Here is a 144,179-nt window from a genome sequence, read left to right as displayed (position 1 = left end):
TCCTGGTTGCACATGTTTTCCTTTCCTCCCCCTTGTTTTCTCCTACTTCTCTCTCCATTCACTGCCCCCTCCACTTCCCCTGAGCTCTGGGGGACTTGTCCCTTCCCGGTTCTGTGAGGGTAGAGTCCCAACTCTTAGTCCACGTATATATTCAGTCAGTTAACAAGCTCTGGCAATTTGAATCTTCAAATATTGCCTTGTCCTACCCAAACGGTTAGTGCCCTAGGCTTGTAGAATTTCTGGGCAAGCACAGCCTTTTCTTTCCTTTTTTTTGGGGGGGGGATACTGTCATTGTTTTATTTTTATTTTACATATTGATCCCAGTTTCCTCTCTTTCCCTCTCTCCCACCCTCCCATGCCCCCCCACCACACTCCACTCCCATCCCCCCACTCCACATGTAGGGCCATGCCTTCCAGGAGGAGTCATCTAAATCTGTCAAGTCATTTGGAGTAGGGACTAGGCCTTCCCTCCTGCCTCTAGGTTAAGGGAGTATCCCTCCATGGGGAATGTGCTCCCAAAGTCCTTTTGTGCACCACATATACATCCTGGTTTCACTGTCCAAGGTCCCTTAGACTGCCCAGGCCTCTAACTGAGACCCATGTTCAGGGGGTCTGAGTTGGTCCCATGCTGGATTCCCAGATAGTCTGGGGGCCCATTAGCTCCCCCTTGTTCAAGTCAGCTGACTCTGTGGGTTTCTGTAGCCTGGTCTTGTCCTTCCTGTCTGCATCTGGATTCCAGTTTGGCTCAGTGTTTAGCTGTGGGTGTCTGCTTCTGTTCCCATCAGCTACTAGATGAGGGCTCTATGATGGTGGATAAGTAAGTCGTCAATCTCATTATCAGGGAAGGGCATTTATGGTAGCCTTTCCACTGTTGCTCAAATTCTTAGTTGCGGTCAGTCTTGTAGGTCTCTGGACATTTCTCTAGAGTCAGTTTTCTCTTCAAACCTATAATGGCTCCCTCTTTTAATGTTCTCTCTCTCCCCCCTCCTCTTTTCTCTTGTATATTCCTCCCCTGACTCAATTTTCCTAGTCCCACGTGATTTCCTCTCCTCCCCTTCTCTTTCTCCTAGCTCCCTCTCCACTCACTGCTCCCCCCCCAAAAAATGTGCTCAGGAGAACTTGTCCCTTTTCCCTTCTGTGAGGGACCTTATGTGAATCTCTTAGAATTCTCCTTGTATCCTAGTTTCTCTGGAGGTATAAATTATAGGCTGGTGATCCTCTGCTCTATGTCTAAAATCCATATGTGAGTGAGTACATACCATGTTCCTCTTTCTTGTGACTGGGTTACCTCACTCAGTATGGTTTCTTCAAGTTCCATCCATTTGCCTGCGTATTTCAAGATTCCATTGATTTTTCGGCAGGGTAGTGTTTCATTGTGTAAATAGCACAGCCTTTTTCTAACTACTATTTCTAACTTTAATCTCACTCTTCTCAACACCTTTCAGAATGGTTGGTTGGTTTTCCCATTCAACATAGATCGTTGGCTGTTTAAAGGATGAAGCCCCTAGTGCTCAGAGTAGCATACAAATCCTAAAGAGTTTGGTTCTTGTTTTCTCCTCAAATCCAGCACCCCCCTCCCCCAGGAAAACAGTAGCAACACAGAGCTGCTGCTGTCAATTCTCCCCACACTACACTGATACTTTTCTTGCCTTTGTTCTCCCTGTAAACATCTTTTCTTGCCTCTAATGCTCTGGCACAGCATCTTAGCCTGGTACTCTCTATTGTTCATTGATAATGGATTCAGGATCCCAATTCCTAAGAAGGAAAGCACTTTCTAATGTATGTTCCTTCCTATATCCTTCCCTGACTTCCAGCTAAGAAATATTCTACCCATGTCACTGTGATCTCACACAGGATGCAATAATTTTCTCTCTCTCTCTCTTTTTCTTTTTTCTTTCTTTCTTCCTTCCTTCCTCCTTCCTTTCTTTCCTTCTTTCATCTATCAGTCTATCTATCTATCATCTACCTATTGTGATGTTAAATTGTTAGGATCTATCATTACACATAGGAAGTAAACCTCTGGGCTTGTTTGTGGAAGTACCTGGATTGGGATAATTGAAGTGGGAAAAGTCATCATTCCATGGGTTGGGGTCCCAGAAGGAATAAAAAGGAAAAGCAAAGCCAAGCACCAACTTCATCACTCTCTGATTTTTTTTCCCCACAATGTAATGGACCTTGAAGCTGTAAGCCAAAATAAGCCCTTTTCTTTCTTGAGTTTTGGCATAGATATGAGAAAAAGTAATTCATATTTCTCCATTTCTGAATCTGACTTGACAGTGGTTGAGAGCTCCATGAGAACAGGACACATACACTTTTACATATTTGCACACTAGTGATGTGTGGAAGAGATGGAATATTTTATAATATGTCTTCTGTTCATAATACCTTATAAAATCATACATTGTTGTAGGTTTACTTGGAATAAAATTATCAAAAACTGGCACTAATGCCATGATTTATGTCTTGTGTTTGTCACTGAGACTGATCTTTTAAATTTTTATAAACGTTTTATCATTTGAGAATTTCATAATACATATAATGTGTTTTGATAAAATTCACCACGAATTACCTCCTGTGAAGTTCCTCTCTTATTCTCCCAACCCCTTTCGCTTCCAACTTCATGTGCTTTTCTGAAACCCCATGGAGTCCACTTAGCATTGCTTCTAAGGGTATGGGAGTAGGACCATCTACTGGAGCATCAGTAGCTTTCCTGGATTCTTTTCCCCCCAGCAGCCATCAATTGCCAATAGCTCCTCAGCTACCTAGGATTGGAATTTTGTGAGCCCTCCCCCATCCATGCTGGGATTTTGGCTGGCCTAATCTGTTGTAAGTCTTGTGCATGCAGTCACAGCTGTTGTGAGTTCATGTGTGAAATGGCCCTGTCATGTTCAGTAAATACTGTTTCACAGAAGATGTCTGCCACCTCTGTCTCTTATACTCTTTCTGCCCACCTTCTACATGATGAGCCTCGAGGGAAGAGTATATGATACTGATAATCCATCTGGAACCGGGTACATAACAGTCTCTTATTCTCTGCACCTTGACCAGTTGTGGATCATTTTCCTTAATCACCATTTACAGCAAAAAGAAGCTTCTCTGATGCAGGAATAAGAGATGCATTAATCTATGCTATAAAGATAAGAACTACGTCCATTTAGCAGAATACTAGTAGTATGTTCTTCTCTGAGGCCAATGGTCTAGCAAGCTACAGGATTTGGCCCTAGCAGAGATGAGTTCCATCTGGAACAGACCTTAAATCCAAACTGAAAGCACTTCACTGCTTTCTGAACATTTGTTCAATGACTGCACCAGTAGGCAAGTCTTGCCAGGCCCATCATTTTCATTTATCCCGGGACTTACAAATGGGTCATATGTTGGTTACTCCCCTTGCCAGTAATGTGCATAGACTCATTCAGCTTCATCACAGCAAGCCTACAGAGGCATGGCTTTTGCAGATCTGTACCAGCTTGATTTCCCCATGTTTCATGACAAGTGTGTGATATCACCAGTAATAGGATCTTACTGACAATATATGGTGGTTAACCAAGAGCACTGGCAGTCACTTGTGATGTCTGGGGATCTGTGGGAGCCCACTGACCATCAACTCTGAAGGAGGTAACCCATTCCTAGTACTGGTCTTTTTTTTTTTTTTTCTTTGATAGACACTGGGGTCTTGGAGAAGAACTGTCTCCACTCTCTTGCTATAAGATACTTTCATATAAATTCTTTTTATGTAAGTATAGATTTTAGGAAGTTTCTACAGTAGGATTCAATATGGTAGTCCTAGAGTCTTTTTTGTTAGTAATCCCTCCTTATGCTTCTTCCTCTACCCTGCACTCCTAGCCTCCACCATATTTAACCCCTTCCTGCTTCATTGGTCTCCTTTCTTCCCCCATACCACCTGTGTTCAATCCCCCTTCTATTTAAAGCCCCACCCTGCCCCCTGAGTTTCCTTACTCCTATGGGTACTCCAATTTAAGCACATCTAAAGATTTAAATCTAACATTCACATACGAGAGAGAATATAACATGTTTGTCTTTCCAGGTCTTGGTTACCTCACTCAGTATAATTCCCTAGCTTTATCTAGATTTTAGTCTTTGCATTTTAAAATGATGTGATAGCATTTATCTTTACAGTTGAATAATATTCTAGTTGTGTAAATGTAACATATTTGCATTTATTCATCAGTTGGTGGACATCTAAGCTAATTATATTTCTTGACTTTAGTGAATGGAGCAGCAATAAACATGGATGAGCGGCTATCTCTATGGTAGTATATGGAAGTTCTTTGGAAGTTTGTCCAGAAGTGGTATAAGATCTTGTGGCAGAACTATTTCTAGTCTTATTTTTTTCTTGAGGGATTAATGGCTGTATCAATTTGCAGTCCCACCAGCAGTGAATAAGTGTTCCCTTTATCAACATCCACACAAGCATTTGTTGTCATTTTCTTTTTTAAAAATAAAGTTTAATTATTCTGTGTTGGCTAAGACAAAGAATCCAGGGACCTGATATTTTGTAGCCTTTCCTGGCTAAATATTACCATGCCACAGAGTAGCAGTAAACTTACTAGGCAATGATCAAGATAACAGGTTAAATGGGGCAATGGGCTTCCGTACAAAGTAAGGTTCGCTTGGTCAAAGGGGAGCTCATGGACCCCAGACTGATAGCTGGGAAACCAGCATTAGACTGACTCAGACCCCCTGAACGTGGGTCTCAGGAGACCTGGGCAGTCTAAGGGACCTCTGACTGTGGAACCAGGATGTATCCCTGGTACACAAAAGGACTTTGGGAGCACATTCCCCATGGAGGGATACTCCCTTAACCTAGAGACAGGAGGGAGGGCCCTACTCCAAATAACTTGACAGATTTTGATGACCCCCTCCTGGAAGGCTTCACCCTCCCTGGGGAGTGGTGGGGAATGGGATGGGATGGGGGTCAGATGGCATGAGAGGGAGGGAGTGGGAACCGGGATCAATAAGTAAAATAAGAAAAAATATTAAAAACAAAACAAAGGAAGGTTCGCTTGGATATTATTTCCGCAATCAGGCCAAAAGTCTCCCAATAGTACAGGGAGCTACAAGAGTAAACCCACAATGATTGGCTTTTAAAAAGATGGCAATATTACAATCAGGGTTAAGGAGAATATGAAACTGGAGGTGGAAAGGAACAGACGGTAAGTCAGGATAGCCTGTGCCTTCACATCAAAACTGCTGTGGTTCCTGGGCCAATTAAGTCCTGCCAACGGTTACTTAAGAATCCTATCAGGTAGATGGGATTTGTCAATTATATATTGACTCCTGACTTTTATTTGTGTGTGTGTGTGTGTGTGTGTGTGTGTGTGTGAGAGAGAGAGAGAGAGAGAGAGACTTGTGTAAGTCTATGATTTGTGTGTATGCATGCTTCTTTATGAGTGAAAGTATTCATATGTCAGAGTGCATGTGTTGTCACAGGACAAATTCCAGTGTCAGTCTTTACCTTCCATGTTGTTGGAGTCAGGGTCGCTTGTTGTTTGCTGCGGCATACACCAAGGGTAACTGGTGTGCAAACTTCTGGGGATTCTCCTGTCTTTGCCTCCTGTGTCACTGAAGCAATACTAGAATTGGAGAAGTGCTCCATGGTGTCCAAATTTACATGGGTTCTGGAGATCTGAACTCATGCTTGCACACTAAGCATTTTACTCACTGAACCCATCTCCCCAGCTGGATCCTGGTCTTTTACAGAGACATAAGATACAAAATCTATTTGAATTCTATGGGGCAGTGAAGCAGTCATTGGTTATACATGGATTTGAGTAACCCAGGAACCAGCTTGTTTGTTTCTGCCCCCTAGCGGTTCATTTGGAGTGGTTGATGTGTAACTTGAGCTGCTTTGAATGCTTTCTTTTCTATTGTTCAAGAAAGTGAAGATATTTTCCCCTAGAAATGAAGAAAAGGATGTATTTGTGTCTAGATTTTTTTTTTAATTTTCAAACATGAATTTATGGAGCATATTTCATTTATTTGGTCTCTGCCTGTATCGAAGTACTCCTTAACCTACGAAGAACTGCTTTAGCTCTCACTTTACACAGCCTGGCCATGCTTTCAAAAAGTATCATGGTTTCTTGATTCTGATGAAATTATTGGCACACTGGATTTATCACCTTCATCCTGTTTAGAATTATTAATGGTGTGCTATTCTTCTTGATCTTCCTTCTCTGTTAATCTTGGCGAGATTTGTGATTTGTAATCGTTATGTAACCAACGTTCTCAAATGATGTACTTTTTGTTTTACATTAATCTGAAATGGAATGTTATTGGGTAAAATACACCTTAGGGGTATAATGAAAGGGACCCATTAATTTTCAGAGCAAGAAGGCTAATTACTCCCCTCCCCCTTAAGTTTGTACTAATTGCTGATAACTTTTTATAGAATTGAGTACACGGAGCTAATTTTGATTTCTTCTATTTAATGCACAGGATATCTGAAATGTTTGTTCAGAGTAAAAAAGTTTTCGAAGGTTGAGTGCTTAATAACAGGCTTTATGGTATTTCAGTTTGTGAATTAAGTGAATTTGGGGCTTTAAGAGAAAATACTCATATTTTTAAATTAACGGGAGCAATAATGGGGGGTAACCTGAACATTTATGAGTGCATGCGTGAGCAATGCTAATAGAGACCCATTTTAGAAAATAAAGATGAGGCAGTAGTGCATTCTGGGTAAGTTTCCATTGCTGTTCCTACTGATTTAATGGGACCAGTTTTACTGGTATAACCTTGTGGAAAGTGGTCCATTACTTGGTCTGTTAATCTGTAAAATGGGAAGAAAAACACTCCCTAATTAATATCCTTGTCATTAATATTAAATGAGATTTGCAAATCCTTGAAAACTGTAGCAGATATGAAGACCAACAATTTTAGCTATTGCTAGTAGTAGAATTCTTATATTCATAGCGGTGTCATTCACAATAGTCAACAGGTAGAATGTTCCTGGATGAAAAAATGTATCAAACCAAGAGAAACACACAATGTGGAATATCTTTCATATTAAGCACAAAAGGAAACCTAGTGTCTGTGACGACACGAATGCACCTCCTGGAGGGAATTACACTAAGTGAAATTAGCCCACAAGGCACTGTGCTACATGATTGGACTCACACAAAACCTCTAACCAAATTTCTATACACAGGAGAGTGATGCTTCACAGGGACTCTGGAGAGGGATGGAAAGGGAGCTGATTAATGGATATGGAGTTTCAGGTCCCCAAGCAGTCTGTTTCACAACTATGTGAATATACTTAACACTGTTAACCATACACCAATAAGGGTAAGGCGGTAAAAATTATATAAGTAGTTTTACCAACAATAGGAAAAAAGGCATTTTGTTGGAGTTTCTGGGAACCTGTAATTATTCTGTTCTTGACCTCAGTCAAAGTTTTTAGGTGTTGTGGATTGCGAAATTTTGTTAAAACATTTTAATGTTTTTTAAAAAAAGTAAACCCTGCCTTCATTGACTGGAGCTTGCAACCATGCAGCCAGGAAAAGCACACGACTGTTGTAGAAACACTTTTCAATGTATTTCCATACAGAACTGATCATCTGGATCCAGTAGGTGTGCTCAGAGTGTGAAGAGTTCCACACGCATCACGTGCTCTTGCAATAAACGGAAGACAATGTGGCAGTGCAACTGGAATGGGATCCTTACTCATTATGCACAAGAGCTTTTTTTACTTCTCTTCTTTTTGTTATTTGAGACAGGGTTTCTAGGTGTAGCCCTGGCTGCCCTGGAACTTGCTCTTAGTAGACCAGGTTGGTCTTGAACTCACAGAGTTCCACCTGCCTCTGCCTCCCAAGTGCTGGGATTAAAGGTGAGTGCCACCTTCACTTAGTTTATTTACTTTCTAAAAAACAATCACTTGTAGGTGAAGAATCAAAAGAATTCAGTGACAAAACTATTTCCTGTCAGAATGGCTAAAATAAAAACAAACAAACAAACAAAAACCAACCAAGCAAACAAACAAACAGATGACAGTTTATGCTTGAGAAGATTCGAAGAAAGGGTACACTACTCCACTGCTGATGGGAATGCAAGAAAATGGGAATCAGTCTACCTCAAGATCCAGCAATTCCACTCTTAGGAATATACCCAAAAGAAGCACATTCATACAGGGACATCTGTTCAACTATGTTCATAGCAGTGTTATTTGTAATAGCCAGAACCTGGAATCAACCTAATTGTCCCTCAACTGAAGAATGGATGAAGAAGATGTGGTAAATTTACACAATGGAATACTACTCAGTGGAAAATCAATAACGGAATCTTGAAATTCACAGGCAAATGGACAGGACTAGAAGAAATCATCCTGAGTGAGGTAACCCAGTCACAAAAAGCCAAATAGCCTTCATGTAGTAACTGATGAAAGCAGAAGCAGTCACCCACAGCTAAACACTGAGCTGAACTCTTGGATTCCAGTTTGCAAACAGGGAGGAGTGATGGGCAAACGGGTCAAGACCAGTCTGCGGAAACCCATAGAAACTGCTGGCTTGAACAAGGAGGAGCTCATGGCCCCCAGTCTGATAGCTGGGAAACAAGCATGGAACCAACCCAAACCCCCTGAATGTGGGTGTTAGATAGGAGGACTAGGCAGTCTATGGGGCCTCTGGGAATGAATCAGTATTTATCCCTAGTATACAAATGGACTTTGGGAGCCCATTCTACATAGAGGGATACTTTCTCAGCCTAGACACATGGGGGAGGGCCGAGGCCTTGCTCCAAATGATATCATAGACTTTGAAGATTCCCCATGGAAATTGAAGTCTGCTTCCTGGGGAGCATAAAGGGGGTGAGATGGGGGTTGGTGAGGGTAACAGGGGAGGATGGGAGGGTGTGGAGATTGGGATTGACATGTGAAACAAGATTGTTTCAAATTTAAATAAAAAATTATCAAAAAATCATTAATTAACAATAGTTGACACACTGTTTTATAACAGCTTTCCTTTATAGCACTATATTATGAACCATGAAAAGGCTATAATTCATTATTTTCATAAGTTCTCAGAGTTGGAGAGCTATTCAAACAACTAACCCTAGACCACTTTATCATCTCATGAAGAAACTCCACACTCTGCAGCAGGCAGTCTCCATTTCTCTCCAGTATTCACCACCACCCACTTCAGGCAAGTACTACTGTTTTTCAAGTTCATAAATATTATTCATAGCACAAGTAGAATCCCACAGTTCGTCCATGTTATAGCATGTACAAGTGTTTCACTTCTTTGAATGGCAGGGAAAATAGTCTATGGGCATGTCATTTTTGACTTACTTTTCAGTGAATGGGCGTTCAAGTAATTTCAACTTTTTGGCTATTGTGAAAAATGCTGTTGTGACCCTTTAAGATTGGAGAAGAGATGGTTTCATTTCTCTTGAGTAGAATATACACATACATATTTGACATACAATAAAATGAACCTACAAAAATGTACAAATTAGTAGGTGATGGTGGGTATATGCATATGAAACCATCATAATCATGATCATGAACACATCTATGTCTACTCCCAAATCTCCTCATCCCCTTTCATCACTTTATTACCAGCACTGCACTCGGACAACCTTTAATACAATTTTCACCATTATGATGGGATTTGTACTTTCCATAGTTTTATATAAATGGAATCATAAAATATATACTCTTCTTTTGGCTGGCTTCTTACACTTGATATTACAATAGTAACCTGTGTTCCTTTCTGTATTAGTTGTTCATCACATTTTATCATCCAATGTATTGTTCAATTCTATAATTTGTTCACACATTTATCTGCTGATGGACAGTTCTGTCTATAAAGGCATACCAAATAGTGTGGCTGCTATGGTAATTAGCATTATGTGGTAAATCATTTCAATTTTGGTTATTGTCATAAATATAAGCTAATTATGATTTACAGTGTTAACTATCAGGGTATGGAATATTCCTTTACAAGGTGTGAAGATATGTTACTATGATTGTTTTAATAAAAAGCTAAATGGCCAGTAGCTGGGCAGGATTTTCAGAGCAGAGAGAATGCTTGGAGGAAGGGCAGAGAAGCCAGCCAGCCAGACAGATGTAGACTGAGTCAGACACACAAAATGGGATAGAGGTAAAAGCCATGTGGTAGAATGTAGATTAATAAAAATATGGATTAATTTAAGTAATAAGAGCTAATTAGGAACAAGTCTAAGCTGTTGGCCAAGCTTTCATAATTATTTTTTTATTTTATAGTCCATTTAAATGAAAACAAACATTTATAGACAATATTTGGGAATTTGGGCGTTGTTCTTTCCAAACTACTTCCTGCTGGTTAGCGGCGCTGTCACGGGGGGATTCGAAGAAGATTCAGAAATCCTGGCTGTAGTCTGTCAGGCTGCTTTGTCCAGCTGTTTTGAATGTAGGATCACCTGGTACTCTGTTTCAGGTGGTCTGGCTTGATCAAACCACATTAGTCTGGAAGGAATCCACATCTTTTCATTTTCTGTGGAAACAAAAATAGAAATCCTTTTCCCCAGTAACTTGTCCTTGAACTTGAATTTTGGAATCAAAGCATTTTTTTAAAATTTAATTTATTATTATATATGTAGATCCCAGTTCCCTCTCCCTCCCTCCGTTCCTTCCTCCCTCCTTCCCTCCCTCCCTCCTTCCCTCCCTTTTACCCTCTCTGTCCTCTCACATGCACTCTAACCACCCTCCCCTCCCATCCCCCCACCCCAATTCCATATGTAGGGGAATGCCATCCAGTTGGGGTCATGTAGATTGGACAGGTCAAGTGAAGTAGGGACTAGGGCTTCTCTCCTGTATCTAGATTAAGGCAGTTATCCCTCCATGGGGGATGTGTTCGCAAAGTCTTTTTGTGCTCCAGGGATACATCCTGGCTCCACTGTCTGAGGTCCCTTAGACTGCTCAGTCCTTCTGGCTGAGACCCATATTCAGGGGGGCCTGAGTCAGTCCCATGCTGGCTTCCCAGCTATCAGTCTAGTGGCCATTAGCTCCTCCTTGTTCAGGTAAGCTGTCTGTATGTGTTTCTGCCGCCTGGTCTTGTCCTCTCCCTCTGCATCTGAGTTCTATTTCGACTCAGTGTTTATGTATGGGTGTTTGCTCCTGTTTCCAACAGGCATTAGTTGAGGGCTCCATGGAGAAGTTAGTTGTTGATCTCACTCTCTGGGAAGGGCATTTATGATAGCCTTTCCACGGAAGCTCAAATTGTTAGTTGGCAGCAGTCTTGTAGTTCTCTAGACCTTTCTTTGTGTTCAATTTTATCTTCAAACCAATATTGGCTCCCTCTTTTATGTTCTCTCTCTCTCTCTCTGTCTCTCTCTATCTCTTTCCTGTCTTCTATTCCTAACCAGGCTAAATCTTCCTGGTTGCACATGTTTTCCTTTCCTCCCCCTTGTTTTCTCCTACTTCTCTCAAGCTTTCATAATTATTAAGAAGTCTCTTTGTTGTGATTTGGGAGTTGGCTGGTGGGACAGAGAAATATTATTAGGTATTGATTTATACAATTGTTATTTAAATTTCCATTTTATAATGACTAATGTTATCAAGCCTATTTGCATGCACTTATGTCGTATCTGTGTGTCTTCCTTGGGGAAATATGTGTTCCACTATTTTGCTCATGTTACTAGGATTGATTTCTTGTTCGATTTTGAGACATTTTAAAAATGTATCCAAGGCCCAAGTCATTTATTTTATATGATTTTCAAAGACTTTATTCTAATCTATAGTTTGTCTTTTCATTTCTTTATTGGTGTCTTATCTGAGAAATATTTCTGTGGCATATTGTCCTATATTTTTCTAGAATTTTGCCACATTCATCATGGCTTGGTTCTGGAAATTTGACAAGGAAGATGAAGCAATGGATAGACACACATGCAGAAGGGAGCAGGAGGGCTGTGCTCACTCTGGTGGATCAGCAGCAACTGCACAACTCAGAGCCTCAGGGCATTTATCATGTACAGCAAAAGAAGGGGTTAGCTAGTCTTGTAGGAGATCTCTGTAGGAAAGCCATCTTAGGTTGTAGTCACCCAGAAAGAGGAAGCTGTGCTTTTGCACACACTGGTCCATCATGTCTAACAATTGTATTCGAAAGCTTTGCTGTGTTCCTGAGCCTTATGTGTAAGAAAGCTTGTCCAAGTCCCATGGTTCTGAAGTGTATATGTCCTTTGTCAATAATACACATTCACTCAGGACTTCATCCCCTCCTTACACATTCACTCAAGACTTCCTGGGCTCCCCACAGAGCTATTATAGTTTTAGGTTTTACATTAAATGTATAATTAATTTATGACAGTGTGAGTGCAAGTTCTTTGTGCATGTAACCATTCAAACCTTTTCACACACTTTGATGAAAAGGCTGTTATTTGTCCCTTTGCATTTGAACCTTTGTGAAAACTCAGCCATCTGACATCTGAGTTGCTCTATTATTCAGACTTCCAAGTCTCTTCAATTTTGTTAAAATTATTTTGGCTATTCTGAATCTTCCATGTTCCTATATGAGTTTTAATATCAAACATATATTTTTACAAAATGTAACAAGCCTTCCAGATTTTTTTATTGAGACTGCATTGAATTTGTTAATTTATAGTAACTGACATCACTTTTGAGTCTTTAGAAGAATTAACATGTATATACATCAATATATATTGATCTTCTATAAGTTGTCAGTAATGACTTTTAGTTTTTAGCTTAAAGGTTTTGTAATCTTTGGTCAATTTTATCATTAAAACTTTAATTTTATTAGTATTTTTAATATTTTTCTACTTTTATCAATTCTTTGAAGATTTTGCATTATGCTCTCTGATACCACTTATTTCCCCATCCCTCATATCCACCCTTTGCTCTTGCAACCTCCACCCCCCAATATTTAAAAGAAAAACCCACACCAGCCAAACCAAACCAAACAAAGCAAATCAAATATAAATAAAACAGAACAACAACAAAAACCCTGAAAAAAAAGGGTCTCTCACTGTTCCTTGTGTATGTTGTGTTGTTGTCCTGTGGGGAACAGGGCTGGTTCACCTGCACCACTGCCAACAGGGTCAGCTCTAGTGTATCACCCTGGTGGGGTGAAGGAAGAATTTAATTTTAGGTGATGTTTTTAAGATTTCAATTTGAGAGTACTCATTGGTGGTTCATTTATTTGTTCATAGCTCTTGAGATTTTCTATATATAAAATATCTGTGGTTGTTTCTTTGAGGAGATTTTGGAGTACACATGAAAGAGGTGTGTACTCATGATTGCGATGGCTTCAAGTGAGCATATACACATCATCATCTATCAATTTATACACTTTAGATAAGTTCATTTATTGTACATCAGATATGTATACATGTATTCTATTCAGGTATATACACAAGAGAAGTATAGGCACCACAGGTCACGCAAAGTTTTCTTAGGTAAGTCATTGGTAAGGAGATGAAAATACTAGCTAATCCTCCTGAAAAACGTTAGCTATTTTGGTCTCCTGGAATCATCAACTGCCTGTTCAATTCAGGGCCTTGACCTCAGAGAGTTCCTTCTTCCTACATGATGCCATCAAAACTCTCCAGAAAGTAAACTGAGGATATCACAGAGTTCATCTCCTTTGATTCCTATTTCTGGAATTTCCGTCCTCATTAAAAAGTGACTTAAAAAGTAGTAAGTTATCTTGAACACTGTTCTATGCAGTTAGCATAGTCTGTCATTGTTTCAGGCATGAGGGTAAATCATTTTGTTGAAATTGATAATTCCTTTTCTTTTTTTAATACCATTTGTTCATTTTTTAGTTAATCTTACCCCATCCCTAACAATAAAGTGAGTGCTAAATTGAGACTATATGATTAAGATTTAGTTGGTATGTGCTTTTGAAATATCAAGAAAGTATAAGCACAGTCTAGGTGTAGAGTCAGTAAGACTAACAACTTCTTTTTTGTCTTACTAAAGGCTTTTTTAAAATTCCTTTTCTATAGTTCTTTTAAAGCAGAAACAATCTTTTCCTTCTAATCCTTCCCTGCAAGGTGACATTCTTTCAATTTTACATTGTCCTATTTAATTTATGCTGCTGTTATTCTGAGTTTTGTGTTTTATACATACTGTAGTATTTTAATTAATGATTTTACACTGTGTTCTTTCCTATCAGACAGGGATTCATGCTAAAAGATAGTAATAACCAAAAGCTATCTTTCTCACTGGAAATCCTGCCTCTACTTGTGTGTCTGTGGATGTGCATTGCAATAAAAACTGTAGAAATGTTGATTTTTAAAACTTGTACAAATGGAAGCTCAACCTGTGCTGCTGTGCTCACTTTCTGGTCAGGGAGTTCTCACTTGGTTCCCGATTGCCTTAAGAACACTGAGAGAACTTGAGGAGTCAATAGTTCAGGGTATTTAAAACCATCTGTTTCCACTTCTACTTTGTAGATGAAGAAATAGAAGTGTAAAACACTTAAAAGAGCCTTTCTTAGGCCTTAGATGAAACTCCTGTCTCTTTCAGTAGTTCATTTCCTGGCCATATTCTGGTTAGATGGTACCACAGCTTTCCTCACTAAACATGAATATGCTAGTGTCTCCGTAATGACATTTCGGACACATTGCTACTTATTGACTGGCATTGAAGTCAACCTCCCTTTTCATGTTACCGTACTTCTTGCTTGTCAGTAATTTAAACACTAGATTTTGGCATATGTATGTTTTGGCCTAAGAGCAGAAGAATGAGGCATTCCCCAATACTGAAGCACAGTGGTCTAAAGACTAGATATTAGTGAAAACTGAATCAGGGATATTTCTGAGGAGTTAATTGAGGAAGTATAGCTTCTCAAGATAGAATTTTAAAAATCTTTCCTCCCCATGTCTCAGTTAATGATACATAATTGTCAATAAAAGTTATATATTTGAGGTATACAGTATGCTCTTTTGATATATGCATACATTGTGAAATGATTACCACAATCAAGGTAATTATCATTTCCATCCCTTCAGCTACTTTTGTGTATGTGATGAGAACATTAAGATCTACTCTCAGCATATTTGAAGTATACATTATCAATTATAATCACTATGCTGCACATTTAACATCCAGAACTTACCGAAATTGAGCTTGTTCTTTTAACCATGAAACCCCTAACCCATGCCTCCTATCACTTTGCTCTATTTCCACAGAATTCACAAAGTCTTGGCTTTTTAAAACTCTAGCTGTAAAGTGAAATCATGTAATCAGGAGTTGTCATGTGATGTCTGGCTTATTTCACTTAGCATGCCTTCCAGGTTCATCTGTGTTATCAAACGCTAGAATTTCTTTCTTTACAAAGACTTAATATTCCAACACACACACATTTTCTTATCCATCCATCTGTTGATGGACACATATGTGGTTTCCATATCTTGGTTTATGGGTAGTGCTGCAATGAGCATGAGTATAGATGTCTGACTAAGATACATATTTCATTTCCTCTGGATATATAGCCAGAATTGGAATTGCTGGATCATATGGCAGTTCTAATTTCTTTTTCTGGCTCTTTGTAACACTCTTGTGACTTCTGAGTATTGCTTAGATTTATCTGTTCTTTAATTTATATTATTAGAATAACATCCCCTTTACATATTGTTTTCCTTTATATTTTGCCTAAGATATTCATCCATATCATTGTGTGAAGGTTTGTTTTCTGTTACTATTGTGTAGAATTTGATTCATATAATATAGTTTCATTATCCATTCATCTATTAATGGATACTTGAGTTGATTCTAGTATGGATCTATTGTAAATAAAGCTGCTATGAATATCCTTGCTACAAAATTTTAGTTAAAGTACACATTGAATATTTTACAACCTCCAAGGGCATATTTGGGCCTGTGTAGTGTCTCACAACTATGAAAATTCCTTATAGCTCCCCATTAGTCTTGGAGGATTTAAAATGAATCCCTTTTTATTTGTTTTGACATGAATGGGATAGATGACAACAGATCTTCAAAAATATGCCAGTGAACAAAATTTGTTGTCATCAGGGAAAAAGGAAATGCTTGATTTTCTTCAGTTGAGCCAGATATAGAGAAACAGCAAGCCAAATGCAAATGATCATCAACATGATTATCTATCTCTGTAGGGAGGTCATTTTATCATGGTAAGTCGTGGGACCTGGGGAACTTTGGCCTCCTGGTTATGACTGGTTTTCTATTTGGAGACACAAAACACTCAAGGCTGGGTCTGCAGTTGATGATTCCATTTCAGTGTGTGTCCCACATCAAACACTGGTCAAAAGACAATACTGAATTTAGATCAACATCCTTGCTATGGTCAGGATGCTCATCTGTTTACAATTATGGCACTCTCATGCTTATCTTGATTAATTTTCATATGTAGTTATTTTGAACTTCAAATGTTCTTTTCCCTAGAGTTTAGGTCTCTGTGTGAAACAGCCTTGTATCTTAAGTGTTCCCATTGCCACCCTTCTCTTTTTCCCATTGTACTTTTGGGGTTGTCTCTACTACTAGCAGTGTGTTGGCTTAAATGTAAGAGGTGGGTTGTGAATGGGCTTAGGGGCTACACTTGGGCTTTCCTGATGAAAGAATCCTTTTCCTTAAGACTTTAGTACAATAGGCAGTGGAAACAACTTGATAAGTCTTGAGCTGACACTGTATTTCAACTGTTGGCTGGCAATCAGGTTGCGGTTTGGCCTAGAGAAACATCCTAGTATCTGGAGTAGTGTACAAAATGGTTCACTTGCACAATTACATCATCAAGGAATGTAGGAGGACTGTAATTCACCTAAAACTCATGAGAAAACTGTAATGGTGACCTGGAACATAATACACTATGTTGGGAATTTTCAAACTCCTACTTTCTCATTGATTGTTATGATTCCAAAAACAGCTGACTCTATTTCTGGTGGACTTCCCATTGGCAATGCTAACTTTGGCTTTGTTTTTCTACCCATACTGACCACAAACCTAGCCTAGGGCATTTGGTATATTAAATTTTTCAAAAACATCTTGTAATTTATTTTTAATGTTAAAACATGAACAGGGCTATAGACAGCCTAACTCTGTATCTATTCAACTCAGTGGTAAATCACCTATCTCTGATTCATTTCTCCTCACCCCCTGCTTACCATCCAAAGCTTTCTAATTGTTTTTGCATATATGTGTTCACAAGAGTGTGGGTGTACATTTGTGTGGGTACACATGTGTGTACATATGATGACCAGAGATTCATGTCAGGTGTTTTCCTCAATCACTTTTTACTGAGGCAGTCTCTTTCATAGAACCTGAAGCTCACTGATCTGGCTAGTCTATTTATCCATCTTTTTATATGGATGCTAGGGATCTAAACTCTGTCCTCATGCTTGCAAGGCAAGTGCTTTACACAACAGAGCCATCTCACCTTTGCTTCATTTTCCTCATACTTTCATTCAGTATCATGGAGGGAGTAGATGAAACATCAAAAAGCAATGCTTACACAATTTTTTATGATTACCATGCATAATTCTGCTTTCAGTGATACAAAAGCACAGGTGTTGACATCTCCCTTTCTCCCCATCACCATTTTTTTTTTATCCTTTGGAAGCATGGGTTCCTTGAAACAGTAAAGATATAAAGGCACTAGAATCAGGAAAACAAAAAGTGAAAAATCTTCCATTCAGAATTCTATGTCTAGGAGGGATTAAATAAAACAAAGTTACTGGGGAAACTCAAATTATTTTTTTTATAAATTCTTGTTTTATTTTTCAAAGATTTTTCTATTTTTAATTGTGGTGTGTGTGTGTGTGTGTGTGTGTGTGTGTGTGTGTGTGTGTGTGTGTGTGTGTGTGTTTTCTTCCATGAAAGTTAGACAAGGGAACTGGGAATTGGATCCCCTGGAACTGGAGTATCAGATTTTGGTGAGTGACCCACGCTGAGTGTTGGGAAACAAATTTGGGTCTTCAGAAAGAATAGTACACACTCTTAATCACTGAGTCATCTCTCTAGCCCCATTTAAAAAGATCTTCATTGAAAACAATCTCATAGGATGCACCTTGAGAGAGAAGAGTTAGGGTTGAGACTTTCATTCTCCTCTGGCCTATGAAAAGTCCCAACACTTACCTCTAAACAAGAACCAGAGACATTGTGAGAATGAATGATAAGAATGTGGAGAAAATGGGTGGGGACAAAAGTACTTGTAACAACCTATTTCCAGTGGACCAGCTATGCTACATTTATTTATGGACCCCACATGCAGTAGTAGAATTGTAGTGGGTACTTCCACTTGCATTAAAAAATCTCTGAGTTATGAATCCCAGAGTTGCTATGTAAGCACATTTTGACATTTTTAGCTTCCATGGGCATTCAGTTTGGAAGACCACAGCACTCAGAGGTGCTAATACTATCATATCTATAACATAAAGAACATTTATCCTCAATACCAGTTTTCACTTGTTATTACAAGCGTGCATGCTTGAATCACAATGAAAAGCTCACTATAGCCTGTCTTCTGAGCATCAAGATAAAATTTCACATACGCCTCCTCACAGTGTCTCTGTTAATGTAGCTTTAGGACTATGGGGAATTTAATATATTAGAATTCTTAAAGTAGTGTGTGGTTTGCGTGTTTCCATGATTTGATATTCATTTAAAAACCTGGAAGTACTCATATAGATTTAATTGTTCATATCACATTTCTGGGGAACAGACAGAGATGGAAGAAGGGTGCCAAGACCCAAAGGTATCCTTTTATGAATGTTTAGTAACTACTTTCCCTTGTCCACCAATCCTCTTGCAGTTTGCTTTATGACTTAATGAATGCATAAGACCTTTCTATTTACTGTCTTCAGCAGCTTGAGCTATCCATGTGGCTTCTTTCCCTGGAGGAATTTCACAGATAAATTATTGCATACAATTACATAAAATAAATTTAAACTGAATAGGGTGAGTAGCAGGCAGGCTAGTTTTTCTGAGTGTTTCTGTGGAGTTAATCCCTAGTGAAGAGGGGAAAAATCACTCAATATAAATGAGATATTGCTGCTGTCTAATGCTGCTGATAAATGATTCCATCTGCTGGAAAGGATTTCTCAATGCCCTTGACACTTGTCCCACCCAGTTACCAGAATAGCCATTCTCCATTACTTACCAGCTTCATGTGAAAGGCTGAAGTTTGGTGTTATTTTCCTTCATTGGTAGCAGCTTGTGGCTGATAGACTCACACTATAAATCTGTTTCTTTGGGTAGCCACAGAGCCACACAGCCCACATTTTTAGACACCAATCATATTAAGGCTCAATCTGTCTAAATACTGTCCTAAAACTTGGATGCACATCAGAATTCTCTGGAGAGCTAAATAAACAAACAAAAACAAAAACAAATCCATGCCCAGCCAATTACTCAACTCTCAGGTCATTCTGAAATACAGCTAAGTTTGGAAAATAGTGGTTTAAATCCTAAATAAGTACTTCTCAACTTTGTGTGACTATGGATTTCCTAAAGTCTTTCCATGACATTTAGATGCTGATTGCGTGTGGCTTGAGATTCTGATGTTTTGACCAGGCTTTCGGGTGATGCACAACACTGCTGATCAAGATCATATTTGTGTAGCTCCTAATCTTCTCATTGGCATCATAAACTAGCACAATGATTTGAAGAAACATCTCTTATTAATGCTATTGGCATCCTTTCTTTAAATTCTCCCTCACAACAAAGCTTTGCCTGTAAAGAGAACACATCTGGGGTAGTTCTAAGGGTAACAGTGTAGGGCTGGTGCACTAAGTTAATCAAGCAAGATCTTAATATACTTCCATTGTTAATATTTTCACATGAGCAGTCACTCATTCTATACTGTCTGAAGTCAATTCTTCTATGCAACAAGATATCTAAGTGTTGATTGACTGTCTTACTGGAAGATCATTCAGGCTCCAAATTTAGGGGAGCTATTAGCCTAGTTTATATTATTGTAAATAGCTAATTTTAATACTTGTATTGCCTTGCGATTGCCAGATTGTCTCAGCCCAAACCATCTGATTAGAGCCCAGTTCTAAATGAACTCAGATGAGATAACAGAGCTTGACTGTCCAAGTTCATGAATGAAACTGAAAGTTAACATCTAATGTAGGATCACTGATGTCACTCATTTACATTCATTTATTATCTATACAGTGTTCTTCCTGCATATACACCTGCATGTGAGAAGAGAACATCATACCCTATTATAGATGGTTGTGAGCCACCATGTGGTTGCTGGGAACTGAACTCAGGACCTCTGGAAGAGCAGCCAGTGCTCTTAATCTCTAAGCCATCTTTCCAGCCCATTTACACTATTTTTAAAGTCTATCACTAGACTTATTAAGCCACAGATTATTTGCCATCTTCTCTTTTAAATAATTAGTTTATAAAACTTTTATATTTTGCCTTCATGTATGTCTGTGTGAGGGTGTCGGATCCCCTGGAACTGGAGTTATGGAAAGTTGTGAGTTGCCATGTGAGTACTGGAAATTGAACCCCGGTCCTCTGATGGAGAAGCCAGTTCTCATAAGCCCCTTGATATCTTCCCTTAAAACATAAATTGCATATGGATAATGGCCTGGCCTGTCTTGTCACCACTGTAGTCCCACACTGAAAGTGGTAGTTAGCACACGGCATTTGCCTGCAGAATAATTACATAAAGAGGAGCTACCCAAATTCTCATACCTTTTAGCTCAAATCACACTGATCTGGACCTCTCCTGGACTTGAGCCGGTTAGTCACATAATTATCTGCACTCTTGATTTCTAGACTCTTTTCTGCATTGTGGTTGTTGGCAGCTAAACTATACACATTCGTAGTTGCCAAGAGAGTGTGAGTTGGATAACTGAAAATGGAAGACACTGCCAGCTGTATGGTAATTGAAACAACCTGGATGATAAAATTGCCCAGGATGAGAGGACTGAGGTGATGACCAAAGTTTGATTCCTCATGAACTCAGTGTTTAAAGAAGAAAATGGTTTTCTTCATTAACGGGTCCCATTGCCATATACACAAAACTGTCCAATGAAACTACTAATCCCTTAACAGCAAAGATGACCCTCACTATTCTGAAATGTACTTTTGACATCACTCTCCACCTTGTCAATGAACTCTTTTCAAAGGATCTTACAGAGAAAATGACTCCAACATTTGTTTCAATGTATCAACGATCATGTAAGAACGCTAGTCTTAATGAAATAAAACTCATAGAAGAAAGGGTAAAATCAAATACCAACTTATTTACTTTTAATTAGTTCTTTGGGGGCTATTTTTATCATGACATATGTGGGAGAATGTAACTAAGATCATTACTGTATTTTTTAAAAAGAAAACACAGATACCCAGAAATTCGAAAATATTCCAAGATAATAGAAAAAATAGTTTTGAGATATTTTTTGGAAACGTATAGCATTTTATTTGCTTACTAGGACTTATAACTTCTGAAGAGATTATTAAAGAAAAAGCCTTGGCTCATCATAAAAGGAATAGAAAACATTAAGATCCATGAAAATGGAGTATAAAGTTGGTGCAAAACATGCTTCTTGCTTAGTTTAGGATCTATGTGAATTTTTCAGTAAGTCCCAAGGGGAAGCAAAATTAAGTATAATTGTGGTAGGTTGACTCTTGGGATGGTGCCCAGTGATCCTAACCTCTTCCCCTTTTGTGAACTACATTTACTCAAAGACTTCTAACAAATGGGTACTACAGAAATGATGTTAGGATAGAAAATTGTGCCTTCTGTTTCAGATGCTCTTGCTTTGATTGTTCATCCTGGGGCAAAGCATCTGTTCAATCTAAAGATTACCCCGTGGAGAATCACACACGGCAAGGGTCTAAGGGCTGTCAACAAGTGACTGAGCATAGAAGCTTATGTGTCCACCTCAAGTTGAGCTTTCACAGTAGGTTACAGTTCCAAACAATGGCATCACTATTACTGCATCAAAGAACTCTAGTTAAGCCAGACCAGGATGGTGATTCCCTCAAACCCATAATAAGTAGTTGCTAGTTTAAATAGCAGTACTGGGATGTGCTGTTATAAAGCAATAGATACCTAATGCAGTTGCATTCATAGATGGTGTTAAATAAGATTTTTCACAGTCAACTGCATAGTTCTGAATTATTCTAGCAGAAAGTCTACTAGCTTTCACAAGCTACACTATATACAGCAATTAATCAACATTACTTGAAGGTGCATGCATTATTCTTGTTCACATGTCCCACAGTCTAAATTCGGGACATTGTCAAACAGTCATTTTGAAATGAAATTGTATGACTCCTTGGAAAGTAGCTAGATGAAAATTCCTGTGCATGCACTGTATAGTTCTATTTTCTTCAGACAGCCACTAGTACTACTTCATTTGTCAATCCTATGATCCTTTTCTTCTTGTTTGTTAGCCAACTTACACATGCCAGGTTCTGTTATCAGGCAGAACCAACCACATGTCTTTACTCAAGAAACAAAATCTAAAGAGTAAAGTATAGGAGATACTGTAAATCTACACAAAAGTTCAGATTGGATCATACCAGTATTACTTAAGCTCCTTTTTTGAAGGCAATGTTGAAAAACCATGCCATGCCCAGGAGGACACAATACAAAATGGAATACCATAGAATTCAAAATTCTAGAGTTAAAGCCACAAGTAAGAATCAATGAAGAAATGAAACAAAGAAAATATATCCACATAAGACAAGTTAAACTCCTGGCACACAGCTAAAGATTGGACGTGCATTCATTCATTATGTATAATGGAATCTGAGGACCCCAAAAGTGCTCAGTTCTGCATGTCATTGTAGGGATATAAAAGCACTGTTAGACTGTCTTTGTCCTCAAGAACACTATTCAATTATCTCCATCAAATGTCAACGAAATTGCATGAGAAACAACTAGGGAAACCAGAAAGCACACTGTGATACATTGGAAAGAATGTAAACAATAGGTCCTGGTAACATGACAACCTGAAGAAAGATGGAACTACCTATACAAGCAGAACTTTACAAGCGGGATAAAAATATGCTGGACCATTCAATATGTATTGATAAATAAAACCTAAAGCATGCCATTGTTTTAGACTGAGCCTTTCTTTGTACTAAGTTCTAAAAGGTGAAACCAAAAAAGAATGAAGCCACTCTTGTTAAACTAAATTTCCAAGTGAGGACAATTTTCCAATCAGACTGTGGCCCTCCTTAAGAGCAGTTATGTGCACTTAACCACTAAGACAATGCTCCAACTCCTTTATTTAAAACAATTTTTATCTATCTATCTATCTATCTATCTATCTATCTATCTATCTTTATAAAATGTGTGTAAGGTGGCTACAGAGGGCGGGAGAGAGTGTTGGATTCCTGGACCTTGAATTAAGGTTGCTTCTTAGCTACCTGATCTGGGTGCTGGGAACCAAACTCTGGTCCTTTGAAAGAGTAGCAATCACTCTTTAATTTATCACACACACACACACACACACACACACACACACACACACACACCTCTGAAATGCAAAGGACAGAGATGAAAGAAGCCATGAGAGTGATACTCATTTAGGGATATTTAAATTATAAAGCCACTAATAGGATTAATTATACACAATTGTAGAAACAAAATGTCAGGCAACAAGGCCATTTCTGTGACAGTTGATTGGGATCAAAATACTCCAGACTTGGTGTCATTTTGGAGGAAGATAGGGATTCTGATTAACTTTACATTTCAAATATGTATGTTAAGAAATCAATGTTAATTATTGAAATGTAAATTATACTATAAATATATAATGCATATTTGTTTCACAAAGAAATAGGATGACACAATTCAAGAGAACACAAAAAAGAAAAACTATGTTGGAAAAAAGCAACATGGTAGAAATAAAGTTAAGTGTGTCAGCAGCAATAATACGTAACTAGACTTAGCTGTCAATTAAGGCTGCCTCACACTGATCTAAAGATGCAGTCGTATACCACTTGAGAATCATATCTGAACTACACAGAAACAAACTAAACATAGACAGATAGGGGATAATTCTTGTGATTAAATATAAGTCCGGAGAAAGTGACTAGAACAACTGTAATTTCAAACAAAGTGAACATTAAAGAGAAATCATTATTAGTGGTAAAAGGAAACAAGTTTACCAAAGAGACATTAAATTTGCACATCCCTAACAGTATAGCTTAAAAATAAAGCAAAATGTGGCAAAATCCACAATCTTTTTGTTTTGTTGTTGTTTTGAGATAGGTTTTCTCTGGGTAGTCCTGGCTGTTTTGGAACTCGCTCTGTAGACAAGGTTGGGTTCGCACCAGATATCTAACTGACTCTGATTCCCAAGTGCTGACAATAAAGGTGTATACCACCACAGTCTGACTAATATCAACATTCTTAGTGGGGGGTTTTAAATACACTCACAGAAATGTGTCAAACAGATGAAGCCTTCATAAGAACATGGACTCAATATTTTAAGATTTATAAAATTTATTATTTGAGTGTAGTTTCAACTTGTCCTCACACTCAACGACCAGAGAGTATATGAACTGTTAGGACAAATGAAACAAGCATAGTACCCACTAAGGTGCAAAGCAGACCTCAACAAATAGGAGTTACTTCGTCCTGTGTACAAAGGAAAAAAATCAATTCCATCATAATAAGCACAAAACAAATAAATGGCAAAGCTTCATGCAACACCAATCTGTACTGGGGCATAACATATTGCTCTTGCTAAGAAGGAAGGCATTTTGCTATTTTGGACTATCTGTGTCACTGTTTATCCTTTCTTGAGAATTATAATCAAGAACTGACTGTTCTCAGATAGGAAGTCCCCAGTGAGAAGAGCATTGTGAGACACTATTTTTGTACACTATTTCTCTGCCATAGCAACTTCTGATTGGTTTAATAAACAGCTGAACTGCCAATAACTAGGCAGGGGAGGATAGGTGGAATTTCTGGACAGAGATAGGAACTCTGGGAAGAAGAAAGTCAGGACTCACCAGTCAGACACAGAGGAAGTGGGACATACAGTACTGAGAAGAGGTAACGGGCTGAGTGGCAGAACATTGATTAATATAAATGGGTTAATTTAAGTTTTAAGAGCTATTTGAGAATAAGCCTAAGCTAAGGCCAAGACTGATACTTAATAAGTCTCTGTCTGTGTTGTTATTTGGGAGCTGGCAGCCCAAAGACCTACTATAGAAGAGATTTGCCACACATGCATCCAAGAGAGGACCTGCATCTAGAATATATGGAGAAACATTACGACCTGTATCTAGAATATATGGAGAAGCATTACAAATAAATAAAGACAGTTGAACTGCAGACAATCAAAAAATACTTTCACATCTGCCAAGGTGATATCAAAATCACTAATGGGAAGAAAATAAATATTCAATATCATTAGTCACAAGGGAGAGAGAAATTGAAATAAGATTCCATTATATATCCACTGGATAGCTAAACTGAAGTAATGAGAATAGTAAATGCTAGGGAAGATATAGAACTAGAGAGCTTTTTGTACTGCTGGTTGGATTATTACATCTATTTTAGAAAAAAATTATTACATCTATTTTAGGAAAAGTGTTATGCAGTACCTCCTAACTTGGGAACATATATTATTTTCAAGTAATTATACACATGTGTTTATGGCCATAAAGAAGGATGTATGTGCCATAGTGTTCATTCTAGTTCTAGTCATACTATCTAAAACCTGAAAATAATGTCAATGCATAGCAACAATAAAACAGACAATTGTGTTACATTTATGGAGTATAATCCCATATGGCAATGAAGATGAGAGAATGCACATAGAACAAATATATAATTATATTTGTATGAAGTTTCAGAACACACAAAACCAACCTTTGGTAATAGAGTACAGAGAGGTGGCTATTTTTAGGTATGATTTCTAACAGAGAAGAAGGCACTTCAGGAGTGCTGACAATATTTTGTATGTTGGCTTCCACTATGTATAAGTTCAAACTGTATATTTAGCAACTTGTCTGCCACTGTGCTTCTAATGATTCAAGGAAGACATTTTAATTTTGTCCTTTAAATTTTAAAGGGAGAATGTGCATTTTATACAGGTTATTCACAGTTGAAATGTAAACACTTTAAATTTTGAAGTAAAACCAATCTCAGCCCAAATGTATATAGTGCAGAGATTTGAATTTAATTTACAAAGGTTTCTTATCAAAACACACACACACACACACACACACACACACACACACACACACACACACACACAGTACCCTATAGCTTTCAAGAGGGTGAACCATAGGCTCATATATAGTTAAGATGTTACAGAAAAGCCTCATTTTAATATAAAGTGCAAATTTAAAAATAAAATAGTGAAAAAGTTCTGAGAGGCATGTTTCTGAGACACTGACCTTCCAAAGGGGACATCTGAATGTTTGTTTGGGCAATGTCCTTTGTACATCTTGTAGAGTTTATGATGTACAGAGTTTGGACTCACAAATGTATTTAGCTAGAAAGCCACTGTTGCCCTAATTCCAGGCTGTTTTTGAGGGAATAAGGAGGTTTTTCAGATCCCCTACCTTGCTAACTAATCAATTTAGTTTTTTAATGGCACTTCTCTTTTTGACAGCTCATCAAAAAATAGTGATTGGTGCTGGTTGTGGTGGCACATGCCAGTAGGATCTGCTGAAAAAAATAATAGTTGCAATTAATGTGTTATACTGTACCTATGTTAAAATGGCATTTATATCACATGTGAGCACTTCATACTTTAACACAGATTAGGGCACTGGCACATTGAATTGTTCCTTAGATCAGTATATTCAATCTGATCTACAGGAGAACGTAACAATGGAAGAACTTGTGTTTATAGAAATGATGAAAGAAACAACAGATACTCATTTCATTTTAAAATAGAATTGAGACTTTAAAAACTCAGTTGAAATCTTTGTGTTTCCAGTACCCAGGTACTGTTGCCTGGAGACATTAGGAAGGGACCAAAAAAAAAAAAAAAAAGAAATTTTTGTGTTTCTTTCAAGAATTTCAGAGGCATGAAGTACTATGAAGGCTCTAACTCTGTGGCTAACAGTCTATCTTGTTCATGATAACCATATCAAGTTCCTGAGATCTCCAAGATAAAAAAAACTCACCACCCCCAAGAATTTTGTTTGGTGGGAATACACGTAGATAGCCATGCCCATGTATAAACTGGGGCCTTTCCCCAATCCTGCAAAGAGCACGACAGAATGGGAATATGTTCAAAGATTTTCATCACAATTGAAGAAGAGAACCGTAACACAGCCATTTGTAATTGCTCTATTTATTAATACATATATCACAAATGTTCACAATATCAATGCATTCTTGTTGGCATGCTAGACAGAGGCATTATTTTTAAGATCTTCAAAAAATATTTTGACTTTCATTTCCCCTCTACACTCACTTTAAATTGATCTGATGAGGTCCTCCAAGTCTATAATGTCAGTGCAAGAAAACAAAATACAGGAAAAAAAAAAGTAAAATAATAGAAATTAGTTGGGGCAAATCAAAAGCAGTATCTGTGCCTTCAGGGGGAGTAACAACATAACCTTGTAACAGGATTATACAGGTTTCATCTGAGAGGAAATCCTACACTAAGCAGTCTCTACACACCCACTTGTGGAACAATTATGAGCAAGGAGGCCACCTAATGCTTAATAACAGTTTCCACCATGCATGCCACATGCTGTTTTCTCCTCGTGAATAACTCCCACTGTGTCTCTCCACATGTTCTAGGCAGCCTAAAGAAGGTAGGAAAGAATCCCAGTAACGGGAAAACCAAACCAAATCAGATTAAGCCAAAAGAAAAGATAACTACCACCTGCTTATTTACGGAGAGGTGCGTGGCATTCATGGACCACGTTGAGGGGCTGACTGCAGCCTCCCCTACTACATGCAGGGCCACAAGGGGCCGGTGATGATGTAATAACCAGTCATCTACAGTTGGACCAAGTACATGTGAGAGACCTGGCACTCACAGGGCATTAAGGTGGGGTTCACTATAACTAGCTGCAGGGGGCATAGCTAAACTGTGTGGCATAACAGGGCTTCACAAGATGGACACTACACATGATGTGGGCTGAAAGGCAGAGCATAGACTGAATAGGAGTATCAGTTGCACACAGGGGTGGGTTTGGGGGAGTGGGTGGTGGGAGCAGGGTGGGGATGTTATGTACTGTGCTCTAACGTTCTTTGGAAGTCTTTCAGAGATAGCGGCAGTTCCTTTTAAAAACAGGCCTCTTATTCCATAGTTTCTTGAAAGACTGCAAGAAAGAGGAAGAGAAAATATGGGAGTTATTTGTGCACAAGACGAAGAGTAAGCATTCCCAAGGTCTGGAAATTGTCTCTACACCACCTCCTCGCCAGCATATGCATATGAGATTTCCGCACACAGATAACACCAGGTAGTTCATCAGCTGAGCACCCTTCCTCCCACTTGAAGAGCAGTATGGGTACCAAATGGAAAAATACTCCCCATTGTCACTTACCTTCTCTTTACACCATCTCATACTGATTGGCAGTGATGAACCGGGACAGACAGCAAGCCAGCAGCATGCCAATCAACTGTTGGCAAGGAAAACAAATGAAGAAGAATCTCAATTCACAAACATATATACCCTTCTTGAACCCTGGATGGATTTAGTTTTGATACATAACAACTGCTTATATCTAACTGTCAACACAAAGAGTTATCATGATACATATAGGTCCATAGATAAAACTTTTAGTAAATAGGTGTTTTCTTATGTGGAAAGGGCAAAGGTCAAAAGTGAAGAACACATCAGATTTGAATTGTGGTACCTAAGCTTGAGGTAGTCTAAGTACTGGTGTGGGTCCAGTGGGAAGTTCTTTCACTGGCTACAAAGTCACTCTGGCCTTTTCAGAACAACCTGTGATAGCAACTAGTATTAAAATATGAGCATGCTGACAGATTTATGCAAAACATAATTAAATGACATGGAATTGGTGTTATATTAACAGAAAGGCTAAATTTTAATCCAAAGGCATAAGCCTTGAATTATTTGGAAGGCTAAATATATTTGCCAGATTTCTCAACACAGTATGATACTCTAGTTATACTTGGCTTACAGAATAGTGTCCCCCCTCCTTTGGACAAGAATAGAGACAATATTCTTGATTGGGTCCATTTGCCAGTGAGACAATAGAGTCATCACTTGTAAGAGATGGGTGGAAAGAGAGGAAATGGGAAAGTAGAGCTTTAATTTCTGTTTGTCTCTCAATCAAGTAGCTATTACTGGCCTAAACAGGACCACATACATTCAGGGTCCACTTTCTAGTTATCAGGGGCCACACAAAACCACTCAAAGATGCATTACCACTTCCATAGGGAACCCTGGTCTCCACCATTCTTTGTGCCTTGGATTAGCCTGTAGCACAGGTGAATTTGATGATAAACTATTCTGGCAGTATCAAGACACCCTCAGTCACATCTTTAGTAACCAATAGTTATAAGCCATGAGGATCAGAATTCCTTGGAGAGGTACTCAATGGTATTCTTGAGCCCAGAGGCCCTTTTCCTTTGGCTAATAGTGCCTTGTCTTTAAGAAACCAGCTATGCCTTGTTGTCTCATAGGTAGCAGTGACCTCTAAAGATACAGCTATATCATTCCATGCATGCCACAATATATATTATCACACACTTGCTGTGGAGTTGACAAAGGGCTGTAACTTTTGGGTTGTGCTGCTGAATGAGAACCTAAATGTTTCAGGAGTGCAAGAACTTTGAAACTTACAGCGTGTCTCTTTCTAAAAGACTAATATTTTCCAAGATCAGGAAATTCCAGAATATATTTCACAGTGCAAAAAATTATATTCCCATAAAATCTAAATAAGTATTGAAAGTGTATAACACATTCAGATATGACAAAATAATCATCTTTACTAAAACTCTTTGTAGTATTTTAATTTCAGCTTTCCAGATTTCTTAAGAAAATGGGTTGAATAGGTCAACTATCATCCCTAAACTATACAGGTAGTCTTCATAAAGATTAATGTTGCAACTGCTCTGTATCTGAGCCTAGCCCCACCTCTTTAGGCTCTGTATACAGAAAAGGTAATAGGACTTTTTAAGGGACTCCTAAAGAATTACTGCCATAGAATAAATCACCTCATCAGATTGTAGGCCCCAATGAAGGCTCTGGAAGTAGGGGAAAGAAAGGTCAGGAATAAATTCTTAGGAATGGGTTCTATTTTTTTGGTAAATACCTTTGAATTAAGGGACTTCTCTTTTTTGTGGGGGGACTTCTCTTTCTTAATAAAATAAGGGAAAGACAGAAGAAAAGAGGGAGGGGAGATGGAAAGATAGAGAAGAAAGGGTATACATACTTCACCTTTCTCTCTCTCTCTCACCTACTTCCCCCTTATCTTCTTCTGTCTTCCTGCCCAAGCTCCCTTTCTAAAGAGAGTAGCTATCAAAACTATTGGGAAAGACAAGTATGGTGGCTCATGCTTATAACCTCAGCATCAGGGAGACTAGGCCCATGTAGGAGGAATGCTTTAAATTGAGTTTAAACTGGGTTGCACAATGAGTTCCAAGAGAGTCTGGAATAAACTGTGTGATTGCTTCCTCCCAAAGAGGAGGAAAGAAACACTCCCTCAAAGCATACTCAACTTCTTACTGAAAATTTATAGGGAAGGCAGGATGTGTCCATGAAGCCCAGCCAAATGTGCTTTTCTTGAGAGGACAAAGGAAATAGGAGCTCTGGGAAGTGCTAGCTCAAACTCTGCCATTTAAATAAGAGCTCTAAGCCATATTAGCTAATAAGTAATAAGGGACATGGTGCTTACAAATCAATCGAATCTGGACTCAGCACAGTTTTTCTGGCACCATTATACCACCTTTACTAGCTGACACAATAGGTATGCAATAGGCCAGGTTCTCATAACAGGATGTAGAAAAGGGCAAGGAGAAGATGTAAAGTAGATGAAGAAAAGTGAAAGGGTGGGAGGAACAAAGAGAGGCAGGAAGAGAGAAAAGCAGGGAGTAGGTGCTGCTGATCTTTACCCACACACTTTGGCCTCTATTTAGTACAGGAGAGCCAAGGCATGACACATTAATTCATATCAATGAGCATTTATAAGGTTTGGCTCTACAGTATCTGAATGAAGTTTGTAAAGCTGGGCCTCTGGGATATTGATTAGGCTCCATGGGGTTATTCTTCCTGAGCAGACATCTTGTAAGTAGTTAACTACTATTGCTCCAGGGAAGTCCTGGACCTACTGGTATCTAGAAATCATCCTTATCTAACAGAAATTTGGAGTTGAAGACATATGTAAATAACTGCAGTTCTTAGTACCTCTAGCCAGGAAGACCAGCCACGAACATTCACCCCCCCTCCCTCCCACCTGGGAAGAGCCAGCCATGACCAATGTTGTAGAACATTATTTTATGGTGTGTTACATTTGTTTATGCTCTGGAACATGTGTTTAAAAGTTGTTTATGCTGAATTTGTTTAACTATGTGAAGCTAAGATTCTTTGCCAGTCTAAAACACCGGATGGTATAATAAAGAGCTGAATGGTCAATAAAGAGACAGGGGAAAGGATAGATGGGGCTGTCAGGCAGAGAAAGAGGAGACATCTGGTAGAAAAAGAGAAGGAAAGATAAAACAAGGAGAGGAGGACATTAGGGCCTAGCCACATAGCCATCCAGGCAGCCAGAGGAAAAGTCCAAGTAAGATATACAGAAGTAAGAAAATGGAAAAGCCCAGAGGCAAAAGATAATCAAGACAATTTAAGTTAAGAAAAGCTGGCTAGAAACCAGCCAAGCTAAGGCCAAACATGTATAATTAAGAATAAGCCTCCTATGTGATTTTTTTTGAGCTGAGTGGCAAGCCCCCCTAAAGAGCTGGAAGAGTAAAATGAGTAAAAATACCAACCAACTACAGCCATCTTCCTCCCAGGCACAAGCTGAGCACAGTAGGTATCAAATCTCTGCTCTGCATGGCCATGCGAGTGAATGGTAGGGAATGTACAATGTTAATGGGCTTTGTGATTTCTCTTCTTATCTTAACATCTGCGTGGCTCTCTCTGATAAACTAAACCTGCTATAGTGTTTCTGTTTTCCTGTTCCTCTGAGTCAAAGCTCCCCTGTCAGTGTTCTTCTGTGCCACAAAGCATCTTCAACCATTCCCAAGCCATATATCCCTTTAAGACAGCACAGTTAAACTAATGATCAACAGGCTGGCTAGCTATTTGTCTAAGCATAAATTCCTTTACAGGGATGCTTGAGAGAAGCATAGACAACACTTGACACATCTCAGCAATGAAAATAGGATCTTCTTAAACTTCCACTTACATACCGCATAGGTATATTCTTACATAAGAAGCTTCAACAACAAGATCCCAGGCTTACTGGGGGTATTCTTCTTATGTAGAGTATTGGTATTGTGTCACTTTATTTCCCCAGGGAATTCATGAAGGAAGACTTCAGGTTTGTGAGCGTGCATGCGTGTGTGCATGAGTGTGTGGGTGTGTTTGTGTGCATGTGTGTATCACACTTCTTTATTTCTGGTGTTAACAACCTGTGTTGAAGAAACTATATGTTCAAGGCTGTTAAGTGTATCCTCACATTTGCATGAGTCACAAGGTTTGGGATCCTTGAAATTGTCCCTAGGCCATTATACAATGTTACTAACTATTATTACTGAAATATTACAGCAATTGGGAGAAAGTTCAGGGCAGTAACTGCTTTTGAAATGTCTCTGGAGACTGAGCTAATTGCACTGTTTGTGATCTGACTCTGCTTGGTCTGTGTTTTGGCATGTTGGGGCTTCAATTCACTCCACGATTGTAAAAACAATGAAGTATGTTTCATGAGGATTTTGAAATTGCAACTCAAGAGACACTTGTAATGATTTACTTCACATGCTCTTGGGAGATGACATGTCACACAGGTTTTGATAACTACTTAGGAAGAAAAGCATCTCACTTTCTTTAATGTTAACCTCTGCTTGGCAGAAACATACTAACAAGTTAAGGACCTATACCCTGGTCTAAGCAAGAGCCACATAAGTAATAATTTACTACACTGTAATGTTACAATTTAGCTCCTTTTATTGAACTTCATATTACAATAAAAACATTTCAGGGACAACCTTGAATAAAGAGAAACTGTATTTACACTGCAAAGCAGAACAACAGACGCAGAGGAAGAAAATTAGACTTTGAGATAGCCTTTATAGACATGTAACTTTGCAGCCATTACTGAGATATCAACTGGACTTTCCATGAAAAATGATCTGTTAGTGTGAAGAAAAATAAGTTAAACTTAAAGTTCTTATTAAGCTGCTGAGTATACATGCTAGTCCTTGTACCCACAGCAATATTAAAACAAGGACATACCATTTGTTCAAGAACTCAGAAGCCATTAAAACAGTACCTTACTGTCTAGAGTAAGGCTAAATTTCAGATATGGCTTAAATGTTTTCTGTCCTTTAGTAGGTTTAGCTTACTTAACTGGAATAATTATATCTCCTAGTGGTATGTAAAATGTTAATGGAGAATAAGAGATGGACAGTTTAATGCACAAATAATTAAGTTTACTCTTAAGAAAGAGAAGATTTTAATCTAAAGATTAAAATAATGTTCATAATATAAAGATTGCTAAATATGAATTTCCTTTAAAGGGAGCAATGACATGAGTAATGAACAGAAACTAAGAAAGAATGAAAAAGGGCAGGTTAACCAGGGAAAGAGCCTCTCTCAAATCTAGACCAGTCAGTTGATGTTTGAAGATGGTTACAGTCCAATAAAGTCAGTACCTTGTTCTGTTACCCTCCATTTGACCTGTGAAGAAGCAAGTTGTTTTACTGGGTTGTAGTCATTAGTTAAATTGTAACCAATATTCCCTTGACAGCAAAACTTCATTTAAGTTGAAAAAGAAAAATCAATAAACAGATGACCAGAGGCCTAATGAGCAAGGACCTCTGACCCCATCTATCAATCTTCTCCAGAGAATAGGAAGACAGTCTGAGAATCTGGAGGCCAGGGAGTTAAACAAGCCTGGGAAGCTGGGATAGGCATCATCATTTAAGTACCTGGGAGAATGCAATTCCAAATGCCACTCCAGCGATGATCCCCATATTAGTCTCCATGAAACTGGTCACCAGGTCATAACAGCCCTACAAAGAGAACAGGGGGAGTCAAATAAACCATCCATCCATCCATCCATCCATCCATCCATCCAAACAACCAATCAGCCAGCCAACCAAACAACCAACCAACCAACTAGCTAGTCAGTCAACCAACCAACCAACCAACAAAACAATCAGCCAGCCAGCCAACCAAGAAAATAGCCAACCAACCAGCCAACCAACTAATGAATTGAAACATACAACAAGTATAGAGTATAGTAAAATAAACCTGCACAGGAGAGTTCCCCTAATGGATATACAGATATATATCTTGTTCCACTGAGACCTCCCTGAGACCTCCCCAACACACATTACTTGGGAAATTCCAGACATAATTTCACCTATGAACATGTCATTAGTAGGATTAAATTTATCAAGAAATACAAAAGTTCTATGAAGTAAATTCTGTAGAGGCATAAAAGGAAACATGCAAAATTCAAGTTTTCCAAAACTTTGAACTGAAAATTTCATGAACATAGTCATTAGGCTGCTCATTGTGGTGGACATCTTTAATCCCAGCATTTGGGAGGTAAAGGCAGGGGGTTGGTTTATGTAGCAAGTTCTACAATAGCCAGGGCTAGACAGTGAGATCTTGTCTCAAAACAAAAACAAACACTGCCATTTTCATTTTGTGAATAAATGATGAACTCTTGGAAAAAGAGAAATCATTTGGTCAGAGGAAATTATTCAAATAACTGCAAATTTCACAGAGTTTGAGTTTTTCCTAGGGAATCCCTTAAGAATTTTTTCTTAATAACAAAAATCTACATTCTAGACTCAGCTTTGTCAACATTTACTATGTAACCTTGATCAAGTCACTTTACCTTTCAGAATGTCACTAACCATATTCATAAGACCAAGTAAATTTTCTCTTCATCTACAATCTTCAAATTCCATAATTAAATAGAGAAATTGACAGAATTTAACGTTAAAATTAAAATGTTGTTGAGGTAGATTATATTTATCAACCTTGTCCAGGTAGGAAATACCCACTTGTTTTGCATATTCCATAATATAAAGAAGGCAAAAGTTGACTATTATTACTAGACTCCTCACTTTTAGATCAAAAAGTAGGACCAGAAGTGTGTGTATATACATGTGCATGCATGTGTGTATTTAAATGTGTATATATATGTGGAACTAAACAAATCAACCTATTTCTGAGTTGACTTATTCAGCAAAGAATGCAGGGTTTTTTCCAATAAAGGACTGTGACTTGAATACACAAATTGTGTGAAAAATGGAGACATTTAATGAAGAGAATCAAAGTGGTTCTTGTTTTTCTGGAAGTTCATTCTAAGTCATAAAAACATTTGAACAACCACCACCACCCTCCCCATTGTCCTTCATTTTTAAATTCCAATTTTGTTTAACAAAGCTCATAGCATGTGAAAATTATAGCTTTCTTCTCTAAATGATCTATCATATTCACAGCATCTTTACACAAAGAGGGTACAATAACTTAGAGCAGTGTTATAACATTGTTTCAAAGCAATTTACAAAAGATACTCCTTACTATCTGATAGAAATATGAAGGGAAGTGCATGCTGGCTCATGGGGAGTTATACAATTTGAGTCTTTCCTGTAGAAGCTTTCTGATTTCACTTTTACTAGCAATATGATCAATCACATTACTTTCCAAAAGGTAGCAGGAGGGAGAAACACATGGGTTAGGAAGACTGCAATAGGCAGGAAGATAAGCAGCTATTCTAACACTTTCCCAAATGGTGTTTCTCCAAGCTGGCTATCATCACAGCCTTTCTCTACATAGATGTTCAAGTTGGAGAGTGAGCTCCATAACATCAGCATTAGATTGACTCTAAATACAAAACCACAAGCCTGATCATCTCACACAAACAGAAGTAGCAGGGACCATTTTTTTTTTTTTTTTTTGTCTGTAAACTAGTTGGCAGAGATTTTTCTGCTCCCTCCATCGTGGCTTTAATTTTGCACTTAAATCAAACCTGTATTTCTAAAAGTCTGAGTATAGTTTCTACTTTTTTTTGAGGGGGGGAGGGTTGTTGATTTTTGTCTCTCCAGTGAGAGGGCTGTAACACTGGGTTTCACACACGCTAAGTACTCCATCACAGTCACATCCCAGCTCTATTTTTGAACATTTCAAGGGTAATTTTATTTTTGATATGCTCATTCATTGTCAGCTAGTAGGAGAAATCACAAACACAAGTAACTGCAAGACATGAGTTCAACTGTGACAAAAATACTTCTCCCTGTTACGCCATGTGTAGTTCTTGAATAAGCAGCATGGAACTTGTGAGAAATGCCAAACTGGAGGTCCTACCCCAGACCTGTGGAACCAGCATCTGCCACATACTTAGGTTATTCCTTTTTGATATTTTTAGTGAATTACAATTTATCTTAACAAGCTCTCCAGATGTTTCATATGCTCATTAAACCTTGAAAAGGAACTACTCTTCTGTCAACAAAAACAAAACTAAAAACCCACAAAAAGTTACCTAGCTTTACTAAAAGTAAGAAACCAGATTAATACATACTATCAATAATAGAGTAAACAAAAATGAAAAGATGAGAATGATTTATTTTCTCTTATTTGTCATTCAGCCCTAAAGCCTACTTTCCAAGTAGCACGGCTCTGTAGATGCAAGAATTGCTTTGCTACTACAACCATGGGTCATGTTTGCATTCAACCTCAAGTCCTGTACTAAAGTGTGAGCTTATCTACCCACAACTATCTCTCTCAATTTCCTAATATGAAAGCCTGGCTGTCAAGCAGAAGATAAATCTAGAGATCTGCTAAGTCTCCTAGGAAACACTGAGAAACAGAATGGTTAATTTCCTCACTCTCGTGGTGTATCTAAATCAACAGTTGCCAATGGAAAAGCATCTGCCATGGCAGACTTTAACTACGTGGGGAAGGCAAGTTCCAGAAATGTTCTGGAGGTATCTCTGTAGTTACCAAGCAGAGTCAGTCCTTCTTCCTCTTGTTCTTACAAATTGGAAAGACTTTCCTATGGTAGGGGCTCAGCCAGTGCAATTAGCTAACTGAACCTGCAGACATTTCATATCTCACTAGCAAAAGAAAACCCTGTGTCCTAAGTCAAACAAGCAATACCCTGTGTAATGGTCCACACATCCTCCTACCTGCTCCCAACCCAGAATCTGTATAATAGAGGTTTCCCAGGTTAGTAAGTAAAAGTCAAAGTTCATACTTCAGAGTTATCAGAGGGTAGGATTCAAAACAGCAAATGATCTAGAGGGATGACCTGCTTATTCTCAACTTCAGGATCCCATAGATTGAGAATGGGAAAATAATTAAGTCCTCCGAAGGGGGAGGATGCTGATATTTATCAGCACCTACTACTACAGTCTCCATTCCATTCTCATCTTCCACTTGATATGGGTATCTACGAGACGCCAAAGGGAGAAATAATTTGTACCAGAGTTTTATGTAGTCAATAAGTGAGAAATTCTAATGAAATTCAGCAGACACATTTCAGCTGTATTCATCTTTTCTACCCAGGGTCCAGGTTAGATAGTACAAAGACAGTGACAGAGTACAGTTGCATGACTTTCCCAAGTCTTTGGGGTTACTTGGGGAACAACAAACTAGGACTGTAGTAGGGATAGGGAGTGAGGTCAAAGTATAGGCTGTCACCAAAATGGCAAAATGAATAAATAAATAAATAAATAAATAAATAAATGGTATCCGTCTTTTCTTCTAGAAATAATTTTACAAATTACAGATACACTATAGGCCCCTTGTTTTTTAATGTGTGTGTGTGTGTGTGTGTGTGTGTGTGTTTGTGTGGAAATTCACTTGTGCACATGCCTGTGGAAGCCAGAAGAGGTGTCAGGTTCTCTGGAGCTGGAGTTATAGGCAGGTGTGGGTTAGCCAACCTCAGTGCTGGGGACTGAATTCCTGTCCCGTTCAAGAGCAACAAGCTCTCTTAACATCAGAACCATATCTCCAGCTCCTAGCCTACTTTTCGGAGGCTAACAGATGATATTCCCTATAAGGTTCATTGTGGAAAAACTAAAGTAATTTCAGCATTGCTGACATCATATTTGCATCATAGTTAATACCTAGAATGTCCTCAGTCTGTGCCTGGCACTATGCTTTAGATAATTTGTTTTTCATGAATTTCTCATCTTAACTCCAAGAGCAAGAATTATTATAATCTACAGTTTATAGATGAGAAAAACAAACCCGAGAAAAGCTAAGTAACTTCACCAAGATCCCACAATCAAAAATGTTTTGATTCAGAATTTAAAATGAGTCTAACTTCTGAATTCAGATTTCTAGATCCTTAATTTTCACAAAGGAAAATGTTTATGTGGAAAAAAAATGTTTACCAAAATTTGATGGGTGTTATTTTCACAAGCCACATGAACCAAAGCACTCACTCACATAGATCACTTCTTGTCATCTATAAATCAAAGTCTATTTGCTAAGTATGGATGCACACTTCATAAAATGGCTGCAAAATGATACATATAGTTGGCTACTCAGTGGAGATTACCCATGCAAAAGCCAGACATAGTCTTATGAGAGTAATAGTCAGTACCCAATCTACCTGAATCATGCCAACAGCAAAGTAAGTTTCAGAATGATAAAATGAGCTCCCAGAACAGCAAAAACCTTGCAGCATTCCTGTTACAGATCCCAATATAAAATGGGTAAAATACAGAAATGACCTCATAATGTTCTAATCTTGAGAGGATAGAATGGCCATCATCTCTTTATGAATTATTCAGTAGGTGGCCCAGACAACACAGAACTATGAAGATATTAGAGAACAGAATGCTTTCTTGGTAAGAGAACAAAATTTGCCCCATGGCTGATTCACTATAGGCAAACCCAACAGTACATTCTGCTCCTTTATTTATATAGGGCACTTCTTTAAATGTTTAAGAATGCTGATAGTATTCCCACACAGCTGTACCATGTCTTCATTGTATTCTTTGAAAAGTGTAATCCAGGATCGATTTCCCTTCTCCCTGACTATTGGAAGTTCATGTCTCCCCTTTGTGTTATGAATGGACTTGCACATCTCTTTCCCCCATCCTTTTTTTATTCTCACCATTTCTTTGGGAATCAAGATGTTGACAGTGAGTTGAATTGGAGCTGTTCATTTCTTTTCCTACAACAGTGAAGTCCCTAAAATAAAGGCCGCCCTCCCAGCAGAAGCAGACGCTGTCTGTCAACTCTACTTCCTTCTTCCTGCTAAAGACTGGCACCCAGCTGTGAATAATTTCATGTTTCGATGGTATATTAAGTAGAAGAAAGGCACCCAGAAAGAAGAAAGCAAACCCTCTCTGTCTGACACGGGCATCAAGGTTAACAGAAACCATTTGCTAACCCTTCATAGCTGTGCCTGCTAGCTGCTTGCTGTGGGAGAGCCACGTGAGACCAATTGGAGGCACAGCTTCCTCTTTCAGAAGTGAGCAGCCTCAAGTGCTTCTCCTAGACAAGCAAGCCCCACAAAAAAGAAGTTCAGCTCCCTCCGAGACTACCCTTTCTTGCCTATTTGCCTTAATTTCAGCCTGCAGCACCTGCCTGTCCCACTAGGGCTAGGAGGAAGAGATACCTTCTGGTTCACTTTGGTGGCGGCCACAGTCAGATTGTGCAGATCCAGGGGGTTACAATCAGTTTCATTCATGCAGCAACTGGCGGGGATGCCGTGGTCCAGGAAGTAGGGGCTGCTGCTCCAGTTGGTGTAGTTCTGCACGCCACAGCAGCTCAGCTGTTAACAGGGAAACAAAATGAATTCGAGAGTGCTTGAGCAAACACAGTGGCCTCCTTGCTTCTTGCCCTGAAACTTTTCTAAGAAAAAGAGCAGCCAGACTTCCAATATAGCACACCTACCTTAAGGCATGGAAAAATGGACTCAAGCTCTACCATCAATCCATCCTTTTCTTGGTGCCCATCTGAGCTCACAGAAGGAAGCTGGTTCTGCATTATTTTTTGCTTTTTTACCATCTACACAGTGAAGTACCAGGTATCTGCCCTTGCTAAATGTCACAATCATGTAAGAGTGCAACTAAATACATACATTAATTCCACCCTGAATTCTGATAGGCAGGTAATGTGTACAAATCAGTCAATAAATACCTTAGAGAGGATGATTTATATACAAGATAGAAAAGTGCTGTTGGTAAACTATAGCCTACTACCTGCATGTTTCTGTAAAGGGGTTTGAGAACTGGCCATGCCTGCTTGTTTATGTATTGCCTACTGCCCATGGCTCGCTCCTCTTGTGCCATGGTGGCAGAGTTGGTTGTGACACAGAGTATAAGGACCTCCCCCATAGCCTAAAGTATTTTCTAGTTCTACCTTCTTAGAAAAGGTTTTTGATCTCTCATGTAGAGATTTTGAAAGCAAATGAGATAATAATGTTATTGATTGGTAAATCTGAGTGGATAGTTCTTTACACTTTTGACCTTCCTGGAGTCTGAAATGTCATCAAAATAAAATTTAAAATCTCACTATTTAAAAATTTTAAAAACATTTTCCCCTTTGCAGACTATACCCAGACAGATCCTTAGTTCTTGTTTGGTCCACTCTCCAGCCTTACTATTGGGACGCAATAAGTGGATGCTGCTCTCCTGATTCCAGAGAGCCAGCATTCAGGGATAAACTTTTAGCTAGACTGATACAGACCCACCACCTAGCTCCTTTCTAATGGTTCAGACTTTAAGGACAAATGGGGTATTCTTGGCATGTTTAGCACTTTTACCAATACAAAACAGTGTGCCTTCTTGATGCTAACCTCCTAGAAAACCAAAGCCTGGACAAATGTTCAGAAACAACTCTTCAGAACAGAACTGGACCAAAAGTTAGAGAATGAGAATGAATAGTATATGCAACTGGTCTAACCTACCAACCTAGCAGGCCTAGAGTTCTAAGCCCGGACCATTATATGCAAGCTCCATTCTCAACTCTGAAACTTACGCTGCGCTGAACATGGTCCACTGCCCGGCTTCTCTCATCATTGCCATTGTAGTTCTGCATGGCATCCGTGTAAGTCCTCAGGAAGGTATCCTTGATCTATGGAAGACAAAGGGGAACACAGTTTCAGTCCACTGTGCCAAAACTGACTCAGATTGCTACCAGTTTCTGTCCCAGCACCATTTCCCTGAAATTTTCTTAGGAAGTGCTGACTAGGGAGGGAAAACCCTGTTTTCTGAGACAAAGGAACTCAGAAAAATCACTAAAGATCTAACTAAAGCTGAGGAATTTAAAGTAAAAAGAGTTGGTTTCAACCACCAATTTAGAGGAAACCATGCCTGACAGATGGCACACTGAAATCGCTAGGTGACTTCTGCAAGAGCCATAAGGGTGACTGGCCAAACCTCAGGCATGGTTTTTCTAGTTATTTTTCTTTGAATTGATTCGTACCAAACTTCCTTCCCATAGGCTTCTTTGACTTTATGCAGATAGAATTGTAACAGACAGGCCACCAGCAGGATGGTAAGACTGAGGTTTTCAGCTCCAAAGTGACCTCTGTCTACCTTACTGGAGTGAGACAAAAGCCATCACTCACTTTAACTGTAATGACCAAAGCCAAAAGAAAAGAGACTAAAGGACAAGTGTTGTTCTTGTTAGTATAAAGATAATGAAATCCTTTCTCCTGGTCAGTGAGCACATTTTCCTTTGGGATCACTTTTAAGTTCTATCCCTTTGAAAATCTTAAGAAGGTGAGGTATTATGTATACTACTATGTCACATGGCTTATGGTAAAACTAACCCAATTGATGAGATGCCTCTGAATTAGGAAAAGAGCAAGTGGTAATAATTATCTGGTGGCAAGTTTAAAGCGAAATATGGTAACTATCCAAATTAGGCATATTCCTTGCTAAATTCTGGAAGCAATGTCCATGGGATAGCTGTAAGAGATAGACACTAGCTATTAGGCAGTTATCTACAAGCCAAAGTGGCTACCAGACCCAAATCTGTCACCTCATTTTACTCCTGTGTTGTCTCTCAGGGTAGAGGGTTGTATACAGAATAGGCCTTGTGTCGCCCTGACGACGTATGCCCAAGAAACACAACTGTAACTGCCCAGTAGGAAATCCAGTCTTCTTCTTTTGCAACATCAGTCCAAGTAAATGGTACCAATGTGAGCTACTGTCACCCTGTGAGTTTTGACACTTAGCCACAGTCAACCTTTATTTGTGATCACGATGAGACTGTGAAACTATGTTGAAAAGTGAGAAGAGTGCTTCTGTCAGGGCTTTTGAGGTCATGCCTTTATCCATTTCTCTTCATCTGATCGGAAGAACGAGCAGTCTACCTCTAGATGTAGCATCACAGATTCTGGAGCTTAGCTTTGGCATTTGGGATACTACCCACAGTCAAGGGAAAAATCAGGAAAATAGGGAAAGGAATAGAACATATACAAGGCAGGCTCCCAGGGAATATCACTCAGCATACAAAAACAGGGCCTCAGTCACAATACTGCTCAGCCCATGTGGCGTTATGCCGTCTATTACCACACACCTATCTATTACCGTGTTCCTGGTCTTTATGTGGTATAATCATGTATTTATAAATAAGACAATTATCTCAGCTTGACTCCAGTGTCAGAAATCTTACAGAGTTACACGTGTGCTCTGTGGAAATAGCTACGTTCAAAGGAATATTAAATCCATATTGGAAGTTGTTTCTTTATGAAACAACTGCAGAGAAGGCTCAAGTAAGGATCTACGATGAGGGATGTAAGAGCTTGAGGGAAGTTTCCAGCTAGCCCGTATGCACGCTTTACACATGCCATTCATTTTCAAAACACTTCTTCATAAAGCCTATTAAACTGAGTTGCCCACCACCAAGTATACTTACCTCATGACGAAAGACAAATCCAGAAATGCCAGCTACAAGCTCAGCCAGGAACACCAGGGACAGGAACATGGCATACTGAAAATGGAGCAAGCAAGCACAAAGTTACAAGGCAGGGTTAAGAAGAGGGCTCAGAAGGGCTGGGAAAATCGGTTCATCAGTTAAGAGCACATACTACTCTTTAGAGAACCCAAGTTCAGCTCATAGCACCAATGTCAGGTCACACACACATGCTTCTAGTTCCAGCTCTGAGGGCATCCAATGTCTCTTACCTCTGTGGGCTTTGCACTGCCATGAATATGTGAAAACACAAACACAGACAAAGAACCTGCCTATCACACAGAAACAGAGACATAAATAGACAGACAGACAGACACACACACACACACACACACACACACACACACACACGAGGGGATACAACCTTAAAATGAGGACTTTTTCAGGTTGAGCATCTTTTTGTTAAAGGCAATTAGATAACTCCTTATTATCACTAGAGAAAGTTCAGAAATGTAAATAACTTCCTTGGAATTTCACACATGAGCATCAACATAGAAAACTATCTTTTTCATATGCCCAAACATTTTGGGGTGTGGATGCTGAGGAGAGTTCAGTTGACACTGACGCTGTGCCTATCTGCTCTGACTAATCAGGAGAACCCTGAAAGGGACATCCAATCCAAAGTGCTACCTACTTTCAATATGAAAATATTTACGCTAGAACAAAACACCTGCTCTGCTGGTCACAGGACATAGCTCTGCCCTGTTTGGGAGACTTTTCAACCAATTTCTTCCTAACGGCAAGCTAGCACATGCAAAGTCAATTTATGCAAGTAACTATTGTTTCCTTTTTATACTCTTTGCTGTTCTGGGCATGGACCTTAGGCCTGAGCTGCCACACCAGCTCTGCCAGTTCTATTTTGTAAGTGCTCCAATTACTGGAATAACTTCTTTGCCCCTGGGCATAGGTCTACCTACTTCCAATTTCCATTTGCTAGTATTGGTTCTGCTTTCAGAAAGTAGTATATGTACATTATCTGTTGGTATGTATGAACATGGCCAGGATGCAGAGCTGTGCTGCTGCCAATTTGCATTTGCGCAAATGTCTCCATTTTCTTGGTCACATCTCATAGTAAGGGATTACAAACCCACTTTATGTGGAAGTGCACACTTTTATGTGTTGGCAAAGACCAGAATGTATATAATAGTAGGTACTTCTTCATTATTTTAGTTACCCTTGGACATTGTACCCTCAGCAGGTTCTTGTGGGGATGCTTGCATCTGTGCTGAATGGTATAACCCCTAAGAAAGCAAGTACAAGATACTACTAATAATAATCCCAAGTGTTTCTCATCTATTCTCCCTGCACTTCCCAATTTGAAACATGAACACTCTCTCTATGTCTGTTTCTCTCTCTTTGTATTCACCCAGGCAAACATCTGAGTTCAAGGATGTTGCACAGCACTCTGCATTATGAAGGCTTTTCCCATTTTTCTGACTTTGAAAAACAGACAAAAGGAAGAGGAATGCATTCCTTACAAACAAGTCATATGTCTTAATGGCTTGCTTCTTCACTTATCAAAATGAAATAGAGAAGTTCAGAATGTTTGTAATGATCCTAAATAATGATCTGGATGGACTACACAATGAAACATAACTTACCTATAATATGTACATATGACTTATAAGTATAAAAATATGCATAGGATCATAATAACTCTTCTTAGTGACAGATAATTTAAAAGGAAGCATTTATAAGGAAGCATTGGGTCAAAAATATTTATTTTTGTAAATATTAGCAAAATTCTCAATAAACAGCACAACCACTAAAATATTAAGCATGAGGTTATGATGCCCTAGGTACATAATGTCTCCCTAAACTTCATAGAAACTTCCATCAGAAGTATCATTACTCTGGAGAGTCATATACAAAGCCAACAATCTACCCAAAAGTTCCAAGGGAAGATAACTATCAGAAGGTGGGTGGGAGAAAGGACATCTATCTCTGTATTCAGACATCCTCTTTGGACCTCCATATAGGATCAATTGTTATTGTTCGTAATTTTTTTTTTTAGTTATTAAGGCTAAGAAGGACCATAAGATTCTAATTCTGCTAACAACACAGTAAGAGCCTTTCAACAATCTGTCTTTACCTGAGAATACATCATTGCTCTGTCTACACTACTGTACAGGCCTTGGCAGTGGTCTTAGAAGCCAATTCTTGTTATTGCATTAGCACTCAAGTGAGTTTGTAGCTTAGACCAACTCCCATAGCAACAGGCCAGAGAGTGCATGTGGAGAGAAAAGCATACACAGGCATCCTTGCTTGACAAGAACTTAAGGACATAGAGAGGCCTGTTGCAATGAGATCTTGGTCATGGAAGGCTGCTTATCCCTTGCTCACCAAAGCTGCACATTGCTTGAGGAGATTTCCAAGCCAGAGTTCAAGACTGGCACAGGGCATCATGCCAAGAAGACATTAATTGTCACTGGAATTGATGGCCAGTACTTTGTCAATCTACCTCAGGAAGCTGGGACTATGTTTACTGTGCCAGGCTGTGTCTGGGGTTGAAGGGTGGATTAGTTAAGAGTCTGGTGTAAAGTTAAAATCAATGAATATTGAAATCCTCTTTTGTGTGTGTGTCTTCAAGAAGGGCTACTTAACCATCATTTGGATTTATGGCTTTACAAAAATAACTGAGAAAGCACATTATTCTGAGACATGCTTACCAGTTTCAGCATCCATGGGCTACCACGGCATGTAGCAAAGCATCCAAAGAGGCCAAAAACCACGATAGTGGTGCCGGTTCCGATGAGCACATAGGGAGCATTTGTGGAGTTCTCAGCAATAAGAGAGATATAGGTGCCCAAAGTCAGCTTTCCCCAGACTCCAACAGCCAACAGGATCACCCCAGTGATCTGCAAAAGGAGGAGAAGACAGCATGAAGCTATTGGCAAAAGAGGTAAGAATGAGCATTTGCTTTGTTGCTCTTCTCTTGCTGTGAAAGAGAGACCATGACCAAGGCAACTTATAGAAGAGTCTACTGGGGACTTATAGATCCAGAGGGAGGACATGACCATCATAATGGGGAGCATGAAAGTGGGCATGGAAGGACAGTGCTTCAACAGTAGCTGTCAACTTACATCCTGATCCATAGCACAAGTAAAGAGAGACAATTAAAAATGGCATTGGATTTTGAAACCTCAAAGCCTGGTCCTAATGACACACTTCCTCCAACAAGACCATACCTCCTAATCCCTCCCAACTAGTTCTATCAACAGAGGGAGTACAAATATACAATATTATAACACCCAAATTAATGGGCCATTCACATTCAAACCATCATAGACATAGAGCAATGTGACCATAGTTCAAGAATAAGGCTTCCACGAAGCAAGATGTGCTTGCTGACCGATTCCCTGAACAGCAAAAAAATGTCAGAGACCATTAACCAAAACTGTCACAGAGTAAAGGCACATTGATTGATATGCAATTAGTCCTGCCCCCTACATATCCTGAATGCAGTTTTTATATTAATTGGAAATCAAGTCAATAAAGGGCTATTTAAAAAAGCTGCTTAATGAAGACACTTCTGAAAGACATTCTTCCAGTGTGTGCCCATCTGACACTGAGCTAGGCATGCTACCAGAAAGAATGTTGGCTCCTTTCTTCAGTGGCATATGAGGGCAGAGCATGTCTTAAGGCCATCCTGAACAACCTTTTAAGAACAAGGATATTCTCCTTGTCCATTAGCATCAAATCTCTATGGTCAAAATACTCTACATAGTTTTGAATCCCAACTGATGTGCTGCCTCATATTTTACTCATTATAAAGCAACAGAAGACTCTGAATATTTATCTCTTGGTATTGTTTATAATGCTATTTGTCAAATGTCATCAACCATTCTGACTAAAAGCTTTACAACATGTCTAAACTCTAGGGCTGTGCATTTATCAGGCCCTTACTTAAGGTAGTAGTCTCAGGGCTGTGTGTTAGGCCCTACTTTCCACCCCTTGCATGTTCCAGGCTTCAGCAATTGTGACTAGTGAAGCCATGAGTTGCTTTGTGTCCCCACCAATCCCACAGTTGTCATATCCTTCGACTCACAAATAGCTTCGTGACCTATTCAAAAGTGACAGTTTTCAAATACTACTACTTTCGCTACTGAGGCTAAGTATTTTCCCAGTTTTATCCCACCACATAGCTCAATTTTCCACATTTCAGATCTCAGATTTCTCAGTCTCCCCGAAAGAAGAAGCAAGATGAGAAACTTGAGAAAACCGGCAAAACACACATACACACACACACACACGCACACACGCACGCATGCACGATAAATGACTTTTTGAAAGAAGAAAAGGCATAAAGTAGTGTTAACACTGTGTGTTGTATATTTAGGCTTCTCTTGAACTTTGATAAAATGCGTATGAGATTTGTTATGGTACTAGCTCTCTTGTCTTGCCTTGTCAGTGTGCATAACAGAATTACATGTTATGTGAGAAAGGAGTAAAAATATGGTGCAGCATTGCGGAAGAAGTATTTGACACTAATTTTAAGGAGTTGGTGGGGGGAGAGGCAGTGGAGACTGACTGCCAATGGGAAAGGCTTCTGTGAATTCAAACCAAGAATGCAGATGTTGCAAAGAGTTTCACATCCTCTGCTGACACCTGGTGGTCATTTTAAAAAAGCACTTAACACCAAACAGTTTCCTTAGCCACACTGCCAAACTGAACTTAAACATGGTCTTTATCCACCAGAAACTCCTATGTTACTGGGGGAGTAACAAACAGACTGCGCAGGGAAAATAAGATGACTATCACCAATCTTCCACTCTCAAATTGTCTATAAATAATCCCACAGTCATTAAATTCTAAGATGTTCAACAGCAAGGGAAAGACCTGGGCATGGTACATATGACAGCTAGCAGTGTGTTAGATGGCTACAATGGTAGCCACAGGCAACACACACACAAACACACACAGAGAAAGAGAGACAGAGACACAGAGACACAGAGAGACACAAAGAGAAAGAGAAATGGAGATGTCTGGAAACAGCTCAAATTTATGAGGCACAGAATACCATGAGCATCTATTAATAAAGACTCTGAAACAAGGCTGAATAAAACAATATTAGTAGCATTAGAAAAGGTATATCAGTTATACATTCCAGCATGAATGAACATCTAAGTTCAATATCTACTACAGGAGAAAAAAGGACCCAAACAGTAGATAAGAATTAAAAAATAGCATATGTTACTTTAAAATTATAATGAAACAGAGTCATGGAGAGGTTTGGCCATATGCCACAGTGTTCCTAAAGGCTCCTGGAAGAGACTTGCTAGGCTTCATTTTCATTATAAACTGGATATATGGGAAGCAGGCACCAGACATAAGCCATTCTCCTTGTTCCTATCAGGTCATTCCAGATAATACTGGGCAGGTTCCTTGCCAATTCTGAACCATCTTGATCTTTCTCAGGAGTCCAGAGCCATGTGACACCTTCCCTCTCTGTCAGTGCATAGAGTGCAGATTTGCCCAACCAACATGCTATATGTACACATGCTATGCAAGGTTTGGGTGTGAAAGGTTAAAGTCCTCAAGCCTTCACTCATAAGTCCCTAATACCTAGCTTGGGAGCTCTACCTTCTGAATGAACATGCCTATTAACTCTAATGATGACACGAGTTTCTATTTATCACATCAGCAGTTAAGGAACATTTAAAAAGGGCGACAGGGAATTGTGTTATAGGGGTAGGAGCTACATCTAAGAGCCCTGTCCTAAGATGCTGTATGGGATAGAAGGCACGGTATCCAAGCACTAATAAAAAGAAACACCAAAGGGACAGCAGTCAGAAATCTCAGCTGGATCACATTTTATGTGAAAGCTATGGCTCGAACATCCCGCAGCTTAATTTGTTCTCATATTACTACATACGGAGGTATTGTACACTAGCCTTCTTCCACTCCCATGGCTCTGTAACTCAGAAATATGTATGATGCAGAAAGCCTATGGCAGTTATCAATAGTTAAAATACAGTTCCCTCACATGTCAGATTTTAAGAGAAAAAGTAGGCAAGAGAGTATTCTTGTACTTAATTCTTAGGTGAATGTGTTTGTATGTTTGCTGCAGCATTGGGGACCTTGGGGACTCTAGAGTATACTGAAACGAACCAGACTAGCAGAGAAACAAGAAGCCTCCATTATCTTAGGATATTTTTCTTTAAATTTTGAGAAGTATGCCTGTTATGTTTACAACTTTGCTTTTTTGTTAACTAGTTATGTATTTGTATACCAAGTACACTAAAGTGACTAAGAATTAGCATGTATAAGGATTTCTAGTGGGCTTGGAAACTTACTTGAGAACAGGCAACAAAAAAGGATTCAATGTATTGAAAAGGAGGTATATGCTAGTGTATTACTAGAGGGTTAGGAGTTCTGTAGGAAGTTTTATAAGTTTGAGCAGATCACCAAGGCTTTCTGGGTCTCAGTTCCCTCTCCAGGAAGATCACGATGTAGATAGATCTAGTTTTTCAGTGAAGTACTAACATTCCAATTTGAGAAACCTGAGTCTCAAACGTAGGGTGCTTACTAACTCTACAATAAATTTATATGTGTGAATTTTGGAAAATAAACAAAAGAAAGTTTATACGGTTCTCTTTGTGCTCAACAAACCATTAGCCACAGGATAAGCCAGTCAGTTCATTTCTAGATGGAAAGCTCTGTGTTGATACCTTTCTGTGAGCCATCAAGTTCTTAGATAAGAGAGGGAAGGAAAATGAATATCCATTGAATTACATATATGCTGATATCCCAACATACATATGCTTCTTGGCATAAACATAGCTTTTTTTTTTTTTTTTTACATGAAGATAGTTGTTATCTCAATAGCAATAAGATACTACTACACACTACATTTTTCTAAGTAAGTTTATTTGGCCAATTCAGTTCTTCAGCTTTACTTTGTGCAAGCATAGGCATGCTTGTGTCCATGTAAGTATGTGCATGTGTGTATGTACACCCATGCATTCATGTGCTTGCATGCAATAACACAAATGTGGAAGGAAGCACATGTTGCATGGCTGACACATTATCATTAGAAAGGAACAGGGAAGCTGAGACCTGAGAGAAAAGAGAACACCTTAATTGCTGCTTTGTTCAAACTGAGTTAGAGGACCAGAGCACATGTGGCCCAGGCTCTGATTTCTGTGGGGCTTGCTAGGACCAAAGGCCATATATGTACCGTGTTCAGGAGACAATTTCAAAGATGGGGCTTGAGCTCATGAGTCAGTAATGGTTGAAGGGCTTTGGGAATCATGTTGTCTGGAAACAGAAGAGCAGAGTAGTAAGAAGGCCATGGGGTAGAACATTAGAAAACAATGCTGGAAGATGGAAAATGGTGAGAGGAAACAGAACCAAATAGCCATGCCTGTAAATATGGCTCTCAATATGCAAAGAAGCTATGGAAGTGAGGGATCCCTCCCATCTTAAAGGTGTGTGGGAAACAAAACACCAGCATAGTTCTCTAATTTCCAGGGATGTCCAATAGCAGCTGTGGTACTTTTTCCTTATACATTCTGAAAAGCCTGTGTCTTTTTTATAATTTTCTTTTATTGCTGTTAAGAGTCACTGTGACCAAGGCAATTTATTGAAGAAAGTTTATCGGGAGCTTGCAGTTCTAAAGGGTTAGAGTCCATGACCATCATGGCAGGGAACATGGCAGCAGACAGGCAGGCAGGCATGGCACTGGAGCGGTACGAGGCAAAGAGGGAGAAACACACACACTCGCATGCACGCACGCGCACACACACACACACACACACACAGAGAGAGAGACAGACAGAGACAGAGACAGAGAACTAACTGGGAAAGGAAAGAAATGATCCCCAGTGCCCCAGTGACACGTATCTGCCAATGAGGCTATACCTTCCTAATCCTTCCCAAACGGTTCTACCAAAATGGGGACCAATTATTTAAACATATGACCATATGACCCTATGGGGGGCATTGTCATTCAAACCACTACAGCCCACTAAGACTATATTTTGCATTAAAATATACGATATCACTATATCTATACCAGTTCAATAGACTTCAAATTTCTAGAACAATAGAATAATCAGTCACAATTTCTAACTACTATTTTGATTTTACCAGTGACCATATAGCCAACGTCTATAGAGCAGATTTCTTAATAGGTTACAAATCCTTTTGAAAATATGAAAGAGCTTTAAAAGACACTACAGAGTTGGAAATTCAGTTCTGGATGTGCGTCCAGCATAGACTTCTCATGTGCTTACTGAAGCAGGTGATCATTTCACAGGAAATGGCTCCAGGCATGTTGTAAGACTAGCAAACTATGTTTCTTTTTCTAATTATCTTTTTTTTAAGTTGCAGCCATCAGCTTGCATTAGTCAAGATGCACATATGTGCCTTAGTTTGTCATCTATAAAGTCACAAAACTAGACCCAGTGACATCTGCATGGTCCCTTATAGTGTTTGTTTTGCTTTTGTGTTTGTTTTTACTCTTCTTTGAAGTGTTCAAAGGTCCTCAATGGGGCAAAACTTGCTCTCCAGCCAAGGAAGCAAGTAGGCTGATTGCAGACTTTTACCTCTCTTCCAGTTCCTCCAAATCCAATCCAAAAGTTTCATCTCTGCCATCTCTATAGCAGAACACCTGCTACAGGTTCTACTTCTCCCCATCCCATTTCCCATGATCACACAGACCTTCCCCCTTGAAAACCCCTCCCCTGCTATCTAATACTTTATTTCAGTCTCCAACTCCAGCAGGCATTCCCTGGGGACCATTGGCCAATCTAGTTATAGAAGCAGGTAGATCAGTTACAGATCTTCACCTCTTCCTTATCTTTTCCAAATTCTATCGCCTGCCTTATCCTCAGCTCTGTACCAGACCACTTGCTGAGGCCTCCCTGACCACCTCCAGTGGAACACAAAGATTTCCTCTCTAAACTTTCTTCCCTCAATTCACTGTTTTATCTTAGTGCTGAACTCCAGCAGGCTTTCCCTGGGAGCCCTCAGGCCACCTTAGCCAGGGAAGTGGGCAGGCTAACTGCAGATCTACACATCTCACCCTTCTCCTCCAAATCTAATCTCCCAGTCTCATCCCCAGCTCTGCAGCAGAGCATCTGCTATGGTCTCCTTTCTCTTTGATCCCCATCTCCAGTGGATCATGCGTACCTTCTCCTCCAAACCTCAAAGCACGTGTGAACTCACAGTTTGAGGTAGCATGCACAGGACCACTGAGGTTCCAGACAGGAAAGCAATAGACACATGCACCATCCCTATCCCTGAAGCTATCTCTTATTGACATCTACTTGCAAATACAAATTTAGTCTCCTCCAAGGGAGTCTCACTGGAAGAAGAAACTGTTTTTTTAAGGGCAGGCAGCATGCCCAATAGTAGATGGCCAACAGAAAAATGGACTCAGTGGCATCTTTGGAGACTTCTTGTCTCATCATGTTCTGTGGGGATGTTTTTCCTTTTAATTTTACATTATTATTTTTATTCTATTTTATTTGTATTTTCTTCTGTCTTTACCATAAGGTACTTTGTGTATCTATTATGGATTCCAATTTAGTGGGTTTTTTTTGTTTGTTTTGTTATTTTTGTGGAATTCCTGACTGTACAAATGAGTGGGTCTCTGTTTCTGGTGCCTTCTCTTGGGCCTTTTTCCTTCTGCTTGTTTGTTTTGTCCTATACCAATGTGTGAATTTTATTTTATTTTATCTTATTTTTATTATTGTTCCTTAGAAGCCACATTGTTTGTTGATGAAAGATGGAAAGGGGATGGATCTGAATGGGAGAGATAATAGGGAGGGATTGGGAGGAGTAAAGGGAGGGAAAATTGTAATGAGGGTATATTATGTGAGAAAAAAAATCTATTTCCAGTAAAAGGTGGAAGAAAAGGAGAAAGGAAGGAAGGCAGGCAGGAAGGTAGACAGACAGACAGATAGACCAGCCAAGATCAAGCTAACTGTTTTGTGGATTGCTAACTGCATATGCCAAGGACCTGGACTGAGCCAGCTCTGTATTTAACCTGAAGGGGTGAACTGGAAACATTAGGGAGGAATGTCAAGGGTAGCTCATTGTGAGCTATGTGCCATGATTCTTTTTTATTAATAAGCACTGATGAGTACTTGCAAAAGTTGAAAAGAGGTCTTAGTCATTTGACCTGTTCTAATAGAGAGTGTATTGCTCATCTTCAACTGTCCAGAAACACCCAGGAGTGTAAAAATGAGCCTAAGACTGTCCAGAATGAGCTCACACCTCTGGCTTCATGATGACCCAGATATGTAAATAGAAATCATACAGATGAACTAGGAATTGGAGCTAACAAAGCCACTTACAAGGAGATTTATGTACTTAGAATCTAGGACCAGCTGTAGTGGTTAAAGTGGCAGAAGCTTAATGTTGGGGGAATTCTTTCTATGGTACACCTCCCCCACAAAACTCCTAAGTTGGTCACTTGTTTTTAAAATCTGTTGGTGCAGCTTAACACACAAAGAGGCCACATGAGTGCTAGCAGTACTAAAAGGCTTAGTGACATTGGCAGGGAGCCAACCACCACTGAAGGAAGACTTGTGGGACAAACCACTTCCTGGGCTTCCACTCCTCATGGGACTGGCCTTGTGAGAAGATGATGGCTTAAATCCTACATTAGTAAGAAAGAGACTTCTTAAAAAGTTCATGTCAAATAAGTCTATAATCAAGAGCTACAATGGTATTAATGTGTGTTGAAAATGCCTGTAACCACATGCTTATCCCATTCTTTATTACTGTGTACACATCAAGGTTTTAAGGGTCATGTGAAGGAGAATAGAGATTTTGCCTCTCTGTAGCACTCACTGTCTCAGCCACATCCTGTATCTGATTTTCCAAGACAACATGCCATGCATTCTGTCCTAATATCTGCTCAGCAAAACCACTGCTTGTTCATTATGAGTCCAAATTTTCAATTTGAAAATCAGACACTGTGCCTATAATGCAATGTCCCTCCGAGGCTCGTAATGAGAATTTGACAAATACAGGATGAATCTTAGCAATGCTCTCTTCATGGGCTGCATCCTCAGGAGGTATAAGATGGGAATAAACCTGAATGAACTCACCCTAACAGTTAACCTTATATATGAACCTAATCAATAACCTGTGACAGAGTACCATGCATGCCATGATTATGTCATTAAACACATTACTGTTTTGGCGTTTCATTATTTCCAAAAGGGAGACTGTGTTTTGCATAGTCTTTTTAACATGATTATCATCTCTAAGTTACAAAAATAAAACTTTTTTTCTGAAGATATATACTTATGTACATGTGGAAAAAGAAAAAGAACTCAAACAGTACTCATTCAGTTCCCATACTCTGTGACTGTATATTGGGAGTGTGATGTGGGGGTGGGGTATGTGAAATGGGGACTTCATGTCTTTTTTGAGTGAAACTAGGGCTGGGGAGACATACTTTCAGAAGATCAACTATTAAAAGAGGCAATAACAGACAAAGAAAGTACATGTGCAGAATTCCAAGCAAGATTCTGATAAAACAAAACAAAACAAAAACGGTGAGGCAGAGCTTTCCCTTAATTCACCCCTGGGATAATTGAAAGGGGACAAAACTAAACCAAACCAACCAAACAAAAACCAAAACCCTGGTGATTTAATTAAATTTCCCACAAGTCCATATTTCATCCATATATGATAATACCACCAAGTAAGATATATTGTCCTGCACTGGATGGTAACATTTCCATATCAGAGAATCACTAACATCATGGTGATCCCACAAGATTCTATTGCTGTGACATGTGGATTTCTTAAGTTTGCATACATATACTCCAATAGCACACAGTAAAAAACTGCCCAGCAATATATTTCTCAGGACACATCCCAGTTAAATGCTGAGTGACTATGCAGGGAAAGTTGACACATTGAATACCAACAAACTATTAAAAAACAAAGGATTCTAAGGTAATATGTTATTGGTAAAGAAACAAACAAAAATAAAACAACAAATAGATTGTTTCAGAAAAAAGTAATGGGGCACTCTACCATCTCCACCACTAGTCTCTAGTAGCAGACGTCATCACCTTCTCATTCTACTGTTGTCCCCATATTCCATTCTCAGCAAAGCAGCAAGAGTGATTCCAATGAACCCTACATTCAACAATACCACACCTTTGTTAAAGACTCTCCGGTGGTGTCTCATCTCCTAGAAAAAGAGCTGATGTTCTTATCTGACTGGGAAGGTTTTGCTTGACCTGCAGCTTTCCCTGTTTTTTTCCATGTGGCTTCTTGTGGCTCTTTCCTGGCCTTCCCTGATCCAGCCCCACTGATCTAATCTTAGCTGCCCTTCAAGTTCCCTATTTTACTCTCTCCACATTTACTGTTCCTTCTAGAAGACTTTGGAAACCTCTGGTGTTTTTTTTTTTTTTTTTTTTTTTTTTTTTTTTTTTTTTTTTTGCTCTATAAGTTCTTCCCTAGGAGTGATGTTTCAAACTAAAGCCTTCCCTTCAGTGGAGCTCCTGTTTTGTTTATATCACTGGACTTACCCTGAACACTATTTGGTTTATCTCCAAAAAAGAATCTAAGCTTCAAAAGGACAGGATTTGACTTGCTTTTTGGTTTATTCCCCTGGCCCAAGACAGATTCTGTTTATAGTAAGTGCTATGTATTTGTTAAATGCTAGAATACAGGATGATAGGTAGGTTCTAAGGCCATGAATTATGTTTACACTAGCACCAGACCAAGGAGGCCAAATATGAGGCCTGGCTCTCAGATGACCCATGTCACTGTTTTAACATAAAAACAAAACAACAGAAATAAAAATTATCAAACCTGTGCTTTTGATTCCAGTCCAGTAGAAAGCTTTTGAATGTTTGCTTCAGACCACAAGAGGGACTAAATGAGAAAGCTTGGGGATAGTGGGCCACAAAGGAGAACCAAATGAGAAAGCACAGGAATGGGTAATTCCCACTCATGGAAAAGAAATTTGAAGCTCTAATATCTTTTATCCTCTATAGCGGCTGCAATTAAATGGGTAGGAGCCTAGAGAATGGACAGTGCTTGTACTAGTGAAATTTCACTTTTCTTAAAAATGCATCACCAGGATCCAATGCTGGGCATTATGTTACGGGTTTCAGTGTTTCATCTGACTCAGTCTGCTAGGTGAGCCAAAAAATTTTGCCAACCGGCTGTATAAACCAAAAAAAAAAAAAAAAAAAAATTGCTCTAGGTTATTTATCACTAATAGGAAAACAGGAACACAAAAACTCCTGATCCTCAGTCCTTAGTGTATTCTTTAGCCTGTCTGTAGGACATTCTCCCTTTCCTTCTATTATAGTTCTATATTAATAACTCACAAGACAGTGTGGCCTATCTTGGTACTGATTTATTGTGAAACAACCTTGATAAGTTGACTGCCATCACTAAACATTAAGATCTGCAGGCATGGGCACTAATCTGTTAGTACATACATCTCCAAAAATGAAAACTATATTACAGTTAGATTCTTTAAAAGCCAGGTCAAGGAATAAATATCCTCTTGTATATGTGAGGATAAACTATAGATATTAAACATTATAAGGAGCAGGTGCAACCCTATGGAATAATCAATCTGAAGATTCAGACCACTTTGACATATAAGCAAAAACCAAAGTGTCATGAGTACTGTTTCCCATCAAACATACTCTGGAGGGAAACATGGTAAACTAAAGTACTCTGGTTTGAGCCCTGAGAATAAAAAGAAGGAACCATAGCTGAAATAATGGAAAGAAAACCCTGAATCAGGAGAACCACCTGACTTTCAACGAAGTTCTCATCCAAAGTAATGGGTTGAGTCACATCAAATCTATTCTCCCTATGCCCTAGAGTGGAATCTTATGTGTTTCCAAACTAAGCATACACAGTCTAGAAACACAGTTCATGGAGTATGTGTGTGATAAATAGCATTTATTGAGCAAAATGTGTTCCTGCTATGCTTCATCACACGTCCTCTCAATCTCTGTCTCACAGATGCAAACCTGAGGCATCAGGGTCAACAACTTGCTCAAAGTCATGGAGTGAATAAATTGTATCACTCTAGAGCTAAGTTCAACTGGAGGCAGTTTTCCAAGCCATTATGATAACTCTGACTGCTGTAGCCAGGTAAGGAAACCCAGGCAGGGTGGAAGGCTGATTTCCTCTTCATTCAATATGGCCCAGTCACCTACTCTCTGACATCTAAGAAAGAGCCACAAAGGAAAGCCCCCCTTTTTTCTCTCTCATTTTTTTTAGGTCTTCCCAAGAGTTAGTTATGAGGAAGGCAGCCCTCTGAACCATTTCTCAGAGAAGATTTTCTTAGGCAGTTTGTAATTGTGAATACTGGAAAAAGAAAGACAGAGTACCTCTACAGACTGACTCTGTGAGCACTTATATGATCCCTTCTCCTTTCCTTGGGCATTCTCCCATATTGGGAATGTCCTGATGGATGAACAGGGTTGTGTTTGAGAATATTATTTATCCATGACTTGTTTGGAACTGCAACTGCTTTTCTTTGGGGAATAGTGGTACATATGGTGACTGTGTATTCAAAAGTCTATATTTAAGTCAGTATTCTGGAAAGCTATAATGAACCATATTTTTGTCTCAATATAAAGCTTTTAAATAATAGATATTGCCCCAAATGGTGTCATTGGCCTTGAGTGGTATTATAACAAAAGGTAGACAGCTTTCTGCTGTTTCTCCATGGAGCCTACAGAGCAAAGATATCCAGGCTGAAACACACTAATTCTCAGAAGCTCATGTCATCCTCTCTGTCATCCAGGAAGTCTTATTACTTTCCCCCAATTTTGATATATGAATGAGCAGAAACTGTGGAAACGTAAGAACCACTGAAACCATTTGTTCAAGACCCCAACCTTCATTTCTTTTGAAATACCAAAGGAAATGATAGGCCACATACTTCTGTCACACGAAAAGCAATAGAAATACCTGCTCAGTGTAATGAGGTTGCAACTAAAATGAGATGTGTTCTGCACTTGAAGGAGCATTTGCCCTGTTATCTTCGAACCTCTATTTTCCCTAGACAACTGCACTCTTTCTCGTTTTTCAGCTATAGTCAGAAATCATGTGTGAGTTTAAGAATCAGCCAAGCGGGATAAAGGTAAGTTTTCAAAAGGTATAGAGGTAACTTGCATAATTTTAACATATATACAAGGATTTGTATGTTTTAAACCACCATATATAATGGGATTAGAGGGCTCCTATGAATAATGGTCTGTTTCATTAGAGACCCATTTCTTTAAAATGATTATAGAGTTCTTTAGATGGGAATGAAGCAAACACAGCTGTAGTTTTTACTGATCAGTAACACAGCTGCCAAGCTGTCTCCTACAGAATGCATTCTGTTTCTCCCTTCAAATACAACTGAACTCTTTCCACCAAGAATCTTTTTTTCTAACAATAAACACAAAGACTCTAAACCCCTCTGAACAGGCTTAGGGTTTTCTATATATCTCTCATGAGTGGTATTTCACCTTGCATTCTGATACTCTAAATATATATTGTTTGCATTCTCAGTTACCTTGTCCTCTAGAACACAGGAATCTCTCTGGAACTATTATTAAATATAAACACACACACACAAACACACACACATACACACACACAATCTTGTAACATCCAGTGTCTGCCTTTGATATTAAAACACCACTAGCAAGTGGACTTTTATTGCAAGTAGCTTTTTCCCAGGAAAATAAATTTCCGCATTGTGTCCTAAGTTGCTAAAAGGACATGGGATGGAATATAAGAATTGGGTCATATGGCCTGAGAGGTGGTGTGTGTATGTGTATGTGTTGGGTGGTACTAGAGAGACATGACAGACAAGTGTGGCATGAGTATTAAAGCTATTACTTAAAAAAAAAATACAGTGTCTATAGTGGTTTGGGGCAAATCAAACCCTCAGGCATGAGGCTACTGATATAAGCATACACTCCCCAACAAAATGCTATGAGTAATTTATTTTAGAAAAGTGAACTGATCTACAAAAGTCAGGAGTCTTTCTTTTCTGGTAGTGTTAGCTGGAGAGAGACTGCAACACTGAACACTCCGTATAAAGACAGACTTTGAAGACTCACCATGGAAGTCTGCTCCCTGGGGAGCAGAAAGGGGATGGGATGGGTGTTGGTGGAGGGAACAGGGGAGGACAGGAGGGTGCAGGAACTGGGATTGACATGTAAAACAAGCTTGTTTCAAATTTAAATAAAAATATCATAAAAAGAAACATCTAATTATATTGCACACAATTTAACGACCAAGTACATGCTTCCCTTAGCACAAGAACTCTAGTGGGTCTTACCAGACATTCACATTCAAAACCAAGAGCCCTCCAAAGTTATAAATGGTAAACATGCCACAAAACTGTACTGGATCACTGATATGGTGGGCCAGGAGGCTCTGAGATTAATGGCTGCTATTTTCACTAACTAATCATTCTCCTAATATAGCTTGTTTTATTGTTCATTCATAGAGCTTAAGAAATAGAAGTCATCCCTGACCTCTCCAAGACCTTTATCATGAAAGGGTGTTGAATTTTGTCGAAAGCTTTTTCAGCATCTAGTGAGATGATCATGTGGTTTTTCTTTTTCAGTTTGTTTATATGGTGGATCACGTTGATAGATTTTCGTATGTTAAACCATCCCTGCATTCCAGGGATGAAGCCTACTTGGTCATGGTGGATGATTTCTCTGATGTATTCTTGAATTCAGTTTGCCAGTATTTTATTGAGTATTTTTGCATCGATGTTCATCAGGGATATTGGTCTGTAGTTTTCTTTCTTAGTTGTGTCTTTGTGAGGCTTGGGTACCAAGGTTATTGTGGCCTCATAAAAAGAGTTTGGCAATGAAACTTCTGTTTCTATTTTGTGGAACAGTTTGAGGAGTAGTGGCAATCCCCCTCTTTGGCACATACCCAAATGATCCACATCCATGCAACAAGGACATCTGTTCACCTATGTTCATAGCAGCACTATTTGTAATAGCAAGAACCTGGAAGCAACCTAGATGTCCCTCAATTGAAGAATGGTTAATGAAGATGTGGCACATCTACACAATGGAATACTACTCTGTAGAAAAAAAAATCATGGTATCTTGAAATTCGCAGGCAAGTGGATGGCACTTGAAGAAGCCATCCTGAATGAGGTAACTCAGTCACAAAAAGAGGAACATAGTATGTACTCACTCATATATAGATTTTAGACATAGAGCAAAGGATCACCAGCCTATAATTCACACCACCAGAGCAACTAGGATACAAGATGTGTTCTAAGAGATTCATATAAAGTCCCTCACAGAACCAGGAAGGGGCAAGTCCCCCAGAGCACAGAGGAAGTTGGGGGGGGCAGCGAATGGAGAGAGAAGTAGGAGAAAATGAGGGGGGAGGAAAGGAAAACATGTGCGACCAGGAAGATTGAGCCCGGTTAGGAATAGAAGACAGGAGAGAGAGAGAGAGAGAGAGAGAGAGAGAACATAAAAGAGGGAGCCAATATTGGTTTGAAGATAAAATTGAACACAAAGAAAGGTCTAGAGAAATACAAGACTGCTGCCAACAAACAATTTGAGCTTCCGTGGGAAGGCTACCATAAATGCCCTTCCTGGAGAGTGAGATCAGCAACTAACTTATCCATGGAGCCCTCAACTAATGTCTGTTGGAAACAGGAGCAAACACCCATACATAAACACTGAGTCGAACTAGAACCCAGATGCAGATGGAGAGGACAAGGCCAGGTGGCAGAAACACATAGAGACAGCTTGCCTGAACAAGGAGGACCTAACGGCCACTAGACTGATAGCTGGGAATCCAGCATGGGACTGACTCAGACCCCCCCTGAATATGGGTCTCAGCCAGAAGGACTGAGCAGTCTAAGGGACCTCAGACAGTGGAGCCAGGATGTATCCCTGGTGCACAAAAGGACTTTGCAAACACATCCCCTATGGAGGAATAACTGCCTTAATCTAGAGACAGGAGAGAAGCCATAGTCCCTACTATAAATGACCTGTCAGATCTACATGACCCCAACTGGATGGCATTCCCCTACATATGGAATTGGGGTGGGGGGATGGGAGGGGAGGATGGTTAAAGTGCATGTGAGAGGGCAGAGATGGTAAAAGGGAGTGAAGGAGGGAAGGAGGGAGGGAGGGATGGAATGAAGGAGGGAGGGAGAGGGAACTGGGATCGACATGAAAAATAATAAATTAAATAAAAAAAATGCTTTGACTCCAAAAGTTCAAGGACAAGTTACTGGGGAAAAGGATTTCTATTTTTGTTTCCACAAAAAATGAAAAGCTGTGGATTCCTTCCAGACTAATGTGGTTTGATCAAGCCAGACCACCTGAAACAGAGTACCAGGTGATCCTACATTCAAAACAGCTGAACAAAGCAGCCTGACAGACTACAGCCAGGATTTCTGAATCTTCTTTGAATCCCCCATGACAGCGCCCCTTACCAGCAGGAAGTAGTTTGGAAAGAACAACGCCCAAATTCCCAAATATTGTGTATAAATGTTTGTTTTCATTTAAATGGACTTGGATATATATATATATATATATATATATGTATATATATATATACATATATATATATATATATATATCATATACGCTACCTTGACAAAAGGGAGGGATTCCTAGGGGTCACAAGCACTTACCTGGTAGGAAGGTAAAAGCAATTGGTAACTTCAGAGACAAACCAAAGGAACTGCCTTTTACTGCAAGGGACTAGGCTATGCACATTTTATATTTCATGTGTGTGTGTGTTTGTGTGTGATGTGTACAGATGTGTATCAGCAGACAATTTTATGGAGTTCCCTTTTCACCTTTATATGGAATATGGGGATTTGAACTTGGGTCTTAACACCTCCAGAACAAACACCTTTTGCATGCTCCCTGTTTTTATATTTCTGACACCTTCCCTATATGCATGGACCATCTTTCTATATACAGTATCAAAAGCTTCTAATTAGATCACCGGCCAATCCAAACATCCAACAGAGACCGATGGGTGACCTCCAACAGTAATTTCAAAACCAGGGAAGAGAAACTCGGAGGGTTTTCAGGTCAGGTGACCTCTTTGGTGCTACAGGAAGAGCCTCATCCCAAGGCACCAACATATCCGTAAATGCTAAGAAAAAAAGTGATCAAAGCAACTCAAGAATGCCTGCTACATGAGATTTTCCTCCTGGAACACAGTACAGGGACTATGAAGCAGTATAAGTAGGTGTTCAGCTTGACATGAAACAGTCTGTAGTCTATGTAGAATGAAAAATTTCCAGTGTCAGATCAATCACTGGCAGAAGCCTTTGATCAGAAGAGACTCTAGGGAACCCCCAATCAGGTAGCTAGGACCAGTCTGCAGGAGTGAGATCCCTGGCTTGTTAACCAAACTGAGTGAGGGAAGATATAGCACAGGCAACTCTGAGAAAAAAAAACTCCATTTACTCAGCCTTGTCCAAAGCATGGCTCCATGCCAAATGATAGAAATAAATCAAGAAACATTAAAATAAATGATCTGTTGCCAAACTCACCATATTCTATGTACCGTTTAAAGAACATCTCTCTCAAATGATCCTATAGCAGTGGTGGGATTCTAAGAACATCCACTAACTCACAGTAACACTCTCACATCTGGTTAGACACCACCCATTTCTAACTTGCAAGTTCAGCCCACAACTGTTGCCACTCACTACTGGAGTACATGCGAACAAGGGCTTGGCTAATAGGAGAGACAGAGGGATATACTATAGGGGTTGAAGACATGTCTCAAGAGTAAAGAGCAATTGCTGTTCATGCAAAGGATCTGGGTTCTGTTCCTAGCATCCATGTCAGGTGACTCACAATAACCTGTAACTCCAGTTCCAAGAGATCTGACACCCTTGTCTGATCTCTATTGGCACCTGGCATTCAAAAAGGCTTAGTGACATTGGCAGGGAGCCAACCACCACTGAAGGAAGACTTGTGGGACAAACCACTTCCTACATGTCAGCAAAATAACACCACACACACACACACACACACACAAACATACACACTCACATATGAAAAGAACATAATATATTGAAAGACGCCACATTATGCACAATTCACTACAGTATTCATTTGGGAAGTCAAAAGACCTCTCTACCAAGCAGATCCAGTTGTTACCTAGGGACTTGGTTCTTAGAACCTCAGTGTAAACCTAAGTTCCAGTTTCTTATATAAAAGGTGTAGCTTTAACTTACAATCCCCCCACCTTGTCTTGAACACCTTGAAACATCCATAGATTATTTGCACTAGTTAATATAAAGTAAATGCTGTGTAAATAGTTATTATTGTTCATGATGTTGCAATGAAGCAAAAAGTCTGCATTTATTCAAGTGGGGTTGTGAGGAAGGACCTGGGGCTGCCTGTCCCCTTCAACCTCTTTTCCCCCCCTCCCCCGCCTGAACTCCCTGGATTGGCCCCTGATCCTGCTGCTCCTGTCTCCGGTCCCCTTTGAGAGCACCCTTGGAGCTCTGATACACCCCCACCCATCCCAACCTCCAGCCTACCCCCCCTACCCTGTGCCCTACCCCACCTACGGTCCTGCCGCTCTGGTTGAGCACTGGGACAGAGGGTGGAGCCAACAGTCCACCCTACTTCGGAGACCTCTCGGAGCAACTCCGAACAAAGGAGACCTGACTATACACATGGGACCACCTGTAATTTCCACCGGCTTGGTCCCTGACCCCGCCTCCAGTCCTCTGCTGGAGTCCCAGGCCCCTCCCAGAGATCCGCCTATCTCTGCGGGTCCACTTGGAGTTCCTGCAGGCAAGATCCTTGACCCACAAATCCGGGCCCCTGCCAAAGAAGGAGGTCTCAGCTGGAGAGCGCCAGTTTCCAGTGAGATCCCACTACCCTGCAAAACCTTCTCAAGTTCCAGCCCAGCCCTCGTCCTCTTCTGCCGGCTATTGGCCAGAGAGAAGCCTCCTAGAGAGCTTGGACCACACAGAGATACAGACATTGAATCTTTGATCCACATAAGCCCATCTGGGAAGGACCATAGAGAGAGGGAAGAGACACCACCAACACCTACAGGAAGAAACTATGGGAAGAAGGCAATACAAAAGAACACCTAACAACAGAAAGACCCAAAAAAAACCCCCAAAAAAAAAAAGAAAAAAACACCAACAAGAAGGGAACACAACAACAAAGCAGGGGAAGCAGAAGGGTACGACTTAAAAATCACCATCATAAAAATGATAGAGGCCCTCAAAGAAGATATGAGAAAATCCCTTAAAGAAATAGAGGAAAAAACAAACAAAAAAGTGGAAGAAATGAACAAATTCCTTAAGGAAAGTACAGAAAGCCAAGAAAAAACAATTAACCAGGTGAAGGAAACGGTTCAAGATTTGAAAACCGAAATTGAGAAAATAAAGGCAACACAAATGGAAGGAAAGCTGGAAATTGAAAAGCTGGGCAAAAAATCGGAAACCACGGACACAAGCATAACCAATAGAATTCAAGAGATGGAAGAGAGAATCTCAGGCGCAGAAGATAAACTAGAAGAAATAGATTCATCGACCAAAGAAAACCATAAATCCAACAAATCCTTAACACACAATATCCAGGAAATGTGGGACACCATGAAAAGGCCAAACCTAAGAATAATAGGCATAGAGGAAGGTGAGGAAGCCCAGCTCAAAGGTGCTGAAAACATATTCAACAAAATCATCGAGGAAAACTTTCCAAATCTGAAGAAGGACATGCCCATGAAAGTACAAGAAGCATACCGAACCCCAAATAGGCTGGACCAAAGAAAAAAAGACCCCTCGACATATAATAATCAAAACACCTAGCATACAGAATAAAGAAAGAATATTAAGAGCAGCGAAGGAAAAAGGACAGGTAACATATAAAGGCAGACCTATCAAAATTACACCTGACTTCCCCATGGAAACCCTCAAGGCCAGAAGGTCCTGGATAGATGTTCTAAAAGTATTAAGAGAACACGGATGCCAGCCTAGGCTACTATATCCAGCAAAACTCTCATTCAATATAGATGGAGAGAACAAGATATTCAATGACAAAACCAGATTTTCCCAATATGTATCTACAAATCCAGCCCTACAGAAAGTATTGGAAGGAAAATTCCAACCCAAGGAAGGTAACTACGCCCACAAAAATGTAGGCAACAGATAATCCAACTACACCAGAAACCTAGGGTGAAGCAGAACAAATATATTCACAATACCACTGCCAACAACAAACCTAAATCAAACAACCATCAACAATCAATGGTCCTTACTCACCCTCAACATTAATGGTCTTAACTCACCTATAAAAAGACACAGATTAACAGAATGGATACGAAGACAGAATCCATCCTTCTGCTGCATACAAGAAACACATCTTAGCTCCAAAGATAGACATTACCTCAGGGTAAAAGGTTGGGAAAAGATTTTCCAATCAAATGGAAATAAGAAGCAAGCAGGCGTAGCTATCCTAATATCTAACAAGCTAGACTTCAAACCAAAACTAGTCAAAAGAGATGAAGACGGTCATTTCATATTCATCTCAGGAGAAATCCATCAACACAAAGTCTCAATTCTGAACATCTATGCCCCTAATACAAAGCCACCCACATTCGTAAAAGAAACACTACTAAAACTCAAAGCTCATATAAAACCTCACACACTTATAGTGGGAGACTTCAATACACCACTCTCAACACTAGACAGGACCACAAATCAGAAACTCAACAAAGAAACAAAAGAATTAACAGAAGTTATGTCTCAACTGGGGCTAACAGACATCTATAGAACATTCCATCCAAAGACAAAAGAATATACCTTCTTCTCTGCTCCACATGGAACCTTCTCTAAAATCGACCACATACTAGGAGACATAACAAACCTCAACAGATACAAGAGAATAGAAATAGTCCCCTGTATCTTATCGGACCACCATGCTTTAAAATTGGAATTCAACAACAATACAAATAGCAGAAAACCTGCAAACTCATGGAAACTTAACAATGTGCAATTGCACCACTCCTGGGTCAAAGAAGAAATAAAGAAAGAAATTAAAGACTTTCTAATATTCAACGAGAATGAGGATACAACATACCCGAACTTATGGGACACCTTGAAAGCAGTGCTACGAGGGAAGTTCATTGCACTAAGTGCCCATATGAAGAAAACAGAGGATAGTCACATAAATGAATTAACAGCGCAACTGAAAACCTTAGAACAGAGAGAAGCGGAATTCACCCCGCAGGAGCAGACGCCAGGAAATAATCAACTTGAGGGCTGAAATCAACAAAATAGAAACCAGGAAAACAATACAAAAAATCAATGCAACAAAGAGTTGGTTTTTTGAGAAAATCAACAAGATTGATAAACCTTTATCCAAATTAACGAAAAAGCAGAGACAGAACATGCAAATTAACAAAATCAGAAACGAAATGGGGAACATAACAACAGACACAGAGGAAATCCAGACAATTTTCAGGTCATACTTCGAAAATCTCTATTCCACAAAAATTGAAAATTCAAAGGAAATGGACAAGTTTCTGGATAACTATCACTTAACAAAATTAAATCAAGAACAGACAAACAACTTAAATAGACCTATAACCTGAAATGAAATAGAAGCAGTCATCGAAAGCCTTCCAATGAAAAAAAGTCCAGGGCCAGATGGATTCAGTGCAGAATTCTACCAGACATTCAAGGAAGAACTAATACCACTACTCCTCAAACTGTTCCACAAGATAGAAACAGAAGGTTTATTGCCAATCTCTTTTTATGAGGCCACAATAACTTTGGTACCCAAACCTCACAAAGACACAACTAAGAAAGAAAACTACAGACCAATATCCCTGATGAACATCGATGCAAAAATACTCAATAAAATAATGGCAAACCGAATTCAAAAATACATCAGAGAAATCATCCACCATGATCAAGTAGGCTTCATACCTGGATTGCAGGGATGGTTTAACATACGAAAATCTATCAACGTGATCCACCATATAAACAAACTGAAAAAGAAAAACCATATGATTATTTCCCTAGATGCAGAAAAAGCCTTCGATAAAATTCAACACCCTTTCATGATAAAGGTATTAGAGAGGTCAGGGATAACAGGAACATACCTAAACATAATAAGAGCAATATACAGCAAACCAACTGCCAACATCAAACTGAATGGAGAGAAACTTAAGCCAATTCCTCTAAAATCAGGAACAAGACAAGGCTGTCCTCTCTCTCCATATCTCTTCAATATCGTACTAGAAGTTCTAGCTAATGCTATAAGACAACAAAAGGTGATCAAGGGCATCCAAATTGGAAAGGAAGAAGTCAAACTGTCTCTATTTGCAGATGATATGATAGTTTACATAAGCGACCCAATAAACTCTACCAGGGAACTCCTACAGCTGATAAACACCTTCAGCAAACTAGCAGGATACAAGATAAACTCAAAAAAATCAGTAGCCCTATTTTTTTCAGACGACAAAGAGGCAGAGAAAGAAATCAGAGAAACATCACCCTTTACAATAGCCACAAGCAACATAAAGTATCTTGGTGTAACGCTTACCAAACAAGTAAAAGATCTATATAATAAGAACTTTGTGACTCTAAAGAAAGAAATTAAAGAAGATACCAGAAAATGGAAAGACCTCCCATGCTCTTGGATAGATAGGATAAACATAGTAAAAATGGCAATCTTACCAAAAGCAATCTACAGATTCAATGCAATCCCCATTAAAATCCCACCACAATTCTTCACCGACCTTGAAAGGATAATAATCAACTTTATATGGAAAAACAAAAGACCCAGGATAGCCAAAACAACCCTATACAATAAAAGAACATCAGGAGGCATCACCATTCCTGACTTTAAGCTCTACTACAGAGCTATAGTTCTGAAAACAGCCTGGTATTGGCATAAAAATAGACAGGTAGACCAATGGAATCGAATTGAAAATCCTGATATTAATCCACGCACCTATGAACACCTGATTTTCGACAAAACAGCTAAAATTATACAATGGGGCAAAGACAGCATCTTCAACAAATGGTGCTGGCACAATTGGATGAGGGTGTGTAGAAGACTGCAGATAGACCCATGTCTGTCGCCATGCACAAAACTCAAGTCCAAATGGATCAAAGACCTCAACATCAATCCAGCCACATTGAACCTCTTAGAAGAGAAAGTAGGAGGTACCCTTGAACAAATTGGTATAGGAGACCGCTTCTTGAACATAACTCCAGGGGCACAGACACTGAAAGAAACAATTAATAAATGGGACCTCTTCAAACTTAGAAGCTTCTGTAAGGCAAAGGACACAGTTGACAAGACCAAACGGCAGCCCACTGACTGGGAAAAGATTTTCACTAATCCTATATCCGACAAAGGGCTGATCTCCAAAATATACAAAGAACTCAAGAAACTAGTCAACAAAACACCAAATAACCCTATTAAAAAATGGGGTACAGAACTGAAGAAAGAATTCTCAATGGAGGAAATCAAAAAGGCTGAAAGACACTTAAGAAAATGCTCCACATCCTTAGCTATCAGGGAAATGCAAATCAAAACAACTTTGAGATACCATCTTACCCCTGCCAGAATGGCTAAAATTAGAAACACCAGTGATGACTTATGTTGGAGAGGATGTGGAGAAATTGGAACACTCCTCCACTGCTGGTGGGAGTGCAAACTCATACAGCCACTTTGGAGATCAGTATGGCGGTTCCTCAGGAAAATGGGAATTAGTTTACCACAGGACCCGGCAATCCCCCTCTTAGGCATATACCCAAAGGATTCACATCAATGCAACAAAGACATCTGTTCAACTATGTTCATAGCAGCACTATTTGTAATAGCAAGAACCTGGAAGCAACCTAGATGCCCTTCAATTGAAGAATGGTTAATGAAGATGTGGCACATCTACACAATGGAATACTACTCTGCAGAAAAAAATAATGGTATCTTGAAATTCGCAGGCAAGTGGATGGCACTTGAAGAAACCATCCTGAATGAGGTAACCCAGTCACAAAAAGAGGAACACAGTATGTACTCACTCATATATCGATTTTAGACCTAGATCAAATGATCACCAGCCTATAATTCACATCACCAGAGGAACTAGGATACAAGTTGTATTCTAAGAGATTCATATAAAGTCCCTCACAGAACTGGGAAGGGACAAGTCCCCCAGACCTCAGGTATAGTGGGGGAGGACAGCTAATGGAGAGAGAAGTAGGAGAAAATGAGAGGGAGGAGAGGAAGGCATGTGCGACCAGGAGGATTGAGCCTGGTTAGGAATGGAAAATAGGAAAGAGAGAGAGAGACAGAGAGAGAGAGACATAAAAGAGGGAGGCAATATTGGTTTGAAGATAAAGTTGAACACAAAGAAAGGTCGAGGGAAGTACAAGACTGCTCCCAACTAACAATCTCAGCTTCCGTGGAAAGGCTATCATAAATGCCCTTCCCGGAGAGTGAGAACAACAACTAACTTCTCCATGGAGTCCTCAACTAATGCCTGTTGAAAACAGGAGCAAACACCCATACATAAACACTGAGTCAAACTAGAACCCAGAAGCAGATGGAGAGGACAAGACCATGCGGTAGAAGTACATAGAGACAGCTTACCTGAACAAGGAGGAGCTAAGGGCCACTAGACTGATAGCTGGGAAGCCAACAGGGGTCTGACTCGGACCCCCTGAATATGGGTCTCAGCCAGAAGGTCTGAGCAGCCTAAGAGACTTCAGACAGTGGAGCCAGGATGTATCCCTGGTGCACAAAAGGACTTTGCAAACATATCCCCCATGGAGGGATAACTGCCTTATTCTAGAGATAGGAGAGAAGCCCTAGTCCCTACTTCACAGGACCTGTCAGATCTACATGACCCCAACTGGATGGCATTCCCCTACATATTGTATTGTGGTGGGGGGTTGGGAGGGGAGGGTGTTTAGAGTGCATGGGAGAGGGTAGAGAGGGCAAAGGGAGGGAAAGAGGGAGGGAGGGCTTGGGGGGAGGGAGGGAGGGAGGGAGAGGGAACTGGGATCGACATGTAAAATAATAAATTAAAAAAAAAAAAAAAAAACGCTTTGACTCCAAAATTTAAGTTGAAGAACAAGTTACTGGGGAAAAGTATTTCTATTTTTGTTTCCACAGAAAATGAAAAGATGTGGATTCCTTCCAGACTAATGTGGTTTGATCACACCAGACCGCCTGGGCCACCCGCCCCCCCCCCACCCCCCAAACCCCCCCCCCCCCCGCCGCTTCTTCCCCCCCCCCCCCCCCCCCCCCCCCCCCCCCCCCGGGGGTGGGGGGGGGCCCCCCCCATTTTTTTTTTTTTTTTTTGGGTTTTTTTTAAAATTTAATAAAAAATATTTTATATTCATAACCCGGCCGCCCCCTTCTCCCAAACCGCCGGGCGGCGGCCCCCCACCCCCCCCGGCCGGGGGGGGTGCTCCCTCCCCCCCCCCCCCCCCCCGCCCCCCCCCCCCCCCCGGGGGGGGGTGGGGGGGGAGCGCCCCCCACCCCAATATTTTATATATAATTTTTTTTTATATTAGTGCTTTTTTTATAAAATTAAAAAAAAAACCCCTATATCCTAAAAAAAATTTCTGCTAAACAATTTGGTGTTATAGTGTCTTATAGAAAAAAACTTAATAAAGTGTCTATATGTTAAAAAAAAAAAAAAAAAAGAAGCGGAAGAAGTGAGTGCAGAAATGTTGACGCATGGTCACTGACAGCAGGAGAGAGAAAATAGCTCTTGGATTCTTGACAATATAAATTATCCTGTAGCATTTGCAAGGTGCTCTATATTTTGTATAGTATTTTCACTCACAAAATTCCGCTTCTCACAATAACCCTCCATGAAGCCCACATGATTAGCATGCCCGGTTGTAAGATGAGGAAGCAAGCTCAGAGAAAATGGAATGTTATCCATAGTTCCACAGTCTCCAAGGGACCAAGAATCAAAAGTAAAGTCACTGAATCTTAGGCCAAGTCCTTTGGACTACACCCTGCTGGGAATATTTATAAATTCAGTTTGCTTTAACTTGCTTTAACTCACTGCATTTTACATATCTGATTTCCACTGATCTGCCTCTCTCTAAGTCATTATATCCCTGGACCAGTACGTTTATCAATATCACAAATACACACACACACACATACTGCAAGTCTACAAACTACTGCATTCCATTGGGTCTAACATTGAGTACCACAGGCTATCCAGTAAACAAACTATAGTATTAAAAAATGATAATCAATGGGTTAAAATAAATTCTGTTAAATTAATACCACAACTATGTCTCTTTGTAGACTACAGTTTCAACTTGTTACAGCTTCATGAGTGATGGTCTGGTCATCTTGACAGCCTGAATCATTATATACTTTCAGGAGCATACGGCATGGTGACTTCCATATAGTACACACTCAATAAATACTTGTTTTGTAATAATTCGTGTACCTTCTAGTATGAGTATCAAGAAGACAGTTCTCTGGCATGAAACTTGATACCATAGAACAAAAGGATTTCAGTAAAATTCAGGGCAATGTTATTATAGTGGTTCTGTGTTACCTGCATAGGCTCTTCCTCTTTAATCCAAGTAGCCTCCCTAAAGGAGTGCAGTTATCAAAATCAACTTTAGAAATATACTGGAGCACAATAGTAAGAAACAGTTTTTAAATGGATACATTTGCTACCGAGTATCATAACAAGTATATCTATAGGCAGGGTGGAGCCCTTTCAACTCTGATGTGGGCCTTCTCCTGCAGTGCAGCCCAGCTCTCACGGCAGCACAGGTGGCTTTCCAGTTGAGTTACCTCAAAGAGGCTTGTGAGCACTGTTCTTATTAAGTAGAACATTAAGGTATCCGAGCACTGAGCTCAGTGAGAAACTGGGAATGGGGAAAACAAGCTGCTTTTCCTGTGGCATCCTGAAGACACAAAAATCCCAGAAGTCAATGGGAAAGGTGGTAAAGCTACTTCAGCTTCTGTTCTTTCTCTTAAAAAGCTGAATTTTAAAAGCTGAACCACACCTCCAAATCCCGAGAATCAATTCACTTTAAGCAAATGCACATATTTATAACATCTAAATTATACAGTATGCCCTTGAACCTAGAAACAAGTGGAGATTCTAAGTTCAAAACTTCTCCTTTTGGTAAACTTATCATGACTCCAGTCTCCCTTGAAGATCATTTAAAACTTTAGAAGCTTTTCCCAAGAAATGACTCAATGAATGTCCACATCTTCCCACGGACATCTCCTGCTTTCATGGCTATTCATCCCTCTACATCTTTCTATTTGATTACACTGGCACCCAGGAAAGACCAAACTACCACCATTCACTATAAGATCACAGTTATACATATAATGTAATGTGAGGCAAACTTCCACACAATATGTGGCATTGCCACATCCCACTCGCCACACAAGCATGCAGCCTTTTTTTCCTTGGGTGAACATGTCAGCAAAAGGGACTGCAGCAGAAGCTCAGTGCTATTGCCTCTGCACTCACTGTGAGGTGCCTTTCCCCCAAAGCTTCCTTGTTTTTACAGGCTTTGTTAGAAAGTACACCAACTGTTACTAATGAAAAACAGAAACTGAAGTCTGTTTGGCCAACAGAAGTCAGGCATTTTCCGGGTCAGTAACTCATTACCAGGGATTGGCAAACAAGTACACCAACTTAAATATAAGTTAGGCAGACACAAAAACCAACCTAGAAAAACACTATTAGTTCACATTTCACATGTGCAGACTAGCTGGACTTTATATTTCCCATGATTGCTGAGCAAGACAGAACTGCTGACCAACTCAGCAGGCACCTAGGCTTGAGAAGTAGGAAATGGAAGCCGTGGCTTTCCTATTGTCATTTTCCTGTTACCCTGTTGACACTATTGAGCATATCTGAGTATTTCCATAGTTATGCCTATTACTGAGCATCTGTACTACCTTGAATACCTTTATATTTTTATTGCTTCTTGAGGAGAGTCTTTATGCAGTTAGGTACCCAGAGAGTTATGAAGCCAGAGGTCTGCTTTAGATTTCAGGGAAAATAAGCCTTCTTGTTTTGCAGCTAGGGCATACTGAGGGCCCCATTTTCTGCACAGCCATTTCTAGCTCACTACACCAGAGAAAGCTTGCTACAACATATTTTTAATTACTGAAAGGTAGCTGTTGTAAAAATGACCTTGTAGAAAGGGAATGGAGTTTGGCAGCATCTTCATCTGCTGGCTAACCTTAGGATCAAGCATCTACCTGGTATGCATTGATACATCTCAAAATAACACTTTGTGCACGAGAAGCTTCTGACTGATGTCAGTCACCATTTTTGTCAACATCAACATCTAGATGAATCCTTAAAATTTCATATATGAGAAGATTGGGGTCCAAAGCATAGTGCTTGCCCAAGGAACACACAGTAAGTTACAGACATTGTCCAAATTAGAAGCCAAGCCCTTCATGAATCTGTATAGATACCATCAAAATGTTGCCTTTGAGTTTCCAGGTGCCTTGTATTATAAAGTCTCTGGGTTGCCTGGACAGAGTATCAGGACTGTTTGTAGTATTATTTTTAATATAATATTATAATATAATATATTTTCACAATATTGTGAAAATAACCTGAGATTCACTTTTATTAAGAAAATACAAAAGATAGAAATCAAAAAGATATATGAAATAGTTGAAAAACAAACTATAGAGTATGTTGCTTTAAAATTTATTTTCATAGTACTGTGCCTTCTCCTATTCTTAGTCACTATTTGGTGGTCACACAAGTTTGAGATAAGACTTAATATCAGGAAATACCATAGAAACAACAGTGCTGGTATTTCATAAACATGAGGTCACAAGTATCAGTTCTTGTCAGCAAAATGTCCCTCCAAACAGACAGCTGGAAATACTTTTAGCCTATAGCTCATGCTATGAAATTAAATCCTCTCTCTGAAGCATAGTTTACAGAGGTCAGCAAAGTCTGGAAAGTGTGTGGCTTGAGGGGTGGGAGTTGAGTTCTGCTAAATTTTCACACCCTCTGGAATTAACTGTCCCATTCTGAGAGCAACACCACATCAGAGCCAGAGAAGCACAGGCTCCTACTGATAGGCAACCATGTACCCCGAAGTTACATACTGGTCTTTTACATCCTTAAAGTGAAGCATGTCAGTCAGTGGTAGATCAGTTGTGCAAAATACACATGGGCGCGAGTTTTTCATTCCCACTGTCTCTCATACATTCCCACCATAGGAAAATGGGTATGTTGTCAATTTGCTCTAAATATCGTAATTATGTCTTTGTCCACTTGTAAACAATCCATTTCCTCTCACATCTAGCTTCCTAAGCAGCAATTTTGCTTCCCTTGGCAGAACAGAGGAAGTTCTAGTTGGTTACAGGCCAAATTTCATGCTGTAGTATTAAATATTTTCTTTGAGTCTCAGCAATCAAAGACTGCAGAAACATTTAACCCTTCTTGACCTTTTTCGTTGTATTGAAAAATATATTTGTTTATATAGTATTCGTAACCTGAAATAATAATTATTCTACTAATCTTGGAAAGTCTAACCATGGTCACACATTCCCCAGGATTTAAATGTCCTGCACTCAAATCTGATATCACAACAATATCCAAATAGCTGTAGACGCCTCCCCAGCCTATCATGTCATTCTGGGTCTCTTCTCTTTCATGGCCTAGATATTAAAATGTGGCAGGTAGAAATAACTTCCCACCAATCTCCATCACAGTACAGGGCAGTTTGGAATCAATTATTTTATGAATACCCATAGAAGATGGATGGTGTTTACCTTGCCATGAGTTTCCCAGTTAATTACAGTCACCAGGAATGGTACACTTGGTCTTGACTTTCCCTTGCCATAGCTGTCTTATATAATGGCACTTGTAAATATGTATATCTTTTAATGTGGAGAATCACCATCGAGAGTTACAGATAAACTGCAGATGGTTTGTCAAAATATATCCACACCCAACACACCCATCAACGGAACACAAGAAACTGCTAATAGCTTCCAGGAAAACACAGTATCTATGATAAAAGTGGTCTTTTGCTTGTATATTATGTTTTCCAATTTTGTGTTTTTACACTGTGTGTATGTTTTTTTTTGTGTGTGTGTCTTTCTTCTTGTTTGTTTGCCTGTGTGGGGAGGGACGGGCAAGAAAGGGCATAGATTTGCGTGTTTTGGGAGATGGTGAAGAGCTGAGACACAGGAAACAGTGATCAGAATATACTGTTTGAAAAAAAGTTTTTCAATGGAAATGAGAAAAGGAGACCTTTAACTCTACCTGAGAGAGGTCACTAGCTCATAGTTTGTAATGGAAACAAAGCTGGCAATGCAGCATGAGGCTGAACACTGGAGACAGTTCTTAATGTGGAGATCATATGATGAGAACTTCCTCTTTCTTGTGTAGAGGAAAAGGTCACAGAGAAAGGCTTTTTCTTGGCTCCTGTCTACAGTTTCCCTTTTCATCTGACCTTGGTCACTTCCTTGCTGTGATCTTGACTAACATTGCTGATTCAACCTTAAATCTGCAAAATGAAGAGGGTACTTGGGGGGGGGGTGTGGACAGGCATCCTGGATTTTACCAAAATTCAAAACTTGAAGAAGTCTGTGAAAGAAATTTAAAGAAAGGACCAAAAAGTGAAGAGGGAAAAATAAAAGGAATGAAGTGTGGAAGGGAAGGATTGGTTTTTCCTTTTCTGGTTATAGCATTTGAAAACATAATGACCAGAGATCTACTTCTGTATGAAGCTGCTCAAAGGACAGCTGCTTCTTGGGATTTGGGGGGTTGCTTTTGAACTAATTTCTTCAGTTAGCTCTGGTAACATCACTTTGAAGGTAAAGAGAAGAGAAAAATTGGGTTCAACAAGTTAACTGGCAAGGGAACTGGCATTACTCATGTCACACAATTTTCTTTGTTCCTCAACTACAAACAAACATCAGAAAGGACAAACTTTCACTTCCAGAAGTCTACAGCCTTTCTTTGGAATGGCAGAGGTAAGAAACACTTGGGGTACTACACACAGTCAGCATCAATCACTAAAGGCACATCCTAGGCCTTCCACTGCGAGGTTGTGCACTAGTCTCCAAGGTGAAGAATTTACAAACAAATCCCTTCAGTGAAAGGCCAAGTATTGGGAACTGCAAAGCCCATCTCCCATACATCTCTCACATGTGACCTTAGGCAAAATGTTCCTCACTTAATGTGCCTATTAAAAATAATCTGTATCTCATGAGCACCTGAATTATGAACACCCATATAAAAGCTAGGCATGGTAGTGTGTACCGATCCCCTTGGTTCTGGAGGGTGGTGACAGATAGATCCCATGGACATAGTGACCAGACAGTCTAGCCAAATCCATGAGCTCCACATTCACTGAGAAATCCTGTTTCAGAAAAAGAAGGTGGAGAAGGGATTAAGGGAGACAGTCCAGTACCAGCCTCTGGCCTCCACATGTATGCACACCGATAACCACACCCCCACATGATTATATATACATACACCACACACACACACACACACACACACACACACACACACACACACACACACACGAGTTAGTTACAACATTCTCTAACGCATGCCTTTAGTCTCCTGCAGATGTTCTTTATAGACAGCTGAAGCTATTTCTCCATGTACCTTAGGGAGCTCATGTCTACTAAGCCATGAAAACAAAAGGCACCAAGCCCCTTTCCAGCAAGGCCCTGGCTTTAAACACGTGTATTCTAGAGAGAAGCTAAAAATGACAAAAAAAAAGCTTACCAGGGGTTCACTGAGTATTCTCAGTAGCCAAGTATTAATATAAAACCAATTTGTCTTAACTCAAAAATCCCTTAAGTCAATGTATGTTCTCATTGACTTATAAGATGCAGAGTGGCCATAATTTCATCTGTCTGTAATGATTTAGCAGTGCTACACCAGATAATTAAAGATAATTAAGGAAGATTCCATGTAAGTGACACTTTGAAGATCAAGAACTGGACCAACTGCAAAAACAAGCTGCTGGGTGAAGGAGAAGGTTTGAGATGAAGGAAGAGTCAAAGCCCTGGAAGTCAGGGCTTTCAGACTTGACTGGGTATGTTGGCATTCCCGAGGCTAAGGCAGGAGGATCACTGAGTTTTCAGATGAGCCTGGGATACTAGCCAACTCCAGGCCAGCCTGGGCTAGAGTGTGAGAACCTGACTTGAAAACAAACAAACAAAACAAAAATACAAAACAGAAATATAAAGCCTTTTACTGAATCTCTTAATACACACATGTACTTAGGGCTTCCTTAAAGTCATACTTAGCTTCACTATGAACATGTATGCATTTTCTACCTTATGTATTTTAATTTTCAATGGCTGGTGATGGATTACTAAATCCTTCTTAGTATCCCAGAGTCTGATAAACTTTCTTACAGTTAGCACCTGGGATTCGACCATAGGGGGGGCCTATCTGTAATTCCAGAGGCAAAGAAAATAAGTCAGTACAAGTTCACTTAAGAGAAACATGAAGAGCCATGTGTAGTCACATACCTGATACTGAAACACTAGGGAGCCTGAAGGAGATAGATCCCGAAATCCAAGCTAATCAGAGGTCTAGGCTATCCTGGTCTACTTATGGAGAGGCTATTTCAAAGGAAAGAAAGAAAGAGAGAGAGAAGGAAGGAAAGGAAGAAAGGAAGGAAGAAAGAAAGAAAAGAAGGAAGGAAAGAAGGACGGAAGGAAACAATGGAAGGAAGATCAAAGACTGCAACATTTTCCTGAAGGTTGGTAAGAAGACAGAGTTAAGGGTTGTTCCTTCTTTCCCCTTCACAGATTTGGCCATTCAATGCCTTCCACAGTAAAAATGGCAAATTCTTACCAGCACCATTCAGTAGATTTGCCATAGGCATTGGGGTCTCTCTAGTGGCTACAAGTCTGTGATGAGAGCTAGACAACCCTGTTGGGTTTGGGGCAACTCATTACCTCTGGAGAGACCTACAGCATATTGTAACACTGACACATCCTTTGCCAGAGAATAAGTAAAACAAACAAACAAACAAAAAACAAACACAACAAAGCAAAAACCACTGCAGTGTGAAAACACCTTTTGTCACCCAAGTGACACACTTGTCTGTGGGAAATCCAATTATATTTCAGGCACTTGACCATATGAATGGGAGCCCACTGTGTTGCTGGCCACCTGGGTTGCATAGCACTGCTGTCCAGAGAAAATAAAGTTATTACAACAAGGAGAAAACTGTTGGCAGCCACCCATGCTTGTAAACTGCATATGCATGTGCACACAGAGATTTCCTGTCAGCAGGAGCTTTCTGTTCTGTAAGGAAAGATGGCTATGTTTCAAGAGGCAGCAGGAAGGAAAAACTGACTTCAGCATCCTCACCAATAACTAAGTACCAAATGAAGGAAGAGAAGCCCTGTGAACTTGACTCCCTCTAGGGAATCTGGTATTGAGCTGTAGCAACAACTAGCAGAGCATTTCTAAGTCCTAGACCAAAGACTTCAGATTAGACCTAACTTAGAATGGACCAGCCTTAACCACGTAAACCAGACACAAACTCTAGGAGGAGATTTAAAGGAAATAAACATTGCCAGGGGTCACAAGATCAGAGTAACTATATTCATAAGAATACATAGGTCACATGAAACTGAAACAGCACTTTTGGAATATTACAGGAAGGAGACTGGCCCATCCAACACCCAAAGGCCAGTTTTCGAGATACCAGCAGTAAGCTGATTTCAGCAGTAAGCTGAAATCCTAGACACAGACACAGGGACTTCCAGTATGGCAGGGTAAGGAAACACCTTCCAGAAAGTCGGGATGAAACAATGAGCCCAGATTATGAAGAGGTTAGTTCTTACAGCCATAGGATTTGTAGTATTTTGGCTAGCTGCCCTGCATTCTTTTCAATAGGAGAAGTTTTAGGAAACAAATCCATGCCTACTCACTGACTCTGAGTTTGTGAGCCACTTAAATTTCCAGAGAGAGAGAGAGAGAGACAGAGAGACAGAGAGAGAGAGAGAGAGAGAGAGAGAGAGAGAGACAGAAGGAAGGAAGGCAGGCCAGTCACTCCTAATTAGTGAGCATAAACAAATTTATTGGTGCTGCAAATACAGAATTTCAAAAGTACCACCTAAACATGAATAACTACATCCTCAGCTGGAAATGAGATGCTTGCAACGAACTTTACAGTGTGGTCTTTATAAGAGGAGGCCTATGCTGCATCTCTGAAGTTCAAAATACAGTGTCCATGCTGAGCCACAGCCCATCTCAACCAAAGGAGCCCATGTAGCTGTGTTAACAGCTGCACAGACAGAAATGTAGAGCAGTCTCACTCCACAGTCTGCTGTTGCGGAAACTAGGACAAGTGACTTATTCTCTCCCTCAGTGTCCTCATCTGCTGAATGGCAATAGCATTACTACCATTACTGTGATCTTTAGACAGATGCCATGACAACTAAGGTTCTCACTCAATGGTGACTGTCCAGGTCCTTTGAGGCCTATGACAAACATTCAAGAGACAGTGTTATCATTAGTATTTTTAGTTACCACACAGTGAGCTTTATTTCCATCTTTCCGAAAACAAAGTATCATTAGTACTCAACAATAGAGATGGGAAACGGTATCTATTTCTTAAGAAATGTCATCCAATGTCTACATTATCTTCCTCAGGAAATGAAACTGTTACCGAAGATCCGTTTATGATACCACCTCTATTCCCCTAAGTCTTACCAACATCTAACAGAAGAGACATTTCATAACCTTTTCTTCCTTTGAAGGCTTCATGGCCTCTTCTAGAACACCTTGCTCCCAAGCTAATGTGGATAATGCAAACTTGATCATGGCGCATGTTTTCCTTTAGAATTTATTTAAAACTAATTTCAGGATGCATTGATTAGACTTCCTCGTGTAAAATCTTCAGAATTTCAGCTAAAGAAGTAATCTATTTGTACTAAGGGAAGCCGTAAGTCACAGGAGTGCCCCCTCCAATGCACAGCTGTGAAAGGACACGCAGAGGAAGGAAAATCTGAAGCAGCAGCACTCAAGGCCACTGCCTGGAAGTTCAGCATGGATTGGGAACCAGACCTTTGGCCTCTGCCTGGAGTGCCTCATCCTGCTTCCCTGTGGCTTTTGCCCTAGTAAATGTCCTTACTTTATGCTCACTTCCTGGTTCCACGGCCTCTTGGCAATCTCTGCTCTCAAGCAGCAGTTCAGGAGGATGAGTTCCTTGAGGTTCAAGCCCTCATTCTTGAGTTTCCTCCTGCTGCTCATGTTTAGGAGAGGCTGGGAAAGAGGTCTGGAGAGGAACCACTGGACACTGTAGTGAGCTGTGTGAAAAGGCAGTTCCTCCCAACAAGGAAAAGGGGGGCTCAATCAGAGCACAAAATGTACATGTATGGGAATAGCACAGTGAAATTCATTAACTAGCATAATCAATAGGTCAACTATAATATAATATTCATTAAAATACTACAATAAGAAAACCAAATTAGCAGATTGGTATATATTGAAGAGCATATTATAAGTGGTCACAGAATAAACAGAAAAAAACATCGGGGGTTGAGAGATGGCTCAGTAGTTAAAAGCACTTGTTTTTCTTGTGAACACCTGAGTTCAGTTCACAGCACCCACATGGCTGCTAACAACCATCTGTAACTCCATTCCCAGAAGATCCAATGCCATTTTGGGATTCTGCAAGCACTGCATACAGGTGGTACACAGGCATATATGCAGGAAAAATACCTGTACATAAAGAAGAATAAATAAATCTCTTTAAAATCAATATAATCTACACTATTAAAGTAGTCCCTTTATGGTCTACGTCACCCAAATTGAGAAAACCCTTGGGAATTTAACATGCAAATACAGTTTCAGAAATCATGTTTCATAAAAAGTTCTTGTTGATATAAAGTGTCAAAAATTTCAATTGTGTAACAATTAAAGGTCAAAGAAAATGCTGCTTTGTGACTGTCTACCACTGAAGAAAATGTTCATGATTTAGTTAGCATGTTAAACTTCTATGAAGAAGTAGTTATCACCACCTCAGTCAACACGGCAAATATAATAGTTAACACAGCATTTTGAAGAAGTAAAAGTACATGTCATTAAAAATTATACATAATACAACCTCTGTAAGAGTATTGATTTTGTGGTCCTTTTTCATTGCTACTTGTGCTTATAGCTTTTGTTACTCAAGTTTTCTTAAGTTCAAAGTCAGGCATTACTTAACTTTCTAAGTCCTCATTGAAGTTTGGGCTAAGTTACTACATGGAGTTGAATAGTAGGGCCCTTAAAACAAATGTAAATATTTTTCATTACAAATACTTTAACATGACTTTAGCTTCAACTTCTTTAAATACTGTTAACAGTTTATGATGTAAGTGCAAGTAGACACATCGTGCTTTGTTCTTCTATGCAAAACTAAGACTGACAAGATTGCCATTCCTCAAGACAGTTGAGGAAAAAAATCCCAGTAAATAAATCTGTGGCACTCTGCCTCAAAACTACTAAGCAGATGGTGTGTCCTCTATCTCTGGAGGCTGAATGATAGAAAATGGTAGGAGAGACTTAAACTGTTAATGAGTGGACCAGGTTGTTGGGGGATAGTCGACCATACTGTGAACCCCAAGTTTGCATTTGTGTTAATTAAATAAATTGGGTCAGGAGACTGAATTAGCAATTAATCAACAGAAAGTAATCATAGAGCATCAGAGGGTATCTGGAAGAGCTAGAGGGATGCATCACAAGCAGTAGGGAAGGATTTGTAGTTGCGTGGTTTATTTTGTTTGGTGGAGCAGAAAGATATTTTCTTTTGGAGATACCAGCAAGGAGAGAAGGTTAGCTAGTAGCTACTCAACCTCTCTGCGCTAGTAGGTTTTCACTCCAGACTTTGAATCTGAGTCTTATTGGAAAACAGAATGTAAAAGATTTAGTTAAATCTGCCTTTAGGGGCAGTGGCAGAGTCAGTGCCTGCAGGAATAGAACCTGCCAGGCTGTTGCCTGAGTGGCCAGGCTGCTGCCAGAGAAACAGGCTGGTAACTGCAGAGTTGCAATTGCTGGCTAAAATAGCAGTAGGTTAAGGTGCAATTACTGTGCTGAAGTTAAAACACAAGGTGGCCTTGGTGACATGGCCTCCTTAAGTATACTATTAGAGATCTTCTTTCCTCTTTTTCAGTTATTGGTCTTGGTCATATTCTTGACTTCTAGAACAACATACACAACATGTATTTTCTAATAGATGAAAGCAAACATTGAATATTTAAGCCTTACATGGTCCCCTGTCAAAAGCCACTTTGTAGATACTCAAGTGTGTAACACTTGGTAGAGTTACTTCCCTGATGTTGTAATGGGGGCAAATGATAGTCAATGAACATGATGACAATAGATCGTGAACTGAAGTAAACTTCTTCAACTTTTCCCAAAATAAACTAAATATCACAAGGCTAACCTCTTCAACTCCTACTTTCTGGCTGCCAGCAGGCAGGTAAAAGTAAGCTCTTGAAGGCAGAATAGCTCAACAGACTCAATGGTTGCAATTAACATACAACCCCAACCCCTCCCTCCCCTGGTTAACAATTCAGCATAGCATCACTTGGAAATAAAATTTCCCTTTTTGTATTTTTTGAAAAAGTCGATTAGCATGGATTTTTAGAGCAGTTAAGTAGTGAATATGAATTTTAGACAAACAAAATATGTACCAGCCAAGAATCCTATAGCCCAGTCCAGGGGCATTTTACTGATTAGTGCAATCATTGCTACAGGTACAGCATTCTGCTTAACTGTCTAGGACAGCTTTAGAATCCAGTGCTCTTGAAACTTCAACAGCATTAGCACAATTAGAGGGTGAGCAGTGTATACCAATTAAAGAAGGTCTAAATTTAGACCTAATCCCTAGAGGATGTCCTCTAAGTAATATGTCTTCTTCATACTTTACCATGGGGCAGGGCATAAGAGCTATTAATACAAAAACAATTACAAACAACATAGTTGTAAAATAGCATAGAAAACCTTTGGAAAATTTATATGAACTAAAGTATGTTTTCATAGGATAGTGTCACACTGAGAAAGCAAAGCAACTGAGAAGCAATTACTGTTTTTGTCAATTCACATTCCTGAAAATAGGAGAGCAATAGATAATAACAATGAGTTTATTCTAAACCTTAAATTTTGCCGGAAACACAAAAATATAACATTAAGACAGTAAAACTGTGCTTACTGAAATTATATATATATATATATATATATATATATATATATATATATATAGAGAGAGAGAGAGAGAGAGAGAGAGGCAAAGTGAAATTCCCAAAGGATGCAGTGATTCAAAACCACAACCACCCCAATTCCAAATGCTTTAAGTTGTTTCATGAACTTAATATCCCAAAAATGAGCATCCCTGTTACAATATCAGAATTGAAATGGGATTCATACTCAATGTAAGATCCAAATGAAGTAAAATATATAGATAAAGATACTGTGACATATACACATGAAGTTTTAGTCAGCCACAAAGAAAATTGAAATTTTCTTTTTTTTTATTTATTTTTTTCAAGTCAGTGATTTTCTGTGTAGCCCTCGCTGTCCTGAAACTCACTCTGTAGACCAGGCAGGCCTTGAATTCAGAGAGCCACCTGATTCAGGCTCCAGAGTGCTGGGATTAAAGCCATGTACTACCACCCTCCTTCAGCTGTAATTGTGTCATTTTAAGTTGATTAGAATTTCTGATCACCATGGCCATTAGCTAGACTCTGAAAGACAAGTATCAATGTTTCATTCATATATGTTATCTAGTTTTAAAGTGTGTGTGTGTGTGTGTGTGTGTGTATGTGTGTGTGTGTGTGTGTGTGTATGTGAGCACATGTACTAAAAGTAAAAGGGGGACTATTTAGGAAGGAGAAAAGGGTGTTGTAGATCAAGAGATGCAAATGGGGAGATAATCTGATCAAAGTGCATGATGTTTATGGATCATGTATGCTATGTTGAAGCCCATTCTTCCTAAAGTGAATATAGTATGCTAATAGTGAAGATAAAGGAAAAAAAAAACATCTAGATGTCTGACAGGCAAACAAAAGATTCAAGTGGAAAAATATGTACTTCAATTTTGATAGAATAAAAATTTTAGAGCAATTTATTTAAAAGCAGTTCAGTTTTTTTAAAGAATTATATCTATAGTTAATGGATAATTTTAGCTAAATGATCTTTTCCTATCTAATATAAGAGGAAAATCATCCGTTCTTCCTCTTTCCCCCAAAGAAGTGTGTAGGCGGGCAGCACAATCGAGAAAGCTAGAATTTACATCAGTTCTGTTCTTGGTGCTGTTTATGCTCTCCCACTGGGTAGAGGTAAACATCATCTGTACTCACTTGTCATTACAGATGGGACATTGCTGTGGCATTTTGCTGCTTTGTAGCAGGAATCTTCTCTAGGCATTTCAGACACAAAAGGAGATTATCTGGAAAGACCTAGGTGGTAATGGTGGTACATACCTGTAATCCCACTCAGCACTAGGAAAGGTAAGGAGTTTAAAGAAAATCTGGGCTACAAGAGAGACCTTGTCTCTAAAACAAAAAACAAAAGTAAATAAACACAACAAAAAGCATACTACTCAAGAACAATAAACAAACAACAAAAAGAAAATGCTAACAGTGGAAAAAAAATAGAAGATGAAAAAGGGCATGGTAGCTCTCTAAATCACCTGAAGGTATACAGTAAATAAAACATAACAATAGCATAGTATACAAAAATGCCACACTATACATATTTGATCCCCATTAATATAATTGCATTTTAAAAATAACATTATATTAAGGATGCTGGGATTTATAAAACTAGTCAACTCCAGACCAAATTGGCCCAAATTTGAATCTAGATAGAGACAAAGTCAGTCATAATATGGGATATTTAAATTTAAATTTTAAAATGTAAATTTGTCACATTAGTCACTGTTAGGAGATACGTCAATGATCCCTACATTGTAAGCCTATGGTTTTTGATTTTCAAAAAGCATTAATGTAAAGATAACTAGAAAAAAAGACATCATGTATTCTCAATAGTTACATATTTGGCAACAAATTATAACCACAAATCATATTGAGCAGTGTGTGACAATACTTTTTAGCCTACATGAAGGACACAATCATTTCCTAACATGATTTGGAATATTTTGGGATATAGCTTAACATAAGAAAAAGTAAACTCATAAACTAGCATTATCATTAGTTGTCCCCCTTTCCCCTAGCAACATTCTAAATATCGAAAATCTCCCTTTTCAAGTATAACCACAAGATTATGTTAGATGCCAAGCATTCTAGGCACAAATAGCCAACTGCCCATTCCAGAGCTGATTCAAAGGAACCAGTGATATTGAGACAAGAAGTAACTAGTCTCCAGAGTGGACAGATGAGGCTCTGAAGACCATTCTACCATTGGAGAACAGCAAACACTAAACTGAACAAGTCTGGATTAGAATACATATCATGAGCCATCACAAATGTCTCTAAGTCCTATATGCTCCTATTTATATATGTGGTGGTAGCCATCCCTCGGATGCTGGAGGGCCTCGAGTCAAGACAGCATTAAATTGAACCAGCTCTAATATACTTAGACATTTTCACCCTGCTCTCATCTCCTTGAGAGTGACTGATGTAGTGACACTTTAATCATGTCTATGTATCAATATGAGTGTTGTCCGTCATTACAGCTAGCCCTAAAATTTCAGCCTAGAATTTCCATTAGTAAACATTTTCAGATCAATATCCTGTGTACTTTCTCATGTGGAATTTACATTTTAAAAAATGACATGACAGCAGAGGGAGGAAGAAAGGGACCGGCAGGAGGATGAAGAGCACAAGAGGGCAGTGGGGAGTTCTAAGAGGAAAGGGTACGATTGGGCCATAATCAAACCCATTATTTTATGGCAATAAAATATTAATTCAAAAAGCCTTTTAGTGCTCATTTTCCCCCTAAAATGTTATTCAAAAAGCAACATGGTGTGGAAAGGTTAAGGATGAAATAGTTGTGGATGCAGGTTAAGTGGTTCAGGTGATCTGTCCTCAATTTAAAAAAGATGCTGCTCCCAAGAACAAAAATAAGAGAAAACTATACCAGAATACTCCACAGGAACTGTGGGAAAAGGCTCTCCACATTGTATCACAGATACTTTTTTTTTTTTCTTTTTTTAAGACATTATCTCACTCTGTGGCCCAGGCTGACTTAGAAGTCAAAAATTCTTCTGTCCCTGTCTCCTGAGAAACAGGATTACAGAAGTGTGCCAGTGCTCCTGAATGCATGCCTTCTCGGTTTCAGAGCATACTGCTACCCAGGACACTACCATTCAACACAGGGGTGACCAAGCATGCTAAATGTGGCTGGTGAAAACTGAGATGCACTGGAAGTGTAAAATATATATTGGATTTCAGCAAATGAGAAATTCAGAATACAAAACGCCTAATCCCTTTGACCTGTTTTTTTTTTTTTAATTTTTGAATATGGGTACTAGAACATCCAACATATATTACATTCCTAAAAAATAAAACGTCTACAGATCTCTTTGAAAAGGAAACAAATATCAAAGAGAAACATCTGAAATACTATTTAAGGTCTAAAACTTAAAGACCACTACAAGTAGCTGCCGAAATGCAAACACCCTTGCATTGTACTATCCTGATGTCAGAGTTTCTCAAGTTTACTTATAAGTAAAGGACAGCCTCTTGGTGGCTCTCATTCTAACTCCTCATTATGATATGAAACTAGGTAGGTGGTGTAAAAATAAAGGACTGGAATAAATAGGGTGCATCACATGATTTGTGAAAAAAATGCCCTAGGCCTAAATCAGGTTACACTAGAGCCATCAACCTTAGGAGAATATTGTGGCTGAGCGATAGAGAAGCCAAGGACTAACTCCTCCAGGGAACTGTAGAGCTCTGAGACTACTGTACTATCCCTTGGGATACCACAGTGACAATATTCCCTGCTCTAATTTTCATAAAATCCTGTTGTAGGCCACAATGCTCAAAAACAGATACATTTTCTTAATAAATTTTCTTAGTAAATAGGCGAACTATACTTTGAGTCTCTGAATTGTTTACCAAATTTCTATAATATGTTTGTGTTCTACTATATCTGTAAATGGGTTGGATTTTAGTCAAAATATAAAGGGTCTCAGTAGGAATTTACATTATCAACTTGAAGCCAATACTGAGTTACATATTTATTTCTAAAATAAATGGTAGCAATTTTGCTTTATAGATACCAGTTTTTACATGCACTCATATCTCAACACACACTAGCTAATGCATGGAGTTCCTGTTTAAGATATCATAAAACCCCAGAAAACAAATGTCTAGCAGTCATGAAGGAGAATCAAGTCAATAACTTGATAAATATGAATATTTGAAGAAACCCAGTGTTCAAAATCCACCAACCAATGGCCAAGAAACCAGAGGCATTAAGAACTACAAGAACAGCTGGCTGCCAGCTGAATAGAAAACAAGTAGATTTAATATCCAACTCTAATACTGACCTGAGATGACTCACATAATAAGGCAATCGTACTAGTGAGCATGTGCATCTTTTACTATGCCAGCTAAGCAAAATGCAAGGCATTCATTGGCCAGTCTTCATAGGTAAATATCATGTACCAAATCACACAGCACACAGGAAAGGTCTCTTTCCCTATTGAGCAAAAGAGAACAGATGGTAACACCAAATCACCACAATAGCCACCATAAGTGTATCCAAGGTGAAAAATCCACATTTGGCACAGTGCTTCATAGTCACAAGCATGTCCTTATTCAGAGATGTAACTGTGATAACTCCAGGAGTCACCTGAACATCTGGCTCCGTGACCAGTACAAACACAGCCCTCATACACCATCGTAGGCAATGAGATGAGGGATAGGAAGAACACTTAATATGAATGCTACCAGAACCCTGTTCCAGGACAACTCTCAGGTGTCTTGCACCTGAACATTCTGTCTAGACAGCAAGAAAGTTAGCCTTGAGCCACAGAACGTTAGAAAGCCAGCCTAGCACAAGCATTCTAGGAGTTAGATATATTTGCTACCACTATTCAGGGCCAGAGCAGTTTCTCTGAAGAAAACTTATGTAGAGGCCTATAAGCCCGCCTACTGCCCTCTAGAGGAGATAGATGTTACTACAGGCTGAGAATCAGTATTCCTCTGTAAAGACTATGTTATGGATAAGTGTGTCCCTCAAAAGTTCATGTAATTACAAACCACTGTAATGATTTTGAAAAGTAGATGTTCAAGAGGTGGGACCCAGGGTGGGGATATGGTTCAGTGGTTAAGAGCATTGGCTGCTCTTCCAGAGGACCTGGGTTCAATTCCTTGCACCCATATGGCAGCTCACAGCCATCTGTAACTTCAGTTCCAGGGGATCGGACACCCTCACATAGACATATATGCAGACAAAACACCAATGCACAGAAAACAAAAGTTAAAATAAAAGCAGAGTTGGGGTCCTACATGAGGTGGTTCGGTTCTAGGACTATCACATTCAGATGGTAATAACGTAGTTCTTACAGGGCCATGTTAGGCCATGAGAGTGGGTTGTTATGAAAGAGTAAACCTGGTCCCTCCCACGATGTTTTGTTTCTTCTCTTCTTATATGAATTCTTCCCCACGTGCCTTACTGTCACCTACACATGCACCTATGGTGCCATCAGTCATGCTGTGTCAGCCATAAGTGCCTCACCAGAGGGCAAACAACTCAGGACTTTCACTCTCTAAAACTATAATCTAATTAAACCTTTATTCTTTGTTAAAAGACCTTTATTCTGGAAAACAATCTCAGCATTAAGTATTTTTGTTGCACTAAAACAGAACAGACTAATACAGAATCATTAATGTAATCCACCCCAAGAACAAAAGTCTACTCAATTGGATTACCTAAAACATAAGGATTTTTTCAAGATATTTGTGGTTTGAGTCACTGAAGTATTAGTAGGGCTTTTATACCACTAGAGAGAAAATTGAGTAGTAATTTGGCCACAACATTCTTTAAAGGGGCTCTGCTTATCTTGGCCAGACTCACTTACATACCTGGGCATCAGCCAATTGTCAGTTGATCTATATGGAAAAAGAGGTTGAGGTATGTTCTACAGCTAGCATTAAGTCCATAATATACAAAATTATTATCTCAGTGTAATCCAAATTTGGAAAAAATGTCAAAATCCCTACTTACTATGGAAGAACAAAGGCAAAAAGGGTAAGTAGATCCAATGTCCAGCTAAGAGGCACAGGTAGTCTGCCCCTATTAATCAAGATGACTATGGAAACTGATGCTTTTGCAGCCAAATAGCATGCATGCTTCATGTACAAGTTGTTGCTCATCCATAGGGGGGAACTTTCCCAGTTATAGTCTTCAATTCCTCTCCTTATCTACTTTCCCAACATGTGGCAGATGACAAAAATGGCCCCAATTCTCTACCTTGCCTAACATTCCTACCCTTTGCCATACAACCATATTATTTATTCAAAGCCTAGCTACAATTCTAGACAACAGGATGTTAGCAAATGTAACCTAATCAGAGACTTGAAAGGGATTGAGCACTTGAACTTGTTCTTAACCTTGCCCTCATCTTCACTCTGATAAGGCCATGCCCAGACAAGTTCACTGGTCCCGGGGGGGGGGGGGTGGGTGGGGGTGGGTGGATGACATACACACAGAGTACAGTCAAGTGCCTCCAGCCCAAGCCAGCAGAGATCATCTGACAGCTAGTTAACTCCCAGGCATGTGATTAAGGCCAGCCAAAAAAAAAAAAAAAAAAAAAAAAAAAAAAAAAATCACCACAGCCACACAAGTGATTCTCATTAGACTCCAAAAATTGACACAATAAATATGCAATAAACACTTACTGTTGTATGCTCCTGGGGTTTTATGGTTTCTTATTATGCAGCAGTAATCTGGCAAGGAATACTGGTGTATACTGAGCCCCGCCCTGGGCCTTTTCTAGTATAAATCAGTTCCTTTGTTGAGGAATAAGATCCTGCCTTCTGAAAGTGCCACTCACTTCTTGGCACTTTATAAAACACAGCTAGTTCTCCTCAGAGAGTACTGTGTCTTCTGTACCATTTCACTTACTTTCAACACACTCATTGCCGTTAGACACAGTTGGCTTCTTTCTGGTGTCCGGGTGCAACTTCTAGACCACTGTCATTCTACTCCCTGACAGCTAGCCTTCTCCCCTAATGCTCAGACTGTCTGGCTATCCCATCCATCACAATCTATGTTTTTCTATTAGTTTCAGCTGCCAATCCCTTTATGACATTATGAGTACTGAGAACTGGTTTATTGTTCTTTCTGTGCCATGCCCTATCAGCCAGGTAACTTCTTTTCGGTACCTTACTCCAAAATATCTCTGATGATCTTTACTGCCATTCCATACCTGGCAGATAGCCTCAGGTCCACAGCATGTGATTTTCTAGCACTTAGAAATAATTTACTTCTAGAATAGTCCATTACAAATCACATTGTTCTAGTTCTCATTTCTTTAGTGCCACTATATTTACTAATCAATCAGTCAATCATTTATTTCCTCATAACCTGCCAGTCACTGGCATCATACAAAGCACCGGAGAAGCATCATTGAGCAAGAACATCTTTGCAGTGACAAATTCACATGAATCCCATCCTAAATAGTCTAGCTCTCTGACACCAACCACTAACTAACATCTCCTTTGTGTCTCTTTTCCAGTTCCAGAATTATAAGGGTACTATTACAGAGAACTTCTACCACTGATTCCATATTAGCACCACCTGAGGAACTCATGAGATTCAGGTGTCTGGGCAAAATGCCAAGACAATAAAATGAGACTCTTTACTTGTGAGCCCTAGGCATCAGCATTCCTTAAGCATCTCCAGTGATGCAAATGTGCAGCCAATGTAGATAATGACAATCTTAGAGATAAGTACATTTAATCTGGTATGTTTCCCTTTTAATTCAAGTGAGAAACATGCAGAGATGTCAAATATGGTACTTAGGACCAGGCTAGGTGATCCTACCTCAATCATTTGTTTCTTAATCTTTTAGGCTCTAGGAACTATTTATAGGTAATTCTTCTGGGTTTAGTAAACATCAATAACTGAATCACATTTCTATGTGCCCTTATAAGATTACTAAGCACTAAAAAGAGTCTACAAAGAGACTTCAACATTTATTGGCCTAAAAGCAGAGAAGCCTCTCTCAAATGTTAATAGAATAACTTGATGACCTAATCAGAAGTACAGTAATCTGCTCTTCCCCAGCATCTCTCCTCATGACTCAAAGGCTTCAGAGCCAATCTGGCAGCAGATTTCCAATAGGCTGGCTTGATTAAACTTGATGATTGAGTGTTTTAATAATAGAATTTTGTGGGCTGGAGGTTATAGCTTACCAGGTAGAAAGAAAAATGTTGAAAATAAAATTATAGCTATATATCACTGGTTTTCTTTCTTGCTGGGAATCAGCCTGGGTTACTCCATCTTTATAAAGGATCATCCTGGATGGTTCTGGAAACACAAAATCATCCTTTAAATCATCACAGAGTTCTTTTCCAAGAGAAGAAGAATCTACATAATTTGAATATATGGACTCTGGTCTGTTTCCTTGCCCTTAAAATCTGAGGAATAGGTAACAACTTGTATTGTGTTTCAGTTCTAATGCTTTTCTTGCCCTTGGCAGTGAATGAGAGTACAAGACAAGGGATGCAAAACGTCATTTTGGAGAGAAAGAAGTGGATGTTTAAGGATGGGTGCATTGTAGGTAGAGCTGGAATTGTTTTGTTTTGAGGAGAAAAGACCATCTGAGCTTGGGGATACACTGACATTCAAATATCAAAGCCATGAAAGCATTGGGGGTAAGCCTCAATATCAAGAGAAAGTCAGTTTTTTAAAGATTGAGATGATAGTTAAAACCATAAGGCTGGATGAGGTCATGAAGTAGCAGAGGCCTACAACTCAATAGAGTTAAGACTAACCATAGACTGTTGAAAAGATGGACTAGCATTTGGATCTTCTTACCTTAGATCTTTGGTCTTGCCTCTCACAACATAAGAGCTGTTATACAAATGATGAAGACTCAACCTTTTAGCCTTGATAAGCAAGATAATCTCAAACATAGAAATAAGCACACAACTAAAACCTGCTGTTCTGTTTTGTATGAGAGATAGAGTTTCAGCATGATTCCAATTCTGCCCTCATGCTTATGGTCCTTCTGCCTCAGTCTCCTGGCTTCTGTAAATACAAGTACATGCCACTGTGGCTGGCCACAAAGAATATTTGCATACAGATCATATTAGTGGCATGGCCAGTATCAGGGAAAGGAGAAAAATAGCTAAGTCTGAACTGAGAAAGTTAGGATAACCAAAAGTATTGATGGGTGTGAGGTCTAATACTATTTACTTTGCTTTTATGGTCCTACTTTACTCTCAGTCGAGGGGTAATGGCTAACCTTGTAACCAGTTCAATCTATCAGGGCCCAATCATGATCAAGATAGCACATGCCAGTCAGTCAGACTCCTTATCAAAGGCATGAAACTTACTTAGAGCCAAGAAACTCAGTTCTTCTGAGCTTTTCAAGCCTAGACAAACCAAAGAATGTTATACTCTATAACTAATCATCAACAGTTTCATGTTGTAATAAAGAACTATTTTCCATACCAATAATTTGCATTGGCCAAGATCTGGAAAACTGAAAATTTTTCTTTGCTTAATAGGTTAGTTCATCTTGGAGACTAAGTATTAGCTATAAGAAGGCCAATAGTAGGTTGTAAATTATCTATATGACATTGGTGCTTCCACCAGGTCACATGTGTGAGAGTGAACATGAGTACACACATCACATCACACACACACACACACACACACACACACACACACACACACGGTGGGGAGGAGAGAGATCTGAGTAACTATATCACATAACACTGGTTTAAATAGCTTAAATGGTTTAGTGATTATTTTTTAATTTCACCTCCTAATGTATGGTTTTGTTGTTGTTCTTGTTGGTCTTATATTTAGACAAAGGCCCACACTGTAGCTCAGGCTGATTACAGTAGCTCACTATGTGCCAGATTGGCATCATACTCAATGGCAGTCCTACAGCTTCAGCCTCCCAATTGCTGGTTTGAGCTACCATGCCCAATTCCCAATATAAGGTTTTTTTTTTTAAATTTTGTTTATTTGCCTACAAAATAAAAGATAATTTGTACAATGTGAGAAAGCCTCAACAGTCTTAAAAATTCAATTGTAAATTAGATAAATATTTGTGGCTTAAATCCCACATTAATTGCTGCATTATTCATAATGGTGAAGACACAGAGATAAGTGTCTATCAATGGAAATATAGGTTTAAAAAACTATCACAAGTAAACACACACACACACACACACACACACACACACACACACGGATTAGCATTATTCGTCCATAAAATCAAAAATATTATTTGTGGCACCATAGAAGACATTGAAGTAAAATAAAGTAGGTACAGAAAGTCAGATACCTTATGTTTTTAGTCAGATATAGAATCAAAAATTCATATTCACAATAGTAGAGAATAAAATGGAGGTTCCTAGAGGCTAAAAATAGGTAGCATAAGTAGAGACACATTGGTTAATGGGAACAAAGTTGCATTAGATAAGAGGAATGAGTTCCAGTACCCTATTGCATACAACGGTTAATATTGCTAACAAAATGCATCGCATATCTCAAAACAGCCAAGAGGACTTTTATCTATCTTTATCACAAACAACTAGCCAGGAGATAGAGATGCCAACTGACCTGGTTTGATCATTCCACAATACACACATGCAACAAAGCATTGCACTGTAACACACACACACACACACACACACACACACACACAATCTGCAATTAAAAACAAAACATAAAATAAAATTTACAAAACGGAGAGCGAGATTCAATTTAACTTCATCATGCTGTGTGCAGGCAACTCATGGACATGAAACTAAGAATGTCAATGCTATTGCAGCCACAGAGCCATTCAGATTCTTGGTCTAAATTAGGGACTAAGGGTTGTGAGTAGAAAATGGCAGCAAGTGCCACCTGAAAATAGGTTCTTGTTTTGCACGCAGCTCTCGGCCTCCTTATGGGTTCTGTGGCCACGGCTCTAAAAACCTACAGCAAAATGACTGTTTCAGAGACAGACCTGGAGTGCTGTTCTGTAGTGCTCAGAGAGGGACTGAAGGACAAGCTTGTGCCTTAGCTAAGTAATAGTGATGAGTACCCTATGCTGGGGACAGACTTTGGCTTCTAAAAAAGATGAGAGCATACTACGTGCAGAAAAAAAAAAAGAATATAACACATTTGTTGTGCTCTATTAGGAAATACCAAGTACTGAGAGCAGGCTGAACCCAGCAGGAGGACTGCATAGCAAATCCCAGCAGGCCAGATTCCAGCGTCCATTCCTGATGCCCCAAGAGTGCAAACAGCTGCTCCAACTGCTACTTTCTCTGCGTCTCACCAAGCAAGAGGCTTGAAATACAGCACTGGCCAGCAGCGGCTAAGGGACACAGCCTTGTTCTTCAGGATCTTGACCCTAGCCGAAAATTGCATTTGTGGCCTAAGATCTCAAAATGAATAATAAGTTGATAGTCCCAGGAAAATTGACAAGTCCTAAGATGACATATCAGGGAAAAGACACACTTGGGATGGAACCCTTAACAAGATGCAGAGTCACAGTAGCACAATGTGCTCCAGTCAGTTTCCCTTCCAGGAAGAAAAGGGTCCTCTTGCCATCTCCAACTTTCAGTAAAACCTCAACTTCTTTGCCCCACAGTCTTTACTACCCAGGAATACCTTCCTTCTTATGTCTCTCTCTGTGAGCTGTGTCAATGGTTTGTTGAAACTCTTGGGCATAGCATGACATCTTTCAGACCAGGATGGGGAAATGTCTGCCTTAAAAGCTTGTAAGCTCATCAAGCAAGGAGATTCATATAAAGGTTCTTGGTCTAGTATGAAATGTTACCATTTTTAAGGTAGCTCCATGACAGTGGGTAGACTTGGAGAAGTCTTTAGCAAATGACTTTAGCAAAAGACTTGTGGAGGAACCAAATTTTCCCCACCATTCTGCCAGTATTCTCACATGAGGACTGTTTCTACAGGAAATAACACCAGAGGCACACATTTTACTCCCTCTACACTAACTTAACCATGATTTACAAAGACTTTAACATAAACAGTAAGCAGTATGTGTAAAGGACACATCCTCTGTTTAGAAATGCACAAGTCAGATTTGCTTGTCTGTCCCTGGAGGAATAGTGTTCCACATAGCAGAACGGCTGCTGCAATTGAAGTTCTGTAAGAACATAAATGTATACATGGCTGGCAAGTGAAAGAGGTCTTACTTCCTTGACCTATTTACTGAATTCCCTGTCTTCTAGACTATTTACAAATTCCCGTTTGCTCTTATCCCAGCCTGTGCAACATGACAGTCCTGCTCAGTGGTAGCCTGTTTCTCCCCAGTCCCATTCCTTGTCTTTCTTATAACTGCACCAAGAGCTTTCAAGTTTTAACTTCCCTCCAGTGCAAACATCTTTTTCTTGGTCTATCTAAAACAGCTTTATGATCAATACAAGTTAGATCTCCTTCCATCTCTTTGACATGAACAAATAGGAAGATAAAAGGATGAGATTTTCTCCAATCTTCCTCTGTTTCCATTACCCCCTAACCAGAGAGAGAGAGAGAGAGAGAGAGAGAGAGAGAGAGAGAGAGAGAGAGAGAGAGAGAGAGAGAAAGAAAGAAAGAGGCAAACCACTTGTCATCCATTATCCATTTGGTCAAATGGAGGGTGAGCTTCACAATGAAGAGTTGAATGTCCCTAACTCAGAGGAGACACATTCAGGGCACAAAGGATGGAGAAGACCCTGTAAGCAAGGTAGACAAACACACTGCTGCTCCAAGTATGGCATGGAGCCATCTTACTTCATCTAATCTTGCTTTCACAATGTGTTAAAATTTATAATGAAGTAGTCTCTTGGCTGTCTAAGCCACTCATTTCAAAGAAAAACTGGACATTGTCTACAAAGAATAGACCCATGTTTCCAAGTTCTAAGCCTTCCTTGCATTTTTATAAGTTATAGGCAACCAACAGATATAATAACTGCCATTTTCCCCCCAAGGGGGAAAATCAGTTTTGCCTTCATTTGCAATTCAGTTCTTTTACTCAATATAAATTTGTGCATTCTGACTTCTCCATTTAAACTGTTTGTAGCATCAGCCAGATTTCCTCGCATGAATAAAATAAAATGTTTAACTCAAGTTCAATTTTATCTATATGAAAGTAATGACATTGCTTTCTTATGACTATTATTATTGAACAGGGTCAAGTCCAGGAAACTCTATTTTTAAAAGGTGGGGAAGCCAACACTGTAAGACAGGGTCAGCAAAAAACAGCTCTCAGGCAGATGGCAGTCAGCCAGACTCTTCGTAAATAAAGTTTTCTTGGCACAAAGCCGCAAACACTGTCTGCGGCTGTTGTGTAGCTATAGTGAAGTAGTACCAGCGATCATATGTGTTGCAAAGCCTAAAACGCTTGCTATCAGGCACTTTCTAGAAGAAATTGGCTTTTAAAAGTCTCCCTTGAGTAAATCCTTCACAGCCACCACAAGGTGGTTATAGCCAGGTTGAAATGCTTAGTAAGTGTATCAACACCAAGTTTGACACAGCACTTGGGAGGTGAGAGGGTATTTGTAGAGGTGTGTGGAAATTGAACACAGCAGCTCAGGTTTGGGGAACCCAGAGTGGCCTCCGTAGGTTATGGAAATATCTCCATCCACTTATCCATTATGCACTTATGGAGGACTCATCACCTATAGTGGGCAAATGAACAGGACTGGAACACTGCCCTACTGATTAACACAAGTAAGCACACCATTCTTAACCACTTCCTGTGTAGGAGTAAGTCAGAGCAGACTATCTGACTGGAAAGACCAGCTCTCCCACTTGCAGGCAGTACATCCTCTACTTTTAGTGCTTCAGCTTTCTCCCTTTCTCCTCCATAAAGTGGGAATACTCACATGATGCCTACCACAGAGATGATATGTTAATAACATACAACATTCTTACAACACAGGTTAACATGCACAAACTACTGCTGATCAGTGTCACGACTATGATTATAGTCCCCGATTACACTAGAGTTGTTCAACTGTATGCATCAGGGAAATTTTTGTCTAAACTTCACATTAACCATGCAAACTGCCAGTTGTCCTCGCTTTATAATGTAGAAGAATCCTAGAGAGGTAAAAGAACTTTTGTTCGAATAGAAGATGGAGTCAGATTCAAAACCTAAGTCTAACTTCTAAGCCCAATGTATACTCTCTCATGAGAGATTTGAAGTAATCATATCCTGAAATATCCAAGATTTGTAGGCATGAGTGAGTCTGATAAAGTTTTCTAGAATTCAAAATCTGCTTTTGAGATAGCAAAATTTTCTAGTTTGAAAGAAGAATTTTTCTTTTAAGGAAAGAATGGTAGAGATCAATCCCACAACAATAACAACAAACTAAAATACAAGGTCAAGTTAGAGCTATCAAACAGAACACTCAAGACATATGTTTTCCATCATTGTCTTCCCAAGGTAAAGGTCTAGTTAAATAGGGTAAGGCAGTTTACCATGTGTCCTTATAATGTTTTTGTTAGAACTTGACCCAAATATGTATCTAAGAACAGTTCAAACTGGTCCAGCACTTGTTTAATTCTTTTAACTGAAAATGGTTGTCTCTATAGGTATGAAAAATAATTTGCCTTAAGACTTGGTTTTGAAATGGAAGCCCAGCTCATGTTCAGGGTTCACAGGTAGCAGAAGGGTAACAATGCTTTATATTTTCAGCTATTTGTAGGTATTTTATACTATATTTTTCTAAGCAAAAGACTATAGGTATGGGAAAGCATACAGACAGAATCTTATGTTAATAACTTAGTAGCCATGCATAGAAAGGTTCTCTGCGGTTGAGAACTAAAAATTAAATCTTTGGTACTCAGAAAATGTATTTGTCAATAGCTCTAATTCTCTAACATACAAACATAAATATTTTTGATACATAATTTTGTTGGTTTGACAAAGGTCTACAGAAAATACCTAATAGCAAGTAATTAAATCTGCAAAACTCTGAAGATCACATTAATAGCTGCATTCATTTTTTGGATCAATGGCTTCCTACTGCTGCACAAAGAAAGCAAAGCCTCAATAGGGAATTGAGATGCTGATGCCCATGACATTGAATGGATAATGAGTTACCCAGCCTTGTACTTACATTGAAAATAAAGCCTTCATGACAGCACAATCTCACAATAAAGGACATATATTCCACTGGGTAGGCTAGAACATCATGTGTATTTTGTTCTCTGCACAGATAGCATAACAGTGACCATGAATGACCTTTAGTTACACAGTAAACTAGCAGGAAGAGAGTTCCTGAAGCTGGGGAAAGCAAACACCTGCTTCTCATGCTTTCTGGGGACCCTATTTGCTTCCAGAAAGAGGAAGCAAGGTTGGTCAACTCAACACATACTCCAATGTTTTTCTCCTTCAAAGCCCATGTAACTCATGATGATCCTGATAGGATTCACAAGTGTGATTGCAATCCAGTCCCTGGCAAAGGAAACAGATTAGCCTAAAGCTTTCACAGGGTTTGGAACCACATCCAGGATTTCATTCATTCATTCATTCATTTTCTTTTTTGTTTTGTTTTGAAGCAGCGTCTCTCTACACAGACCTGACTATCATGAAACTCACTTTTCAGACCAGGCTGGCCTCAAATTCAAGAGATCTGCTTGCCTCTACCTCCCATCATGCCCAGCTCTATATTGTTTCTTGTTTGCTTGTTTGTTTTTTAAAAACCTTCCATTATTATTTTATTCTATGTGTATAAGTGTTTTGCCTGCATGTATGCCTGTGCACCAAGTGGATACCTTGGACATACAGAAGCCAGAATAGGGTATCAGATCTTCTAGGATGGAAGTAACAGATGATTGTGGGCTGCCATGATGGTGACTGGGAATTGAACCTGGGCCCTCTGGAAGAACAGCCAGTGTTCTTAACAGCTGAGATATCTCTCTGACACATCTCAAGCTCATTGATTTATATTTAGAGTCACCTTGGGAGCAGCACTTTATTGGAAACTCCATTTTGAATTTTGTCTTTTGTAAAGTAAAAGAATGGCATTCATTCAGTAGGCTTCTCTCCATACACAAAGTGTTGAACAGTACCTGGCCCAACGACATTCCATAAAGACCCAGAAGCCTTAACTTTGAATCATCAAAACTGAACTAGATTCACATAATAAAAAAGGGTAAACAAAGTCCCAGCTACCAAGATGGACAGAATGTATACATACAGTTTCATTCCCTGGACACCACACTGAGATTGCCAAAAGGGATTAAGAGCACCAATGCTTTAGAAGCTGAAAGGTAAACAATGAGCAGCTCAGCAGGCAATGTGTGACAATGGGCTGCTGAGACTGGGGTGAAGAGGAAGGCAGAAATAGTATTTGAGCTGGAAAGAAAGCCAATTATACCTACTGCCCCACTTTATTCCATGGAGGGACTGCCCATCCCCACCAAGGAAAGCATCCAGGCCTAGGAGCCAAAGGCAGAGGCAGGCCATGAGCATGCTACTGGAACAATGGCATGAAGTGATCAGAGGCCTGCCAAATTCTGAATGTTTAGACATTCTCCAAGTCCTCTCACCCCAAGAGTCTCTCAGACTGGACATAAGCCCTAACTGCATCAGCTTCTCTGGGCTGTACATGTAAGTGACCTAAGGTAAAAGAATGACCTAAAGATATGAACCGTCAACTTTCCCAATAAGTACGCAGCCCAGATCAAATTTTAAAAGTTCCACCCACCTATTTAGAGCTTCAGCAGCTGTCTGGTTTCCAAGCAACCAAGGATTATCAGATATCTGAGGAAAGCTTCTGCCAAGGAAGACAGATCAAAACAAGCACACAAAAGAACAACTAAAATGGAGCAGGGACTCCACACAGCTAGACTGAAACCAAACAAACATATATCAATTTTAGTCTCAAAGATAATATATGGTACCCACGGCATAATAAAAAGAACAATTTTCTTTTAAAACTGTTTTTTGAAAAATGAAAAAAAATACTGAGAAATCAAAAACAACAGAAATACTACCAGCTACCACCTATGAGAATGCTAGGGTAAATACAATGATATAAGAACCACGAGAAAGGCTGAGAATGGTGGCCTATACTTATTATAGTCGTAGCATATGAGATGCCGAAGCAAGAGGGCCAGGGACCTAGGGCCAGTCTAGATTACTTCAGCTTCTGGATGAGTTTCAGAATGAAAAGAGAGAAGTGGAAAACATAAAATGATTTGAGAAATTTTCCTAATCCTCCAGGAATTGAGTTATGAGAATAAAAAAAAAAAAAAAAAACATACAGTAGCTCACAGACAACTCCAAACAGTGGACAAAAACAAACCCATACCATAGCCCTTTACTGTGGTATTTAAGAGTCTTGGTATCAAAAGGTTTCATATGCTTACACAAAGAAAAAGAAGTCAGGCCATAGTAGCCCATCAGGAATCCAATCTCCTTACACCCTCTTATAACTAACAACAATAAAAATAGAAAACAAGAGAGCAATATGCAAGATTTCTACTCCATTTTGGGTGCTAGGGATAAACACAGAGCTCACACAGGATAAGGACATGTTCCATCACTAAACCTCAGTCCCCAGGTTTCTGCTTCAGAATTCTCCCTCATGAAATGCTAGAAGACTAGATACTTAAAAAAAAAAAGACTCAAAAGTCTATTTCCCATTTATGCTTTCTTACAAAGTTACTGGAAAATGCATTCCAGAAAACTTTAAAAAAGGCTAACACACAATAAAATTAGCTTTAACACAGGATCGAGGTTGAAGGGGGAGCTATGCACAAAAGTAAAGAGTGGGCATCTGCACCAAAAGTAGGGAAGCCAATTCAAATGAAAGCATTTTCACTCAAAAGATAAGCACTGAAGGGACTGTTATCACACGTTATATGCCTGCTATCTTTGAAGTGTAAAACAATGATCAAGTGAACTAAACCCAGATTTTCTGTTTGCCTTTTTTTGGGCTGTGGGCTGATATGACTTCCTGCTCTTTTGTGCTGTTTGGAGCAGTGGGGGCCCTAATTTTACTTCACTGCAGTGTTCTGCTTTAATCCCTTTCTGAGAATTGGAAATGGTTGTCTGTGAGCTCCAAAGCAGGTAATGAGAAATGACCCATGTCTGTGACCACATTCTTGCTGACACTCTATACACAGCCCACTCTATATGGTAGTCAGATGGGAGGAACCCCATCTTCCCCAGACTCACACAGAGTTACTCACACAGAGTTTCACACAGCAGTTTCCCCACACATAAACTCATGGAAGCTGAAGCCAATAGTCTCTATGAGATTCAATTTCCTTTACCTTCCTTCTGAGGCTTTTTATTGCATGCAATGTCTCCTCTTCCTTACAAAGCTATGTTGGAATGCTGTTTTGAAAATCACACAACAAATTGTTTAGCAGAAGCAAGGATGCAGAACAGACATCTTTAACTATTCTTATTCTATTTATCAAACTGGGTGCTGGATGCACAAGCATGAACTGTATTATTCTTTATACTTCACCCTTGTTAATTTTTTTATATTTCCAGTACATTTCACTATTTAAAAATAAGTTGAATCAGACTCTATGTTACAGAGGGCATCGCAATCTGTGCTATTTGTCTCTGCTCTTCCCACAAACAGCAGTGGCAGTGTATTTTTATCACCACAAATTCAGAGACAGCAGTCACCAAAACGCAAGTCTAGAAGACACTTCAGGCAGGAGCAAACAGCAATAGGGCTCTCTGTAATTAGTGTTCAGGTACTGCCATAACGAGAAAGATGCCTTCATGCTCTTTAATCCAGAGGATTCCTGCAAGCTGACCGGCTTCTAACAGCAGACTCATATCCGTTCAAAGGGACTGCTCTTACTTTCTTCCTCAAAGAACCTAGTGACTTAGTCTTGTTTGAACACAAGGGAATTACAACATAAATTCCCCAAACAACAAATCCATTTTCCCAGCATGACTGAAATGAAGCTGAGAGAAAAAAAAATGTTTTGCATTAACTACTGAGCCCTGCACGATTGTTTTTTATATATCCTATGCTTACACAGTGACCAGGAGCCACAGTTCTTCAGAGGCATTTTACTAAGTAGCTCTAATGGAAAACTTCTTCCCAAATTTTCTTGTACTGAATGTTTGGCCAGTCAAACAAAGGAATGGACAACTGTACAGAACTCACAGAGGATGAAAGATTCTCATGCCTCATATTGTTCCTCTATCTAGCTGAAACATGGCCTGCTTTTCCTACCACCATTGTTTTTTTTTCTTGTTTTTAGATCAATCTCCAAGTTCAGACATGGAAAATTTAAAACAACTAGCTACTGATTTCAATAAGGACAACATAATCCAGTCACCAAAATAATAAATGGAAACAGCTGGTTGATGTATACTAGTTAGTCATTACTTTCTGCCAAAGAGGAACTATTTTTTTTTAAATACCTAGGGGCTAGAGATGGCTCAGTAGCTATGAGCACTTGCTGTTATCGCAGAGGACCTGGGTTCAGTCCTCGGAATCTACACTGTGGCTCACAACCATATGTTAAGTTCAGTCCTAGACATCCAATGCCTCTTCTAGCCTCCATAGCCATCAGGCATGTACATGGCTATATACTTATATATGCAGGCAGATACTTATACATAAAATTTAAAAATTGCAATCCCCCATCAATCGAATTAACAACCAATCATATAAACAGATGGAATTTTATAGTACACATGGGGAATAAAAATCTCTCAAAGTGAACAGCCTCAAATAAAATAATTTTAGCTCTGGCAAAGGGGGCACTTTTGAGATCAAAGATGGGAATTTAACATCACATAGAGACATTCCTGCTGTATCCACCCTTCTCTTCCTCACTTCAGGCATCCATGTCTTTGTTAATAATTTGCTGTGAAATCTGAGCACTGCATTTGCAAGGATTGGCAAGACCATAGGCTTTAGAATTATTAGCTTCATTTTAAAGGTGCCACAGCCTCACTTGGAGCATTTTTTCCCTCAAAGGTCTCTCTGTATCCTTGTAAGAAACAGAGGTCCCTGAATTTTCTTACTGTAATTGTTCTCCAACCCCTAACCCCCCACACACACCCAAAACAACCTGCAGGCAAACATAGTGCACAGAAATTCATTAATTCTAAATGATATCAAAGTTAGCGATCAAAACTGAAGTCAGTTTAAAATGAATGTATGAGCAGATAGTTGGCTGCATAAGCTTTTCAACTCCAGATAAATATAAAATAGTATTTAAGGAAAACTCTTTCCATAGACGAAGCTCTAAACACAGCAGAACCCTGGTGGTAAACATTTGGTGTCTCTCACACTGTCTTCCACTAAGAATAGAACCTGTTCCTTATCCCAGCACTGCACAAATGCTTCAAGGGGGTTGTATGATGACAGGAAGCTCCAATAATATTCCCCAGAAACACTCCAGACACATGCTGCTTCTTAACACTTTCATTCAAGAAACCAACCCCAATGCTCTGTAGTGCTGTGAAATCCCTTCTTAAAAATAACAGTCACTCATTTATAGCATGCAGGCTGCTTCAGACACTATTAAGAGATTGTGAGAGGACCTGCACATCTACAGGGTACTGGGCACCAAAAACAATTTAAAGCATGCATATCTTTAACTGAAGATTCTAGGGCACTTTCCTGGGGAAATAAGTAGAGACACTCATGGAAAATGCACTTTCAGGGAGAGTTATTCCAACATGGCATAATGGCCGAAGGAGGAGGCAGAGGAGGAGGAAGATGGAACCAAGGATATCATAGAGTATTGATTACCTAGAGGAGAATATATTTATGTAACACTATCCATGCATGTCAACATAATATTTCAAGAAATGCAAATATTGAATATTATTTTCAGGAAAAGGTGGTTACATGATTTGAGTAGCAAGGCTCCATTTTGTAAGCACTGAAAAAATGGGTATATAGCAAAATGTTAACTAGGACAAGATGCTAAATTAACTATAGCAGATACATGGATTAATAAAGTATGTAACAAAAGTGAGGGAAGGGAGCACCCCCTACTTTCTCCACATTTCTCAGAAATTATTTACAGCAAGCTCAAGCAAATAGCACCATATAAAGTTGCCATGGAAGTGATCATCCACTATGAAAGAGCCAGAAAACCAAAGCAGCAGTGCCGAGCATTTCAAAACCAACCATGTCTCCTCCTGGAAGGACAGGCTCCTACCATGGCTCAATTTTGCTGCTGTGCTGGCAGGCACACACACTATTTGGTATGTTAGCTTGCCCAGATCATAACTGAGGTCAAAGCTATCAGTTCCATTTGTCCTTTTTACACAGCATCTTCTTCAGAAAGCAACTGTACATTCATCATAAAGGGAACCCACACTTAAAAGCATGGCCCCAATGTCTTTGATGACAACTCTCACCCTGCTCGAAACCTTAGTATTTGCTTTATTTCTCCCAATTTCCTGCACTTGCCATTGGCTTCGGTATTTCCCTATCTCTTCCAGCTAAGTGAGGGAAGTTTCAGGCGATTGCAGGTGACACCAAAAAAGAAAAACGATGGAGCCTTGGAAGATATTCAAAACTTACTGGAGAATCTTAATTTCAATTCAAAACCAGCTTCACCTGGTTCCCACCTATTTTTCTCCACTCACAGCCCCAATTAGATGAGAGAGCAGCCTTTTCACACACAGTAACTATGGCCATGCTTTGATCTCTGAAGGGTCAGAACGACAGTGATTCCTCAGAGCCAGTTAAAGGATCACCATTCACCTTCAGTCTCAAGTATGTATCTCAGATACCCAAAAATGAAATCACAAACTAAAGGACCATAGAGTTGAAACTAATTTGCTAAATTTTACAGATGAGCAGCTGGTTTAGCAGTGGCAGGAGGATCAGTCACAGCACTGCTTGGGCATTTATTGAAAATATCCATTTTATGGCCTCACCACAGAACCAAGTGTTGTGTCTATGCATCTCCATGCATACAAGCTTTCCAGGAGCTTGGGTTCTGCATCTGTGAAAATTATTACTTCAGAACAAGAAACTCAAGTTGAGTGAGGGTATAACTTTTTTATCTCCCAAACGTTAACTAAAACAGCAGTTATTCTAAGTGGGACAGCTAAATAAAGTTACAATTCTTTTCCCTCTTCCATGATCTGCAATGCCATGCCCATATGCCTCTGAGTCATTGCATTCCTAGCTGTTTTTTGTTTTGTTTTGTTTTAATTTTTAGTTTTTTCTTCACTGTATTTGGAGAAACTGGTGACTGATACCAGGCAGCTCAATGCAGTCTCTGGAGCATGAAGAATTAGTTAATTCAAGCTCCTTTTGTAAATCACTGGACTAATAAAATTCATCACACATGGATGTTCTTGGATGTCATCTGCATGCAAATCACATCTAACAAGCTACAGTGCACATCTCTACATCAACTCCCAGAAAGTTAGGAATGGGGACTTGACAGTGACAATATTTTAACCTAAATAATCTAAGTTCTTTGACTTCATAGGCTATCTCCCCTGAATAAGAGCAGCTCCACCTAACCAATAGTGTTCTATGTGAGACATTTATTTGCAGCCTGAACCCATTTTTTATACCATGTAATGGATGATATGAAATCACACGAGACTTAAAATAAACTGTTAGGTTAAATTAAACTGATTTTTTAAAAATGTAGTTTCTTAGGGAAAATGCTCAAGCTCCAGATAAGGCACAGCTTCTACAGGGGTAATGGGAGTGGGGACGGGGTATGCAAACCACGGGTCACAGCAGTAACTCTGATAAGACAGAGATGTGGGAGAAGGTGCCCTCTTGGATCTGTATCTAACAGTAGAACTGCTGGCACAAGGTAACTCTGTATCATTCATTTAAAGAAACACCAGACTCTGTTCCAAAGTATCTGTACCAGTGTAAGTTCCTGGCAGCAATGCATGAGTTCCAATTTTTCATGTACTTGCTAAGAAACACTTTGTTTGTTATAGACATTAGAATCATGTGGTTTTGATTGTATTTTCCTAATGATTAATAATGTAATAATTTTAAGCATTGTTCATGTGTTCATTGGCTTTTGCAGACATGCCTCAGTGAAATATCTGTTCATATCCTTTACCTTCTCACTGGCATTAATTTTTAAGGATATTGCTCAATGCCTGCCATCAGTAATTGTTCCAGTTTGTGTTTTCCTTGTTTATTTATGTCATGGTGTTTGCTTTATAACATTCTCTCATTAGTATGTCTATCTGTAAATTTATTCACTATCCTTGGTGCCTTGTCTTAGGCTATATACTTATGACAATTTTTATAAAATGCCACTGCTAAATTTTCCTGTGATTTATCTTGTAGAAATTACAATCATCATATCAATACAGAACCTTGGCATTCCTTAGTCCTCAGTTCTCATACCTTATCCCAGCAACCAGAGTTTTAGATGCTAAATTTGTGGATCAATTTAGACACAGCAGTAACTAATTGTTCTCTTACTGATACTACATACAGCACAATTCAATAAAGGGTCATACAGCCAAGTATACCTTTCAACACACACACACACACACACACACACACACACAACTCATCTATATCATATCTATAGAGATAGAGGTAGATATACATATACATGAAATACATAAACATAAAATTTTTATATGCTGAGTGTCTTAGCTATGTTTCCATTCACTGACATAAAATACCCTGGCCAAAGCAACTTAAGGATGAAAGATTTCTTTTGGCTCATAGCTCCAGGGGAACTTCATCATTGTCAGGAAGGCACAGTGGCAGAAGCAAGAGGCTTCTGGTCTCACTGAATCTACAGTGAAAAAGCAGAGAGGAAGGAATGCTAATGTCCAGCTAGCTTCCTAGAAGTGCAGAACCCAATCCCAGGAAATTATGCTGCCTACATTCAGGTATGTATTCCCACTCCAATTATTCTACTTAAGACATCTCTCATAAGCCTGCTCAAGGGTTAATCCAGAGGCTTGTCTTGTGAGAAACTGTAGATCTTGTCAAATTGACAGTCAACACTAAACACTGGGCCATAGAAAAATAATGTAGGATACACATTTTTGTAGATGGAGATTTACTAAATGGCATACCATCTCTGGCAATTTTTATAATTACTAATTGCATTTATGTTTATCATTATTATTGAGACAGGACCTCATACACATTCCAGGCTAACCTCAAACTCACTGTGTAACCAAGGACATCCTTGAACTTCTGAGCCTCCTGTCCTACCTTCTCATCTCAAGTGCTGGGGTTACAGGTATATGCTATCATGTCTGGTTTATGCAGTGCTTGGAATAAAAGCCAGGGATTTGTGCATGCTAGGTAATTACTCTATGTTGTATTTCATCCCCTAAATTTATATGTACTCATTTGAACTTTGTAAATTTGTAAACTGAAATTGTTTCAGGGAAAAATATTTTAAGATAGATTTTCTGTATTTGTAATCTGTGGCTTCTCCTATAACTATGTCTTATTTTATGGCAGGGGCCATCATCTCTACCAATGTACATTCAGGAATGAATCCTGTGATTTTTATTTATGCAGTAATTTTACTATTTAAGATGCCCAAAGTGAAGTGAGTTCATTTACAATACATGTCCTGTACAGCATACACTTCTAGAAACAGATATATTTCTGCTTTATTAATTATTAACTGCATAGATTACTCACTTCCAATTCCAAATGTGTCAGCATAGTGTGTTCTGCATTTTCTACTCACTATTCCTGACCCTAGAGTGTTCATAGGAAGTCACCTTCTGCAAAAGTGATATGGGAAAGACAAATCAAAGATCTACTCAGGACCTTTCTCCCTGTCTCCAATAAATGGAAATTCAAATAGTACAACTTGATGCTGAATTCATTGATGATGGTGTGCAAGTTGGCCCCAAATGGACAAGTTAACCTACATCAGAAAAATGGCAGAAACAAAAATACCATTACTAGCATGTTTAAATTAAAGCAACAACAATAGCAAAACCAAAACACACAAAACCCACTCCCCCAAACAAACAAACAAATTCAGTTTACTTCACATGTGATTTGAAGAGGTGCTGACACCATGCCCAGGTGCAACTAGAAAGAATACAAAGTGGCTTTCCTATTTATCGGAATAAAAATAAAATAAGATCGCCGGCTTTTAGTTTCAAACGACTACAAGTAAGCGAGAAGGAAGAAGTTTGGAAAACAGAAAAGGCCAAGTGAAATTGTGTCCTGCTCAGACTATTTATAGCTGGTGAAAACATTAGATTCTCCTCTTCGCTTGGCCGGACAGACGTGACAGAAGCAGCATAATATCTCTGAATGTGACAAACAGCTGTCAGAGCTTATGTGCTTCTTTCAGTGACAGAAGAAGCAGAACAAAGGAACCGGGAACTGTGGCCAGTAAGCCGGGGAGGGGTGGGGTGCATACAAGTGTGCCATCCATGTCTGTGCTTTTCAGAAAAAAAAGTAGAGGATGAAGGAAAACAAGATCAAGGGAAACTTAAGACCCTTTGTATGTTTAGCTTTTCCAGCTGGGTAGATAGCTCACCCAAATAGCCACCCTTCCCTGCTGTTATTGAAAATACATGGGTTAGCAGTTCTAGGGAGAAAATGGCTGCACATCACCATGGAGTTAGGAAAACCCCCATGATAGTCTCTAATATCCCGGGACTCTAAACAATAGCTAGTCCCTCTCTCTGGTTCTCCGGTTCTGTCAGGAGGTTAAAGTGCCTGATTCATAATGAGAAAGCTGATTCCCGACAGAATTTTGTCTGTTCACAGCTGATTCTGGGAATCAGCAAAATATGAAGTGCCTTAAAACCAGCTCATTGTGAAGGCAGACATTCTGGCATGGCAACTAGAAAAGTTGTCACCAAAATAAATACACAGTGTCTTGTACCAGCTGATACTAAGAAAGCAATTTCAAAGATTTAAGTAGAAGAGAAAACGTCTTGTTGACAAGCAAATTAAAAAAAAAAAAAAAAAAAAACGGAGAGTGAGTACTGCTAGAAGAAATGGGAAGGAGAATAACTTCCCAATAAAGGGTATTTCTCCTAAAATTAGAAGGGCGAGGGCTTCTTTCTGTGATGTGGAATGTAGAAGAAATAGGATGAGCATTCTCCTTTCAAGCCTTGCACAGTTGCTTTTCTTTGAATAGTTCTCTTTGCTTCCTCCCTGCTGCCAAGAAAATGTAGGACAAGCTAATGCAAGCATCACAAAATGGGACTCCATTACAGTTGATTGCAATTCAGCTCCATACCCCCAGTCCCTGATTGACTCAAAAAGACTGGCTCTTTGTGCAGTACCCCCATTATTTTCTTATTTTCATACTGTCTATTGTCTTTGAATTAACCACTAATATTACATTTTGTATTTGGTCATTTTGCTTCTTTCACCACACCATACACAAAACAATAAAATTCTCATCTTAAGAGGGAAAAGGGGTGGAGGCTCCCTAAATAGTCCCTAAGAGAGAGACTTTGATGAGAAGTGAATAAATCATATTAACTTAAACCGCTGGTGCATGAACTACTCACAATGTCCTTGTTTACTTGTGCTTATTATGTTAACACACATATACGAACTTGGTGTTAAACAGAAACTACATCATGAACAATACCTCACCCTCCTCTATTTAGTCCTCTCTATCTCGTCACCCCACCTTCATCCTAAGACACCTCTATCAGGAATCATGTGTGTTTTTTTTATACATCCCAGTCATGTAACCCTGATGGTTTACTTTGCATTCATCTGTATTGTTGCATATTGAAATGGTTTCAGGCCAGTCAGAGCTACATAGTGAGAACTTGTCTCAAACAAACATAAAGAGGAATATTAGCAGACTAAGACTTTACTGCATCACTTTACTCTATGTTCTTTACTTCTTAACAATTAGTACACTCCACATCATTAATTGGAAAATAACTGGCCACAGAAAATAAGTTACAAGTGTTCTATCTGTCCTTCATAGATAATTTCTTCAACCTCAGCTTTTTTTTTTACACTGTCCAATAGCAAATGCTTATATGTTCTATACCATGGAGCAGACTCAAGCTGCTGACACAAGAGGTTCATATTAGGCTTACCCATAAATTCTGGTTTACTAAGCAGCTCTTACAATGTCATGGTCAGACACTCCTACACAAGGTAAAGGGAACTGTTGAAACCAAGCTGAACAAAACCATTCCTGTCATTCAGTGCTCTAACTGACTATGCAGGACTGCAATAAGAAACCTACAATAGGCAATTTACAGTCTTAGCCTGTAAAGCCACCTCCAGATACATGAAAAAGAAATGATGTAGCAAGTGGAGGGACAGGTTGTACCAAATTACACAGTTGGGAGATGTAGTAAGCAGTAAGCAGTCAGATGCCTTCAAGCTTAGCACAAGCTTGGGGTCAAATCTCAGATCATCTAGAACTTTATTCTAAGGTAACATTATCTCAGAGGGCCACCCAGACTTCACATAGAGGAGGGTAGGATAGTATGTAACAGAAAATGGGTAGCAGGGCACAGTGGGCCATAGTTAAAGATGTTGGGATACTAGGATTCTGTTATCAGGCAGCTGTAAGGATCACGGCACAGGAAATAGGGTATAGGAGTTTATGATGTTTCTGTACCAAAGCTGATACAGACCCTTCTAAACATAAATCAATAATTTTAAAAAATGGGCTTCACATAGAAACTTGTTGTTCTGGAGCAATAGCAATATAAATATCACAAATACCATGCTATAAAAATGTTATTACATCCACAGGACAGTAAGACATTCCCTGAAATACTGCTTTATCACAAGAACATCCTCGTGTGCTTTTACTTATTTGTCGTTGTGCTTAGAATACAACCAAAACCTTCCATCCCATCTCATTGTCAAACGCCAGAGAACAAGATTGTGAGTTGCAATACTAGTCCAATTGTTTTCTATCAAGTTCCTTGACATTGTTTGTAGCAGTTAGGTTCTATAAAGTCACTTCAAATACTAAAGTGTCTATGAAAACACTGTTCCTTGGGGAAAGGTTGTATTAGTGTCTAGCAAGCCTTTGGTAATCACATTAAGCGATTAATACATGAGCCTTCCTGCATGTGTGTTTTTGTTTAAACAAACTTTGTTTAATATATGCTATATATATAGCTATATATATATTGTTAGTTCCTTTGCATTACCTCACAGGCACTACTATTATCACTTATGCCTGAAGGAAGCTTATGCAACACACATATTTTCCCTGCAAAGTATAACACCGCCCATTAAGACTTAGAAACAATAAACAGCTCTTTAGTATTATGCTTGGAGGCTTCTATAAATAGCAAAAGCCAGAAACAAAACTATGAGGAATGTGGTACTACACTGACTGTAAAAAGGGTATGTGTTACACAATGAGAGGTAGAACAATAAGGCTGAGTGCTCTCTTATTTGATCTTACAAAGACGTGTTTATTAGGCAATTCAATTTTTGTTCACCTCTGTATGTGTTGGGAGTGGCCGAAAATGCATTGCAAATATTGATTTGAGGATACAAATAAATTCTGTCAAGTAGGCAAATTCTTAAATACACAATCTGTAAACAGTGAGGACTGATTCCATTTCAAGAAATCATGGCCTGCCTCGAGGCATCAAAATGCACTTCAATGGTTGTCCAGAGCAAGGCAACAGCAACATCAGTTGTTTAGGTATATGCTCTCCTTGAGCGAGTTCACAATTTCATAGTGGATCTCTACATCCCACATCCCTTTGCTTCTTTCACGTGTACCTGAAAAAAAATGTAGCTTATAATTGATGTTTAAATGAGAAAAATCAAAACTCTGGAAAATTGTGACACATGCTGTTATAGTGAGTGAAAGAGACAGAGACAGAGACAGAGAGAGAGAGAGAGAGAGAGAGAGAGAGAGAGAGAGAGAGAGAGAATATGTAGACTGCCTGATTCCCTGATTCCTAAGCAGGTTTTCCATCTTCACTAGTAGTTTTTCTCAAACTGTGCCAAGCTCATTCCCCTTGGGGATGTTATAAGTAGTTTAACTTCCGAATCTGATGATGTTTGAGGATCCTGGCTATCTACTGAGCTACAAGTAAATGCTGATGGGGTACATGCTTTGAGTAATAAGAGTATAGATCACAAGTTACTTCAAGAAATTTATCAGTGCTAGCATGGGCGTATGTCCCACTGATGATAACTGCTTGGGGAAAACAAAAAGTCATCTGCTCATGATTACATAGTACATAATTTAAAAATGAGCTTTTAGAATATCAACAGATACATAAGTAAAATATTCTATAAAAGACAATGATACCTGTCTAAATCTATCAATGTTATAAAGAAAACATAACAATGTATAGTGGGAACTCATTATTGCTTTCCAAATAGGACCATCCAACTGGAGTTTTTCTTCTTCTTCCAACAGACTGTTACCAGCATTAAGAAAGCCAAGGAGCAATCACGTGAATGGCACAGAATGCTTAGTTTGCAAGCAGCTGACACTAACAGACAAAAACAACCCTTATCTGGTTTAACATGCAGATAAGGGTTGGGGTTATTAGGAAGCTGTTATCTGCAGATGAGGATATTGCATCTCACAGGCTCCATGCACTTACCCTGAGTTGTACACCGTAAATCAATGACAACTTTGGAAAATAAATGAAGTAAAGGGCAGGTCGGGTAGCCTGTCATTTTGCAAGGAAGTCTGGCAACAAAGAGCCTGGGAGAAGGACAGTTAGAAGCAAACACCCAGTAGAAATTTGATCTATAAGATATAATTCAGAAGAACACAAAGATTTGCAGAGCTACAAAAACTATCCCAAAGCAGGTGAAAAAGAAGAATGGGTTCATGGGAACATCAAATGGTAGGCATGTGAGGGAGCCTGAGGTTAAGAAAGGCTTTTGGGACACTTAACACTCATTCTTTCACATCACTGAATTCATCTTGATAGTTTGTGCTTAATAATTGAAAAACTCAAAGTTCAATTAGAGATCAAGATAGGTTTAGCCACCATTTAAGCCAGTTTGATTTTCTACGCTGCTGGAGAACTCTCCACAGCTGTCTTTTCTTCCCCTTACAGCAAATTTCTTTCTGCACAGGTGGTCCCACAAAACAAAACAAAAACAAAAACAAAAAAGTCTGCATTTGGCTCTATCTCAATAATGTCAATAATGTAACATGGCTATTGTTATATTTTTTTTATTTGACAAGATACAAGAAAGCAAAAATGTTCACACTTGTAAGCAAATCTCAGGTCAAGGTACAACTGACAATATTTTAGAACATAAGTGAATCACAGTAAAAGTGATGATTAAAAGGAGGGGGAAATAATTTTTAAAAAAACCTAATACTCAAAGAAAAATGTTAGATATTCAGAAGAGCAGAAGTGTACTGCAAGAATCCTATTTATAGTCCCATACAAATTTGGCTTTGCTTTACTCAGAATTTTGGGAGGAACCTTCGATTTTCTGATAGAAATAAAAAATACTTTAAGGAATATGAGGGACATAAAGAGCTTTCTTTCAGGAGTCTGACTGCTAAGTCTTCACACAAGGAGCTGGACAGGTGGCTCAGTGGTTAAGAGCTTGGACTGACTACTCTTCCAGAGGACCAGGGTTGGGTTCCCAGCACCCATAGGGTGACTCACAACCACCAGAAACTACAGCTCCAGGGAATCTGATGTTCTCTTCTGACCCCAGCAGGTAACTGCACCACATGCATCTATGTGCGTGTGCATGCACGTGCACACACACACACACACACACACACACACAAGAATAAATTGTGTTTTAAAAAGTAGCTCTATTAAGGAAATATCCTCAGTAGGAAAATGTAGATATGCAAGATTATTCACTGGAAATTCATTTGAAATGATAAAATACTGTAAACTGTCAAAACTGTTCATAATAGTCATTATAGCACAGCCATATGATACAGCAATATGCTTGTATAAAAATAATGGAAAACTATCTTTAGAAACAAAATGAAATAATTTACAAGAGAAATTGTTAAATGAAAATAGCAAAATGTTCATTTGAAGTGTTCTTACCATACCTCATATTGATAATTTGTAAGAGAAAATATACAAATTATATAAAGATTAAGAAAGGCATGTTGAAATCATAATCACAAAATATTAGGTTAGTCAATACTTTATGCTAATGAATCAAATAACCGATTAGATTATGAACTAATTCCTATTAGATTATGAACTAATTCCTTGAAAGACAGAAACAACCATACTACACTGACAAAAATGTAGATAACATACATAAAATGCTCTATTAAAGAGGTTGAATTTATAGTTAATAACTTCATCATAAAACAAACCCAAGGCCTATATAGCTTTACTGGTAAAATCTACTTTACAGTTAAAGAAGACTGAATTCAAGCACTACAAATCACATCCATAAAATAATATAAAAGGAAATGCTTACCAAGTCGGTTTGTGAAGCCAGCACAAAGACAGAATATAGGACACTTACTCAACAACAACTCTCAAAGACATGGATATATAAATCCTCCCACCCAAGTACTAAGCAAGCCTGAGCTCGAGTGCCTTCAAAGATTATACAAGCCTATTTGTATTCAGGTTGGTATGGCAATATCCTGGTTGTATATATTTAATTTAGGGAGTTGAATATCACAATATGTAGAAAAGAAAACATTGTAATGAAGTAGTATTTTTGTTTTGTTTTGTTTTTCCAGCAGTTTAATAGAAAAAAAGCATGACAAAATTTTTGAGTAGACTAGATTCAATAGAGACCCTGATTCCTAGCCACTATGCCTTAACATTATGCCTAATTAGGGTTTTATAGGAAGGTTAATGGTCATTAATTTCTAAGTAACCTTTAACATTGCCGATACATATATGAATATACGTATGTATGTATGTATGCGTGTGTGTGTGCATGCATTTATGCCCTTGTCCATCCAGTGCAGTTTAAACAGCATCTACATAAAAACTATAAGAGAAATGGAAAACTTAGTAATCTGCAATAAGACATTAGACAATTAACTTAAGTTTATTTTTAAATAAATTATTTACTTTTATTTCATCTGCATTAGTTTTGCCTGCATTGCATATATATCTGTGTGAGGATATCAGAGTAAGAGATAGTTGTTAGGTGCCATGTGGGTGATGGGAACTGAACTCAGGTCCTCTGGAAGAGCAGCCAGTGCTTTTAAGCACTGAGCCTTCTCTCCAGTCAGCTAATATAGCACTTGTTGAGTCCCAATTAACTTTAATTTATACACAGTCTGAAAAAGAATCAAACACTCTCAAGAGAGAGAGCAACATAATAGACAATCTATAATAGCAAAGATTACCTAACTTCACCTTATAATTAAGAAGTCATATATAATTTATCACTTTTAAAACCTGTGAATTAGAAAGTTTCAAAGATTTTGGTCAATGGGAGACAATCTTGTACTTGGGATATTCTTGTGCATTTAACAGAAAGATACTGGAAAGAATCCTTTCAGAAAACTTCTCCAATTAAAGCTTTCAACATCTGGAAACATATTTATTCCTACCTCAAGGGAGCAAGCTAAAGCAAATAATGAAATGTGAAGGGATCAATTTAAGTGCTACCACTCACAATCTTACCAAAAAATTAGAAACAACAACAACAACAACAACAACAACAACACACACACACACACACACACACGTTGCTTAAATTGTGAGTTTTTTTAAAAACAAAGAATAAATTCATAACAGATCTAACATTAGAGAGGATTTTAACATAATATTCTTCAGTCTTTCTATGGAGATCTAAGTAGGCATAATTCTGAAACATTCATGCACATGTACATGCATGCACTACATATATAATGAATATATATTTGAAAAGGCAAGGGAATTGCTAAGTGGACTTCAATTATAGAAAAATTAGATGATAACCTAATGACATTTCTTTGATTTTTAAAGAACTTCTACAATATATTTGAACACATTTCCCCCTCTTCCAACTCCAACTAAATCCCTCCATGACCCAACTTCATGTTCTTTCTCTCTACCTCCACCAAAAATAATTCAACAAGAAAACAAACAAACAAAATTCCCAAAATGTAAAAATGCCCCAAGGTATAACAACAACAACAAAAAAATCACACTCAAGCATGAAGTCCATTTTACATTAGAAAACTATTGTTGAGCATGAGATCTGCACTGTAGTGTGGCTGATATTCCCTAGATCAGTCCATTGAGGAAAACTGATTTTTCCCTCTCTTGGCAGGTATCTACTACAAATAGTTTCTTGGCTGGGTATGGGACTTTCTGCCTACTTCCTCTTATCAGTAAAACAATTGGAATCATTTTGTTTGGAATTTATTTTTTTAAGGTCATTTCAAATGATCACTTTCTCTGAATAAGAGAGCTATTCTTGAAATTCAACTACCTAGGAAAACGATGACACCTGAGGCTCACAGACCAAGAAGTATATTCATTTAATTTTATGTTTAAGTGTTTCCCAGCATATACGCATGTGCACCATAAGCGCATTTGTTGCCCATGGAGGTCAGAAAATGGTATTGGATCCCCTGAGTGCCATGTGGGTGCTGGCAAATGAACCTGGATCCTTTGAAAGAATAACAGATGCTCTTAACCACTGAGACTTCCTTCCAGCCCCTCCCTTAAAATTGTCTTTTCTTACCATTTGAAACACTGTGTCATGATAGCCTTGATTTTGTCAAGTTAAAAGGCTATTTCATCAGAAATGTTCTGAAATTCTAAAGTTGCCATGTAGAGCTACACAAATAATCCCAAAATTACACAGTGGATTTGGCAGGATTATTCTGGTATGATTTCTTTCTCCCGCAGTTCTTGGTTACTGGGTAAGTTCAAGATGGGAAAAAACAGCAAGCACAACATTTTCAATTTGTGCATACATTCTTTTTTATTTTTTTTCACAGAGAATCATTTTAGTACTGTTGATAGTTGGCCTACAATAAGCCACCCAAAGAAAAACACAAACATTAGCATGATTACTGCAAGCCATAGCTAACAGTGTTACCATGTAGTTAAATATCTTTAAGAGTTTTAGTGCTCTGATGTGCACTTCCCTTTTTGCCAATATATGAGAATTGGTGTCTTCTCAATGTAACACAGATAGAAAATATGGAATATTCCGTATTTTCTTTTAGAAATTACAAGCTTACCCTGGAATCATGACAGAAAAATCCACATTGACTAGGAAAGGGTTTAAAGGGAATGAGAAAATACCTGCCAAGCAAGCAGACTCACTTATCATTTCAAGATTCATCTAAAACCACCTCCCAAAAGATATCTGTGGTGCTTAGTGGTCAAGGGAAGCCTCTCACTGTAAGAAAGTAATCAGCTATGGAAATAAGAGCTCCCATCTGCTTCATCACAGACAGCTAGCTGTTACTACCTATCAAAGCCAAATTCGGCCTCCCAAAAGGATAATTATGGAAATTATCCTTTAGGAAGAAACTATACAATCTGGATTTTGCATCAGATACCTAGTTCTATTTTATACTTTCAGGAAAAACACTTGGCTCTAGAAAATACAATAGGAACCCAAAATCTTATGGCCATAAAACTTGGCAATTTCTGAGATAGGCTAAATGCAGAGTTTATTTGAAGCACATCTTCTCTGCTAATCACCCATATGTCTAAATGTGACCCTTCAGTAAAATAAAGCAGCATCAAGCTAATATTAAGAGAGAATAAAAATGCCATACTGCCCTGTGTTTTCATGAATTACCACATATATGATACCAATTATTCACAAGCTACCAATCAGTACCTGGACTACAAGTATCCTTCTGACCTAGAATGCAATACCATTTAACTAAAACATACTTGAAACTCTATAACTAAAATGTAAAAATAATACTGATGGCTGTTGTTCAGAACTAGGAATTGACTTCAAGGCCTTAGGTGTGTCAGGCAAGGGAACCACCACTGTGCTTAAGTTTCACCTCTATACACAAAATTACATGATTATGTTAGTGTTCCCCAAACACATACATACAGATATAGCTATATACATGTACATTGTGATTGTATCAAAATTCATTCACCAAATTATGACTGTGGGCATGTATACATAAAATCTCCAAAACAAAGCTGATCGAGGATTATTAATTAACATCTCATAGAACATGAATATGAACTGATAATTAACTCACAAAACATGGAAATAACACCTGGGAAAAACAAAAGCAAAGAGAGAAATATATTATATTTGAGTGAAGTTTCTCAGGCTCAGTACTCCTAATATTTGGAGCTACTTAATTTTTTTTTCATACAACAGAGATGGCCACTGTGTGATACTATTCAGGCATCTCTAGCATTCCTACTCTGTACTCATTACATACTATTCATATTTTCCTTCACCAATTGTGACAAACAACACTCTTTCCAGAGACTACCAAATAACTATGGGAACAGAATGGGACATAACTAACGCTCCTTCAAAAACGCATGCATTTGACACCCATTGCAATGTACTTTGCTAACGAACAAATTGAAAGGTAACAATTTCAGAGAAAGGGAAATATATGAAGAATGGTGATGGTTTAACAGACATTTGAGACACCTTCAAATACAGGCAATCAATGTAGTCAATGCTTCTTCTCTAGCTAATGTGAATATACAAGTCTGGAAGCATCAAGAACTGTCATGATGCTCGTGTGATAAATCTTATAATCATTAATCACTGTCATTGACTACCTCTCCCGAGTAGCTTTATAGATAAGTCATTTGTTCCAGCAGAGCACAGAGGAATTCGACAAATGTATCCTACCCCCTACACTGATGAGAGAATGGTAATATATATTAGACTTTTAACAAATATACTTTCAAGAAATTGGCTTTTAAAATTTTAGTCTCTAATTTCAACATTCAGTTCAATTAAGAAAAACCCATAGTATTCTTTACAACTAATTGTGCCACAAAAAACACCTACTAAATAAAGCCTCATGTGGGACAGACTCTGTGTAAATAGCTAATATGATCTTTTTATTTCTTAGCATACATCATACCAGCTTTAAAGAAATACACTGTTACATAACTTCACATTTGGAAATTTATTTAAGGAAATAACCTTCCCTCAAAACAAGGCTAAAAATATTCAATGCGCTGCTACTTATCAAATATTCTACAGCTCCTGATTCTGCAGATGGAGACAAGACAACACAAAATGGTGGCTGAAAAGAATCTGAACAAGCCATGCACTCCCATGCTATGTCTCTATACTACTGAGCAGATCGAAATGAGTAAAAGGCAACACACTTGCCACATTTAGGACATTAAAAAGAAATGCACAGGCCAACACTCCAGGTAATGGGACTCAACTGCAAATGAAGTAAATAGAGTCAGATGATGAGCTAGTAAACAGTTTTCTAGCCATACAGACACTGCAGTGTACACAAACCACAGCTGTATTTAAACAAACACTGTATACAAAACACAATTAGAATAGTAGAATCACCGGCCTCTTTTGGTTTGGGGGTTGTTTGTTTTGAGAACAGACTCTCACTAAGGAGAGACTGGCTTGAACTCATGATCCTTTCATCTCAGCTCAGTTCACAGTTGTGTGCTTCCATGCCTTGTTCAAACATTCCTGCTTAAAAATATTACGTCTTATGGAAAAATCTTTCAAATCATAAGCATTAGAGAAAAATAGGATGTCTCTTAGGGAAAAAATGAAATATGGACCCAGTTTGACATAAGAATTAATAGCAAAGGTATGAAAAATATACTTCATTATCAACCAGGAAGTTAAACGACCACTACAATGTTATTTCATATCTTCTAGACTGGAAGAATAATGAGCAGTTTAACAAAAACACGTGAAGGACTATAGTTATCACCAATGTATGCATTTTCAAAATCAGGGTTTTTGTTGTTTTTGTTTTTGCTTGCTTTTCTTTTCTTGATACCTTCTTTGTTCTTTCTTCCTCCTTGATGTATTTTTGAATATTATGAAAACTAATAGTTTTCCATGCCTTCTGATCTCACAGAAGGTCCAATTCTAGACAAAGTCAAGAAGGTAAAATATCTTCATAGAATCTCCTGGGACACTGGATAGAGGAATGAGAAAGCTATATCGCAGGAACTTAGACGGCTTCTGGAAGCACTACTGATATAACTACATTGTTACTTGGTTTTTAATCATTTTAAATGTAGGCATAAATATTTTACATTTCTCCCACAAAATAAACACTTCATCTCAGACACAAAACAAAAGACCCAACCATTTAGTCCCACCACATGCATACCTGAATAGCACTAGCTGGGCAAAGCAGAATTCCATGTGTTCAGCATGATTCTAACTACACTATTAAGATGGTATGAGAACAAAGATGGCAATAGAACTGGAAGCCTTTGGTGGTCAAGATCATGATGGACGGTTTTTTTTCCTGTAGGAGTGCTTAAGTTCATAATTTCAAAACAATTTGGTTGGTGTCACATAACAGATTAACTCTAGAGCTGGTAGTATTACAAAAATCAATATACCGAAGAGATTCAATTGGCAATGGGTTTAGGATAATTAAAGCCTGAACTGATGATTAATGGGCAATTTCAGATGGCAAACAAGCAAGGTGGATTTGAGAGACTTAAGACTGTTTACATAAGCCTCCATGTGGGTCAGATCTACAAATGAAAAACATTAGCCATAAACACTCATTGACTGACAAATTGACTGCTATTTCATGACAAAATTTTTCTTGTCATTACCAAGCAGGATACCAATTACCCAGAATTAGGCTCATGTGTTCTGTTTTGTTTTTCATATTACAAGAATTAATCTTTAGGAGGGCAAATCTAGCCCAGCTGTCAATAGGAGTCAAGTAATAGCAATTCAAACCGTAAATTGACTTCTAAATTGCTTGCTTCAGCTCAGACAACTAGAGTAATCAGCTTAACAATGGACAGCAAATAACAAAAATCACCCTGGATTTTGAAAACATCTAAATGCACATTGTGAGTTTCCTTATCCCTCTGGCTTCATCTTAAGTGCCAACTCCTTAGAGAGACCTTTTATGATATCTCTATTAAGTACAGCCCTATACCATCACTTCCTGAACTATTCATTCAGCACTTATCATTGCTTGAAATTATCTCCTCTATTTTCCTGCTTATTGTCTATTTCTGTCTTTTGCAATGGATCATCTTGTTCATTTTGTTCAGTTGAATCCCAGCCCTTAGCATTTAGCAAGCACAGAATTCTGAGCAAACCTCCTGCATAAAGGCAGAGAATGAATGAGGAGGGTTGACAGGTAAGCAAACACATGATTACGATACAAGAGTAGTATAATAGCTGGGCAAAGTTCAAAGGGACAGAGTGGTTCCACCGTGGAAGGAGAAGTTACAAATGGTTTCCTAGGGACTGGGACAGCTGAATGAAATCTTGAAGACTAGTAACCAGAGAACTGGAGACAGTGACCAGAATGGAAGCTAAAAATAGGGAAGGGTGTGTGTGTAGGGATCCTAATGTTTTTATCAGCACACAAAAATACTTGAACTTGGTTTTATAGGTAAAGCAAAAATAAAAATAGTAGCTGCTTTTTTTTCATCTTGGCTTTAAAAAAATCAGATGGCTCTGTTTAGAATAGAAATCACAACCGCATAGACATCAGTGAAATGAGGGGGCTTGGGCTGGGAATACATGCTGCTGTAATGGTCCAGGAGCAAGAGAAAAGTTGGCAGCACTGATTTTATTGTTATACATTATAGCATGTTCTTTGTACAATGTAAATGAAAATGAATAATAATAAAAAAAATGAAGCTAGTGGCAATGAGATGAAGAGAAGAGATAGATGCAAAAAATTTCCTAAGGTCACTGCCAGATAAGATTCTGAAGGATTAGAAAGGTTTCAGTCCATTTGCTTTAGACAGAAATAAAGACTAGGTACAGCCTTTCCTATTAATTACAATCTCTCAATTCTTCAAAAGATAGGGCGTTTTTATGCTGTATGAATGACAGGAGAGCCAAACAAAAGTTTAGGGTTTAAGACTCTCACAACACTGATGCTTTAATTCATTAATACAGTTCCTTATTTTGTGGGGACCCCTAACCATAAATTTTTTTTTTCGCTCCTTCATGACTATAATTTTGATACTGCTATGAATCATAATATAAACATACGCTATGCAGGATATCTAATATGTGACCCCAAAGGGGTCATGATTCCTTTTAAGGCAACTGGATATAACAGACATAAGAGAGATTTGGTGAAGTTAGAAATGAGATGGGGGAAAACAAAGGCAAATTCCATTTCTTTTTATTGCTGGAAATATGCACAGGGAACTACTTTACATACAAAAGCAATACAACTCTATATACTCTGATCAATTCAGGCTTAATCAGAATGTACCATTTTTCTCTGGCCCATAACCCAAGTCTACAAGTAGCTTTTAGTACTTTAATTTACAAGTATCTATTTTGTGTGAGGGATGGGGACATGCCAAGCATGAGTGTGGAAGTCAGAGTACAACTTTTGTGAATGAGCTCTCTTTTACCTTATGTGTCATGTGAATAAAACTCAGATCATTTACTGGATAAGCCATTCAACTGGCCCTATAAATAGATTTTTTAAAATTATGAATATTCCAAAACCCATATTAATCAAACCATTACAATTATAGAGACTTGATATAGAGGGAAGTCAGAGATTCCAAACACAAAGATATATATATATATTTCCATTGTTGCACAGGATCATTTGAATCAAGCCAGGCCCATTAAAGCTAGATCCAAGTTGACTTGTCTTTAGAACCTCCTTTTACCGTCTATGAGGTGGGAAGTGGAGAAAGAGGATAATATCCAGTTTTCTTTGGTGAACATATTTATATTACTAATATTTTAAAGACTGATTCTATCAATCTTTGTGTTTATAAAGCATGGTGAATTATTTTCATTGTTGCTACTGTAGAGTTGCTCTTACAAGCAGAAAGTGGAAAGGTCTATCCACAAATATCTGTTTTTTGTTTCTTTGTTTGTTTTTGTTTTTGGGTTTTTTTTTTTTTTTTTTTTTGAACCTACACTTTACTTTAGTAGCCTTGGGAAATTTGTTTTCGAATCAGACCTTCTCTAATGTTCTGTACTGCCTTAAATTCTTATCCCCAGAGATAATACAGCTAATTAACTTTAAATAGGCAAAATTTCCCATCAATATTCACAGCAGAAGTTAGGAATGGCCAGATTTTCTCCCTAAAAGCAAATTCAGGGAGAGAAAACAAGAGCATATCAACTGACAAACCCTTAGTTGGCAACTGTGCAAATGAGTCTTATCTGTGTCCCTGTGTGGATTAGATAAGTGTTCAGCTAGTGTCAGTTCCAAAGGAAAATGTCTGGTGATTCCTGATGCTTTTAGCATTCTTCAGGGTTAAAGAAGGAAACGTTGCATCTTTAGCAGTTTTTAATGCTTTGGCTTCTGGCTTGTTCAAAGTGGTCTGGGGCTTGTTGCCATAGTAATTAATTCACAATATACTATATTTCATAGTAGCAGGATAAATAATATTAATGTACTTTGGGGGAAACAATTTAGACTCTTTTAGGCATAAGATAATTTTATCTGAAATGACAGAATGAGAATATCATCTATCCCCATAGATATACCTTACCTACCTACAGCAGCCATAAACTAAAAAGGGAAATGAAAGTTTTGTTGTAGATTCAGACTTTTCAGAAGGAACCAGCAGTTGTTGCTCAGTTGCTGGTATTATACTCCATTAGCCTGTACCCAATCTGCAAGCATTATGATTGTTACTAGGAAAACTGAAGCTTGAAGCTATAAGGACAGGAAAGATGTGAGTATCTCTATGAAAACATAAATCAAAATAATTACAGCCACTAGAACTGTAAGCTTTGAGCATTCTGGAAATCAAAGGATCCTCTTTTGTGCAGGAAGCTTTGCCCAGCTCATAGTAGCCAAGGCTAAAGGCAAAGTAATTGGTGATTAAAAGTAGCAAGGATTCTCAGAGTACCTTCCAACCATTGCCAACTGCTTTCCCTGGAGAAATGTGCTCTTGGAGACAGGGCACTAGGCCCAATTGGGGTTAAAAAAAAAAAAAAGTCTACACCAAAATCCTACTTCAGACGTGACTGTGGGCCACACTCTGAAATTCAGGGGGGGCTTCTCTCAAAATGAGGAGCAGTAATTAGCACCTCAGCATGTTGGTATGAGGAGTAAACAAGATAATACATTTGAAATGGTCCACCGTACCCTTGACTTTATTACTTGCTTAATATTCACACAGTAGCAGTGTTGATTCAGACCAATAATATCACCTTGATCTGATCCAGTAAACTGCATACAGCAGATATTGTTGCTGCCAACACCAGTCGTGATTCTCATGATTGCTCCGTATGGACAAAACAACCTTCTTCTCTCTTCAAGTGATAGTAGTACAGTTGGTGACAAAAATAATCTAGTAACAATAAGGTATTGTCTCCTTCCAAATGGCTGAATAAAACATCTAGAAGCTAACAGGGCAATATCTCTTGGATTTACTATTTCTAACTGCGAAAAATAGCATCAAAATGCATACAAGTCAAGTTAATGTTAATATTCAATATGTTATTTTGGAGATCCTCAAACTCACACAGTATAGAGATACACAATACACACACCGCGCGCGTGTGTGTGTGCGTGTGTGCGTGTATGTGTGTATATCTAAAATATCACCAAAATATGATGTCTTATAAATAATGGAGAGAAGAATAAATAAGCAATGGCATATCTACACAAAGAATAAACTAGGACTTGGCAGACCTCTGTAAAGGGACAGATAGTAAATACTGTAGGTTTTCTGTGGCACACAGTGAAAGAGTTGAGACCATACCATCCCAAAGATGCTCACTGGTTATACTGATCATCTCAATCATGAAACATCTGAGAAACTGTAGCTTCAAAAGAACTGTCTATTGGTCTCTTTGTACAGGTAGCAAACCATAAAGATTCTTTTTCGGGGATGTATTGCCACACAAGGGTAAGAAATAACCCATAATCACTAGTGATTGGGAATTGATGCCACAATGGACTCATACAAATAAACTTAGTGAAATAACTCTTATCCTCCTCTAGCTTTACACCCCCATATGCTTCCTAGTGACAACAGTAGAATTCACTGTCTCTTGTCTAGATCCCTTTGTTCCATCATTTATTCACATATTTATTGGTATTTGTTTTAAAAGTCTAAAAGCTTCCTGCTTTGATCATGTCTTCAGGTTACTGCTCTCTTGTGAAGGTCCCGACACACTTGTAAAGTCAATACACTGTGTATACATCCTCCTGTTAATCTGCCTTGTGTTAACTTGATTGAGTTTTTAATCTCCACTAAAGATCACGTTATTGAAGTAGAATTGGCTAAAGTGTTCTTCAGCCTCACTTACAGCAGTCTTCTGTTGTAACTACTATGGCATGACAGCATCCATAGACAATACGTAAAGCTTATTTCCAAAAAGAAGTGGCTATAGATTTGGCTCATTAGGCATAGTTTAAATGTCCCTACGGTTGAGCCACACCTATCAACATGGAAACACACCAGAAAATGTTAAATGAAAATGTTTCAAGACAATATGCTTAGAAGGATTCATTCATGTGGAGTTTAAAAGATAGAAAAATAATAGTCTATAGTAATTGTAGGTATATAATATGATTAAATATGTAAAAATAGACTCAACTGATGAACTGTATTTAAGATAGAGTGGAGAGGATAGGACATCAATCATAATTATGTTTTATCTTATTTCTTTAAGAACTAATTGCTTAAGGCAAAAACAGTACAATGGTAAAATCTGATACAGCTGGTTGGTAGACAAACAAGCAATTATATTATTCCCAATACAGAAAGTTAATGCTCAATAGAAACAGATATTTGCCTTTATTTTGAAGAGGTGACACTTAAAAGTCAAGTTAAATTTGGTTTTGATCTGCATTAACTTAACGTTACAACAAAATAGACTGGGTTGATTAACTGCTCCATGATAAATAAGATGATACACATTTAAGAATCATTCCATAATTGAGAAATGAAATCACATACTACACAATGTATCGACTGTCTTTTTAAAGAATTTCCCATTTTCTTCATTATAAACATAACATATTCTACATGAAATGAGAGTTGAAGCCTTGGAAAATATGCCACAAAGGAACTCACAAATTCTTCTGCCTCTGAACCATAACTGCTAACATTTTGTGCGGAGACTTCTTCAGTAATTATTCCATGCACTTAGTTTTCTTTACATCAGCAAATCATATCACATGTTGTTTGTTTAGATACCTCATATGAATAGCTTCTTAGAGTATTCATTTACAAACCTCTCTTTGCCTATTTTTATCCAAAAGTTATTTGAGATGCTCTACACTCAGGGTCACTTCTCACATCTCACACTCTGACTAGTTTTCCTGAGAATATGGATATTCTCCACTGGTCATTTAGACTTCAAGGAGGTCCCTTGTATTACCAGCCACCCCCAAGTGCTAGGAGCCACTGAGACACCATTCAAAGTGGCCCTTTTGAAACCATTTATAAACCTATCAGGGTGGGTAATTCCACTGTAGTCTAGTCCTTTATGTTTTGAAAAATACACCACACAAAGCAGTTACTTGTTTGTCCTTCAAACATCTTTGAAGAATACAAATTCAAAGAGCTGCAAAGCTCAATTTCCAAAAACAGCAGCTGCTATTAAGGAGCTTAATAAGTAACTTGCTCACATAATTTGCTACATGAAGGAGGACCTTTATCCCTTAGACAGGACTTACTGGAAACACAAGCTTCCTTTAGCACCAGTGGCGCAATGCTTTGCTACACCTATTATCAGCAAGCAACGTAGCATTAACTGTGCTTAGAATTCTGGGCGTACCACACGTATGAAAAGGATAACTTTACTATCTCATACCTCTTAAATGACCTTATGGGCTTTCCCCAACCTTGTCTGACAACCCCAGATGGCTCTTATAATGCTCTTGTAATTCCACCCCGTCTTTCTAACCACTTAAAGCATCTATCTCATCACCTTTACTGGTCAGTCAAGACATTTAAGAGCAGAAGGGCTGAGGAGCCTAGAAGTCACTCCCGAGTGGGGCAAGCCTCCCCAGAAAAGTAAAAAGTCACTTCCAGGCTGGAAGGGAAATGTCTGGGATATTCAGGAACCTACATGAGTTACTGACTGGGACTTCACAGAGTCCATTTCAGCCCTCTGGCATGCATATGTCTGCTATTACCTTGCTCTGTGTTTCTCTCTCCTGCCTAACATCAACAAAGCCTTCTCTATTCTTCTATTGCACGTCCAAAAGTATATATAAAAAAAAAGTTGTTCTGCTTTGCCCAGTAAAACATTTCACTGACCAGCTAAAATACACATAGTCAACCAACTGTGACCATGGAGGGTGGGAGACGTGTAATGCACACAGTCCAGAGATGGCCAAAGCAAAGAACTTCATCAGTATTAAACCAGAAAACACAACAAACATCTAAGCCTCAACCATTCCTTTGAAGTTACTGCTCTCTCAAAGTAAATATACACAATGCAACACAGCCCATCAATCCCCAAACAGCTCCTTAGAGACTGCATTGTCATGGGGGTATCAATGTCAGCCAGGTTCTTTAAGCACAGAACACTAACATTCATGCTTACAAACGTCTTTGCCACACCCTAAAGAAGCCATCTTCAGTCCTCCATTGCTCATTTTTGTCACCCTATATTAGCTCTCATCTATGTGTTTAAAACTATGGAAAAGTCTCCTTTGTTCCAACCAAACAGTCCTAGTCAAGTCATAATAAAGCTTATGTCTAACTGATCCACCACACACCTTTCTCTTTAGTACAATTAAACTCATTCTGGTTCCACCAAACATGAGTACACCATACCACTTCTGCCTCAGTGCTATCCAAAAGAGATAGAGTGGCAAGCCATATTTTTCTAAAGCAGGGTCTCACTTTGTAGCCCATATTGACCTCAAACTCTCTATATAGCCTAAGCTGGCCTTTTATTCATTCATAGCAGCCCTGCTTTGACTTCATGAATGCAGGAACTATAGCTATAAACCACCACACTTAGCTCACATTTATAACTTTAAATATTTGAATGACACTCAAGTGAAAAAGAAACATATGAAATTAATCTTACTAATATTTTTTTCTTAAGCCAATATATCTAAACTAGTAGCATTTTAATATGCAATTAATATAAAATGAGATATTTTACACTTAGTACTAAATCTTCAAAATCTATTGTGAAGTTTACACTTACAGCACGTTTTACTTTAGAATATTTACATCGGAAGTAATTTAGTGGTTACTTGGTTGGACAGGGAATAAGTAGCCCTTTCAAGGTAGAAAATGCGAGGCTTGCTTCATACCTACTCCCATGGGCCCTTAGTAAAGTTTCCATTATCATCATTGAAGGTAAGATGGGACCTCCCTTATATCTGCATCCTCTATAGCAGGAGTCAATCAATTTCAGCCCATGAGTCAAATCTGGCTAGCCATCTGCTTTGGTAAATACAATTTGGTTGGGATAGAGCCTTACTCACTTATCTACACTATCATCTATGCAACACAGGCTTCATTTAAACATTGCTGGTGCTAATTAGATGCATGGCCCATGAAACCAAAAATATTTACTGTTTGGCCCTATACGGAAAAACTGTGCCAACTGTTTCTCTAACGCAGCAATTCCTCAGGTATACCTAGTGCTGGTCAGAAAATTTGAGTCACGGGTCTGTATTAAGAAAAGACTTCCATTAGAAAGTAAATAAGCTTTTGTGTAGATGCCTAAATGAAGAAAGCAGAATGCTAGCTGTTTGACACAAGTTCTTTACCTCACCACAATTTAGTTGACTTTATTACAACTTTTGTTACATACTTTAAAAAAATTAATAACCAAATACATCAATATTTTATGTGCTTCTGGGTACAATTTATAAGCTGTCTCTCTTATGCCTATATTATACCTATGACTTGTTTGTTCATTTGTTTTTCAACACAGAGTTCTTCTATGTAGTCTTGGCTGTCCAGGAACTTCCTCTGTAGTCCATCCATGCTGGGCTCGAACTCAGAGATTCACCTGCCTCTGCCTTCCAAGTGCTAGGATTAAAGGCGTGAACCAACAAAACTGGCTCTACCTATTAATTCTATATAAAAATATTTTTATATTAAATACATAAAATTTATTTTATATTTGAACATGTTAACTAATTTTTTGTGTAATTTAAGCAAAATCTCCAATTATTTTCCCATTCTAGTAGTACCAGCATTTATTTATTTATTTATTTATTTGGTTTTTTTTTTTTTTTGAGACAGGATTTCTCTCAAATCCAAAGTAAATAAATAAATAAATAAATACATGTAATCAAAATTATTTTCTAACTCGTGGTGGACTAAAATTATGTTGGCACTTTACTGTTCATACATTTGTGTGAATAGAAATCATGTCTGTTAGAAATAACAGTTGGTGCTCCTTCCTCAAGACTACAGAGCTAGAACTTTGGCTTTTGAATCATCCCACAAACACCATTTGAGAGTTTGTTTCCAGTGATTGGACAAGGGCTTCCATTGGGTTGAAAGTAAACCTAACATCTGATAAAACTGAGACTGAATGGGCATCTATATTCCCCATGTCTGCTTGGGTTCAAGATCCAGTTCCTACTTCCTTCCTTATATTCTACTATATCACTCACCTATTATTCTTTTGACAATTGCCTTCTATGGAAGGGGATTTCAAACTATATTTATGTGCAGCCTTGATTTGAACATGTGCTTTATAACATTAAATGAATCATATAATCTCTTTGAGCCTCTGTTCTCTCTTCAGAGTTAGAATATCTGTGCTTACTCCCCATAGTCAAGTGTTGGTGATCATACAATAATCATGAACTTGTAAACGGAAAGTGTAATATCTAGAGGTGGGTGTGTTGGTGTATGCCTTTAATGCCAGCATTCAGATTGATCTTTTAATAGATATGGTGAGCAGCAGTAACCACAAGCCTCAACTTTTATACCTATTTTGATGGATGACAATTCATTTCAGTCCAATTATGACAGCCAATTTGGTGAATTATAAGGAACAACCTCATTCAGTTCAATACCAACCAATCATTAACAGATAAACATGCTTGAAACAATCAAGAACAGTCTTGGATAGTGACAAGGCTCAGTGGTCAAGGGCTTTTGTCACCTAGTAATGTAAACCTGCACACCCCCCCCCATGTGCATACAAACATACTAATGATACTGAGAAGGAGGAAGAACAATTTCATCAAATTGTGATGTTTATAAGGATATGAGCAACAACTCATATCAGCATAGTGAATACCTTTCCTATACCATGATCCTATCAAAATATATGCTTTAGTTATAAACTTGGATTAACTAATGCAGCTTTCTCTTCCTCTGGTAAATAATGAATTCATCTTTTAGCTTTATATATTAGATGATGGCTGTGTGTGGGGACAGGCACACTCATGTGCACATGCGCATGTATACACACACATACAGAGCATACTTGTCAATGCAAATGCATGGATGTGGAACCCGGAGAGTTACACCAGGTGTTTTCCTCAGTTCTGTGCCCATTTTTTTGAAACGGGGTCTCTTAATAAATCTGAAGCTTACCAATTCAGTTTGAGTAGTTGGCCAGTGTGTTTCAGGGATCCTCTCTCGTGCCCACTTCCCCAGCAACAGGATTACAAATGCATACCAAAATTACACAGCAGTTAGCATGGGTATTGGGGGTTGAACTCAGGTCTTCCTCTCATACTTCCACAGCAATCTCTTTACCCACCCACTGACCCATCTCCACAGTACAAGCCTCATTTTTTGACAAAAGCAAACTTGCCTTCCTAACTTTGAAAGGCAACTTTGAGCAACAATCAATTGGTCCTAAGGAATGGAGAGAACGCCAATCTCCACTTCTGTGGGTACAAAACCCAAAACTGTGTACATTATATCCACCTATGGAAATTTCATGAATAACTTATTACATATAAGTAATAACTACATCTCAAGCAGCCATCAGGCCTACTTTGTGGGTTTTTCTTTTTAATGCACATACCCAGGTCCCTCTGCATATCAATTAAAATACAAATTTTAATTTAGGTTCTAAAATCATGAATGGGAATTTGTGATTTAAAAAGACATTTGGGGGCTGGAGAGATGGCTCAGCTGTTAAAGGTTAGGCTCACAACCAAAAATATGAAAAGACCTTTGGTGTGCCAGCAAAATTGGTCAGCAGATAAAGGCACTTGCTGCCAAGCATAAACAATAGAATTAGATCCCAAGAATCTACATGATGGAAGAGAAGTCACATGTGAATGTTGTTCTGTTATTTCCACTTACAAATTGTAATGTACCCCCATCCCCAATAAATAAATGCCAAAAGAAGAACCTTGATGATTAGATAATCATTGATTTATTTAGCAATGATAAGCACAGTCTCTTAAAGATGGTAAAACTATTTTAGTTTTGGGGGAGACACTGTAAACACTGTAGATCTTGCCCCCGACAAAGAAGATTAAATCAGTAAGTCCATTCTGAATATCTCCTAGCAATCTCCAAATCCAGGAGACTCAAGATGAATCAGCCTGGTGTTAGCTAGTAGGTGTTTTCTTGTCAGGTTTATAATCCGATCCTAATTGCACAGTTGAATCTCTAGGTACTTATTTCAAAACTATTAATGCTGCAATCCCATCCATACAAACAGAATCATAGTATCTTAGAATGTAGTTTAGACACTTATTTTAGGGAAAATGAAGGTGATTCTTGTGGTTGACAAAATGGGTTAGGAATTACTGATTTAATGTGTTCAATTAGTATCTATTCCAAACCCAACCAATCATCTCTTAATATGGATACCTACAAAATTCTCCTAAAACAGATGATGGGAAATGCTCACCTTCAAAAATCATTACAGAAAGTATTTCAATGCAGAATACGATCCTTGATTTTATCATTAGATTGTTTAAAATGCTTACATATTCAACTGATCAACATACAAACTTGAAAAACTCCTCTTCTATTTCCCTTCTCTTTCATCCTATTCTTGATGGATATTAAGGCACTATATAAAAGAGAATAAGATACTCTGCCAAGAATGAAAATCATTTCGTCTCAGCAAGGGGGATAACAGCCAACAGAAGGAATTTACGCATCAATCCAATGACCTTTCTACCATGAGGTGATAACTCCTATCAGAAGCTGCTGTGATGGAACCAAAGGAGAACTTAAGGATATGTTTTTTTTTTTTTTTTTAAGTGTATTTCCAGTTGGTTTGGCAGTACATTAGTCATCGATCTCAAGGGTTTAATGTGTTTAAACAAAGGAAGAATCTCAAATGACTTACCGTTATCAGCACCTTCTGGGATACTTAAAACAGGATATAATGCTGAAGAGCCAATGAGTCACCATAATGCATCACACAGTGAGGTTAAATCCATAGCTCTTGTTGAGTTTAAAATGAGATGAATTTCACTTGATTCTGATAAAAATTCAGCTAGTTTCTAAGCAACTACTAAGGAGAAAGAGCTTAATGTTCCCCAAATGTTATGGAAGACAGTTCACATGTCCTAACTTCACATTTTATATCGGAAATAAGTTGACTAAAAAAGGGAAGATTTCAGATTATCATATGCACGCTCCATAACCAGAATAGCATAAAATGGTGATTTAACAAGTCTCCCACCACACAGATATCATATCCTAAACTCTCATTCAACCAAATTAAGTTAGTCTAGTAGAATCTGAATGAAGTCAGAAAACACAACATTGAGTTGCTTCCTGGTGTGCAGAAATGAGAAGTGAAGACAAGGTACCAGAAGCCTTCAGAACTTCATCCTTATTTGTTCTGTCCCTGATAACCGGATGACATATTTCAATGATGTACTTTAGTAAGCCTATTCCAACACGTAATATTTTCAAAAGGCATTTTTCCTAAAATATATTGATAGGATAAAGTGTTTGCCTAGCATGTCTAAGACTCAAGTTCAGTCTAACTCTGGTGTGTGTGTGTGTGTGTGTGTGTGTGTGTGTGTGTGTGTGTGTGTGTGTACTAATATGATAACCCAACTATTACCATTTTAGATTTTCTATACAATCACTCAGAATCAACTGACTATTTAATTAATAGCATATAAAAAGATATAGATAGAAAGGACTCCTAGTTAAAGATGATGGATTGAACACATCCATTTATCTTGGCTAATTCCCAAAATTCCACCAACATGACACTAAAAGGATCTTTTGCAAAACACACAATAATAAACAGAGTGGACGAGACAACCATATCAATATCCTGAGATCTAACAAAAATATGGCAGTAACTTTGGAAAAACCTGGAATAATTTATTTACACCTAAGCACCTCCAGATGATAGACAGCTGAAGTTAGGGAAGAGAGGAGGCTGAAATTAGAATGATCTAGTAAAACACTTTCTGAACAGAAATTAGGAAACCTCCAACTTTCTGTCTCTGTTTTTTCTCTCATTCTACCATAGGTGCAGAGATGTATTCTTAGAGAGTGAAATAGAGTCTCTCAAACAGAAAAAGAAGCAGACTGGGCATTTGTGTACTGCATGTGTTGTCTTTCTTATTCCTACCTTCTTGTTCAGAAAGAAATGAAATGATTCTCCTGTAGGCCATCTGATCAGACCAACAGAAAAACCAAAGGCATAAATATATGGATCTTGGTTCTAAAACTCACATATCCCAACAAAGACAAACAACTTACAAGCAAGAAACATAGGAGTAGATCACACTAACAGATTCCAAATGTGTTTAAAATGGCCCCCTCTTAAACATATATAAAACAATCAGCAGAAATATGTGATTATAACATAGTCTAAAACAAAATAGTTTGGAAGAAACAATGAAGAAATAAAGAAAAATTTTAAATTTAAAAAATTCCTAATATCTTCAGAGAGAAATTTCAGAGCACTGTAAATATGCAAGAAAAAAATTCCAGAGGCGAAAACAGGACATCAGAAGAATTATAATAATATATTATTTTTCATCATTAATATCAAGGCATTGATAGAAAGTACATAGTAAAAATTGAGGGGAAATGATTTCTAAACTACAATTATATATTCAGCCAAGCTATCACGCTAAATACAATCATCAAATAAGAGCTCTAAATTTGTAAAGGCTTCACTATATGACTTCCTGTATACCTTTTTGCAGCAAGAAAAATACTTGAAAGTTTGCTCTATCAAAATGAAGAGGAAAAAAATCAAGAAAGAGAACAAACATCCAAGAACTTTGAGGATTCTACATAGAAGCCTAGAGATCATTTGTCCATATTGAAACTCAAAATGATACAAGAGAAATGTCTCCAACACTAGGCCATACAAGTGATGCATGCAGTGCTTGAATACACTGAGCAAAGATATATAATTATGAAAATGCATTTTAGAAAATATACTAAATGTAAAGGGAAAAGCAAGGTTGTTGGTAACTATAGGGAAAACATCTGTACTACATGGCTGCAATATGGAGAGATTTTCCTAGTCACCTCTTAAAAACCCACTGCTTAAAAAATGCTGTGAAAAACTGATATCTTAGGCAGGTGTGAATGAGAGAAAAGGAAGGGGTCAAAGCAACTAAATTTCCATCTTCTGTAGTGTGACAACAATTAGAAAATACCTAAAAATGAACAATTTGGAAGTGAGTGTATTACTGATAAATCCAACTAAGATAGCAAATGAAGCATGCAGTGAACAGATAACATATTATAGAATAAATGGTATCTGGTTCATGACAGACATTCAATGAATGTTTGTTGACCTGAACTGACATATGAAAAGTTTTGGCAGGAGTATGTATCCATCTCAATCACTCTAAAAATGTTAGGACCTTTTCTAATACTTTCCCCTCTTTATTAAACCTAATCATTCAACTTTCTTGATGAAAAGAGAGAAAAATAATATATATTTTTAATCATCCCCAAATGATAAACTGTTTTCAAAGGAAAAATCTGTTATTTTACCATGCAAAGATTTAACAATACCATTAGTAAGCTAATTGCATTCTTAGACACTAAAATAATCAAATCCAATATTAACTAGAATGAAGCAAAGCACATTTCTCCTCAAAATACTGTTCAGATGTAGTCAACTTAAGTCTTACCTTCGAACTCAGATAAGTACTCAAAGTCCATAGAAATTTATAAATCAAAACAGTTTACTGGTAAGTAACATATTTAGAAAGCTATCTTGTTTGCATCTGAATTATATTTCTCATGAAAATTCGAACCTTCATTTTATAAAGAGAAAGACAGATATTTTTATCCAAGTTTAAGTTAAATTACAATTCACTAAACTATCCGATAAAAGAGATCACAATATATAACTATTTAACAGTCTTTATTGTAAGTCTTTTTTAAATCCCCCAGTCATCTACCAACATAACATGTGAATAGGAAGAACACATTTACTCTTTCAAAGCTCTACCCTGGTGTGTTTAAAAAAAAAAAAAAAAAAAAAAAAAAACTACGGCTGGAGTAGTTACTAAATTTTAGTTGTCATTCATTATTAAGAATGCAAATATTCCCCAAGTACACTACCAGGTAATACTGTTTCTAGTCTTTAAAGTACTGGAGAACTTACTCTTAGGTGTTTTCCCCTCTAGCCCCAAACCTGAAAATAAAACATACAAATCAAGGAAAATTAGAATGTGTTATTAGCATGCAGATGATGTCATTGAACTGGAAGGAAAACCATCCTATCCATTAGAACACAATCTGTAAAGAGTCACTTACCTTTAATCTTCAAACAAACAATTATGGCACATCATAGAGAATGTTTTTCTTCTGACAAGTAATTGTGTTGAGCATGATGTGGTATGGTAAATACAGTGGATTCACATTAGGCCATTAGGCTCTTCTTTTATTCACAGCACAGTTCCAACAGAGTAAAGGTTACCAGCAGTATTAACCTTTTGATCTAGATATTGGACAGGACTCAACCCCTACAAGGAGTCTTGAGGTTGCTGCTTGGCAACACCTCTAGTCTCTATCCACTAAATGCCTGTGGAACCCACGCCAGATGTAACAAAAAAAAGTCTTTAGACATGGCCAAATATGTAAAGATTGTCCCCTGTTGAGAATCAGAGCTTTAGTAAAATATGGCAGCCAGGGAGAATGATTGCAAACAAAAAGAATACAGATAAAAGCCCAGCAGTGGTGGCCCAAGCTTTTATTCCCAGCACTGGGGAGTTCAAGGCCAACCTGGTCTACAGAGTGAGTTCCAGGACAGCCAGGGCTATACAGAGAAACTCTGTCTTGAAAAACAAAACAAAACAAAAGAAGAATACAGATAAAAACAATGATCTCTCTTTCATTGGTACAGGCCAAAGAACTTTTTGATGCTACTAACCTATGACAATTTTAAGAGGAAACATCTTCTACTCCTGTACCTAAATTGAAGTGAAAGAAGTGCAATTAAGACAACCCACAAAGAGCATAATGAAAATAAATCTGAGTAATCATCTCTCTACATTCCTCTTAGAAACAAAACCTGGAGTACTTACCATGTGCCAGACTTAGCACTTGGTATTCAAGAAATAGTCATATATCAATTATATTTACTGAATTGAGAAATGACTCTTATAAACTCATATGTATGTATGTATATATATATATATATATATATATATATATATATGTTCATAGTTCCTCTTAACTCTCTTTGAACTATGAAAAGAATGGAAAACATTTTTGTTTGCTAAAGTTTCATACTGATGTGAGATTATACCTAGAATATGTGAGTAATTAATAATATAATAAAAAGATAAATAGCCCAAATAAAATGGTCAAAGAATATGAATATGTATCTTCTCAAGAGATGACTAACAACTATTAAGCATTTTAAAATATTCCATTAACATTCATTAAGGAAATTCAAAGCAGAATCACAGTAAGATATTTAAATGCACATATACTGCAATGACTACAATTAAATAGCCAGATGGTAACAAATGCTGGCACTCATATGGAGAAACTTGGACCCTAACTGCTGAAGGGAATATAAAATGGAACACTTGCTTCGAAAGACAATATTGCCATTCTTCCAAAAAATTAACCATAGAGTTATGTGACCTGATAACTTCATACAGGTATATAGGCAAGAAAAATAATAATGTAGGCACACACACATACAAATAGCACATAAATCATTATAACCTCATCATGGGTAACAGTCAAGTGGCCAGTCAAGGGATAAATAAAATTGAGCATATTCACAAAATGAAATTCAATTTGACCATTAAACTGAATGAAGTACTGATACACACTAGCAACATGCATGGGTGAGTCATGAAGATCTTATGCCAACTGAAAAGAATCAGTCACAAAAGGGAAAATAATGTGACCTCACTCACATGTATGAAATGTTCATAATAGTAAAATTTATAGCAATTGAAAGTAGATTCATGGTTACCTAGGGCAAACACCAGGAGAGGGACAAGTGGTTGAGAAAATGGGAGCTACTGGACAAGACAGGGTTTGTTTTCATCATTTTCAATGGTGAAAAAAAAATCAAAAATGGACTGAAATATTGGTTGTATCTGTGAACACACTAAACTATACTAAAATGCAAACTATTTATATGTTAAGAATATATTTATATAGCGTATTTTAAATGGGTGACTATCATATGAATCATATATGAATAGAGCTGCTTTGTTCAAAATAGCATTCAAGGTAGGGTTTTAAAAAACCATCAGCATTTGGACGATGGCTTATTAAGAAAAACATCTTTAGAATGTCCTATCATCTGGTGAGAGCTCATTCTTCTTATTGTAAAGTATGAAATGACCATTGAATCCTACCTAAATTACTGAAAATATTCTGGGTAAATACTTAAGAACATGAAAATCCTGAAAGTACAAAAATTTCCAGTATGAGGAAATTTCAGAGATGAGCAGCACAGTGACCATTTTAGGAGGTATTAAGCAATTAAGCAATTGGGTTTGGGGGGGCTGTGAAACAAAGAGTTAAATAATCCATATGAAATGAGGAAGCCTGGAACAACCCCTTCTTTACCAGGCTTCAGAGATGCTCAGAAAACAACCTTCCTTCCTTCCCATGCACCATCAACCTTCTTTTTCAGGAGCCCATGATAATCATCCATAGATTTTTCTCCAGTAACAAATAGGAAGTGTGCATAACAAAGGACAAAACAAAAACAGATTGAAGGCGCTATATAAAGAGCTAAACCAGTTCCCAGCAATGGCTGCTGCGAAGTTGGACAGTCACCAAGCATTACTGCTTTTTCCAGGGATACACAACAAGATCCTTGAATGTATAGCTAGCCCCCAGTTCCACTACTGAGATGATTCAACCTGTGTCATTTCCAGTCCAAAAAAAGTCAGCTCCTATGTTTCTCTTATGTAGAGAGCTGTCTCGACCATGCTACTCTGTCTCATTGCAGAGCCCCTGGTATGCGTTGAAACCACACTCCACAATTTTCCGGACCTTAAGTATTAACAACGTCAGTGGCAACGAAAAGCCTAGACACATTAGGGATTCTTAAAATGCATAATAAATCTCAGCTCTTGTCTTGGCTGTTGCAAACAATCCAGTTTACCATCAGTAGAATATAGGTACCTCATTCAATACTGTGCTCCAATTTTGAAGCAAAAACAGGGCTAATACTGGGGTGGGAAAGGCAAAAACCAAAACCAAAAACAAAAACCCAAAACCAAGATTTTTTTTTTTTTAAATAGAGCCTCAGGTTTCAAAATGACTGCATTGGAAGCTGGAATGACCCAGATTTTTTTTTTGGGGGGGGAGGCAGCAGGTATTCATTCCTTTGCGGGATGGCTGTGGCTTGAGGTGGGAAGGGGCACCTGGGGATTAGGGCATCTACATGGTGAGAGAAAGAATTGGGAATGGACTTTAGATACCACCCACCTCTGCAAATGAATCACTGCAGTGTCAACCCTGCACTGATTCCATGAATTGCCAAACAGGATGAGGTAAGGCATAAGCCCGGAGCCCCCTCCTCCCTTTTTCCCCTCCTCCTGCGCACAGAAGGGCGCATCCCTCAGCGAGGTGCACCACGCAGCCCAACGCCGGCTGGGGCTGAAAGGCTGACGTCACCTTTCTGCATTGGGCTCAAGGACTAGTAGCAGTACCAATTAGGTGGGGAACAGAGTTGGGGCACTACCGCAGCTACCAGGTGGTTAGGGTCCTCCTCTTAGGCACTGCAGATTAGATTCACACAGTAAACACAATGACCGGGTGGAAACAGCAAAGGATGGAAAGGAACCAGAAAAGGGGTCGTAAGCCCCAGTAGCTGTGTAAGATCAAAGATAACCCCTGGCTTATGTAAGACCCTCTCCGTGCGCCTCCACGCGGTGGCGGCGCCTGTCCCGCATTAGTGCGCTTGGGAGACTGATCGCCCTTGTCCAGGCATGCAGAGGGCTCCCAGCGACTCTCTCCCTTAGCCCCACCGGGTCAGGACTAAGTCGGAATCTGAGATCAAACCCTGCTGTCCTGTGTTCGCTCCCAACCCACCACAGGTTAGACCCAACAGACCCCCAAAACAGGCTGTTAAGGTAGGAAGAGGAGTCCAGAAGAGAAAACAGACAAATCCGCAACTTTCCCTAGGGGCTGACCCTGTCCTGGGAGCTTAAGAAATCAATGCATTAAAAAAATGCTTTTGGAAGGGTTAAAAATTTGCAACCACCGCCACCACCTAGCTCACTACAGCTTTCTTCAGGCAAAAACGAGGGTCGGAGCAGCCCAGACCTGCACTACCGTCCCGCAGCCCGGACTCAGCACCCGGAGCCTGTCTCCTTATCCGCCTGCTAAGATTGGGTTTGGGGTTGGGGTTTTCCTTCCACCTTTCTTTCTAGGAGCATCACCACACGGTCTGATGGACCGCGTCCTGGCCATCAGTCAGGCGTGGGCACTCACCCAGAAGACGAAGGAGTAGATGATGAGGAGGGTTTTGAGACAGGTTATCACAGGTTTGGTCTCCATTCTCCTTGATGCCATACTACAGAGCTCCGGCGGCGGCAGAGGCGGCGGGCGGCGGGCGGGCGCGAGGGAGGGGGAGTAGGCGGGGCCAAAGGAGGCGGGGCTGGGGAGGTGCGCGCAGGCCGAGCTTCCCGTGCACGCGCAGGCTAGGTGACGCGCGTGCATTAGCGCGCGCCCTGCGGGGCTTGGGCAGAAGGAGAAAACTGGCTGGCGACTCCATACTGAAAATGCAGCCCATGGCTGCACTCCTGCTCTGGCACAGCCCCCCCCCCCCACCGCCAGCTGAGGTGGAGGCTGTAGTGGTTCCAAGAGCCTAGACTAGGCCGAGTTGGAGTTCAGGGCAAACCTCAGATCACCCCAGCATTAAGATTTCGGCTTTGTACGAAGCAGGAGCTGCACCTGGCTACAAAGAGATTGTGTAGTGTGTCCCTGCGTTTGGACACTCAGGAGTCACGTCCTTGGTGATAAGCACACCTGGTCTGTGCCAGGAACAGACTGTGACAGCCAGAGAGACAGCTGGAAAGATAGTAAGGAACCAGGGAGCCCAGAGACCCCCAAATGCTTGCTATTTCACTGGTATCTATAGGTTCCCTTTGAACTCCATAGTTTTATATTCCTTCGCGTTTGGAAATGATAAAACTACAAAATCGCAAGTAACAATCATATACATAAGATGTTTAACAAATAACAACAATCATTTAAACTCCCGGAGAAACACTTGGCCTCACTTAGTGAGCACAGACAACCTCACTCCTGTGAAGCACACTGCAGCAAGGAAACATTGAGAAGTAACTTGGTATGTCCTCCAAAAGTTGAATGTGGAGTCACCATAAGAATTCTACTCCTAGATATATACCCAAGAGAAATGAAGCCACAAGTCCATGTGAAAATGAGGGTGTGGCTATGTCTAACACTAACTCATACTAGTAACAAGTGGAATCAACTGAGAAATGCATGATGTATTCATTCATACAATGGAAAACTATTCATCTGTAAAAAGGAATGAAGTGCTGCTGGTACATGCTTCAAAGTGGATGAGCTTTCAAAGCAAGCATGGTGAAAGAAGCCCAGACACAGAAAGATCACATACTGAATGATCCACATCTAAAATAAACCAATAAAGAAAAAAATCAGTGGTTAATAGGGGGAAGGAATAAGGAAGGAGTAACTATTGATGGGTTGGGTGGTTGCTTTGATTTTTGGAGTAACGAAAGTGTTGTGAAATTAAATAATGGTGGTTGTATGGTTTAGTGAGAATAATAAAACCTAATGAACAGCATACTTTTTCAAGAATGACCTTCAAGGTATGTGGTTTATTTCAGAACAGAAAATAATATACACAGTACCTAGATTTTTCTGTGGCTAGTTCAAAGAAGAACGCATAGTATAGATTCTGCCAGAGATTTAATCTTATTCCTGAGAGAAAATACAATAGGATGCAGCAGCATCACAGGCTAGCTCCATGTGGACATGGTTAAGAATACATTCTGTGAAAGAATAAAATAATAGTCTATAAAGCTTGGCAACGCCTTTCAAGAACAGTTGTGGCTAATATAATTATTACCTGCAATAAACTAGACATGGTTGCAGGTCAGGAAAGTCACTGAACAAACAAGAAACAAATATGAGAAAGAAGACATGGTGAAGAAAATGGCCAATAGTAACACTGTTAGGTGAAAGGGAGACTTGGCAGCAATTCTCAATAATTGCTGCTCAGTGGTACCACCTGCAGAGCTGAAAAGAAACAGTGAATGCCCTGACCCATTCCTAGCTAATCAGAATTATTTGGTATGAATTGAAGACTCAGAGCCTTTAAAGCTCTTCAGCTGGTTCTAATACTAAGCAAGAGTTGAGAGTCATTATTCTTATTGTGATGAAATTTCTTCTTGACAAAAGAGATTCCTTCTTCACCTTGAAAGGTTGCAGACTGATATTTACAACTCTGTGGAGGAACAGAGAGAGGCTTCTATTGATTTTAGTCTCATATCTGAAAAATACCCTGGCCATGTCTAACTGATTCTATAAAGTTAAAGATCCTAACACCTCCTCAAGGATAATTTGATGAGTTTATACAGACTAGAGGATATTTATGGATGAAAAAATCAGTTTCGACCAATTCACCACTACAATTTGGAGCTTTAGTTTGGAATGTCTAATTAAGTCTAATTTCTTGAACACTTAGATTATTCTATGCCAAATAAACAATTTAAATGTGTATATTTGCATATATACCTTAAGTAACATAACTAATGAGTAAATTAAAATCTTTGTAGCCAGCCTTGCTAACAAATCGTGATCTGTGGTTTGGGGTTAAAAAAAAAAAATCATTCTAGTTTTATAAGGACTGAGGAATTTCCTTGCATCCACAAATTTCATTACTAAATCCAGAAAAGTCTTGCCCCAAAGAGGACAGTTGGTCTTGGTGAAACAGATAGGGACTGCTGCAAAGGGACAAAAGGCAAATAGCCTCAGGGCCATTAACTTATCGTGTATTCTCTTCTGTCTTTTTCCTCCTACTTTGCCAACAGCTTTGTTCTGTCAAAGGTCAGAAAGCCAGAATGTTTACAGACTAGGAGCCCTTAAGACTGAACCAAGCTAAAATTAGTGTGGTCTGAGATAACAACACAAATAAAAGACAAAGATAAGAAAGAGCTGTCACTGAAGACAAATCTAACTAAGCTCTCTGGCTTCATTTATTCTTAGTTGATCTAAATAGCACTGATTTCAGAGGTTGAATATATGTTTTTAAAACAAATGCTTCCACTGCCTTGTCGGAGACAATGCATCTGGCATGTGAATTATAAAGGTTGGCTTGGTCAATTCACAAACACTTAAAGACTGCTGCCTTTGCTGCAAAAAAAAAAAAAAAAAAAAAAAAAAAAAAGAAAGAAAGAAAGAAAGAAAGAAAGAAAGAAAGAAAGGAAAACAAAACAAACAAACAAAAATCCTGATTCCTTACTATATCCCACGGGAGTGGGATAAGCTTGGAAGCTCTGTCTTCTTCAAATCATTCTCTCATCTTTGCTGCCCTAACCTGTGTATCAGACTCTGTTCAGTTCTGCATGTGGACATGTTGACTAATTGAGAAGCTTTTTTTCCAAGACTATAATCCAGAGTTGACCCTGCCTATTGACTCTTGGGGCAGCTACCTTTGTCTGCATTGCCCTTGTGATTTCTCAGCAGCTCAACCACTGAGAATCCTTCAGTTCTGTTATAAAGCAAGAACATTTATGTGTCATGATGACACGGGTAGTATCTCAGTTCTTCCTGAGTTATCCCCCTGACCCTTAGCCCACCAAGTACAAATCTAGGATGTCAAAGCCCAAGAGGTGAAGTATCTCTTGAAACTATGCCCATGACTAATGGTCAATTACCAAATTCTAGCCCACCCTCCACCAAATATATGAAAGTTGCTGCTCTCATTTGTCCAACAAGCAGCAACATGGTTCCTCTTGATCATTGTTGTCTCCCTCCAGTTCCAGGTGATATTGGACTAGTGTCCTAATTAAGCTTTGCCTGTTTGATTTGCAAACTATGGTCCAGTGACCAATCCTGCCATCTGGTGTCAATCCTATCCCTGAACTAGTAGCATTGACACCCATTAGGAAAGTCTGTTGAAAATGTGAGACCTCAAGACCACATTGCAATTCCATGTTATCCCAAGATTCAGTTACAAAGAAGTACCTGACAGGGCATCACTGATATATCCTCAGAATACGACTTCATTTCAAATACCTTTGTGACAAGTCAATATGGGGTCATATTAGACTATTGAGGGCCCTAAATCAATAATGACTGGGTCTTTTAAAACAGGGATAAGTATGTAAGTTCATGTAAAGACTGAGTCACGGAGGAAAAAGGCCATCTGGCAACAGAAGCAGACATCAGAGCATTACGGATCAATGGTCATCCTCAGAAACAATGAGGACAGTAAATATTCATCTAAGAGTAGCACCAAGAGCAGGTTTTCTGACCCTTTGAACTGGTTTAACTCTAGCTCCATGGTATACAATGCCCTCTTCTGGGTAGCTAAAGTCACATTCACATACTCACACATGCATACACATAATCAAAAATAAAATAATCTTTTAAAAAAGATGCACAGTTTGTCATGCTTTCTTGTGGCAGCCACAGAAAGAAAGAACACCCTTATGTATATATTAAAAAGAATTGAAAACAGACATTTAAACAAACAGTTGCATAAGGATGTTCACATTAGCACTATTCACAACAGCC

At 38.8% G+C, this 144,179-nt stretch overlaps 1 protein-coding gene across 1 annotated transcript; it reads right to left on the bottom strand.

Moving 5' to 3' along the window:
- Nucleotides 1-28,394: 28,394 nt before the first annotated feature.
- Nucleotides 28,395-140,013, bottom strand: Tspan7 (tetraspanin 7). Its single transcript, XM_051177934.1, has 7 exons — nucleotides 139,881-140,013; nucleotides 45,637-45,825; nucleotides 42,911-42,985; nucleotides 41,024-41,119; nucleotides 39,660-39,815; nucleotides 33,997-34,080; nucleotides 28,395-28,502 (listed from the first exon to the last, which is right to left on the bottom strand). Exons 1-7 carry the CDS (start codon nucleotides 139,959-139,961, stop codon nucleotides 28,434-28,436), a joined length of 750 nt encoding a protein of 249 aa, XP_051033891.1. The 5' UTR covers nucleotides 139,962-140,013; the 3' UTR covers nucleotides 28,395-28,433.
- Nucleotides 140,014-144,179: the final 4,166 nt, after the last annotated feature.

Source organism: Phodopus roborovskii, unplaced genomic scaffold (genome assembly GCF_943737965.1).
Source record: "Phodopus roborovskii unplaced genomic scaffold, PHOROB, whole genome shotgun sequence".
NCBI lineage: Eukaryota > Metazoa > Chordata > Mammalia > Rodentia > Cricetidae > Phodopus > Phodopus roborovskii.
Note: the sequence above shows the minus strand (reverse complement) of the source record. Positions and strands in the feature narration are given on the sequence as shown.

Coding starts and splice junctions, on each gene's coding strand:
- Tspan7 (XM_051177934.1), bottom strand. CDS start 139,961: ATGGCATCAAGGAGAATGGAGACCAAACCTGTGATAACCTGTCTCAAA. Junction 39,816..41,023: donor TGGACCATGTTCAGCGCAGC/GTAAGTTTCAGA, acceptor CCCTGTTAACAG/CTGAGCTGCTGTGGCGTGCA. Junction 28,503..33,996: donor TTGGAATTGCATTCTCCCAG/GTACTTAAATGA, acceptor CCTTGCCAACAG/TTGATTGGCATGCTGCTGGC.